Source organism: Taurulus bubalis (genome assembly GCF_910589615.1).
Source record: "Taurulus bubalis genome assembly, chromosome: 9".
Classification (NCBI taxonomy): domain Eukaryota; kingdom Metazoa; phylum Chordata; class Actinopteri; order Perciformes; family Cottidae; genus Taurulus; species Taurulus bubalis.
In genome coordinates this window covers 16,583,232-16,727,410 of record NC_136597.1, presented here as the reverse complement: position 1 = coordinate 16,727,410, position 144,179 = coordinate 16,583,232, and the positions used below count along the sequence as shown (strand labels likewise).

At 40.6% G+C, this 144,179-nt stretch overlaps 6 protein-coding genes across 10 annotated transcripts in view; 2 read left to right on the top strand and 4 right to left on the bottom strand.

Moving 5' to 3' along the window:
* Positions 1–993, bottom strand: part of LOC306741082 (transient receptor potential cation channel subfamily M member 1-like) — a gene marked incomplete at both ends in the record, with an annotated part of 6,234 nt that extends 5,241 nt beyond the window's left edge. The window contains 4 exons of the mRNA XM_079223335.1: positions 1–30; positions 149–289; positions 591–725; positions 829–993. Of these exons, the coding sequence (XP_079079461.1) occupies positions 1–30; positions 149–289; positions 591–725; positions 829–993 (471 nt within the window). The remainder of the gene's footprint in view (positions 31–148; positions 290–590; positions 726–828) is intronic.
* A 2,194-nt stretch (positions 994–3,187) lies between these two features.
* On the bottom strand, positions 3,188–7,599 carry LOC306741032 (transient receptor potential cation channel subfamily M member 1-like). The gene is made up of 8 exons (XM_079223285.1): positions 7,469–7,599; positions 5,950–6,026; positions 5,040–5,235; positions 4,728–4,941; positions 4,293–4,417; positions 4,018–4,189; positions 3,504–3,678; positions 3,188–3,404 (listed from the first exon to the last, which is right to left on the bottom strand). The coding sequence occupies exons 3-8, from the start codon at positions 5,214–5,216 to the stop codon at positions 3,260–3,262; spliced, it is 1,008 nt and encodes a 335-aa protein (XP_079079411.1). The 5' UTR covers positions 5,217–5,235; positions 5,950–6,026; positions 7,469–7,599; the 3' UTR covers positions 3,188–3,259.
* A 21,321-nt stretch (positions 7,600–28,920) lies between these two features.
* Positions 28,921–40,838, top strand: klf13 (Kruppel like factor 13; the record flags this gene model as incomplete). Its single annotated transcript, XM_079223905.1, has 2 exons — positions 28,921–29,629; positions 40,510–40,838. Exons 1-2 carry the CDS (start codon positions 29,152–29,154, stop codon positions 40,836–40,838), a joined length of 807 nt encoding a protein of 268 aa, XP_079080031.1. The 5' UTR covers positions 28,921–29,151.
* A 13,038-nt stretch (positions 40,839–53,876) lies between these two features.
* otud7a (OTU deubiquitinase 7A) lies at positions 53,877–70,716 on the bottom strand (the record flags this gene model as incomplete). Of its 3 annotated transcripts, none has more annotated exons than XM_079223176.1 (11): positions 70,629–70,716; positions 68,172–68,357; positions 67,840–68,058; positions 65,933–66,034; positions 65,300–65,427; positions 64,546–64,658; positions 63,054–63,181; positions 62,749–62,973; positions 57,022–57,172; positions 55,737–55,821; positions 53,877–55,430 (listed from the first exon to the last, which is right to left on the bottom strand). In XM_079223176.1, exons 1-11 carry the CDS (start codon positions 70,711–70,713, stop codon positions 53,877–53,879), a joined length of 2,976 nt encoding a protein of 991 aa, XP_079079302.1. In that variant the 5' UTR covers positions 70,714–70,716. The 3 variants fall into 3 exon arrangements, with proteins under 3 accessions (XP_079079302.1, XP_079079303.1, XP_079079304.1); XM_079223177.1 differs by having other exon boundaries at positions 57,022–57,136; positions 62,824–62,973; XM_079223178.1 differs by having other exon boundaries at positions 57,022–57,136; positions 62,824–62,973; positions 64,546–64,637.
* A 31,331-nt stretch (positions 70,717–102,047) lies between these two features.
* Positions 102,048–102,977, top strand: gcnt3 (glucosaminyl (N-acetyl) transferase 3, mucin type; the record flags this gene model as incomplete). The annotated part of the gene is made up of 1 exon (XM_079223334.1): positions 102,048–102,977. One exon carries the CDS (start codon positions 102,048–102,050, stop codon positions 102,975–102,977), a length of 930 nt encoding a protein of 309 aa, XP_079079460.1.
* Positions 102,978–103,339: 362 nt separating this feature from the next.
* bnip2 (BCL2 interacting protein 2) lies at positions 103,340–112,642 on the bottom strand (the record flags this gene model as incomplete). 3 transcript variants are annotated; one of them, XM_079224238.1, is made up of 12 exons in its annotated part: positions 112,539–112,642; positions 111,919–112,306; positions 109,731–109,826; positions 109,527–109,594; positions 108,920–109,096; positions 107,240–107,422; positions 106,934–107,036; positions 106,720–106,851; positions 106,521–106,607; positions 106,341–106,439; positions 105,471–105,506; positions 103,340–103,974 (listed from the first exon to the last, which is right to left on the bottom strand). In XM_079224238.1, the coding sequence occupies exons 2-12, from the start codon at positions 112,284–112,286 to the stop codon at positions 103,917–103,919; spliced, it is 1,407 nt and encodes a 468-aa protein (XP_079080364.1). In that variant the 5' UTR covers positions 112,287–112,306; positions 112,539–112,642. The 3 variants fall into 3 exon arrangements, with proteins under 3 accessions (XP_079080364.1, XP_079080365.1, XP_079080366.1); XM_079224239.1 differs by lacking the exon at positions 105,471–105,506; XM_079224240.1 differs by lacking the exons at positions 103,340–103,974; positions 105,471–105,506 and having other exon boundaries at positions 106,337–106,439.
* Positions 112,643–144,179: the final 31,537 nt, after the last annotated feature.

The window sequence follows — 144,179 nt, the reverse complement described above, 5'->3', positions numbered from 1 at the left end:
CTCCATTCCAAGAAGCTTCAGAGCCTTCGGCTGCAAGAAGAGAGCAAAACATCCTTAATACCAAAATGGTACTTAATATGATGAACAAGCTGTTATTGTTTAGTTTATTATTCAGCCGTCATTGTTATTTCCTTCCACCCAGTCGTACCCTTTTTAGTCCATACAAATTATTGTAGAGGTTGCGGAAAGCCTTCCTGGTGTAATTACTCCTGTAAGCTCCCCCCATGAAGCACTCCAGCACCAGACCAATATCAATCACAGTGATCTGATAATCTGGAGGAAGGTTTCCCTGCAAAACCACCATAGTAATATTTAATATAGCAAGTGTCTCAAGATTATATGTAACCTGAAAAAGTATTAAATGTTAGACATTATGCAGAAAAAACACGTCATTGGAAAGATCATTTTTACCTTTTTGACATCCCTGACCACAGTATTCAGTGAATTAACAGGGCCAAGTTTCTGAGGAAATAGCGAAGAGGAGGACGAAGAAGGTTGTGTAATTAGTGTGAACCTTTTTCAAATTTGTCAGATCTATATTTTAAAAGGGTTCAGTCTCATTTTCATTTGCTGCAGTATGTCAGGCCTACTGTGTTGTATAACTCCTCCAGTCTGGGAATGGTGAGGAAGTGGTGAATATTGACCCCATTCTCAAGGAGCAGTTTGACAAAGTCCACTCGGTCGAGCACCAGAGCATCCATCATAGCCTGCTCTAGAGAGTTCACCTGAGAGTAGGATAGGTGACTTATCATTTATACATCACAGCTTTCATTGTACATTCTTATTTTAAACTGAAGTGAGAGTTTTTGCCATAAACCCCACTCTTACCCAACGAATCAACTCCAACTTCCTCGGGTCTGTTTCCTCTGGAGGTTCAGGCTTTGCCTTTCCCTTCCCCTTTCCCTTCTTTCCCCGGGCTTTGTTTCGAGGAACGCTGGCAGGACTCTTCTGCTTCTCTTGAGCCGGGGCTGCGGTGGTTGTAGAGCTGGCCATGGCACCGGCAGGCTTACCAAGCAGGAAATAAGGTGAATAAATAAATCTTAAGCATCAAAATATCAATGTATTTTCTGCTATTAGTAGTACTTGATTACATTAAATAATTGGAATTGTGTTTATCTTTAACACAGTTCATAGGAGATATCTCTGTGATTCTGCTAAATGTCGAGGATACACTGTTTAAAGATCCCCAGCATATATAAAGTACTCTGCTTTGAATAATATGAATACATATCTGTGTTTTACAAGTGTAGAGTAATAATAAGCCAAACACATTTTGAGCAACCAAAGTTTCTTCTGTAATGACATCCTTGACGTTGTAACTGTTTTGCACTCATTTGGGATGATTCCTTTACTTTAGTCACATGTGAGCCTCACTTACTGGTAAATTGTGCCCGTAAACAAATATATGATTGCGAGCAATGTCCACTCTGTTCCAGGCCAGAGCCAAACTGAGCTGGTCAGCTGCCGATGCATTCGTGCCTGATGCGAAAGAAACGTAAGGAAAGACAGAGAGAGAATAGGAAGCATGTAGTACATCGAAAGAAAAGTATTGCTGTGATGTACTAGTACACGCACATGTTGAGATGTCTGTTGTGATGCAGCCAGATAATACCTTTTAACAGGGCAGTAAGAATAGCCATTTCTATATCTTGTTGTCCCTCAGAACCCATTCGAAAAACTGTGATCTACAAGTGAAAAATCAACGAAAAGAGAAGGAACAACAGCAGATGTGAAGCCATGTACTGTAATGGTTGACAAACCAACAACATGAATGGATGGATGAACAAACCACTCTAACTGCAGCTGTAAACATGTAGAGATGAACTAATGGGAGATTCTTGCAGCTATAGACGTCTCACTGCAGGCTGACCAGTGGACAAAGCTAATTTTACTAGTCAGACAGTGCAATAGTGTTTTCCTTGTTATGGACTCGACTCTATCAAATTAAATTACGCTGACGGCTCTGTCACATGTGCAGCCATGGTAAATGTGATTAAGTTGGCATGAATATGTGGCACGACGCCAGAGATGTCAGGGCTGGTCTTGGGATGCGTTGATAGTGAAGACTGAAAACTTGTGTTCCTCTCTCAGACGGTTGCAGGACGCATTGTGTGCTTTTTGGCAGATAGAGATTATAATTATTGTTATAATGGTGAACTCCTAATTCGGTTAAACGTTCCAGCCTGGAGTTACATCACAGCAAAGTTCAGCCTTCTAAATCAGTGTTGCTATGTGTCTATCCCAGCTGTTCACATGGGATGCACTTAGGATGAAAGGATTATTTGGGGAGTAGACGATGACACTGATTCACCTGTAGGTTAGTCATGGCACTTTAGATTAAAAGCAGGCAGCAGTGTGGCCTTTTAGTTGCGTATAAAGAGCTCAAACTACTTGACTGAGTGACTGTCACATTGTCTGGGTTGGGTATCAGCGAACACTAAATGCCCACAGTGCTATGATCTTTGAAAAAGCAGTTCAAGTTGCTTAACTGAGAGTGTTGGCGCATTAGGTAGTCTAATACACTGGGGATAGAGAATGCGGAGTCGCTGGTGAAGTGATAGCACTCTGCGGACTGAAAAAAACATGGGGAGTGGAAAGAGAACCTGGCCGAGGATTAGAGAGACGGATCCTCTCCTCCATCTGTGTGCTGCATGCTTACTGTGGATGGATGAAGTAAGAGTCTCTGCTAAGCAGGTGGTGGTGTGAGCTGATCTTTCCCACCCAAATGTATATAGTCTGGAGATTAAATATACGTGGGGTATTAAAAACTACTAATCACATCACTTGCACAAATCTGAGGGAGATGCACAAATGCTGCCACTATTTATGTGCCCCGGTCTCCAGCAAACACTTTGGGGCAACACTCAGCTCAGGGATTAATCTTCTTTATCTGTGAAGACTCTCATCAGGGTGTGTGTTCATCATGAAGCCAACTGCATTGTTTGCATTGAAGTACAGTTTACCACCACCACCTCTTTACAGCTGTGTGCTTATACGTGAGGATTGATGATGTAGTGAAGATGCGAATGCTCCAGATTACAAGAGCAAATGACACATGACCACAAGGAAAATGACAACCATGCTGTGGGGATTATGTTTATTCAATATGTTAATGAAAATACACAGATGAGTGGAATGGATGAATGATGATGGAGACCAGATGCTTCACAACTCAGAGATATTTATTGATTCTTCACACAGACATGTTATTTTCAAATAATACTTGTGGAATATCGTGAAGATATCTACACCTTATTTTTCAGTGTATTCTCCTACTCACCAGTTCCCTTTTCTTCATGCACTCCATAACCATGAGCAGGATCTGCTGTGACTGGCTTTTGCTATAATTAAAAGTCTTCTGAATAGTGACCAAAAGTTGCTCTCTGACATCATCATTAACCAGGCTGGAAAAAGAAGATTCAAGGAGGACATATCAGCTTTTTTGTTTTTACCAGAGGAATGACATCCGTGTACAGTAAAGGAGCAATCATCTGAAAGCTCACCCTCCGTCCTCTGAGAACTTGTGTGCGAAGGAAATGATGTCGGAAGCTCGGCCGCTGCCGTCACACACCACCACGGGGATGGGGGGATCGTCTCTCAGGCTCTCCAGTGCGATGGAGATCACGTTGGGGCCTCCCTCCACTATCAGACACACTAGAGGAACCCCCTGACCCAGACCTGGAACACACACAGACAGAAATACTCAGTCCTTCCATCCATCCATCCATTTATCATCAAAGTGTCGCCTTATGATAACAGAACTTTGAGAATGAAATGTTGAAGCAGAACACATTGAGTTGGTGGGCGAACAGACCAAACCGGAGGAGGGAGTGAAGTCAGTGGTGACAGTTGGGCATCCCTTTGCTGTCCCTGCCTTATCCGAGCTTCAGGCATAGGATGACAAAGGGAAGCCCACAGGCCACAGAGGAGCTCTCCATCCACATATCCAACAAGACTCTGGCTCACACTCAAACACACCATGGATGTTTTAAGATATCTGAGAGATTTTTGACTTACGCGTGTTGATCTTCTGCAGGGAGATGTGCTTCTCCAGCAGCCGGCGGAGTTTGACCTCAGAGCCGTACTTCCCACAGGTGCCGTTGTCAGTCAGGATGAAGTGGGAGTGGCTGTTGTTGAGCACAGCCAGCTTGCTCAGTGGGTTTGCCATTGTCTGATAGGGTTTGTTTACCTGGAAAAAGAAAGAGAAATGAGTATGAAATGTGTCAAGAAGAAAAAAATTGTAATAAAGGGTCTTTTTTTTTCTGGAAACTAAAAGCAGAAAATGTTCTCACATCTTTTCCGATGAGATCCTCTTTGTTTTCCAGGATCCCCCATGGAGCAATTCCTATAGCGCACACCTTCCCTCGTGACTTGGAGGAATGGTCCTTTAGGGCATCTCCTACATGACGGATCACCCCTAAAATGTAAAGAGCAAGATACAGCAACATAAATAATGACTCTTCCAACTGCCTGATGGGACACAGTGCCGTTACTGCAGGCAAAATCCACACGATTGTCATTTCTGATTTCTAATTTTCCCAGCAAAAGCTCTAATTACAGTGCTTAAACCTGTGACAATGGGTTAGTCAAATCGCTCCCAGGAAATTGCAGAATAGGTGTTATGTATTGATAATTTAGAGCAAAGGTAATCTTCTAATGTCACGAATTGTTATTTTGAAGAGTCAAATGAACATTAAAAGCGTTATCCTGAACTGTCAGCGTCCTACCCGTGTTGACGCCACCTGTGAAGATCCAAGCTCCGGTGGTGACGGCAGCTTTGATCAGCCCTTTGCCAAACACTTGCTTGAGTTTTGGTTGGAGGTCGAAGTTCTGGAGACCTCCGTGGACTGAGATGAGCAAGGTGGGCAGTTCCAACTGCCAGTCCTTCACCATCAAATGCAGGAGGTTGTCAGGTTTGGTGTCATAGGAGACTCTAATATACTAGGAGACAAGGTGAGGGAAAAGAACAGTATTGTTAGTTATTTCTAATCAAAACCGCACAGTCACCGTGAATACATTTTTCAATGGCTTAGACTCACCATGGCCTTGTTGATGAATCCTCCACCCTGGAACTCGACTAAGCCGTAGGCGTCTGTTGGGTAGGTCCTGGTGTGCTTGATCACACTCCATTTATCCTTTGGGGTATCAATCTGCACCAGCTGGTTCGCTTCCTCTAGCGAGTTGGCACCAGCAGGGATGGCCACATGCTGCGCCATCAGCTGACCACAGGAACATCTACATGGATCACAGAACACACCTGTCAGATTGTGTTGATGTAGACTAGAAAATGTGCGTTGATTATTTCTATAAATCCCTGAGCAGTGTCCTATTCAGTGTTGAATCATGACTAGAAGAAACTGAGCCAAGTGTTGTTGTGAGTCTGCTCATGAAGGCTGTGTCTTTTCCTCGAAACACACATCGCACAGGCTCTTTCATGACTGTGTGCCCATTTCTGGGAAATGTGTGCCTCAGCGAACAAAGGCCTGCACTGCCTGGCTGCTCCCGTAGCCCAGGACAGTGACCATGTCCTGCAATACACTCTGAAACATAATCCTAATAAACGTCTGATAACCCGCAGTCATAGGTGTCATGATTAAATTAATTTAAATGATTTCTAATTTATGTAGATACTACGAGTATGAGATAATACTCATAGTATTTACGGAGCTGAATTTACACATACAACACTGTCATTACATATTCCTAAAGTAAAGTAAAAGATAGCCTACTTTTTTTTCACATTTTAGAGAGTACAATTAAAATGGATCGTATAAGCTCTCTCGAGCAGTAAAATGGAGCAACTGAAATTAATTTGATGATTAATTTGAGTTATTTTAGAGTGTTTTTGAGTAATGTTCAAATGATAATGAGATAGCTTCTGTTCATGGTTCAAGCCATATTTACCACAAGTAATACAAACACATTTAAAAGGCAGTGTGATGAGCGTACCTGGTCGGGTCCTTGGTGGGAAATTTGTGAATACATTCTCTTTTAACAAAGGTCCTCTCAATCCAAACTCGTTGTGCCTGTAAAGAGGAAATATAAGAGAGAGAGAGAGAAAAGTGTCAGCTCACATGGTGTCATACTACATATATCTATGTCACTATTAAAATCCTTTTGGAAGTAATAAGATGAAGACTAAATACATCCTGCAATGAAACTCAGTGAGCGCTGAGAAAATATTAATTGAAGTGAAACTGTTTCTGCAGAGACTTAGAAATACAGTTATATTGCGTGTTGACTGGTATTAATAGGGAGTAGCATCGTATGCAGTAGATGCGGACTAACACCTTTCATTGTCTGCTCAAGCTTGATAAGCAGCCAGTGAAAAATCATCACACAAAAGTACTATGCCCACGCACTTTGTCAAATCCTGCTCTGATTGCTGTTTTTTTTCCAGTGCCGAGCAAAAATAACCAAGTTCAAAGGGCCATTGTTGACGCTGGAGCCCCAATTAAAACTGAAGCACTGGAAGCAAATCTTTCCAAGAAAACACTCGGAAGTTGAGTGTGGTGAAGAAAAGAAAAAATCATCTTCATATTTAACAGCATTAATAGCTTGAAACATTGTGAAATAAGTATTTCAACGTCACCAAGTAGTCTGAAGTCATGAGTATAAACGAAAGACTTGTGAGTCTTGTGAACAGCAATCACAAGTTCCAATAACACAGTACAGTTACTGTTCTCCCTTTATCTGCTTAATTGGTCTCAGCCAACAGGGCGGCTGCAAAACCACAAACTATCCATTAAGTCAAGAAAAAAATGTTTTAACAGGTCTATCATTTTTTTTAATATTGTTTATACATATGTTACTATGTGCTGGTCTTAATGAGTTGGACTGGAACAGTACTGCTGCTATTTTTTTTGTTATTAATCCACAGTTTTCATCCTTCCCTTCAAACTTGTATAAATAAATATTTTTCTTTTCTGTACCCCGATAATGTTTGCTACTGTGATGACCTGATATTACCCAATAGACTCATTCAAGAGTCATCTGATAATACCTTGGTTGAGTAGATAAAATCACCAAGTGATGTTTTGCTAAAAATAACACTGTATTCCTATTTATTTAGTTGCAATGGCATCATTGCATTTTTCTTTTTAAATGTTAAACTGATTGTTTGCATGAAGACATACACATTTGAATAGTGTATGTAATTCACAAATACCTTTACATGGTAGCTTTTTGGAAATAAATGTACCACCTTGTTGTAGTTTCAAAAAGTCCAACATGTAAGGCCGTTGTTCTTGTCGGTCTTGTTACAGCAGTTTTCCATCTCCCCGTTATTATGCATCATTAAACACCCAGAACTCGCAAGTTGCTGCCTGGTCTCACTCACCACATCTGAATTCACTTTCCATGATCTGTAATTTGTTCCACACCTCTGTAATATCTAACTAATTGTGCCATACAAGTAATCAAATACAATTTAAAAAGAGTTAAAGTTACAGAATTGAGATACACTTACACAATCTTCTGTCCGAGCTGCAGAGTCCTATCTCTAGTCCTGCTGGAGGTTAAGCCAGAGAGCCGAGAGGAAGTCTCAAGTTTGCTGGAGAGCTTTCTCCTGGTGCTGCACTCCCAGTCAAGAGCTCTCAATGAATCCCACAAGACATGAAACTTCTTCACTTTATGAGGGCCAGCTAATATGATGAGCATGTGAGCAGGGTCTTTGTTCGCCCAAGTCTCATGACTCCAGTTCAAGGTAATCCCTTTTGGAGTCCCATGACCCCTTCTCCATGCCCACAGGGTATTTTCATCCTTCGCTTGAACAAGGCACAATAAATCTACTTTGATAACTGGCCCCTAATCTCCCAATTTGTTGAAACTCCTTTCTTTGTGTTCACTTCACAGTGTGGAAGATCTTAGCTTGTGTGAGAAGACGGTGCAGACTGGCTAACCTGAAAGCACTGCAGTCTCGTTCAGAGGCTCCCCAACTTTTCATTTGAAATATTTTCACCCCCGCCAACTACTTTGATTTCAACCCAATTTGCATAATTGAGAGAATTGGATGCAGGCATTCTTTTGGAAGGCGCCTTGTTAAGACTTGACTAGTCTCCAGTCGGGGGCAAGGTCAATCAATGCTAATTGCAGTTAATCTCTAGTTCCATCCACCATGTTTTTGTGGAGGAAAAGAAGACTCAGCAGACCAGCTTTTCAATATTATTTTGCTTTTTAATTTTGCTCCTGTAAAGTGGATTTGCTTCTTTTTTTTAATTACTTCTGTGGTTTTGTATAATAAATAGCCTCCCAGCAGGCTGAAAATGGATATTATAGTTTAAACAAATCACATTTATCCTCCTGGCTTCTATCTGATATCCAACAGGTTAAACTGTGGGCTCAACCAGGAACACATCAAATATGACCTATTTCTTTTTTTAAAGATATCATGTTTATTGTACATGTTGGACTTAATGGAGTAATTAAATTAAGATTATTTAAAGTCATTAAGGGCTTTCGGGAGCATGCTTAAATAACTAGAGGAAGAAATTAGGTGATCTCGAAGCTGAGATGGCGTTAACAAGCACAAAGTTGTAGACATCCATTTAAAACCTTCCTCATGTGAAATGGTGTAATAAACTCTCCTTTTATGGTTGAAGTGAGCAGTTTGAGCCTGACTGTAACTCAGAGTGAAAAAGACAAGGGAGGTTGGTGGTTGATGACTCATAAAGACACAGAGAGAAAGAAACCTTTTGGTCCTGCTCTGGCTAAAAAAGCATGTGGGCCACCAAGGAAAACAAAGCGCGTTTCCAGAAGGGTTTGGTGACTATGTCACAGTTCTTTCAGCTGACTTAAACTCATTAACGTCAGCAATTAAAACCAAAATCCAGTCAGCAACCAGCTGCCTCGTTAAAAGCTGCACTGTTGTTAAGTGCTGAGCACTTAACAACAAAAACCTTCAAGAATTAGATACTGCAGGATCAGATTGTGTCACAACGGGCAAATTAACGAGACTTACGACAAGCTTCTGAACAATAAACAACAGTCATTCCAACTTGCAGAATGATTTGAGGAAATGAGCGTTCAAAACAAAAGGCAATTGTGTGCTCGATTGCTAAGGAGGTCACAGAAAAGGTATAAAATATATAAACGCAGTATGTTTGTACCCTGCATTTCTCTCAGAATAAGTACTGCTGCCAGTTGGCAGTAGACACAGTATTTGTGTCAGTCAGGATGTATGCCATACATTCATGCCTTTTTGCACTGGAATCACATGATCCTGGTCTCTTGACCCTCAGCTTAGTGAGCAACCAGATCAGAGCAAATTTGTTCCAGTGCTGCTACAATTACACAGACTATTCAGCTCCCAACCGTCATCAGGAAAAGGTATAAAGATGGCTTTATTTCTGTACGTTGACATCTGACCTGGTCTGTTTCACTGCATTTTGAACACATAATCGTTTACCGTCGGTGAGTAAAAACTATAAGTGTGATTTATTCTGAATATTGTAGTAACGAGGGACTTCACCCAACAAAAGCCTCATCAGCACAAGTGAAATGGATCAGAAAGGATTTGGGGGTCCTAATGGAATGTCACCAGAGTTGAAGATAAAGCAACTAATTGCTCGGCTTTGGTATTGAATGGCGATGTGGTTAGAGCCTGATGCAGTGTGACAGGAAGGAAGCCCATGTAGACTTCTTAACTGTCTAAAAAAAAGACTTCAGACTCATGGTCGATCCCACGTGGATTGAATAAAAAGCTTCCTTTTACATATTTTAACTCGAGGGGGAAAGATATTTAGACGCAACGACACACTTGAGTTGTAGGCTCTGGGTAGGCCAATCTGCATTAACTGTGAAGCAAATTGTTTTCAGTCAGCCCTGTTTGTAAATGCACTCTTTGTTTCTCCTGGGTTTAAAAATCTAGTTAGCCATCACATGAGTCCAACATGTCACTGATTATCGCCAAGAGTTAGGGAGTCATAAGACATGTTTTAAAGTTGCTGGTTTGCCTCAAAAGAGGGTCTGACCGAAAAAGAGAGCAAATCTAATTTGACATGAAATCAGGGAACCGGAATACAGATAGTGCCTCTGTAAAAACAAATAAAACGTCTTTTGTTGAGAAGAGAAGCATTTCTCAGCATTGGAAACAGGTCTGAGTCAGATCCTCTTTAATCATCAACACACACACACACACACACACACACACACACACACGCACACACACACACACACACACACACACACACACACACACACACACACACACACACACACACACACACACACACAGTTTTAAAGGTTTTGGCAGTGGTTATATGTGAAAGCCTTATCATGTGAATAAAGATAGTATTACCACTACAACACTTAATTAACTGGTGTGATCTTGAGTGTTTGTATTGTTCTGCAACATCAATATTTAAAACTATATGAAATGTATGTGCTTAAATGTTAATTAACTTCCATTTTGTTACTCCTGCATATAATAATATGCATCTAAAGGGTTTTTTCCACTAATTCAGTTTTGAAATTAATAAAATATATTGTATCAACAGACGGCCAACCAGTAGCAAATATATGTAACCTTGTTGTGATATGGTATTGTATGGGGTGTAAGAGTTTTCCATCTCCTTAGCAGAATTAAATCTTCAAGGCCATTTCCCCTTTGCTTTGACCACTTAAAAAAAGAAAAATCTATTAGGTTTAATTCAGGAATCAGGTCACCTAAGTAACAATACACTAGTTTAACTTGCTGCAACATTAAAATAACTTACTGGTTAAACTTTTATTTTTCATAAGCTTTGCTAACTCACAGACACATTGGGGTCTGCTAGTCCCGCCCCTAACCCGGAGCCTTAAAGCTTTTTGAGGATTCTTGGGCCTCACCTGACCTGAGCCTGACGCTTATATCACACAGTCATATGATCTTGCACATTCTTGTGAATTGTATGATTTGTTTATCACATATAGATTGATTTGGCTTTTTATTGTTGTGGTACAATTCCTTTAAGGGTCCAGTGATTATTCCAACCCATCAGATGTTTTCTGGCCATTTCTTTCCCCTCTAACTATTTCTCTGTAAGAGAGATAAAAGGTCATAGAGGCAGCTTATTTACAAAAGAACAGTGTTTAGTCTTTAGACAGAAATGATATAAGTTCATTTATGGCAGCAAGGTGATATCATGTGAACACATTTAACTGAATGTGCTCTTTGTTGGAGAGTATTTCAACTTTACCCCAATTTCTAATCATGTAGATCATGTGGCACCCAGATTCAAAGAGATATCGCCTCTATATTTACCCTCTTTCTGGTGCACTCTACCATTGATGAAAAATAAATCCTTCTTCATACCATGACCCACTGTGAATAATGAAGTATACACTTATCATTTGAATAAAGCAGATAAATCCATGAATTAAGACTACAAACAACATGACAAATATGCATAATCAGAAAAAAAACCCGGATATCTCTCAGCAGTATGCTATGTGCAGCAAATTAGTTTATATTTAGCAACATATCAGATCTCATTAAAAGAGCCATGGCATTGCTGGTAGTGTTACAGAGTAAAACCTCATATAAAAAGGCTGTGGATTATAGAAAAGTATTAATCTCGCCAAATAATGCCTGCTGTAATTTATAGAAACCCATCACACTAAATAACTGTAATGATGTCAGTGTCAGATATAGCCTTCTGTTGATATATCCATCAGGAGTTGGACTAATTTAACCACAGGGTGAACAACGTTCCTCCGCACATTGTGAAGTTGATTATGGAAATGTAATCTACAAAGAATTAACCCTAAATGCTTTATGTTGTGTTTGATATTTCAGTTTATTTTCCATCTTTATCTTTTACTCATAATTTCTTTGAAACTATTTAAATGAGAATGTTTTGTAGTTATTTGTCCTCCACTGTCCTGTGCTAACATGCATTAAAAGAAAGCACAGAAGCAACACAAACTTAGTGTTTGTTACTTTGCAGTGTGCAAACTCTAATCCAAGCATGCAATGCTAGTTGGATTTGGAGCAGAAGCATGCATATACAAATGTTATCTTTCTTGCTCTCAAGGACACGATAACAGGAGTGAATTAATCACATGAAAGCAGACTTTAGAAATATATAAATATAAACGTTGTTAATCTCTCATGGCCGTGGCCATCCATACTGGGCCATTATGAAGGATTAAACTGCAGCACTGGAGTGAGCAGCTCTTAGAAGCCTGCTCTGCCCTAAACACCATTTAACAGTACGTTTGCGGTGCATGGAGTGCAGATCATGTGCACACTAATATACGACCATCCGTCATGAATGGTGCATGTCATTGTGCCATAGGGGCTGTGAAACCATTGGTTAGGAACTAATGTGGCCAGATCATATGGTTTCATGTGACATGAAACACACGTCATTTTCAGTCAAAGTAGTCGGGGTGTCTGGATAAAAAAAGTTACAAAAAAATGAGTTAACTTTCAAAATGAATGCCACACATTAAACTCAAATGAAAACACTCCAGGTCAGATCCAGTAAAGAGATGCAGAATCCCTGTTGAATGTGACAGAACAGGCTTCTTCTTACCTTCTGCGAGCCAGATGTGGTGCGTTTGAGGGAGGGCCGTCTAAAGTTGCCACTCTGGCCCTTGGGGTCCATATTGAAGATGTGTCAAACTGACTTAGAAAGGAATCCTTTCAGAATGACAACGGGTCAGGGTTCAGCAGCGGCATCAACATCAGAACCATACAGAAACCTGATATACCCACTACAGAACCAAGGCATGGCAGCAACCTCAGGATTCACACCTCAAAAAATGATCAAAGTTTTACATCATTCAAGGTTTCAGCGCTTCCCTCTCCTCTCTGCAGCTTACTCCCGACTGACAAGACAGAGACCCGAGCCAGGGATATAAATCACTCGGTGACACACTTGACACATGGACCCTTTTCCTCTGCCGGGCATCCCATAATCAGGCTTAATGCAGCCGGCTCTTATGAAGCCTCAGAGTCTAATGGATAGAGATTTAATAAATGGTTATTGAAGGTAAATCTACTTTGGCACAACACAACCCCAAAACAGGCTTAGAGAGACCATGCAAGCTGTGAGGCTGAAGTTAGCCAGTGGAAAGCCAAATGTTGTCCCACCTGATGGGGCTCAGTGGGTCTGAGGAGTGTCACATCAGGCCACACACAGAAAGGTATAAGCACAGATACAGAGTGGGTTGCAGAGGCAAAAGCCATAATTAAAACACTCTAATTTGAACCTGCATGCAGTCATTTCTCTGGTAGAAACACACTAGGAATAATCTCGCCCATTGCTTCAAACTGCACACATTCTACCTTCCACATTGTTCAACTCTCACTTGATGGCCTTTCACATTTAGTTCTGTTCCATATAAAGTAGACTTAGATTTAAAGCAGCTTGACGTTAAGTGTTGTTAAGAGTTTGACCTCTTATATAATACCAACTAAATTGATGCAAAATTACTATTAAGGCTTAATACCACATTGCATGATTTGGCCTACGCTGACGAATAAGAGCAAAGATTTTGATATTCATTAACAGAGCTAGAAATATTAAAAGCATTAGTAATAATGAAATGTACTTTATTGCGGATGTTGTCACTTCCAGACCAACTGAAACCTGTTATGCAATGTCATTGTGACATTATGAATGTTTAGTGTCTCAACATATAAATCTAAGAAGCTAAACTAGCTGCTACCTTATAATAGATCTGTTACAGGATGCTGCATAAAAGAATGGAACAAAGTAAAATGTTATGTTGATTTTTCTTTTTCTTCTTATCAAATGAAAAGTATGTGAACTTCAGATGGAAAAACACTTCCGTTTTAGTCCATAGTCAGACAGATTATGTACAGTATATGCAGCAGCTCCCCCTAATGGATACTAAGAGAAATCGTGATAAACAACATTTCCCAGAGCAATATTGAAATGCTCATGGAAACATGAAGTGAAAACCAGGAAGTGGAGCTACAGTATGCTATTTATATTCAGTACAACTTTCAAACCCAAGACTTAAAGCTAAGTTATTTACAGCTGCACAAACATTTAAATATCCACTACAATGTATGTCTGCACAGCATAAGTGTTTACTGACTGGACCACCAGTGGGACAGCAGGTTTATGAGAATAAACAAAATCATCCTGTACTAAAAGAGAAGCTCACAGAAACACATTGTGACAAATAAACAACAGCTGAAGCATGAGTAAGTGCAACATGGAGATAACTATTCTACTAATCCACAGTATGAAATCCCCACGTATCTGCTCTGCTGTTGTCAACATGAGAAAGTTAAAGTCTAACCTGTTTTCGTCAGTTGGAAAGTTCCCACTTGTCTTTATCTCAAACTTGGCAGAGTGTTGTCCATTAATGAATTATTTTTGTCCTACTCCATTCCAGCCATGTGTCTCGATGTTGTCTGCCTCTAAGAATGGATCATGCCTAATTTCTCCTTGTAAGCATGACACAAATGAGCTTTATCATCTACTGGGGCTTTGGAGATTATTTGTCTCTAGGAGAAGATAGAGCACTGAATGAATTGAGCAGAAGCGACGACTTATATCGCTTTGAAAAGTGTGGTGAGACCAAAAAACATGACCGTGAAATCATCACTATGTGCAACTTTATGTATTTCAATATATGAAAGATTGTAATTATTCTGCCATGTACGTCTGGAGAGGAACATTCCCTATAAGGGCAATACATCTTATCTTCTTTTCTTATCTTGATTCGAGGAGCCACACTTGCTTTTTAAGTATTATATTGCTTTGGTTATATTGGTTATATACTGCTGACATTTGCTGTGAAATTCATTGTTGGCAACATTTGTAACAGGAGATATTGGAAACAAATATACAACCACAGGTTGTTGACATTATCTCATTTAACTGGTAACGAATCATATTTAAAGTAGGCCCAACCTGACATCATGTATCTTTGAGCAGGCTATCGTCAGCTCAGGAAGGGATTGCATTCCAGTTAGTACTCAAGAAATAGATCTCCCTTGTTAGGGGAAGGTTATGTTATCTAAAATACGTGTCTGCTAGCATTACCAGCAGGCAGCAGTATATCAGCTTGCATTACACAGTGTACCTACGACTATTTCAAACAGATCTAAAAGTACTTAGAGATTAATTCCCCATTTCTACCACAAGAGGGCGCTCTGACCTCTTGTATGGCCATGGACATTGTGCATTAAACTCTCTCTGACCATGGGGAAAGAAACACTGTGTTTTAACACGGTCAGTTAATCTCAAAGGTCATCACTAGTTCAGCCAGAACTGTTTGTGTTGAGAAATCTTCATACTCAACACAAACAGAAACAGTACGCTCATTAGCAGTTTAATTTCAGGCTTCTGCTTTGCAGCATTAAGCTCAATTTACCTTTGATTGCTTCACCTGATCATTTGTAAATGTCTTGTGTGACTAATGTCATCACATAGGCCAGATGGGATAAACCCAGCAGCTGGAAAGCAGGTTATGGTGAAACGACTTCCACATGTGTGTTCTCTGGAAGGAGACATCGTTCAAGGAAGAGGACATGTTTCACGTCGTGCTCTTCAACTGTGCAGTGGAAGTCCTTCTTTGTTCCTGAGAATCACTTAAAGGCACCACTCCTGGCAAGGAAACCCAAATATATAACAAGGAACAAAAGTACAGCAGAAACCTGCAGGTGGAAAACACCAAACTAAATCATTTACGCCTTCTTTTGTTTGTGTGTGTTCTGGATTGTTATCAAGGTGATCAACCATAACCTACAGTAACAAAACAATAAAAGTTATGTGTTTTTGACTCAGTGAGCAGTCAGTGTTTCTCCTGGTTGCTAAGGAAACAGACAACACCCTCACCCGAGACCTTGGTTCTCCGGGTGTGTTCGGTCCCTCTGTGCTGCAGAGGAGGGCAAACATGTTCAGCTGATAATAACATGCACACAGTTTGACAAATGTATGCTGAAAAACGTTGCATGTGTAGAGAAAGATAACAACACAGGGATGATGTGTGAGCGCTGACATGTCATGTCTCTCCACAGACCAAACACTCTGCCTGAACTTAAGGGAGGGAAATGGTCGTTAGTGGTTTGTTTGGAGCGGGTCGTGTCTGCACATGTTCCCTCTGCTCTCTGCTTTCCACAGCACCTTGTGCTACCCAAATAATAACCACTCGTGACACAGTAAAACTTGATTTGTATGTTTTAAACCCAACAAATTTATGAGATGTGGAACAGTCATGGATATCAATTAAACACAGTCTAACTTTGGATCATATAAACTGCGACTATTAAGTCACCGTTTAGCTGTGGTTGTCTATAATGTAAGTTGTTGGGCACAAATTAAATGAATAAAAAGGCACTTATGTCTACATTTTTAGTTACACCTCCCATAAGTGATCCACTTTTCTGTACTTTAAACTTCTACTCCATTCCGGATAAAAGATTGCACTTTTTACATTTATTTGACAGTTGATAATACTTTCATATTTTTACTTAAGGAGACATTTTAATGCAGGTCTTTTAAACTATTTTCAAATATTTGTAAGGCAAGGCAAGTTTATTTGTATAGCACATTTCAACAACAAGGTGATTCAAAGTGCTTCACATAAAACCATTAAAAGCATCAAAACATAATGCAGAAGAAAACAAGATTTAAAAACAATTAAGAACATTCATTTTAAAACATAAAAAAAAGTCAAAAAGCAAAAAATAGAATCAAAGTTGCAGTGCCGTTTCAGAAATAAAATGCAGTAGTGAGATGCAGAAATTGATTAATATCCTTGAATCTGGTTCAAATTAAGAGTTAATCTTGTCAAAACAATAATTCTGTTCTTTAAACCTTTTTTAATGAGCAGGTAATGGAAGTGATGCATGTGTAAATACAACGGTCTTTGAAAGGTAAAGGAGGAAGCTCCCTGTGGGTTACAAGTCTCTGTATATCCACCGATGTCAGAAAGAGGATGTTTACAATGTCTGGGGTTTAGGAGGGGCCAGAATGTGGTGAAGGGTAAATAGGCAGTAGTGTTGAGCCAAAGGTCTTCCTGAAGGTTACGTCTTATGAGGACAACACCGATGTTGTATATGTTTATAGGAGTGGTCCCTCTGTACTCTGTCGTCAGCACAAAATGGGTTTTAGGGAAGTAAGCGTGGCAGACTATAGGTCCTCTCGTGGCTAACAACTTCACTTGTGCACACCCAGCGGCCTGCGTCTGCTCGGACCGGCTCATTGCATACCACCAGAGCAAAACTGTTCCTGGAAACCCGCCCCTGGGAAAAATGCATTCCATGAACCTCCTGCGTGCTGCAGCTAAACAGCCAGCGTACATATCTCTCTTCTGCTCTTCAGATAGCACATGCTGGCGTAAGTCATTTCCAGCATTGACCTGGGGCCCACACAAAGGTTAACAGGGAATCAATATGCTGCAGTGGGGCTGTACAACTGCAGCTCTTTTGACCTGCAGGAAGTTACTCCAACCGCTGACTCCATGTCACAATATGTCATACTGAAGTGAACAGTGGATCCTTCCTTTAATCGGAGGAGTTTCATAAATCTCCATGTTTGCGATCGCAGTGTGTGTGATGTCAGAGGGGGAAGCGCATAAGCCTTTCCAAGTGAGCAGTGGAGCAGATCTGTCTCAGTGGAGGAGGGGGTGGTGAATCCCAGGCTCAGCTGCGTAAACTTCCAGAATCAACTCATTGTCCAACATCCAAACATCCACATGTGGTATTCTCACTCAAAAGCTTTATTTCCAACTACTTTTCCTTATTTAAGGGACTGACATAAACTTGATCGAAGGAAGAGTTGCCCTGCAGTAACACTCTGGAGATTCTAGACAGGAACAGATAGCTAGACAGACAACAAGCACTAAACTGCTGATCAACACTTTCGCACCACGAGCCAAAGCCACATGATGCAGTTTCTTTGTGTCAGACCACGACCACAGTTTAATAGATATAAATGCATGTCATAATCGGATGTAAACAAGCTAAATCAATAGTTATTGCTGTTCTTGTTTGATTACCTCAGTGGCCAAAGAGCTGCAATGAGTGGGATAACTGGGCATTGTGAGCCAAAAACAGTCAATATTTTGAGTATTTCATCTGAGCTACAGGCTACTGTTAAGGCCATGACTGAAACAGTTTTATCTGGTATGAGAAAGCCATGATCTCTGACTATTCTGTTCCAGCCTCAACGAACCAACACTGCAGAATCTTAACCAGTGCAGACATTTATACAGTAAATATTTAGAATCACCAGACCACATCGATGTGGTTTATTGTGCTGAATTAGTGTAAAAGTATTCAATACAATATTTCTTTTTGATCTGGATCATCTGAACAAATGATTAAATACGCATTTTCTGCAGCTAATAAAACTGTTTTGATGTGTCCTAACCAAAAGCCGTTGATAGCGATCGTTCATATGGGCACAAATTAATGTGGTTTTAATTGAACGCTCATAAAAAAAGTAATTAAAAGTCTAAAGCTCCTATAGTCATATGTATTACAGTCCACACTATAACAGAGTTGGATGAAACAAACATCACATGATGAGTTAAGTTCTTTTTAATCATAATAAATAAATAAGATTTGTCCTGCGAGTGGCACAGGAGCAAAGGTCACAAGGTCATTAAAACATTAGGACTCAGGATGTATTCTTTGATTCCACCCATAATATATAATTACATAAACATTAGGTTTCTATACCTTCCGTACTTTTAAAGTTGATAAATCTACCTATTGAGTATGGAAATAGTTTATCCTCTGGAGAACACAAATGTGTTCAGATACATTTAATGGCAAATTACCCTATTTATTTTGATATTTCTTATGAACAAGTGAAATGTTTGCTGGTGCTACCAGAAGAGGGGCAATGGGGTAAAATACAAACAAATGAGGTTTCATCCGTTGGGGACCAATAATATCAACAGGACATTCACGTACTGACATGACTTTTCAAGATAAATGAGTGTTATAGGTGAACTTTTTACCTTTGTGTCTGTGCAACTAAATGATTTGATCTATTTGAATGTTAAGCCAGATTTTTTGTTTTTCAATAAATATTTGAAAAAGTTGCAGAGACTCTCTTCAGCAGTTTAAATTGTTTCCATTTACAGAACCAACCTTTACAATGGCAAAATTCGCAATTTGCAACTGCATGTGAATTCATCACACACATTTCAAAACTATAACCAAATATAATTAAATTGTCAGAAGAAATGATGACATGGAAAATGAAATTGCTTTGTTAATATATGTGAGCAGGAGACAAAGAGTAAGTGAGTTTCTCGTATCCTCATCGATTGTCCAGGGTGTGTTAGAAACCATAAAAGCCTGAGTCAAAGCAAGACGACCAGCACCTGTCTAATCCTGCTGATCATAGCAGCATTGTCATTAATTAGAACTGCCTTGGATGATCTGAAACACAGATGGTAGTGGGAGACTAAGCAAACGGCAGTACGGTAATCGGTTGGGGTTGCGGGAACAGACAAATCTTTAAAGACCTGAGCTGACTAAAGCTAAACACATCCTATCTTTCACTCTAGTCAGTCACATTTACTGGGGCTTCTTCATTACATTCAAAATGTGGCCCGTGTTTCTGCTGAGGTTTTGTTGTTTACTCAAATCAAACCATAAAATACAAACGATTTCCTCACACTTACAGGAAGTAGGGTTTGGCTGGGACAAAGCTCACGTAATACAGAAACTCCCTGCAGCGAAGCATGCACCTTGAAGATAATGAAGCACTTAAAACTTCATAAAAGGAACCATAAAAGATATTTATGATAGTCACTCAAAATAAGGAGTTCCCTGTTTTAAAGTAAGAAGTAGGTTAAATAAAGCTCTGGACACAATCAATGTAAGCTATCTTCATTCTTGACCTTGGAAACAACAGATGACAAAACAGTCCTAACTTAAGGTTGATTTCTTTTTTTTGTTTCAAGGGTTGAGAACGACCTGTCAAATTCCACTTCTCAGTCAACATGGGGGGGAAACAGATCTGTAGCATATCTCTGATGAGGACTGTGTCATTTAGAAGCTCCATAAAGCTCCAGAAAAGGCTAGAAAGTAGGTCTCGAGTTGCAATTGTTTATAACAAAAAAAAAGTCTATACACAAGTCTTTTGTAACACTAGGACTTCATTTTTAGTGATTATAATGATTCCACAGGGTGTTTTATTTGGCATCTGCAAAACATGCCTCAGCCAGGGATGAACGCCTCAACTCTTGTGCTTGTGGATGCAGGTGTGGAGGAGTTAGCACATAGCATGCATGGAAAAGAGGAAATAACAGTGCACAGACTGCGTAAGACACAATCTACAAGTCAGGTTTTTCCAGACCAGTCAAATGTAAAGATGTACACATCGGTAGACATTGCACAACAACACGTTTCCCTCAGTGTGCTTTTGGGGCTGCCAAAGTTGTTTTACTGTTGCTGACCTACATACAACACTGCCATGTCAGCCCTCAAAACCAGCCAGCCCATAGATCCTCCAGACAGGAGACTCCCAGAGAACATAGCAACAGAAACTCTCCTCCCACCTCCCTCTGGAGCTATGCAGGCCAGACTCTGTAGCTCCAGCCTCGTTTGGCTCTCGGATTGGGGGAAGGGACTAAGTTAGCATATGGCTTGTTGTGCATTGTGCGCTATGCTTTCAGCTCATCAACAGCATTGGCTCTCCTATTGGCGCAAAACTGTGTTGGATCGTTGGGCTGCAAAATTACATTGCAGACATGTGCTGTACACCCTTTACAGTGCACCTATTTGTTTTCTGATAAAGTAAGCCATATTCTGTTTATGGAATAAATCTCCCGTCAGTTTGACACTAAACTCCCCAAGTGTTATTTTCATCCACTCAGACTCAGCTATCAGCACCCTAATAACAACGTGTGTAACACTTACAAGTGGTAATCACACTGGCTGGAACAACCGCAGACAGCTGGCAGAGAATGATGACTACCTGTTTTATAACCAAGTTTGCTTTGGAGGAAACTGTGTTGCTGCCACAGTTCGTGGCTTCATTGCGTGTCTAGCAAAGCGGTGCTCCACAGTTCGGTGACGCAAGGGGAGCTATTAATATCTCAGGAACGGGATGTTCTCGCTTCAGCATCGGGTCATTCGAGGATAAACACCGCGCTCCGTCGTAAACGGCGTCGTTACGTCGCGTGCGACGAAACGACGCAAGCCGAGAAGTTTTTTAAGGGGGACGCTGCAACTTCTCGCATTTCAATTCATGGCCCCTCCTCTCCGGAGAGACGGGCTCATCCCCGAGGTCAGCCTCGTTCATGCACCGAGCCGAGGTCTCGCACCGCGCGCTTCGGTCTGGTGGAGCCGCGCCCACACGTGAACCCGGTGACATGGGCGCGCTCTCTAGTCGAGGCGGTGAAGAAAAACAACTAAAAAAAACAACCATGTGATGCAACAGTACCGCTTTGCAAATCGTATGTTTTGAAATGTAACCTTGCTGTTTTCCTTTTGAACTCGCTCTGCACCACATATAGGCAGAGCCGAGGCTGCGCCATCCACATTACAGACCGATCGAGACTTAACGGTGCACGAGCACGTGTGTTAGTGCAATCGAAACCAAAATGTACTCTTACCAAGTCAAAGAAGGACAAAAAGTGGAATGTTCAGGATTAACCCAACAAACTAAAGGCAATACACAAGTCTGGAAAAAACTTGGGCTTGAAAAGTTGATTGAGGACAAATCAGACACAAAAGGTCATGAAGCATAATGTTTATTTATGTCACCCAGTGGTCTAATTAGTAGTCAAGCATGAAGTACAGACGGACTCATTGTGAAGCTTTTCCCCAGAAGACCAAGCTAGTTTTTTTTTTCCTTCTCCAGTTTGAGGATCTGCTGCATAGACTTGAGCATGGTGCCGGTTCATCCCTCGTGGATAACATGCCATATAAGTGCCTCTGTTGAATGGCTTTAGAAAAGAGACTCATCTCTATAGCATCAGCATGGCTAGTTAATGCAGCGCCTGCGGACCCACCACTCAGCTGAATGGTGTATGTCAGAGTCAGGTCCCCTCACCATTGCTGCCTGCGAGGCACATCCCTCCCCAGCCACTGCACTGATCAATGCATTCTGAATAGGGCCAGGACTGACCAGCAAATGGATGCAAAAACAAAACTGTGGCCGCTTCACTTTGCTCTTTTGAGCTGTATTGTGTGGAGCGAACAAAGCCACCACGCTGTGATGTGAAGGAACAATGATGGCAGTACATAGTCATGGATCAGCGTCAGCTTAGGGTCAAGTGAGTGACGTTAATTTCAGCTCGCAATTATGCATTCAACTCCACATGCAGGACAGTCGTCACTTTCACGTCATAGGATAGAGTTGCAGTCTTGAGAAGACTCTAATGCGTTCAATTTATGCAACAATTCAACATGTTCCCTCAACGAGTGTTGGGCAGCACTCTGTTCTGTGCTGGTGTGCTGGGGAGGCAGCACTGAGGCGGAGGAGGCAGGCAGGATTAACATACTGGTGAAAAAGGCGGCCTCTGTTGTGTGGCTGAACATGGACAGCCTGGAGGCATCGGCAGAGGGAGGATGACGGTCAAATTGAACTCCAGCTTAAACAACACCTCCCACCCTTGTATGAACTGATGCAGCCCTCCTTTCCCCCCTTTCAGCCTCCACCTACGTCCGGCGAGGTGGCTCACAGAGCACCTTTAGAGTGCTCTTTTGTGCCATCAGACTTTACAATGCACCCCCCTCTTCCTTACGGTCGTTGCTGCTTAAGAAGGACACCTGCATGAAACCATCGAAACAAACTGTCCTGGACTGCTTTCGTGGTTTAATCTGTTAAATTTCTTTATACACTGCCGGTCGACATAGATCAACAAAAAAGAAAGAGAGTATTATTGAAACATCAAACGTATTATGAACATCTGAAATAGTTTTGACCACAAAATAATGATATTTAAATGATTTAAGTAATTGAAATTGTCACTTAGTCAACGTCCCCTTAGTGTTGCATGATGGGAGAATACAGTTGTAACCCTCCCCCCTCAATTACCGTTCGATTTGGAATTTGTTTTCCAGTTCAGAAAAAATGTAAGTTGCCCTGGGCCTCGATCAATGTTGACCAACAACAGTGCAACTGAATTGAATAGGTTTAAACTGTGTTTTGTCAGTCCATGGTATGTTCAACTAATATTATCTGATCCAGTTTCAATAGTGCTCACCGTAGACTAGCCTTCTATTTCTATTGTGAAGTTAGAAGAATATCTTTGCTAAAGCAACACGCCTCTCAATTCCCGCTTGTTATACAATGCATTTATTATTATGTGTAAACCTGATCCTTTTTAAGTCCTTTTCCTGCTAAGCTTCCAATTTATTTTACAAATAGCTAGATAGATAGATAGATAGATTTCTTCTATTTTTGTGAACTGTTGCTCTGAGGTATATCTGTCTCTCTGCCCTGTCAATTGCCACTGGTTGAACAATGCACAGCGTTTTTTAAATATTCCTTTTGCTTTTGGAAACAAAATAGTTATTTATAGTTGTTACAAAATATAGCATCTATAGAGGACTTTCTGCAACCTAAAGCATTCAAAAATATAGAGTAGTCCTCTCAGCCAGTCAAGCTTTTTGCTTATTACAAACTTTTGAACATCAGTGTGTAGGATTCCTCCAAATCAACAGCTTGTACATGTATTTACATATCTGAATACAGCAAATTTACTTTGACTTGCTATTATATAGGAAATGTTTTGTCTTCCAACCACTTTCAGTACTTTACACTGTATGTCAACATTTACTCATTCCCACAGGCATTCAAACACTGGTGGCAGAGGCTGCCATACGAGCTGCCACCTGCTCATCAGAATCTAAACATTCACACACTGAGTGCACAGCCTTCGGGAGCAATTTGCAGTTCGGTATCTTTCCCAAGGACACCTCAACATGTATACTGGAGGAGCAGGAGATCAAACTGTGGAGCTAATGATTAGTGTCGCCCTGCCTCTTAAACCACGCTCATTAATGAATACATTACACTGTGCAAACACAACATGTTTTACGTGTTACATGACTGTTTTTTGGCTGTGCGCAATGATTTTCTTTGAGTCCTCTAATCAAGTTGAGGTTACCAGGCAACCAACGGAGCATCCCAGATATCACATTGCGCGGCAACAAATATCATGTAAAATACATTTGTCATTTATATTTGTTATGATACATCATACTTTTCTTGTACAGGTGAAACAGACAAGATATGTAAAGTGTAAATCGTTTAGGGGCAATTTTGTTGTTTTGTTGTGCAATTTTCCAGCCTTTGTGTTCAGCTAATCTAACTGGCTGCTGCTGTAGCCTTATATTCACCAGACAGAAGTGTATTCAGCTTCTTATCTAACTCACAGCCAGCAACACATTTTGTACTTTTCCCTCTTCACTCAACATACCCTTGATGGACTCAACAAAACCTTAATAATAAATTGATCAGCAACCAGCACTTCGTTGATGGTAGGTATCAAACTACAATAGGAAAGTTAATATCCATTGTATACAGATTATACAGTGTATTTTTCTGTGAGAGATCATTCACTTAAAAAAGAACACACTGTCCTTTTTGGGCAAATGCCAAATACTCTGCAACAAAATACCTTTTCAGAATCCATACTGAGAAAAGCTGAAGGATTTCTGAGAATAGTATGGAGCAGGAGCAGGGACATGTGATCTTATCTGTACATGTGTCAGGAAATTATTTGGCTTTCACTCTTGCCCTGAGTCTTGATGATAAGGACCCAATACCACTGGAACAAGTATATCCTGCTAGACAGCAGCTAGGTCACACTTTGTTACAATAACAGGTAGTTTGGACTTGTTTACCCGTCTCAGCTACGCCTGACTGACTCATTTGACCTTATGTCATTACTGCATTCATACATGCTGTTCTTTTCAGTCAAAGTAAAGAAACAAGGAACAATATTTAACCTGTGGCTTATTGAATGTGAGCCACATTGTTAAAGAGAGTCGGTGTTACGTTTAGTATTTACTGTTGATTTGCATGTTTGCTTTTTCACACCTGTACAACGTCTTCTATCTGACTAATCCTCTTTTTTTCTATACAGGTGAAATTACAGCCTGCTTTGTCATCATTAGTCATGGGGTCCAACTGTTGATGTGTCACAGGATGAATTAGCTATACAGATCAACAACAAAGCAAGAGAGACAACATATGACTCATATGTAAGCACACTATAGCACCATTTATTTTGTATCAGTTCATTCAGATAACTTGAGAGTTTATTGTAATCAGTGAATATATTTCTCTGATTTACATGAAGCCACAAGTTCAATAAGTAGTATTCTCTAATTCAATAACAGTTAAGACACATGACATTTCCAGTAAGACTGGCTCAGCTGTAAAACACCCTGCAGTGGTTTATTACTTCTTCTGTTCTGATAAGGATATGTTCATTTTCGTTTCAGGGGAGTTTAACAAGTTGGAGTGCCCTTGCAATGTCAGCACTAGATTAAAGGAATCCCAGAAGGAAGTCAATAAATGCTGGGACTATGAGTACAGTGGCATTTGATGTTTAGCACCAATAATAGTGATCTCGAAACCTTAAATCTAGAGCCATTATCAGGTAAATTTGTACAAAATATATAGGTAATGACATACAAAAACTAATGGCACTCCTTTCCAACTTGTGTTTTGTGCTAATTAGCCAATGTTAGCATGCTCATGTGTTAAACTAAGCTGTTGAACATGGTAAACATTAAACTTGAAGCCAGCTGGCATCGTCATTGTGACCATGTAAACATTTAGTTGTCCTTAAGGAAAGCCTCATGAGTTGCTGGCTCAAAGCACAAATTTGCCTAAGTGGACTCCTCACGTAGCAGCTAGCATGGCTATAGTCTTGTTGAATCGTGTACTAAATGGGTCTCTCTTTTCTTTACCTTTGCGAAACTCAAACAAAGATTTAGTTTTGAATATGAAAGGAAGTATAGTCCAACAGAAAAAGCACAGATAAACTGCTCTGGCTAAAGTTAACAACAACTCTGTGTCTGACTCAATGTTTGATCCAAATGTGGGGATCAAACTCGGGTCGCAAGCCAAAGGTCACTGTCCTCCACTGAACATCACCACCTGCTACAGGGGAGAGAAAACTCTGCCAACAATTTGAATACTCATGTGGTGTTTCATGCTTTCATAGGTCTTTGTTTTTTTCTCTCTCTCTCTCTCTCTCTCTCTCTCTCTCTCTCTCTCTCTCTCTCTCTCTCTCTGCCTTGGGAGCCCGGCCTTGACACAATACCCCCATCAGATTGTCATAGTGGTCAGGCTGTCCTGTGCTTAAAGAGGATCTCTCCCATTGCAAACAGAAGTGAAGAGGCCAATCACAGCGCTGTTCCTGCCTGAGAACGTCGTGTCAGTGCCAGACAGTGTGCTGTTTGGACACTATGCACTTGGGGTTGGTGTTGGGATTTGGGAACATACAAAAGGTCTCTTGAATCATAACATTGCTGCTGCAGCCACAGAGAGAGATATTTCAGTTTCCCTCTGAGTGCGATTTAATTCAAATGAACACTTCTACAGCTGCTTATTAACTTCGGAGCGGTTCAGTTTTATCAGATGCAGCTGATTTCCTCACTGTCTCTTTTGGCCTTCTTGTGCTTGACACCCAGTGGGAGTTGATAAACACTTACCGTTTCTACACAACTCTGGGAAATAACCCTGTGAAAGAGGAACCATGCCCTCTTGTCGTGCTCTTGTTCGAAAGGATCGCCAAAGCACCGCATGAAACAAGAGAACGCCACGTTTTTGTAGTGAAAGAATATGTAAAATAATACAACCAGATGGCCTTCTGAATGCCACATCGCCTTGCTCACACTGAACACTGGGAACTTTCTAGTGTGGGCTTTTGTGCACAGTGCTGAAAGTGTGCATTCATTCTCACAGGAGAGCATCAGCTGCGGCAGGAAAGCAGGTCTGATCCTTTATTGCCAGAGTGCACGTTTATTCTTCATAAATGTGCTTATTTTTGTTAATTGGGCTTCAAACTGAACAAATAGGAGATGAAATGTAGCACTGATCACAGGAAACATTACGTACAATGTAACATTTTGTTATATTCCTAATCCTGAAAACGTGTCTTGTTTTCTTTCCTGGAAATAGTGGGTTAAGTTGGGTGCATGGGGTTAACAGGGACATGCAAGTATGCCCTTAGCTTACAAATCAATAGGATCAGCTGGTTTGTGTTCTGCCAGGACTTTGTATCTTGTGGCATGCTATTTTACACACCTGGCTGGCTTCTGTGATTATAGATCTTTAAGTTTAAAATGAATGAAAAGTTTGAAGTGAAGAGGTCACTTTCATGGGTTCAATTCCAGTTGTCTGATAATATGTCTACAATGACCAGCTGTAAAACTACCACCATGAAATAAAGGATAGTCGAATAATGACAAAACCTCCATAACGCACAACTTTGACTCTTTCCTCCCCACAATGGTGTCACTTGTCTCTTGCTGGAGGATAGATTGAAGAAGACATGGCCTGTGTTGGCTGGCTGTGTTTCAATTGGCAGAGACCACAGAGTTGCTCAGAGGGGGGTTTTGAGGTGAATCGCTAGTTTGCTGAAAGGAAGCTGCCATCTTCTAAATAAAATGTACAAGCTGTTGATGTTACATTGAGCAGAATAATACTCTTGAAAATGGGTCATAATCAAAACGCATGTTAACTCCTGAATGCCTTTTTTTTAGTTGTCAAATAAGACATCACTTTTTTATTTCTATCGTCTGTCATATGCATTTTAACATTTAAAATAATTGAGCATTAAAAGAAAACAGACTGCAGTACAGTAAAACATATATATATATATATATATATATATATATATATATATATATATATATATATATATATATATATATATATATACATATCTTTAATTAACAAGCTAGCAAGGAATTGAGAGGCTTTGAGAGGCTGTGAAGAATAATTATTTTGGCTTGTTTGAACTCTCAGCAGGCTAAACCAATAATGTGGCAGTTGGAAGCATTAAATCTCTTTGCTTGTGCATTGACTCGTTGGCCAATGACCTCAGAGTGTACGGGTCGCTCCAAGAAGGTGACACAATGTCATTCAGACTATAAGGGGCATCTTGCTGATGATGAACTGCTGCACGTTTTGCAGAAAAGACAACCCCATTGCCTCAGGAAAGTTAATGACTTGTGTGCTTTTCTTTATGATTTCCCTATTTGTGATTGAATTATATGAAACAGGTGAAGTCAATATGACATTATGGCTTTTATTGAGATTCACCTCAACATAGTAGTTTATGACAAAGATGTTGCCCACTCAGTGTATAAAGAGGAAATGCATGGAAATACATCAACGCTGATTTTCCATCAAGAAAGCCAAACTAGTTTTTGTTGTTTTGTTTTTACCCATAGTAGGTCTGAAAGAGCAGTGGATCACAAAAAATCTGCTATTTCGACTATTAATTCATCATTTCATTAATTTGAATTATTTGGTTTCAGTTTATATATATATATATGAGAAACTGAAACCAAATAATTCAAATACATATATTTATATGACTAGTGGGCAGAATGTTAGTTGCATTCCTTCCCAAAGGTATCCAGTAGATTTGTAATAAATATTACAAAAGATATTAGCGCACATGCATGCAGAGTAGAACGGGGTGCTGCATGTACTCTCTTCCTAAAGGTCTCTGCAGTGCATAACCGTGTCGCCTGTGAGATACATCATCTGAATGCATGGAGGCAACCTGTGGTGAAACTTCCAAGTAACTCGTGTTTCTCGGTGCATTTGGGGACACGCAACATCCAATGAATGAGCGGCTGCGCTGACGATGCTGCCGAGCGCTGCCGGTCGACACGCCCCCAGCATGGATACAACCAGCAGGAACAGGCGCTCAGGAGACACATTCACTATGCTGGAGAGTGTTTGAAGCCGCGATGGGAGTTAACGCATCCAAGTTTGCAGAGGTCCTGTCCCCAGCGTCGTTGCACTAAACAAAGACTTCGGGTTCCTACATTTTTTCCTCTGAGGGAGCTTGTCTGCATTTTTTGTCCGAGGCGTTTCTCTCACAGGATGTTGACAATATTGGAAAGCCGGGTAAGATCATAAAGTCAGTTCTCTCTGATGAGAACGACCTCCTCACCACCACCACACAAAGGGAACCACGGAACAAGTTTTTTCTCACGCCATCATTTTTATTTTTTGAATGTCATTAAGAAGCAGAGGGGGCTGTTTCAAAGACAAAATGGATCACTTTGCAGCAGAGTGCCTTGTTTCAATGTCCAGTCGTGCAATTGTTCACGCTCCTAAAGGGAATAGGGAGATTAAACCAGAAGCCCCGTCCTCCTCTAAGAACGGAGAGGAAATTAAAGAACCTTTGGTGAAAGATAACTCCTCTCTTTTTGTGGTGGCGCGGATTCTGGCGGATTTTAACCAGCAGACTCCCAACAATGTTGCCGAGCAGGCAAAAATAAAGGATGAGAGCATGCCGAACCTCATAGATGATGGAAACTCTGCCACACCTACCACCATCTCCGATCCTTCGCTCAAACAAAGAGGCAAACGATCGCGAGGTCGAACTGAGCAAGAATCACCTCAGAAAAAGCACAAATGCCACTATTCAGGTTGTGAAAAAGTTTATGGCAAATCATCCCACCTCAAAGCTCATCTAAGGACACATACAGGTCAGTTTCATTGGATGCGATTGTTTGTTGCTGTGCACATGACTTATTGTAGTTCCCTTGCCTATGTGAGAATGGATCATTAAAACTGAGAATACTGATAAGAAGTGTGGTTCTCTTACATTCAGCCCGATGTGTAGGCTACAGAGGGTGCCTGACTGCTGTGTTCCCTTATAGTCATATGTGTAGGCTAGACATTCACGGATCCACCTTAAATTGAAATAATCGGCGCGCACACACAGTAGCCTAGAGTAAAAGCCAGAATTGGTGCATGTAGTTTCATAAGTGCATTGTTCCTTAAGTTGCATGAACTTTGGGTAATGTCCTTTAATTTCGGGAGAGGGAGGGAGTCACAAATAGTGCCACTCCCACTCAAGTCTCTGAGCTTTGTCACTGCTTTCCTCTTGCAACCCCCCTCCTTCCTGCGTTGAACAGTATGTACAAACCGAACCTGCAGTGCAAGTGCTGAACAAAATTACACGGATCAGGTTTCCAGTCTTCTTCTGCGCGCACGCACTAAAGCCAACTCTGGCGATACGACAGCGAGAAACAACAATGCGCACATCACAGAATAAGCCAAGTATGCACAAACATGGGCATGCAAAAAGTTTTCAAAACCGATCCAGTGCGTGTACCGTCGCCCTGCAGAGTGAAGGGCTATCAAAGGCGCTCCACATCAGCAGTGGGCTACGTTTGTCTTTCCTGAAGGACCATACCTCCGTATTTGCTCTTTGCATTCCGCAGGATAGTCTACTGAGAGGGGGAGAATATGTGGATCGACTCAAATTGAGGGGGTTGATACGAGCTGTGCAGTCGCCTGTCTGCCCAAAGCCCTTTGTTGTGATGTGCCACACCCCCGCTAGACAGACTGCCAGCTGATCTGGCCAGCAACAGACTCAGCTAGCTGAGCCTCGACTGAGGAGCCTCTCCCTCTCTCTGCTCTGTAGACTGCAGCTCACACTCCATCTTCCCGCCGCTGCCCCCCATTCTTCTCCTCTCTCTCTCTCTCTCTCTCTCTCTCTCTCTCTCTCTCTCTCTCTCTCTCTCTCTCTCTCTCTCTCTCTCTCTCTCTCTCTCTCTCACACACACATCTCTCTGGTTCACACAAGAAACGCCCTCATGTGAACAGCTTGACCCAGCTTGACCCATATTTGAGTCATATAGACATTTTATTTCACAGAAACGTGTGCAAGAAAAACACATCATAACAAATATGCGGGGATCTTTTAGACATTGAGCCCATTTTCTTTTGCACAATTCACCCCCTCATTTGTCTCAATATTAAAAATCAGTGACCCATCCTTACACGGGTAAATTCTTGTCTCATTGCCTATTCCTCTCTCCTCACCTGCCTTTGTATCAGAATATACTTCCCTGCCTGGCTTTGTGTCTGTGTACGACCAGATGTATTATCCTTTGGAAGAATTTCATATGGATGCCATATGTGATTTAAAAAAAAAAAGCACAATAAAGCAGTAATAAGACACGCCTGCTATATGGTGATTTTGTTCTCATAGATTAGTCCAATTTGATTAATTATTATTAAGAATAGTATCACAACATTTTATTTGTCTGTTGCAGCTTGCAGAGGTGCAGTGGTGTATAATCAGTGTTAGTCAACAGCAGGAATGAGACACCGATTTGATTTATGTATATAGATAAAGTAGAGGTCCATAATACTCCAATAGTATTACCTAAATGGAGGGCATAAAATGCCTGTGTCTCATACACTGAGTGTTTTAGTGCAGTTTTATTATTGTCTATCATCCCTGCCCATGTATCTTTCCCCTTTAAGCCTTTCCTTTCTTTTGGGATTCACTCCTGTGGCTTTGTGATTCAGATAAGATGTCTGCTTATTTGATTGGATAGTGAGAGAACGTGAGTCATCTTAGTTCAGCTTCCTCGTCCAAAACTTGCAGTGGCGCTCTCGGAGAGCCAGCCTCCGGTGATCACTGTGCTCCCCTTCAGTCCCGACCATGTGTTTTTAGAGCAGATTTTCTCTCTGTATAAGCCCAGCCCTTGTCTCTTTGCCCATTAAGACTTTCCTTTCGCCTGCCTCTCTGTTTGGATGTGCTTCGGCGTCTGGCTTCGCGATTGGTTTGTGTCCCATAAATTCTGATAATAATGTCTCTTTCTGAATATATGATTGGATAGTCCCCGAATGTGGTCATCTGAGTTCACCCGGGCTGCCTCAGCCAACCTTGCAGTGCTTCCACAGAGCCTCAGTGAGCTTCCCTACAGCCCCTACTAGCAGAGTCAGGAGAGAATGGATTCCAGCCCAGTCAGCCCCGGCCAAACACCGCTATCTAATTGAGGGAGGGAAACACTGTTATTGACTCTCAACAAAGAGCCAGGGACAAGGCGTCCTCGCCCAACTTCTTTAATGCTCAAAGCTTTTTGTGTGTGCATGTGCGTGTGTGTGTGTGTGTGTGTGTGTGTGTGTGTGTGTGTGTGTGTGTGTGTGTGTGTGTGTGTGTGTGTGATTTGTCAGAGTGTAAGAGGAGCTGAAACCTGAGCTACATTGTTTTTTTTATACAATGTCTGCAGTACATAAGAAAAGCAATTCAGTTACTGCTCAAAATTAACTTCACTTATTAGTAATATCAGTCAGTGAACTGCATATAATCTTTTGTCAACTACTGAAACATTGTTAAGGGCCTTAGCCATGAAGATAGATTCAGCTTAGTTTGAGTTTTATTCTGTCACATTCTGCAATAAAAGTGCTCAAAGCATCATTTCAAAAACAAACTCAACAGCAATGTTTGTTTTAGGAATTAATACACAGTATAGCTCAAAGACCTTGTTGTGAACAATTTTCATGAGATAAAAAAAATGAATAAGGCCTGTGAATTATCCTGACTGGGAAATATCTATTTTCAAGGTATTAAACAGTTCCCGGTTTAGAGTCTCCTGAAGTGTGTTCATAAAAGTGTCTTCACAGTGTAAGAGGGACGTCGGGATGCAGCAGACATGTGGGAACACGTTGAATTTAAATCACTCATTATACTGCATTGAGTTTGATGGTGAGGAATCTCCACAGTTCAGGGCACTAAGGTTACCAGACAGCTTTTGTCTGGTCTCCTGGTGTGGGTGGGTGGGTGCGGGGCTTTTCTCCGACACATGCACTTATCTTCCAGTGTGGAAAATGCCGTCATGTAATGCAGATCAACTTGGTTTTAAATTGAACAAATGAAGGTCATATACATGAAAATGACCCTTATTCTTTCTGAAGACTTTTCTCAGCGCCAGCTGGATTCTTTTCATTCATTCTTTGTTGACTCTTTGTCTTAAGAAGCATAACCGACTAACGACGAAGACCCACTTTCCCAAGAGGTGTCCTGTGGTCACAAAGTACATGGTGTTCTCTGTGAAGCCTCATTACTCTGCTCTGGTCGTGTCATGCAGATGACCATCTCAAAAGGGTAGATGGCCCCTGACGAGCTCATTACAAGTCTTCTTCAGGCTGAACAGCCTGGGCCCTCTGTGGCCCCCACAGCTGGGCCTCACAAAAGGCCATCTTGTCAGTGTCCAGGTCCTATTCGAAAACTATTTGAATCACCGGGACGAAAAGGGTCAATATTTCACAAAGACAAAAAGCCTATAATTACATATTTTTCAGTTGGTTTGACGTTTTGTCTGGATCTCTTTTGTGTTCCGCTGGGGGTACCTCTAATACGGATGGCTGTAAATCCCTCTTCTGTCTGTTCTAAAAAGTGGCACCACCTGGCAGCACAGTTCCACTGCCATGTAGACCCAGTTATTAATGCATGCTTTCTATTTTCACCCAAATAACTGTGGTTAATGACACTTTTTCAAACGGGAAATTCTCCCAAATTCCACATGGAAAAAGAAGCAGGAGTCTCTGATTATATATGCTGCATCTCTGCCAGGGTTTTTATATTTGGCTGCACTGCTACACAGAGTGCACAGTGTTCCTGTGTGGCTGGTGGCTCTGATGAGGTAGCAGGGTGGAGATGGGGTTTTCCTGCTCTTGCTTGAGCCTGACCTCGGCACAGCAATGGGTGCAAACTCTACTGGGGCACAAGAGGTCAGTCTGTCTACCTGCCACACGGCAGGATTTCCACCATCCCACCCAGTTGAGCCATATTTCTCCTGATGTGTAATACAACGATGACCGCTCTGTCAGGATATGCTCACAGTTTCCATTTGTCCCCATTCTGGTGACTTAATTAGTCCATCCACCACTGTGGTCTGGACTGAAATATTTTATGGATTGTCATGATTTTTTTGTACAGACATTAATGGTCCATAGATGATGGACCTCACTGACTTTGGTGATTCCCTGACTTTTCCTCAGTTTTCACTGGTCTAGTCTCAACACCTAATAAGTGCATTGTCTCCAAAATTTGGTACGGGCATATATGGTTCCTGAATGATGAATCCTAATGACTTTGGTGATCCCCTGACTTTTCATATTATGCCACTATGAGGTTGACATTTTTGGTTACGGTCGTTCTAATTTGTCCAGTACTTTGGGTTATGACCAAATACCTGTGAACATTGCCATCAACCTCAATCATACTTTTTGTTTCGTGGTAATTAGCAAACAATAGCATGCTAATGCTTCTACTAAGATGGTAAGTGTGGTAAGCTTTACCTGCTAAACACCAGAATGTTAACATTGTCATTGTGAGCATGTTAGCGGGCTGACATTAGCATTGAGCTCAATGCACATTTGAGCCTAAATATATCCCCACAGAGCTGCTACTTTAGACTCGTAGTCTTGTTATGAATTTAGTGATGAGTTATCTTCTACTGAAAGATAACATGTTTGCCCGTGGAGGCAACGTGTTGTAGTACAGTATGTGACAAATGGAAACAAGGTATTAGTTAAATCTACTTTATCCTTGGGATGTAAATAAACCAAACTGAAGCCACCATCTTGCCTGCTCTAATCCTTTGGTGCAGCGTTCCTGCTCCACGAAAGACATCTCTGAGGCACATGCTGTCCTATATGAACACATAAAGCTCACAGTAGGATAGTCCCTCACTAATGTTGGAATGTACATCTAATAGAACTGATTAAGCAGTGAAGCATGCATGATGGATACTCCTAATACTAACAGGCCTTTGCCGACAGTTCCCTGGCTTTGTTGCTTTCAGTGGCCCACAGGGCTCATGTATTCTTTAGTCGGCTCTGGAGTCGTTCTATAAAAGCTGCTCTGTCTATTCCCCCACCAGCCCCTCCCATCTTCTCCAGCCTGCAAAGCAAAATAGGTGCTGAAGCGTTTTGTGTTGTGAGGCTGAGCCCCAGCCACGGCTTGTGGCGTGGTGTTGATTACCCGCGGCAGGAAGAGAGGGATACAGACCTGTGGAGCATTTTTTCAACTCTCCTGCTCACAAACCACCAACCGCATCTTGCATGCAAGGGAGGGATCTGCAGTACAGAGACGGATAATATACAGTGCGGCAGGGTGGGGGTGGGGTAAGATACCGGGATATCCACTGTCAATGCCCTCCATTGATGTAGGTCATTTATTCAGCTGCATCTGCAGCTAATCTGATTAACGTTCGAAGGGCTGTGACCTCTGCAGCAGAGAACACCCCTGTCAGCCCGGCACTCACAGGGTCCTATCTGAGAGCGAGACTCTGACTGTATCCACTGTGTTGAGTTCAGCTCATCTGGAATAAGGGAGGATTGTCTGTGGAGCTAATGTCAGGGGGAGTGTTTTGTCTATAGTTGGTATGTTATGTTCCCTACAGGGTATGTAAGGTGTGTCCCCTTTCTCTGCGTGATTAATCAGACTGTGGCGGACCAGGACACGAGGGTGTAGCCCTGTGCACGAGATGAGGAGTATTTTTTTGAGTCTTGGGGGGGAAGAAGGGCATAAACATTTTCTCTGTAAGACATGGAAATATCGCTCTCCCACTTGCCACCAGAGTGTCAGGTATAACATTGGATAGCTGGCACTATCTCCAGCCTGTATCTCCTCTTATTGCAGTGTCGTGAGGCCTCTCACGACACTGCAGGGCTATGGCTCTTTGTGTGATGCTGGTTGGTAAGGATGTCTATCCCTTTTGAGTTATAGTGTCAGACTCCATCAGTGGAATGAGCTGGCGTTGTACTGCGCGAATGAGAGTCACGGATGATGGGGCATCCCTACTCCCACCTGCTTCTGCAGACCAACTGTAAACACCCATTAATGGCTGCAACTGTTTGCATGTCCTTGGTTAACCAGGGTTTAAGACTACCTGTAACACATCAAGGCTGCAGGTTGTTTTAGCATGCACACTCAAGGCTGAAAGAGAGTGCCCACTCTAACTAATTGAGGCCAATGTGGTGAGCTGGTCAATATAAGTGGGCTACCCTTACCTTTCCCCGAAAGAGTTAAGGGGATGAAGTGATGTATGTTAAGTGTGTGCAGGAATCAGACGCTCACACCCAGCTGTGTGTCTCTGGGTGAATGTCAATAACCCTGTGCAGCGTAGACCAAGAGGAGTGAGTTACGGTTAGTACGCACAGCCTGTCTGATTGAAATGCATTACAGGAGCGCCTTTCCTGCCGGGAGCTAGGTTGCTGCTATTGTTCACAACCAGCCATAGGCCCGCAAGGGGCGGCATGCTATTCAACAGCAAGCAAGGTCCCTCTCAATAAAGACAAAAGATGAGAATAGATCAAATCCTCCATGTTTTCTGAGCTTTTTTCCAAACTTGAGACGGTCCTCATCACGAGCACCTGACCCACCCGAGTCTCCTCTAATCCTCCTGCAGTAACTATTCTTGTTTGCAACAAAGTCTGAATGGAGCTTCTGAAAACATGTTTTGATTGGATGATTCTCTTAGCAATTTGACTCCTTTCATACTGAGTACATTTTTCTTAGACAAGCAGCCATGTAAACAGATATGTTTCACATCATGTAGTGTGAAACAGTACTTTTTTTCATCTCCACAGACCACAGAACTGTGTTGTTATTTTTGCAAAAGCAAAGCCTGCATGTACTGCAGCATGAGCAATGAAAAGAGGAGCTGCAAACACCATAATGTATATGCATTGTTCTGCACACACATGTTAGTGTTCAGATCATTTGGGCGTGTGACAGTGAGTGTAGAGGGAGAGGCTGGGATTGGTTTGGCTAACCCTGTCTGCTTCAATGGTTTATGCTGATGAGGGATGCAGTCATTTTAGTATTACCCCAAATCCCACGGATCGTTGTCTGCTGGCTCCTGGTTGGTTACAGGTCATAGTCTGTTGTAAACATTCAACCAAATTACAGGACTGTGCTGAGCCCTACCTATTGAGTTAGTGGTGTCCCTCTCATTTCATGCTGCCAAGCTGACTGTGCCACTAAGCTAGCGCTGAAGTGAGGTAGCTCCAACTCTAATGAGCGGTGATCTACAGTGTGACTCCAGTTTTACTTTCCCTGCTCGAGCTGTTTGCTTGCAAAAGTTCATGCAGCTTCGGTGTGGCCCTTGTTTTTGTTCTGAGCTCTGTAAGAGATATTTCCTGCTCTGGTTCTCACTGTGCAGGCAGAGCAAAGTCAACTTCAAGGTGATCTCTTATGTATCCACAGGAACTGTATTTGTTCCCCTCCTCACCCTGCAGAGCTATTTACTCTAACTCTCTTATGGCAGGCTCACATGAAAGTTTCAGCTGTACACTGTGTGAATTTGGCCCATGCCTGAGGACACACCAGGAATGTTATCTGCTCTTGTTTGAAATGCTGGTAGCTGTTGTTGGAGCAGGTGACCGAGTTGAGTTACTGCACCACTGTGCACGTCGAAAAGAGATTTGATCTCCCCTTTGCACACAGCATCCCTTACAACAGGGAGACAAACTCAGATTACATTTTTTCTTAACCATTTCTGCAGAAACTGAGGAGCCAAAGATTTTTAGATATGAATGAGGGTAGCAGAGATGAGCTGTTTATTTACTGACCCAGTGGCCTCGGAGAGAACAGTTATATAACAAGAGTACCTGTGACATAATCACATTGCCTTGGAGGGGGGACACTAGCGCTTCGTAGAGATACAGTTTGGGTGCATGATGTAACTCACTTTACGGGTAACTGGGTCACTGTGTTCGTTAGGGAAGAGCTTCCTTCATTACCCCCCCACCCCTCGCCCCTCGCCCTGTGCAACTGACACATTTTGAGAAACACAAACCGCACCCTGGATGTGGACGCTGCCAGAGATGGGATAACCAATCGGTGGGAGCTGGCGTCACGATCGCCACTGTGCCCTGCTGTGACAATTCATGATTGGAATAATAGCAGAGTAAGGGGAGCAGTTTACAGCATTCTTCTTTCCACAGAGATGCTGAGTAATATCAGCAGTGCATTAGAATATCTTTGAGTGAGACATCCTTCTACCACTGAGGGTAATAACCCCTATCATCATTTCCACTCCGGTTCAAAGCCTTTTTTCCCTAAACCTCATTGTTACTGGATAATTGGTTTTTACCGTCCTCATGGAAATCCTAATCCTCACATTATGAAAGAAGCACAATTAATTGGGGCATTGCATGTTTTTCTTTATGTTAGTGACCCTTTCATGGCTGACATTAAAGCAGCAGGATTTTTTATGCATATTCATATCGTTGACCTAAATGCCAAAAGCAATTTAGTGGGAGGCTGCAAATGGGCAGTGTATCTGTTAATTCTGCATTTTCTAAGAAGTCACTGAGCTCGAACTAATTTGATGCGTCTGTGTGAGTTGCTGTTCGATACCTGATGCGTTCACTATGACTGCATTACTGTATCAGGGAAGTTAGACTGGGTATCTCAGCCTAGCTCTCTGGTGTCTGGTTAAATATTAATGTAGTTGGATCCGTTACGCTGGTTATTGAGCCTTAAGCAGCCCGCAGAGCTTAGCTCCACTTTTTAGCCAATAACTCATTTTGCAGTGCCAGGTGGCAGCACAGGCTGCTTCTCTTGCTAATAAGGTATGAAATCAGACTATCATGACTCTATTCAATGAGATTAGTGTCATAGAAGTTAAATTGCCTCCTTTTCTTTCGGGTTTAGTCCAGGATGTGTAAATAGGGTCAAACATCCACCGCCTCCTTGTTTTCATCAATTGTAACTAATGCAGGGCAGATGGATTGGTTCTTTGTGTTAATTCTTGCAGCAGAGCTAGAACAGTTTGGATGTTTTTTGGGGAAAGGAGACAAAGCTGTCTGCAGTGTGTGTATATGCAAATGTCTTTATGTCAGTCACAGACTTTACATACACTGAGCCGGCAGGTTCTGTAGTGGGCAGGGCTGACTGAGTTTGTCTGGAGCTGAGGTGAGGCGTCAGAGGCAGGAACACAGACGGGGCTGTCTGGACTTGCTCTGTCTGTCTGCATGTTTTGTAACCATGCAGTATGAGGGGGGAGGGACCGAGACTTGTAGTGCACCGAGTTCTTGTTTTTGAGACTCACCGGCATCAGGTAGCATATGACTGTTTGATGCTGAACAGCACTGTTTCCATTGTAGCCCTGAGGGAAACCACAGAACAAAAGAAGTGTTTGGCAGGCCTGCTGTTATGTACTTGTCATGCCTCCTAAAAACATGCATGCATCCCACCGTCTATTCCTTTTCATACCTCAAATCCCCCAGCATGGGCATGCACATGACGATTGACACAGGAAAGTGCCATAACATTAAAACATTAAAAGAGTGCCGCCCTTCGCTACAGTACTGCAAGGTCACACCGGTAAAATTAGAATGCTGGATGTTGCTATTGTCAGGCAGAAACTCACTGAAATGGAACTAAATGGAATACACTATTTGTCATGTTGGCCAGTGGATGCAGAGCGCTGCATTCAGGCGCCATGTTTCCACATCAGAATGGAAGGAAACCACAAGATATATAGTACCATCTGGCTTTAAGTAGATTTGTGTCAAAGACCACTTTTATTGCCTGATTGAGGGGGGAAGGGTGTAATTTCCCATGTGCCGAGTCACAGATAGTTGCATGTTAGAAAATGGGCTGGGTAACCATTGTGAGTGCGATTAGCATCTGGGGCTTAGATAATTAAACTGCGTCAGCTCCTCCTGCACAGCTCCAATTTGTACTTCTCTAGTCCCACGTCTCACTACAGCCTTTTTTTAAATCTCATTTTTTTTATATTTTGAAGATCTCTTGGGTGTTTTTGATATCCCTCGCTTTACTGACCTATCTGACCCAGCAATGACCTTCTTATAATTATCACTTAAAGGCACTGTCTACTATTCACAGAAAACAACACAGTCTTGTTCAGCGGGCTTGGAAAATGTATGTTATCTGTACACAACAATCTTCTTGACTTGTTCACATCATAACAATTCATAATGAGTCACTACTCTCACTGTGGTGAGCCATTTGGATCATGGTGAGCACCAGGTGCATCACTGGGAGTTTCATTTGTTTCATGTTACACTCACTGACACTATCAACACTTTGTTTATGGTTTATTGTATACACGTTACTTATATACATTGTAACCAGTCCTACAACCTAAAGTGTTCCAGGATTTATTTTGCTTATTTTGGCCCATCAACTAAAAATCACACATACTTTACATTATTTTCCACCATTCCCCCAAGAATAGTTGATTTTTAGATTTTATTTGTTGTTCTTTTTTGCAATTTTATTCCAACTTTCCATCTGACATTCATCTCAGTATTGTATTAAGGTCAACTTGTAGAGACTTGTAGTTAGTTTGAGATAAATAACTCATTAAAGTGCACATCATTTCAATAGTGTAAAATGCTGACTGCATGGAATGTAACAGAAGTTGGGTGTATTTGAAAAAGGTCAACTGTGTAGGTGCTAAAATATTCAAAACATGTGGAAAATGGTCAGCAATAAGCAGGCTAAATGATGAGACTAAATTAACTAAAATAAAGGGTTATTGTGCGAATCAACACTAATGTCTCTCCTTCCATCTGTGTATTACAGGAGAACGACCTTTCCCATGTACTTGGCCCGACTGCAGTAAGAAGTTTGCCCGCTCAGATGAGCTGGCCCGCCACTACCGCACCCACACGGGGGAGAAGAAGTTTGGGTGCCCACTTTGTGACAAGCGCTTCATGCGCAGTGACCACCTCATGAAGCATGCACGCCGCCACTCAGATTTCCAGCCTGGGATGCTGAAGAGGCCCCATGGCGGCTGCAGCGGCAACACCACACGTCCCAGCTCCCTCAGCGACTACAGTCGCTCGGATGCCTCCAGCCCCACCCTCAGCCCCGCCATCAGCCCCGCCCTCAGCCCAGCCAACTCGCCTTAAACTGAAACCCAGTCGCACTTTCTGCCTCTGACCTGCGAGGCCTGTGTTTTTGTCCTAACACTTGTGTTGCACAGTTGTCAGCAACCCCCCTTTCCTATTCCTGCGCTTGCTGTGGTGTACCATACTGTACATAACTGCTTATTGTAGTGCAATTACTTGTGTGATCCTAAAAGAAGGTAATGCCTTTCCCAGATGGCAATATTTACATTCTGTACCATATGTCTGTATTTTTTTAGCTTCTGATCATGGCTAGTTGTCCAATGTATGTTCTCAGTCAGCTAAACAAGGTTTAGAAGAAGAAAAAACAGACACCCTGACAAGTCATATCAAAATGGGGTTTTCTTTGATTTTTTTGAACAGGTGAGGAGTAGGGGTACACACACACACACCTCAGGATTGAAAACAGTTGCTATTTCTGTAATACCACAGTACTTCACAGTACTCACATTGACTGCACAATATACTCATCACTTTACTCTAAGATTCAACAGGGGTTGAATTTTACGCCCTGCTCAGGGATGGCCTTGTTAGCTTGAAAGAATGAACACGGTGAAGAGAAACATACAGTACATATATAGCAGCCTTACACTCAACACAATTTTGCACTCTTTGTTTGTTTTTTTCCGAGAAAACTAGCCCTGCGGTCATACGGTCAATCGTACACAGAACTCATGTCCTCATGCTCTGGAGGGTTCATATGTAATGCAATTGCTGTGTGTTAACAAGACGATCCCCAAACCTTCACCTCAGTAAACAAAATACATCTGTTGCTCTATTGCAACGTGAACATTCAGTTGCCATAACACTGGGTTAAATATGTATTTAATTAAACAGCGGTGTGCAGTATATACTGTGTAAATCTGCCTAGTGGGAGGATCAGGGTTATATTGGGTTAACAGTTTTACTCAGTTTAAGAAACTTTATAGCCTTTAAATAGAGACAGTTAAGTTTAAAAGCAGCTGTTCATGTTTTTTTTAAGTGCTATATCATCAGCCAGTATTTCACACAAAATGGACACAAAGGGGACTTTAGTTGAAACAATGTTCATCCCTCTCTGAAGCACATAGGAAAAAGTACCAAAGACAAGAGTGAATGAAAGCTTTCTATTCAGTCTTGTAAGCTGCCCTTCATTGAGGCCCGTGGCTGGTGGTTGGCAGTATCACAGGTGGAACCAGACAGCCTGCTCACTTCCCTCCTCGTGGCTCTGCCTTTTGTGGCCTCCCTTGAGGAAACAGCTGCATCCCACAAGAATCTAATCACAGCCCACAGCAGGAGTGCTAACATGCCATTCCTGGGGCGTGCTCCCTTGCCCATCTGGCTCTACCTGTCCTGTCAGAGAGGGGTGAAGCTCCAACTCTGCCAAATTGCATAAGGGGATTCAAATGTAGGCCAGAGTGTTGGGCAGAGCTGGGGTGAGCTGTGACATGGTGGAGCACAGAACGCACAAAGCAGCTATCTGCAACAGACAGGCAAGAGAGGGCAGGTCCTGAAAAAAGGAGGAGAAGTTTATCATGAGCTGAGCAGCACAGAGGAGAAGACACCCAGTTGCAGACACCCCCATCTCCTCCTTCTTACTCCCTCCAACTGTCGAAACCGTGAGCAGAACATTGTCTGTCCAACCTGTAGGATAAGAGTAGGAAGAGAAGTGTATGAACAACAGTACTACCTAGACAACGCTTGCAGTGTGGGTGGAACGTACCAAACGCCATTCTAAGCACAGGGAGAAATCCTCTACTACTGCTGGAGAGTCAAATTTCACAATGCCAAGGAAAATGTCGCTCTAAATTCATAGTGAAAAACCAGAACTCTAAAACAGCTGCTTTCAAACTTCTCGCTCGCAACAAGGGGGCTTTTAAACTGTTGTAAAAACATTTGAACCAAAACGAGCATATCAGCAAAGTGCAGTGCACCAGCCTCTCGTCTCAGCTCAGATGTCCCGTGAGAAAGCTGACTTGTGTTTCTAGACAGACATGCCTCAATAAGTCAGGCAAAAGGCACAGTAAACCTTCCATGGAAGCGGGAACCACTATCAAAACTGCTGCAGCCCAGCCAGTCTGTGTTATGCTTACATTTTCTTTTAATGCTTCAGCACTATGGCCGGAAATGGTTACATCCATGTCTTTGGTTCTGTCAGACCCCTCCAGACTGTTGTCATCATTAAATGCATGTGCTAGCTTTATTCTACCAGCGAGTCTTGCCCTGCAGTCCAGTGCTTCACACTATATGCATGTTAACAACTGCGCCTTGGAAGCGTGGAGGGTTTTTGAGGCGATCTGGCAGGTGTAAATCATGAATGGCCGGCCTTGTCCCTCGTTCTCCACAGCAGCCATCTCTCTTTAAAGTTGTGAAGAATCAGCTCTGTCACATCCTCCAGAATGAAAACATCTCTTATTTGGATCAAATGCAGTAGTTTCCTCAAAACACCACATTTAAAAAAGATTAAAAAACAACCCTATGTAATGTTTAAATAGTTTCCGGGCTGAAAAATGACACTTTGAATGCCACTGATCAGCAGCTCTTGGTGAAAGAAGCACTGAAAGGCTTTTACATTTACCATTTCTGGAAAAACTCACAAACAAACTCTTCAAATGGCTGTTGAGCAGCTTTTTGTGGTATCTATCAATGACCCTTTTCTTCTTTTCTTTTTTTATAGTCAATTTTTGACTTGGTTTGTGGTGTAACTTTCTCTTGCAAAAAAATTCTGAGTAGCTCACCCTCAAGCAGGTTTCATGAATCACTTTCGTAATCCATAATCTGTACATTTACCTCAGGGTTGACATCCGCAAAGCAGATATGGGACAGTTTGTGGATTTTGTTGTAACATCCCCCCAGTGTTTCTGGGTGCTTGGTACTCACTGCTGGTCAGTGTCCGACCACACTGGAAACACAGGAATGCCTCCTCGCGGGGCCCAGCTCCTGCCTACAATGTCTTCATAACATCCTATAGTCCTGCTATGTGCCTTAGTAAAGCACTGGGCACTCTGGCACTCTTTTCAGTGAAACGCCCCTTTAAACACCTTTGACCCTTTAGGGTCAGTGGACTTACAGTAGGCAGGAAGCTCCTACCATCTGAAAATAAACCGACTGTGACAGTGTAAACATCCCAGTCTATCCATCCATCCAGACTGCACCAGTGACATATAGGCCTCCACAGGCATGAGTGTCTCATAACCGTTACTCTCACTGTACCAAATCTACTTGAATAATTCAACACAAAAGGCCATTGAACACAGTTTTGTACATGTCCATTTTTACTGTACTTGCTTTTGTTGTCAAATAGTGATTAACCTCTCTGGAGAAAGGTGTATAGTCTGTTCGATTTTTTTTTCTCAATTTTCCATTGTCTTCAGGTCATTTCAGCATCTCTTTCGTAAATATATATATATATATATATATATATATATATATATATATATATATATATATATATATATATATATATATATATCACAGACTTTTTTTTTTTGTCGGGCTGTTTAAAGGCACCGTATTTTGTTAAAGATAATGCATTTATCCCTGTAAATGGGGTTCACCCCTTCTATCAGAAACACTTAATTCTCTGTTGATGTCAGGATGCAGGTTATTGCATTTAGCCTGTTATCCAAAAATTCCTCCAAGTCAGAAAACGAAAGGATTGTTTGTGGTGATGAACGTCCTGACCTCTATGTTCGACAATTTCAGATAGAGCGACTAATTTTCTTTATTATTTAGATTCTTTTGAAAGTCATTTTGAAATGTAGTCATGATTTTGTATTATTGTTTTATTTGTCTTATATAAAATGCCTGTATATTTTTCAAAAATCATACCTCTTGAAATATTTGACTTTTGTTGTAGCTTCATATCTTTTCAAAACATCCATCATGTAGCTTTTGTTTGCTTGACGAGTAGCACAAATAGTTTGTGGTTTTTGTGTCCCTACTTGAATGAAGAAAGTAAGACAGAAAAGAAGACAGAAACTTGTTTTCCTGTAAAACAAAACAAAACAAAAAAAACACTGGGCAATTTTCTTTATAATCATCCTATGTTTTCAGGGTCTTGCACATCCTTGTAGATTCAAAATGTAATATTTCCAGGAAACAATAATAAAACCTTATTTTTATTATTTTATGTTACACAGATATTTAATACACCCCTTTACTGAGCTCCATATATTTATCTTAGTTTAAACATTTTCTACATGAGGGATGATGTAAACTGTAAATTACTTTGAAACTCCACTTCAGCATTTTTTAATCCAACGTTATGATTGTAATCCCAGTAACATTACAGCTTTCGACATCTGTCAAAGAAAAACAACAACAAAATGGAAATACAAGGTTTCTACAAGATGCTTACGGTGTACCAGTTAATATGTGTCTCTGCTAATTGTAAAATTATATTATAATTAATTGGTTGCTGCCTACTATGTAAAGAACTAACATGAATCTTATTTTTAAAAATCATATTAATTACATGAATATATCACTGATCAGATCGTCCCATCTTCATGACTGGTCTCAGTGTGCAAGCATGTTCGATGCAAATGTGTGCCAAAACTATAATGGTAACTTCATAAAGATACAAGAGGTGAGGGTAAAAAATCTAGCTACTATCAGACATTTAACAAATGTGTACAGTTTTATAAAGTGTGATATGTTTTTATGTAATGTACAGGATTTAAAGAAGCAACTCTGCATATTTGATATGCAAGTGCTCTAAGTTAAATAATTATTTTCTGCTTTATGTAAACATTTTGATTGTGTAGCTTTGTTTTCATTTGGTTCTTGTTATTTAATATGTACTTTTGTTTTTTTTTTGCTGTACAATATTCTAGCAATGTGTAATGGCTTATTGCAGGTATTTTTTTGACAAAAACAATCTTAATGATGATGAACGCCCAACCATTCCAAAGGATTGAAAATTGCATTTGCTATAAATGTGCTGCTTTCATGGACCCGATGCATTTTTGTAGGTTTAAGAATCAAAGTCTGTCTTGACTGTGAGGTTTTACACATTGTGAGTTGTGCACAAGGTACGTTTCTCATTGTCAACATTTCCCAGGGTGAATCTCTCCTTCCTACTCTGCAGGCTCTGTAGGCTAAGCCAATTTGAATGAACAACATACATGCAATATTTTAGTTAAGTATTATAATATGTAATATTTAAAAGACAAAAGACTTGTGACTAAGCCCCGATGCTCGGGGAGTAATGTTTTAAGAGGCCGCCATGATAGGAGAGAGTGGTTCTTCAGAGGGAGAAGGAGCTTTGAGTTCTTGCAGCTCATCAAAGGCTCCACAGTTACAAGTTGTTACCAAAGGCTATGAAGGGAAAGATGAATGTGGCAGTAACTTTGAACCCAACTCAGTTTGGACATTTGGGTTCAGCTTTATATGTGTTGATCAATGGATGTTGTGCTTGATATGGACCTTTTTCTACATCTCAAATAAACAACTTTTTTTTTCTTTTTTTTCTTTCTTTTTAAAAATCACTTGAATGAACAAAAACCTATTAAATCTTACGAGCAAACTAATTCTGACTGAGTAAAAAGATGAGAAACAAAGGAGACGGAGTGAGTAGGAACATGCAGGCCACATCTGTCTGTACCCTTCACTGACCATGTGGTCTTGCTTGACTGCCCAAACTGACACTGTGCGGCATTTTCTCTTTACTCTAGAAATGCATGCTGACAAAAAAAACTTTCTTGCTCGAGCTTTGAATATTTTTGCCCTTAACTGACTATTCTGTTCCAGGTTATGCAGCACCCAGTGCTGTGAATGACCTCCCTTTAATTACAAAGAGAGAGCCACCCACCAGCCTTTTGGTTGGGTTTCCTGTACCTGTTTGTCCTCAGTGTACCTCCTCAGTGTAATGTTGCTCTCTTGATACCTCTGTGTGTTTGTCCTCTGCCCATCACCATCAGTTGCCTGTTGTAGTGACTCCATGGTGCTGCTTCCCCTTTCAGCACCAGTATAATCTAATCTGTAAATAACTCTCGACTCAGCTATGGCCAGTACATTTTCTTATGACCTCACTCTAACCTTCAGGTGTCATTTTGTTTTTTCTCTCTCAGCAAACCAAAATCACTACATTCAAGTATTACAGTTGTACAGTTCCTTGGATTCAATACACATTTAATGTGCTGGTCTTAGCTGCTCTGCTGTACCTTTTTATGGCATTATTTTCTACATGTTAGACAATATATTGTGACCATGTCCTATGCAAATATGAAAAATAACAGATTGTTGAATAATGTATGTTGTCATAACTTGTATGCATGATATAGTGAAGTTTACATTTGGAAATAAATTCATAAAATAAGCAGCTAAAATGTTTCCTTTTCTGTTTCAGTGCCACAGTGAAGTTTGCTTAACTTTTGTGATAATGATAAATGCTAAGATAGGCTAATATCAGAGTCATTTAAGCATTTTGTATGAACTATACAAATGAGATACAAAATATTAATTGGTGAACTTCAGAGCTACTGGGAGGCAGATTTAGTTGGCTAAATCTGGCTTTGGACAGAGCCATGCAAGCTGTTTCCCCCTGTTTCCAGTCCTTTATGCTAAGATAACCAGCTATAGCCTTAACGGTATACTTACCCTTCAGATAAGAAAGTGGTATCAATGTTCCCATCTAATTCTCAGCAAGAAAGTGAATCCCAAAATGTCAAACTATTCCTTTAAGTCATGTAACTGACACAGTTATGTCAATTGCATAATCTAACACAACAAGCTGTCGAGTGCATTTCGTTGCTTATGAATGTAACATTGTAATTTTAGAGTGTGTCAAATATCAGACCTCACCGAAAGAAGTTCCTTGTATATAAGCGGAAATATTTTAAACAGTTACAAGAGTTACAACAGAGAGCTGTATAAACGGGTGGAGTGATATGATATTACTCAGTTAGACAGACTTTCCTCACAAGTGTGCCGAGCGCTTCAATAGTATTCTTGCAACAGGAAGTACACCGTGTTCCCTCAGTTCACCCATGCAAATATTTACTGTAACTGCGGAGTTATCAACAATGGGCGAGGCACCAAATGCTAGGGACTCCTTCCTTCCCCATTGTGTTTCAGGCCAGATAGTCATTTGTGTGAGGTTTCCTGTATATCGTGCACTTGCAAATATAGAGGAATGGATAATTCACTACCAATTGAAGCTTCCCACTGAGCAAAGTGCACTTTTAAACCTGTGTGACACAAAAAAAGCAGCTTCACACTCCATCTGCATGTGCTGCTCTGCAAAATTCCCGCCAACATGTATTTATCCCTCCCTCAAGCCAAGTGTGCCCACCAACACCATGCAGAGACTGCAGGTGTGTCGTCTCCTGCTCCATGATGAATCATGCGATGTGGAACGAGACAGGAAGCTAGGGAAAAACGAAGCCATTACAATTCTTGACGAGGAGCCTGGTGTTCTCCATGCTCAATCTGTACACCTCCTGTCTCCAGACAGGTTGGAACTACCAGCACACCACGCTACACACACAGACAAGCTGCCACCCCTGGCACCACCACACAACTTGGTGTGCCATCACAGCCGGCATGTTCCCAGAGCTTGTTTTTCATATTTGTGTGGCAACATGAGGGACTTATGCATAGTTCGTTTTGTGTTTATATTTACCTCATTTTCTTGATTGTTTTAAGTTTTGGATGTTGTCAACATGGGCTTCAAAATGTACCGGTATCTTTCTTCTGTGTGAAAGTGGAGCCTCTGGCCCCTCAGCAGACCACTGACTGAGCTCATTCACACGTATCTTGCTGTATTACAAGGAAGATCTCAGGTTTTGGTGGTTGTGTGGGTGAGGCACTTTCTGTGTTGCATGTCTTTCAATCACGTGTTTATTCTCAGGATGACACATTTCCTCCTTTGTAGTGAGTTATAGTGCTGCAGAAAAGCAAAGTACACACAGTTTTATGGGCAGTGCCGGCACATCTCGGCAGGTATCACCCTGCAACCAGGATGTGGGGGCGGAGGTGGTTTCAGTTTGACTGATTTATCTCTTCAGTCACACCTTTCCTTTGAATTATCAACTCCCGAGCACACATTCTCCAGGTGAAATTTTGCACGCAGAATAAACTCAGTGATTTACAGTACGGCGAAAACCTCAAGCAAATGCATTGTCGAAGGGAAAGCACAGTACATCCTGTGAGAGAGACGGAAGATGAGGATGAGGTGGTGGGTGGGTGGTGTTACCCGCTGCTGATTGGTGCACCCAACCTAGACACGCTCAAAGTCGAGAGCGTGGGAGGCATTGTGGGCTGGAAAGGGTCTATGCTCCACTGAGGTGTGTGGGCATCACTGACTTCGAGACTCACTGGAATTAATCCACAGAAAAGGGAGGGCGAGATGTGGTCAGCAGTGCAGCAGTAGCAGTAGTGGTCTTAATCACACAGAGGCCTGTGTGTGTGTGTGTGTGTGTGTGTGTGTGTGTGTGTGTGTGTGTGTGCGTCCCTCTTCCTCCATGCCAAGCCCCAGAAGGCAGGCTGAGGGGCCATGTGATGCCACCCACTCTCGAGTGCAGTGCACGGCGTGGCTGGCGCTAGATGCTGCAGAGCGGGTGGGATGAGCTCAGATATTGGAGGCTGGCACTGGCTGAGAACAAGGCTTAGCTATGAAAGTGGGGGGGGGGTTGGCTGCAGCGGAGGCATCAACCTGCCTAAAACACTAAAGCCTTACAATATACAAAAAAAATGAATTGTGCAAAGAGGATCCAAATATTCTATTCATATTCCCACGTTTTATTTTCACCATCTTAATGGGACAACTGCTTACCATTAAAAAAAAAATCAATATTTATGAACAATTGTGTTGCACTAAGGCCTCTAATGGGTTCCTATGATGTGAGGAAGGAGACAGATGCATCTGAAAGGAAAATAATAGGCAATTCAGAATCACTATATTTTTAAACTAAAACACCAGGGTTTTAGTTTAAAACGGGTTGAGTGAATTTAACAAAACATGGAGGCTGTGTTGAGAGGATGAGAGGCCTGCCAAGCAACTGCTGTATGCCTGATAGAGCTCTTTGTTGCTTTGAAAAGCAAAGGGAGGTCCCTCATGCAAATTCAAAGGGAATTCTGAGAAAAGGGGATCCAAGAAAGAAGACAATGTACTCTGTCTCATTCAGTACTTGTTATCGAGGACGCAGGATTCTAGAGCTCTGGGATACATTGCTGGTAAGAAAGAGCCCCTCATGTGCCATTGTGTGACTAACATTAGACATCACGTGGAGATGTAATTCATCTTCAAAACTGAACAAGTCATTGCATATTATTAGCAGCCGTAGTGTCCACAGATGTGACTTAAAGCATGGGGATACAGTTGGAGAAGTCTTGAGTCTACCCCACATTGTTGTCTCTAGCAGCCCAGTCATGAGACTATATCTCAGTCAGAAGTATGCAATTCATCCCACATATTAAAGGCTACTGCCCACTGAGCTCAACCTCCTCACTCTCACTCCACCAACTCAGCCAGCTGCTCCCATACAGACTGTGGATTCTTGAAAAAGCAAAGGCTAATTTTACCCGTACTTTTTTTATTGAAAAATATTTTCTTTTTAAACCCTCATGAGCTCATTTGCAATCGGAGTTCTGACAGATTTGTTACTCTGCCGAGACTTATTGCATTGCTTAGTGCATTATGGTTGAACAAGACCGTACAGTGTGCAGCCATGCCAGAGGCTTTGTGAGGCTTTGGCACAGTGTTTCTTTGAGTTCAATGCTAACATTTTAAAATGTTGACCTTGTTCATCAGCTTAGCAGAGCATTTACACATACTAACACTTGCTAATTAGCACTGCACACAAGTACAGCTGAGGCTGATGGGAATGTTATTAGTTTCATTCATAAACCAAAACGAGTTACGAGGAGGTAAAGTTAGGGGAACGCAAACATTTTTACAAATTTGAAAATATTGTCTGTATCAAATTTCATGGCAATCCATCCAATTGTTGTTGTAGACACCACAAATGGCTGGAGAAAAAGTCAGAGGATCACCAAGGTATGCAGAATACATCCTCTGGGAACCATGGTTTGCACAAGATGTTGTGCCAATGCTTGACAGATGTTGAAATATTTCACCAGGTAAGTGAAAGCAACTGATTGACTGACTGACACTGAAGTCACTAGAGCCATGCTGCAAGCTAGAAATGTACAAAACAACCCTAAAGACACTATATTTACTTAACCATGTATATCCAATGGTGATAATTTGACTGGACGCCTTTGGTCACAGTTTTTTTGTCATAGAATGAATCCCTTTTCACTCTGTTATTCCTACAAGATGCTTTTCTCGGCATTTGAAGATTTAATTAAGCTGTAATTAAATTCCCCCATACAAATCTACAAAGGTAAATACATAATTAACCATCTCTTTGAATTTGTTCCAAGTAATTTTTATGTAGTGTTTGATACCATTTGTCTTGATGTGTGACATTTGCGCACATGCAGCAGGCCATCACCAGATTTAACCCTGGCAGGGTTGGAGGACACTCTCACATGAATGCGCTTGGTGATTTTCTGCCGCTTTTCAAAAGCCTCTTTCACTGCGTGGCGTCGACCCTAATGCCAATGTCAGGGCATCTCTGGAGGAAGGAAGCAGAGTTAGAGCTCCATGGCTGGAGTGCTGCCCTACTTGTCTGTTCACTCCCAAGAATCTCAACGCTGTAACCTCGAAGAATCTTGGTGGAAATATCCCCCTCGGTTTTGTTTGACTCATTCAAAGAGCAAGATGAATTATCCTGTTCCTATAATGCAGAGGTTCCGTCGAAAGGTTCCTATTCTAGAAAGTCAAATAGCCTCTTGAAGGGCACTGCAGTGTTCTTTGCAGTTGTATAATGACCAGAAATGTTTTATAACAGAAACTGTTAAATCAAACTGTGAAACTAGGAATTGTAGGATCCAGTCTGTTTGGAGTTTGACACACATTTCCCCCCCCCCCCCCCCAAAAAAAAAAATCTGCATATTTTGGTCTCCGTTACATCAATTTTGACAATTCTTTTTTTAAGTGTCTCTCACAAGTCCACCAACATTATGGCAGTGCAATGTTAAAAGTGGAGAACCCCTTTAAGGATGTTGCTAAATTTGGATCATGATATATATTATACTTTTCAGGAAAAAGTGTGACAATTCAAATGCATATCCTCAGTGATGGTTGTGTAAAACAACATAATCATATAACATTTTGATTAGTTCTGGTAACACAGTTTTTTAACCAGTAATAATTTGCTTTTAGGCCTCACTAGAAAAAAGAAAAGAGGATGAAAGCAAATAGATAGCAAAAACAGTGTATTGTAGCATATGTGGATCAAGAGAAAGCTAAACAACATGATCTCCATTATAACTTAATTGAATATTGATATTAAAAAAATCCACAGCCTAAAAATTAAATATATACTCTAGATTTCCTGATAGAAAAACTCCTTGAGGAAAAACAAAAAAGACGCAGACACACCATGTTTGTAACAATAAACTATTTTTTTTCATATTTACATTTGTACCTAATGTGCAAATTAATAATTTAAAGTAGTGTAAAACTCTTAAAGGAATACAAAATCATATCTTACAGTCCTAACATGGTGAGAGTCCATGAACTTGTCACATAGAAACAGAGAGGAGCAACACTGCAGTGTGTACAGGAGAGACAGAAGCAAACCCAGGGAGCAGTGGACATCCTTGGCCAGGACACACTTAGGTAAGGACAGCATGGTACATTATCCAAGCATCACCAGAACAAACAGCAACACAAACACTGCGTCTTTACAGTAGTCATGTCGAATGAGCAGAAAGCACTTGGAGGCCCGGGGTTTTACAAACCCACTGATTGGTTAAAGCACTGATGATCACAAAGGCTTGAGGTGCTCTTAGCAGCAGGTGCTTCTTTTGATGGCCTCTAGATATGGAAGAAGAGCAGACAGTCTCACACTGGACCGGTGACACATCTATACTGCAGGTCACCACATAGTGCTAATAGCATGATTGCACATTGTGTTGTTTGTGTAGAGGGGAAGAGACACGTAAATCACACTTCAGACAAATACGCATCAGCCTGCTCTTACTACCCACAATTCTTCTCATCTAATACATTAACCGAATAGAGTAGTTAACAGGCGACTCAGAAACACACCATAAACACTGCATATTTTAGAAGCAATTCGTCCTATGCACATTGTTCGGTGTTTGCCACAGAAAACATTTTGAAAAATTTGAATTGTAATCTTTTTAAGGAAGCCAGTTTGGCAGTGCTTGTGGTCTTAAGGAGGTCGACTTCGGGTACAAATGTGAAATGATATCTTACACATTATCTTCAGTCCAATTCTGACACAGGAAACCCTTGTACTGTGGCAAAGACAAAGGTACACTTAACAAATGAGATTTACATTTTCATCCTAATCCAACATTACAATCTATAATGCTTACACATTTTAATTCCTGTAGTTCAAATTTGTTTACAAAAGCACACCGTGACAATCCTTTACAATTTACAAGACACAGTCAACCTACAGTAACTATATTATTGGTGCATAGACAAAATTGGGAGAGGGTGTAGCAAAAATCACCAATTTATTGCTTTAAAGTCTAATATTAATCTCCCATTGAATTTCTTTTGATTGCAAAACAACTACAAATTTTTGAACAACCAAGCAGAGGTATTGCATTCAAACTGATTAAAAGAGCTAAAATGTTCCCTCCTGATGAGATGCAAATATTTTTGTACTTTAAAAAATAAAGAACTTTCCCTCACATACAGAAACGTACATCACAGAGAGATGACTTTTACTCTAAAACAAGTAAAAGACTAACTTCAATGAGACAAAAATAAAACTAAAACAAAACAGCACAATTTCTGGCCAAAGCTGCTCACTGTTTCAAGTTCTGCTTTCCCCATCATAAAGTAATAATCTTTACTAACAAGGGAGGGGTGACAGGAATACAAGAGCATTCTTCCACAAAATAAGAAAATGTTTGCCATCATATTATTCTAAATGCAGAGTGCAGATGGTGTCGTTCCCTCAAGTCTCCTGTGGCCTTGCTGACGAGTGGCTGAAGTGGCTGTGATGGCTATGCAGGCCTCTGCACTTTGCTCTCCCTCTCCCTGCGTTTCAGCTCCTCTCTGAAGCAGTAGGAGCAGTAGTTGTCTGTCTCTGACCGGCCGTAGAAGGAGCAGTTCTCCCTCTTGCAGCGGCGCTGCTGAAAGCAGTACAAAGGGCTTCCAGTGCTCCGCCCTTTGGTTTTCTCTTGGTTGAGCCAGGTGTGAGACGAGTTGTCCTCATCAGCAAACTCCAAGCAGTCCTGAATGTCCCCCGCATTGAATCCATTGGTGTAGGTGTGGGACTTGTGTTCGCCAGGCATGTTGTAGGACATGGTCTCTATGGTGTTAACAGTGCGGACCCCAGACAGGCGAGCAGGGCTGTAACTCTGGGATGAGAGTGTGCGGTTCTGCTGGGGGTAGGTGGCGCATGTCTTTAGGGTGCCCACCACAGGCTTATAGGGGTCATCTTGGAAGATGGAGGATTGTATGTTGACATCTTGTAAGTGAATCACGCTGTGCCGCTGGATGGGCGGTGTATGGCTGTAGTGGGCAGACACAGGAACGGTCCCAAGTCTCTTAGCACCAATACTGGGGGAGGAGTAAGGCGCAGGCGCTGGGGCTGAGTGGGGGACATGGTGGGAGGCTATCGGCGGGGTGAGAGGAGGGACTGGGACAGAGATGAGAGGGGCTGCAGGAGTGGGACTGTTCCTGCCCTGCATCTTGAGACCCAGTGGGGGCTGGGAGTTGTGGTTGTAGGTGTGATGGGGCAGGACAGGAGAGCAGCTCTCCGGTGGCGAGCTGTCCGATCTCTCCCTCTGGAAGACACTCTCATGCTCCGGCTTCTTCACGGCCACCTCATTACTGGCAGGCGGCTTCTTCTCGGCCTCCTTCCTCTTCTGATCCTGCTCCTGGCTGAATCGCTCCTGGGCGTTGGTCAGGTAGTAGCTGATCATCTCCTCGTGGAACTGGTGTCGATGGCTGGTAAGCAGGAGGCCTGCAAAAATGAATTTACGCTCCCCCTGCATGGCAGCCCGCAGGATGTTGAGGCTGAGCTTAACATCGGTGCTGTATTTCCAGTTTTCCAGGGTCTTGTCTCTCGCTGCACTGTCCTGTCTCCCGGGGGGGGAGGAGCTGGAGGGCCCGTCTCTGTCTGTAGGGGATGGACTGGTGGCCTTCTCAGAGGAAGTGGAGCTGGCTGACTGGCCCGACTCCTCCTTGCTCCCTTTGGTTGTCTTAGACTCCTTTTTCTTCGTCTTTTCCCCTCCATTCTCCCCACTACGACCTGAGCCAGAGTTAGATTTGTTCATTTTTCCGTGCACAAGGCCACCCAGACCTCCCATGTTCTTCTTCAGCTTGATTCCCAAGGTTTTGCTGAAGCTACCTAGTTTGTTGGCTACAGAATCAGCCCGGCTCTTGTCTTTGTCCTTGCGCTGCTTGTCTTTGTCCTTCTCCTTGCTGGGCTTGCCGTTGTTGACGTTAGAGTTGCTGCCGACAGACTCACGGTCAGAGTCCATTGACTCAGCTAGAGACTGGACATCCTCACCTGCAGAGGCTGTGGGAGACTCTGGCTGAGCTAGGGGAGCCTGCACAGAAATACACAAACACATACCGCAATGAATTAAACACAGAACATAGCAATAGCAATGAGGTCTCAGAGAAATTTCTCAGGGACTCGTGATCTATTCCAGACAAATTCCCCGAAAAATATTTAAAAAGTACTTCTGGTAATTTAGGATACAAATATGTGAATTCTTGGGATTATTGCATTCTGACAGTAAATACAACTGATTGAATGATCAGTATGTGGTTTCAAAAACATCTGGAATCTAAAGTCTCTCTTGGGCAAAATTAACCGTGACGAATCACAAACACGTGTGAGAAAAAGTTACCCTTGTTTCAGATGGAATTCGGATCCATGTTACATTCATGTAGTTGTGCAGCAGGTTGAGTTTGGCCTCAAGAGACAAGATGAGACTGTGGGAGAACATGTGTCAATTAACAACAAGCAGTGATAGAACACAGTATGACATTTTTAGGAAGTATTGAATTAGAATAAACTATAAATGCTTACAACGCATTAAGGGTAATATAAAGAGGTGTTATCAAAGCCTTGAACACTTTTTTCATGTATATATGCATTGTACATTATGGAGCTTCTTAAAAAGGGACAGTTCAATCTATATAGTTTTGGAGATATTGGCTGTAGAGATGTCTGCCTTCTCTCCAATATAATGTAACTATGGGACACTCAGCTTGTGGTGCTCAAAGTGCCAAAACAAGTCATTTGAGAGCAGCACTATCTCTCTCCAGAAACATGACCTGGTCACTCTAATCCGTAGACCCATGATCTACAGCCGCCAACGGTATCAGTGTGCAAAATGAAGTGTGCATCTACTCATGGATGAGATGTAACCTTTAATGGCGTCCTCCTCGGCTGAGCTGTAACATTACCTTGCTCATTGGTGCTAGGTAAGCTAGCAGTATCGATTATAGACGCACCCTTCCTGAAGCAAGGGATTACGGTTGGCAGGTGTAGTTTGGTTGACAGAGAAAATAGTTCCGACATGAAACAAGGTCTGTGGATTATCTTGAGCAACTGGGTCATGATGTTTGGAAAGAGACATTGCCGCAGTTTTTCCAAATTTATTTTTTGCCACTTTGAGCACCACAAGCCGAGTGACATAGTCCCAATATATCCGAAAGTGGGCGAAAATCTCTACGGCACTATCTCCAAAAGTAGGCAACGCATAGCAAGACGATCGGATTTGATAAATGCCACCACAGGTGAGAGGATGAATATGTATTTTTGATTTTGGGGTAAACTGTTCCTTTAAATGATAAGCTGAACCCCTGACTGGCAGGAATGTGAAACAGACACCCTTACATAAACGCTTTGGTAAACTCAGCGTGTGTGCTTTAGTGAGGCCATTCCTGGGAAACCCTATGGATGACTGACGTATCTCACAATTTGTTCTCTCTCTGCTCACTCTTTAAAGTGACCTGAGCTCGGAGAGCATAATGAGAGTTAAATCCCCCACATACAGCCCTGTGGGTAGACTAACAGAACTGCCTTGGCCTGCAGTTTCTCACCCTTCGTGGGACTTTCGTAGTCAGCGCCACTGTGTGCTTTGTTGATAAGCATCAACACCCTGCGATATGCTATACAGGACTTACTTGGCTAGCTTGGTATTATCATTGTCGTCCCTCCCCCACTCCCAGTCCCTGCCAGGGTCCACGGCAAAATGGAGTGCCAACAGCTTGTGCTCCGAGTCCGTCAGAGGGATAACAGCTGGAAGAGAGGAGATTATCAGAAGGTTAGTTTGGTCTAGCTTTACCACCAGAGTCTACGTTGCACACCACCCATTCTCTCCCAAGGCCACCATGGTTTCAGAACTAGAGTGACACCATAATGACACACTCGTATAATGCCATGTTAATTATTCCAGATGCCCGTCAGCATGGGGAAAAGTATACTGTGGTTCCATTCTATCTGACATCCATTTGTTAGTCAGAATTAAGCGTGACCAATGAGTGTCACTCACGCCGACTCATCCAGACTCCGAAAGGCCTCGGTCACCAGCTTTAACTTCTATTGGTTGCTCCTCTAATACACAGACTGGTCCCTATCCCGGTTCTATGATATTGTACTGGCCTCTCTGGTCAAGTGTAACTACTCTATCTACTTTTTCCCACGAGGAGGGAAAACTCAGGTTTACAATTTGGGTTGTAGCTGTAGCTGTTTTCTTTCCACGGTTGGATTGTTTAGTTTTTTTTACTTTTTATTTTGCATTTTCAACACAACGGAGCAATCCTTGACATTTAAATAAATAAACATAATAAAATAAAATAAATAGTAAATAATCAAAACAGTAGCATTAGTATAAATAGTTTAGCTTATAGTGAGTATAAATGCTAACCTTTACATACTTGAACATCTACACCAACATCTGTAGAACATCTAAACGATTGTTTAGTTTTTGATCCAAACCTTTGAACCAACATGGATGGGATGTCTTTAAAGTCCTCAAACAAATTGGAAATTTGAACATTTACAACAAATTTACAACTCCATCCACTGAGGAAGATCATGTGATACAATTGAAAGCTTAATTATTGAAAGCTTACTAAATTGACCTTTTGGTGAGACTGCTTTGACAAGTAAGGTCAAGAATGAATTATTAATTCTCAAATTGGGTCCTATTTTCAAAGGTATCTTTACTATCTGCAATGATAACGGTGTGATCTCGAGAGATAATACTGATATCAGGGAACACAGTGACATTGCTCCAGCAAAGTCCAATGGGGGAAAGGGAAAAAAAGCCTTTGAAATGGGAAGTATTTTTCAGTCAAAGTTGAAGTAGGAAGTCAGTTTGTAAACTGTGATGAATTTAGAACACACAGCTTGGGTCAAAATTTGACCATTTGTCTTTGTTTTCTCTTCCACATAAATTGAACTAACCTAGGTGTCTGCCTTGTGTGTTTTCTTTTTAGAGATGCATACAGTGTTATCATTAACAGAAGGAGTGATGGCCAAAACTACCAAAATAGGACCCAAGTTGTGACCAACTTAAACCATCCCTTAGCTAAACTAAAGGATTTGATAGTCTGAGGTTGGCATGATGACTGCTGCTACGATTTACATTGAACAGAGTAGCTCTGCAGTTGTTCAGGGCTGTACGTGATGATTTAGCTTAGTAAGAGAGCGCAATCAGACACAGGAGTACAGAATGTAGTGTTGAAATAATGTCATTCATGTGTTGAAATAATGTCATTCATACCCTGCTGATATGATCGACTTACAAGCAGGAAGATGTTTTTAACATTAATCACTGGACCGAGCACATAAAACAGACACCCACCCGGGCTTCCTCTCGTGGGAGGCGTGCTCATATTATGTGCACAGTGTGTTTGTGTGTGAGGGCACGGCTGCTTTTCAAAACAATAATGTGAGAAGGACTAGCTAGACCCCACTAGCCCACATGACAGCTCTCCTCGGGCTGCCTGCGGTCGGGTCTGTTGTCCACATGACAGCAGAGAGAGGCAGGCTGTTCAGGCAGAGGACATTCCAGCCTTCACTGTCAGCCCCAGATGGAAGATACAGTCTCCTCCCTGCCTGATCAATTCTTCCACTGCCAATGGGCTGCTCTCCTCTGCAGGCTTCATGCGACGGCCCCTCCCGTGTCCCTGATGAAACTGCAGGTCAAACACTCACTCTTTCCCTCTTGGGTCTCTTCTCGAGTGTCTGTGCATAGGTGCAAAGTACACTATTAACCGTGACGTGTCAAAAAAGTGTTTGTACATGCATAGTGATGATGCCTTACGTTTTTGAAACGGAATTAGTGCGGCCACTCCCATGCTTGCAAACTTAACACTGCAAACATTATCACTTATTTGTATCTGACACCATTAGTTGCTAAGCAAACAAATTCCAACAGCTGAGTAAATACATCACTAATAGCAGTGCTGACAAAGTAGACTTGTCCACAGACCTGTCCTTAATGTCAAGGTTGCCTTTGCTTCAAACCTGTAAATTGCAATGCATTTTATACCATCTTCCAAAAAAAAAGCATGACTAATGCCTGTAGCCACAGAGAGTAATGAGAGCAGTGGTATGGAAGCAATGAACACTGGGAGGAAAAAAGTGGTTTTCTTAAAGGGTCTTTCCTAGAACACTTGCCCAGAAAAATTCGGTCACAATCACAAACACACACAGACAGACCGAAGGCAGTTAACCAGCTCCCACTCAGTTCCCAGTAAGGGTCATGCAGCAGGCAGCGGAGGTCCGTGAGGTGGCGTCCTGGCTCCCACGATGCAGCTGTCCTCCTTTCACGCCATTCCAAACTGCTGTGTGTGCTGTTGTTCCCACTTGGGCTCGGTCCAGATTCAGAGATTCAACACTGCCAATTGAGCTCTGGGGGACTAAAGTGTGCTGTAATGTATTTACTATCCCTGTTGGCAGCCTTGTTTTGTTGTCCTTGAATGACCGATTCCCATAGCTTATGCATGGATGACATCATAGCCCTCCGCGGTATGCGAGCAGTGGACTCAGCAACATAGCTGCCAGTCTGCCTCACCTTGCTCAGTTTGCATCTTTGATTCAGAGGGGGACTTGGGTGTAACCTATGAGGAAACAGCTGTTGGACATGAGGTAGATAACCTTTTTCAGCAGGATTTGATTTTTTTTTACCTCGCACAAAATTAACATGAATAAGTACATCATGCCTTGCAAGTGTCATAGAGAAGAAAGAGAGATGATTCTCTCCTCTTTTACTCTCTTCAGAGGACAAACTCACCCATTATAAGCTTTTATTCACAGCAGGAACACTGAGCCAATGTCTCATCTGTTTGCAATTCAAGAACAATTTGTACTGTCTGGAAAACGCACAAATTTGAATCCTTGACTTTGGTGAATCTGCACAGTTGCAGATTTAAAAAGGGCCCAATTCAGCAGACAAAACAGCAGCCATGCATATAAACAAGCCTGAGCTTTTTTTTGCCACATATTTTAACAGCGGAACCATGGTGGTAATTACAAGAGCGTCACATTTGAAGTAACATATAAAACCACAACAAATAGCTTTTGAATTCTGGCTGCCATATTTATTTAATCACGCCGACTGCATGAGGAGAAACACACTGGGTGTCTTTAATAGATAGAGAAGTAGAACCTGGCCAGAGCTGGATGGTTACACTGCACTGTTATGTAGGTGGTCTTTGTGTAAAAGACGACCATTTACTTCATTTAAGTTGGTGTTAGGGGGTTGATGATGGGATGCCAAAGAAAACCTGGAAGTGTTTTGGTACTGGGACCAGAGCTTGAAATAGCTCCACCGTTTTATAGAGGTCCAGTTCCACTCATACATCGTTTAACCACAGGAGCACAAACATGCTGATAAAAGACATTGCCAACGACGTCTACTGAGGTGCTAGTCATTATCACACAGCAGGTGAGCTGTGGGTTGATAAAAAAAAAAAAACACATAGAAAGCTCTGGGTTCACCTGACTGCCCTACTCAGAAGAAAACATGTGACTGTGCTGTTGGGATGTGCCCAGAGGGAGACAAATTGAATAAATCCCTAGAAATAAATCTCTGACTTTAGACACCCCTCCCTTTTGTTTTGTTTTTCACTATCCACCATCAATATAGCCTTAGCAGCCGTGCCATAAAAGGGTCAGTAGTGTGATGTGTCAGTGGGATTTAGAATCGGGTTACTGAGGGGGGCTTCGTTCTAAACTTCCATACAGACGGCTGAAGAAAGAGCCAGTATTATAACCCAGGCTCTGGCACCTGAACACACACAGGGCCAACGGCCTCTCGGATGCTCTTCACTGTGCCGGGGGAAACTGAGACCAACCCTCTCTACCTGAGACGTCCACACACTGGCCTGACTGTAAGCAGAGAGGATCGGTTTGTTGAGGCCCCAGTCCGGGACCCTGCCCATATGTGGTGATGTGGTGAGGGCTTAGGGGCCGGCTGGCGCTGCTCCGTCCTAATTGGCAGTGGAAGATTAGGTCTGTCTGTCTGTCTGTCTGTCTGTCTGTCTGTCTGACCCTCTGCTTGTCTGTCTGGCATTTGTTCTGCGATATAAGCCAGCATTGTACAATTTCTTAAAAATCAGAAACACACATAACTTATAATATCATGTACAAAAATTCTAACTAAACCTCTTACATACAAAACAAATGCAAGAAAACATGCCAGGAGCAGCATAGATTTGTATCATTGCTGCGTAAAATGATTCATCACATGACATACAAGCTATGCGTACAAATGTTTTCATAACATCTTGGAGAGAGAGAACGCAGACAGAACACACTCAGATCCTATCACAGGACACAGTGTACCAAAATGAAAAAGTAGAGTCATGCAGTAGTGTAGTGATCAAGCTACAGCCGGTTCGTTTGACAAATGCACCATCTGGTGGACAAAAAGAGAACTCCCTCCGCCCAAATAAAAGGTGGGTGTACTGAATAGTTATGTGCTGTGTACTAGACTGCCTTTGATCTGCTGCTGGCATTACAGGGAATTATTTCAGGGTAGGGGGTTGCAGGTTATTAATCACGTCTGTCTGCAGTGGACATACCCAGACTTAATAACTAGGTTGGTGTTTACATGGCGAGAATAGGAAACTTACATGCTCAGAAAAGCACAAGAGAAAGAGGAAGACGTCGAGATGGAGAAAGGAACAGTTTACATAAGTGTATCTGTGTTTGAGAGGGAAAAGAAGAGGCAGAGGGACGTAGTTGGCCGGCACCCCACGCAAGTGACAAGTGAGTTCCACCCGCTGAGTCAGATCTAGAAGAGTGCCGTGACTACTAAGACTGGTTGTCAAGGAGATCCACTCTATTTGTCAATTAAAGGAACTCCATGTGAAGATTACTCAGACCTCGGAAATAAGCAACACATCCGGAGTGGGAGCACAACAAGAGTCACTCAAATAAAATGGAAAATCAACACCCCCTCGCCACGACATAACAGCATCAGTATGCTCCACATCACAGACCCCTGTGAAAGAGGCAAACTGTAAACAGACACACCTACTGAAACAATCTCAATTCAAGCAGTGACCTCTGAGAGAGAAATGTGGACACACAATAACATACAATTAATTGATTTGATAAGAGCTCAGTAAGTCAGAAGAAGTGGCCTGCTTTCCACTTCCCACCCATGTTGGCCTCTCCCTGGTTGCTGCTGTCAACTGGCCTGCTTTAATAATGGATCACAGGTAATTAGAATGCTGCTTCATACATTATTCACTTTTCCAAGCAGACCACTCGCCCTCATTCTTGCAATCTACCCACTTAAAGGTAAATCAGAGACTGCCTAACTAATGCACATTACAGCAGATGGCACTTGGGATTTTTGAGAACAGGAGGTCAAGAAAAGGTTTATATCCCACATCCCAATCTGCGTACGTCGCCAGATTTTTCCGTCAAAATGGTCAGTGGTTTTGTGATGATGCACAGTTGCTTACCTTGCTCTCGCTGCTGGTCTCTCTGCTCCATGGACACTAGTGCGGAGAAGTGAGCCTGATCGTAGGCAAGGACCAGAGGGGAGCAGTGACAGCGGCTCGGAGGAACCTCCAGAGGCAGATAGAGCCCTCCAAACGGGATGGGAGCAAACGCTGGAACACCACATCTAGTGTCAGTACATTGCTTATCCTATTGTATTGTAGAAGATCAACGCAAGATGCAGTCAGGCTACCTTCTCCTCCTGAGTCTCTGAGCATCGTGTCAGCCACCACTACAATTGGCCTGCGTAACACGTGGGCCAGCACAAACACATGGAACTCCTCCAGACTCTCATAGACCGGATCCTCAGAGTTATCCACCCTGCAGAAAAACAACAACAACCACCTTGTAACACAGTGGGATCATGGGATACTATGACAATTTCCTGACTTGGAATTGAGTGATCTGCCAAATCAGTTAATGTCCGTGCAAATCATGTGCCTGCGTGATCTAACCTGATCCATTTTGCCCTCTGGCTACCTTTAACAGATTTGTACGAAGATCCATCTGTTTGTACATGAGTTTGAATTAATGGGTGGGAGAAATAAAGAGGGAGGGAGGGTGAGACCGAGAGAAAAAGCAGAGGCAGAGCTATCAGGCATGCAACCACCAGGGGACCAGAGGATGTGCAACAATTAAGTTGCCAGCCGCACAAACAGCCACGCTGCCAAATTCACTCTAATAAAGAGCCTCTTAATATGTGAATCCCACTCATCCTATTTAGGGGCTCATCTCACACTAGGACCATCAAACGCACCTGACCTGATTACTGTATTACAGTCTAACTCAATGAGTGGTTAAAACCGCCAGAGTAAATTAGTAATTGTGGGATATTTTCAGTGATAGAGGGCTTTGTACTGGACGAGTCAACGCTGCCGAGGTCAGCTAATTAACAGAGTTATTTCATTGTTTTCAGATGCTGCAGACGCACGGAAAGAGTCTTTGCATGGTTTTTACATTCATCTTTTAAGTCAGCACCGAGACAACCACAACCTGCCGAAATCACATTTAATGTAAGTAAATGACATTCCAATCAACAACAGACACCTTGGTGAGTTTTTTATTTCCATCATAGTTGTTTTTTCTCCACCAAAATAGCGGCTATGCCCATCGTGTACATAAGAGAGTATGTATGATGATTTCAGTGAAAATGGAAACAAGAGACAAACCACAAGGTTTCTGTGCGTAGGAGGAGGAAACTAGAGTTAGCTTCCAATTTGCCTCTGTAGCCTATGATAAACCCACTCTTACACTTGTTTATGCAATGGGTGGGGAGGAGGCGACAAATGATCAAATGATTAATACTGATGGCAGCCAGTAGATGGCACAGTCTCACACTGCAGCTTCAACAATGCTATTAAAATCAAATCAATTTTAAAGAGCAACAGTGCAAGTGGGAACAATGAGTTTCCCTGACAAATCCATCTTAGTGAGAAGGTCACTTTTGTTTTAATTGTGGGCCTCCTGCAGTGTTTCAACGTGCAAGCCATTAAAACACAGCAGGAGAGTGTAATGTGTGATGTGGGACGAGAGCTGTGCAACTCACTACGGTTGACCTGTTTTGGTCCATTCTCAATCTTATACAATGACTACAGAGAAAACATTGCTGGATCCTGGTTCAAGGAATGCAACATGCATTGTGTCTTGGGAGTAAAATGCTGATAAATATGAGTCAAACCGCTTACCCTCCACTGGTGTTGCCATTTTTGCTGAGGTGAGTGCGAGGCTCACTGGAGGCCAACTTTAGCAGCTCGTTCCACTCTCTCTCCCACTCCTCCTCAGTGTACACCAGCCCCGACTGCACCAACACACACACACACACACACACAGACATTCTAATAAGCACGGGCTGATGTTCACCCACACAATATTACTGTCATTATTCATCATAATTCATCGACAATGTTTTCTCCAGAAGCTGTATGCATCAACACATGTGGGGTCATTTTTGTCATATTTTTGCTGTTCCTGGATGGTTTGATGAAAGAAAGAGAAAAGGATTATGGGTAATTAGAGAAAGGTGGATGACATGCAACAAACCAGGATGCTGCATTTACATGGGATGCGTCTTAGATCAGTGGGCCACCAGGACGCCCCAGGCATTTTTTTTTAAATATGAGCATCTGGACTACTTCTTTGCATGAGCTATCTTTGGTGACACAATTTTTCTAATAGATTGGCAAATACTTTAATCCATGAACATCAAGAACGGAGAGGAAGTGCAGAGGATTTGACAGTATTAACACACTACTAATGCACACTTGGTATCATCAAAAGACTATTTTCCTCGCAGCAAAAATCAAAATGTGCGACTCAGAAAGGAGGCTAAAATCAGCGCGTAATACCAGAGGTTACATGTGGCTCATCCCTTTACTTGCGCTTATGGATTTATTAATGCATCGTTCGTTAAAGTGGTTGTGGTGCATTTACTCTTCCAACCTCCTTGTTCTGTTGGGTTTGCTGCCACCTCCACCTCCTCTTCAGAGCGTCTCTCTCCGCTCCGCTCTTCATCATGGTATACAGGGACTTCCTCAGCATCAGGTCTCTGTCATGGAAGCCCCACATCCCTGATTGACACAGATGCAAGACATCGTTACTGCATGTTAAGATTGAGGACATAAAAGAATGACACAGTCATTGCACCAAGCGATATATAATCATTCTGAGAAAACCCCAAGCTCTTTAACTTCCTGTCTAAAAATGTCTTTAATCATTCTTTAAAGGGCCTTAGTTGTCTGACTGTCAGTGGAAATTGCATTAGCTCTGGCACCTCTAACATTGACAGCTCATGCTTCAGCAGTCCTCACACTGGGAAGTCAACAATCTCCTTCGGCACAGACCTGAATAAACTGTCAACCCTCTGAACCCTGCAGCTGACAGTTTCCTGCAATGTATAGGTCAGTTATCTCCTTCCCTTCCTTACATCCAATCCTGCTTTCTTACTCTCTCCTCTTGATTCAGCAGCTGTGACGCAGCACTGACACTGTTATTAGACACCGTCTTGCACAGTTGTTATGGATGATATGGTAAAATCATGTGTTAGATATACTCGGGTGTACATGAGCATCTCACCTAAAGAGGCAGCATGCAGAAGGCAGTTCCCGTCCCCCGTGGTGGCCAGAGGAAGCAGCTTCTTACAGCTAGTGCACATGGTGGACCACCAGTTCAGACGACCTGCACACACGTACGACATTATAAGACCTTGAATTCTGCACAAAACTGAGGAACAGAAAGGAGCGAACACATTTAGTTTCAATCCATGTTCAAGTCAATGTTCTCTTTTTGTTACTCAAATTGAAAAGCACACACAAAAATGTATTTGTCCGTTTCCAATATAATGTCTAAATGGGCTTCACAGGGATTTCCACTAAGAGAAGAATACATTGTGCAAAAAAGAAGTCGTAGCACATAACAAAAAAAGAAACATTTTGGAGAGGCAATTCCAAGAGAGATGTTTATTCCACGGGCGACTGGGGAAGCAACAGGGGTCATAGGTGATGAAAAAGGCAATCAAATGATTGAACAGAAATATGCTTATTTATCAAAAATATAAATACAACAAGTTTAGGTTAATAACAAGTATATTTCAGATAAAGCAGGAGAAATACAATAAATAAATAAACGAGTCTCAGATCCATAAAAAAAGCACATTCTCTTTTAATTATTTATTACATTATTATGGGGTACTTTACTTATACAAATGAAATAACATGTCATTAGTGTCATTTTCAGATATATGTAATTCATCTTCTGGTGGAAAGATTTTCAATTGCTGCTTTCTAGGCTGTTTCTAGTCAAATTGGTCTTTTCAGATTCTGTCAGAAATGTCAGAAATGTACTATGAATATTTACCGGAGCCGTCACAACTGTTAGTCCCGTTACTCAGATGAACTGTAAATTGAATGACCTCCAGTCTCACACTACTGGAGCAGGTACCAGTGATGGCCCAATGAGGACAATTAGCCAACAAGCATAATTAGCTTCATTAGCTGAACTTTGAAGGCAATGATTAGCACGCGCCATATGCTTTTCCGACACCCTCAAATACCCAGAAGTCCTTCTCAAGTATCTTCCTCCTCAGCCTGACTTTTACAGTATCTCCAGTTTCTGCTCCATCACCGCCCTGAGGGAGAGACGACCGCTTCACAGCCCTGGGCACGGCACACTGCTTTACTGCAGGAAGCCTCATCGCCCGGAGCCTGGGGTGATCTGACTGCATCATTTATTTAACAACAGTAAACACCGAAGAAGCTCTGAATGATTTACCCCTCAGTGTGGAATGGGCTCGAAATGCAGATGTTTAACATTTCTCCATTTTTTTACATGTTGGATATGAAGTTAATTTTTCTTGAAACTTGGATTACTATTACTATTAGTACACTGTTTGTTTAATGATGTATCCAAGAATGATTAATGTGCTGGTTGATATTCAACCAGCCATAAAAGGAGGCTAAATCCTTCACTTATCACATGAGATCAGATTTTCTGGTTCGACAGTTGAAAATGTATACACAATATTAGACAGATTCTATCTTATTCATTTGTTTATGAAATACAGAAATGTGAAGGTCAATATATTTAATTGTCCAGATATTCTTTTTGGACAGAATTAGATGAGAAAGACTCTACAATCTGTGAAGTCTCAGTGAGAAAATCTACAGAAAGATTTGAAAGTTCACTAACTAGTTTCTCTCCGTTATTTTAAAACTTAAGCTGGGAGATGAATCCTTTGGGATCCTGGATGCTTTGAATTAGTTGTTGTCGTCTCGCTTCCAGACGCTGCCGCTCTGTATCTCTACATTACTGACTTTCAATGGTATTTTCTCATTGCTACTGCTTTGTGTGCCTCCTGCATTTCAGTGTAATCTAAACCAAGAACATGTGGAAATGCATAAGATTCAGTTACATATTGCATATCAGTAGTAGGAAAAGCCCTGTACCAGAATATATTGTCTTATATTATATCCTGTAGGACTCACCGGCCTGCTCCAGAGCCATCATGGTGGACTGCTCGATCAGGTCTCTCTCTATGAAGCTCCTGAAATCCTCGCTGTACACGCTGAGATCTGGTAGCTGGAATGTGTAGATGGGCATCTCAAGAGGAAACTGCTCGTTGGTACAGTCATTGGCCACCTGCAGCCGCGCCAGCGAGACGATAGCAGAGCTGGCGTGGGAGATCCCGCGGGACAGACGCTTCTCTAGAGGGGAGAAGAAGCGCAAATTGTATGGATGAGTGGGAAGCAAGTGAAGAAAGACAAAACTGGTAGGGGTCATTGGTGGTGGCAATATGGCGTTGAGGGAGCCCTCGTACCTTGTGCATTATCCTCCTGCTTCTGGGCACATGGCCTGTCGATCTTGCTGACATGGCTGGGCGTGTCACGTGTCTCTGGCTGCTTGTAGTAGCGGCCCTCGTTGAAGACCTGCGGCAGGTTGGCAGTGTGGACCTGCCTGAGCTCCTCGTAATCATTCAGAGCAGCACTGAGGTCCCAATTTTTACCTGCGAGACACAAACAAAAGGTCTGGTTGATTGCACATCAACATTGATTACAAATATCAAGAACAAATATTGTGTACGATTATTGAACAGTATCATATTGATATTGTTTTGAATATTCAGTGAAGGATATCCTGAATTTGTGAACAATTAGACTGCTTTTTTAAATAAACAAATTTGGATTAATTCCCCAACAATATTGGTATATAACAATATATATGGAGCACATCCATACAGTCTGATTAAACATGCTGCATCATAAGAAGAATAACTAGAGATTGAGGTTTGGTGGTGTCACAACAATGAAGACGCTGAGGAGAAACAGATCATTTAACGGAGTGACAGCAATATCCTGTTGTGCAGGAGGGAGGGATGGACACACACACACACACACACACACACACACACACACACACACACACACACACACACACAGAGAGAGAGTTGTCTAATAGAGATCCCTTCCGGGTTTGAGAGAAACAAGTCGAGCCTCAGTCTTATTATAAAACTGTGTCCCTTCCCATGATGCCACAGAAACTTTCTGCAAAACAGTCTATACAACTCACACAAATGCCAACAATTGCAAACATTCTGAGACAGGATCCATTAATGGACTCCCTTTGTAAGAGACCCAGAGGAAGTTGTCTTCTTCCTCACTTCCAGACATGACGATTCTCGACAGTCTGAACATGAAACCCGGCGCCACTAAACACTGCCTCTCACGTCGATCAATGCTAAACTGGTTTATTGAGCTGCATAGATCCAGGAATACAACTTAACGTCCAGCAACATAGCCACCCAGCACCTAATGCATGTTCTTTAAATGCTTCTACATTAGCCTACTATTACTGTGGCATGGAAAGCATTGTTTCAGCTCTTTCCTTTTTAATGGCTGTCGTCAGCAAAAGAAGCACTGATTAATTCATCTGCAGTGTGAACATGCATCATCCCAATCTATTAGAAACACAGCAGCTTCACTGAACTCCTTTTTTCTCATTGAATAGGAGCATATGAGGATTTGAGGGCAATAGAAGTAGATCCTTATGAGCAAGCTTTACTAACTATCTGATTTCTTTAATGAAACAAAATCTCCGCTATTAGTTTGTTAACTCTTTTTCCTTTTCTGAAAATGTAAAACCCTCCCCCCAGGACAGAGAAAATGTCTTGGTTGTCAATACATGTATCCACAAAGGTCCAAACAAATGCTTCAGTACATAAACCAGCCTCTAGGGGGAAGCACCACATGTCGCGCTGTCATATTTCTTCTCCTCACACACATCCTGACCAGCGGGTCACAGCTGATTGATGCAGGTCTGGAGAGCTAAGCTAACACCAGAGAGAAGCTGCAGGCGCGATACTGAAATAGGACATCCAGGCCCGCGTCTGTCTCGTTTGAGTGCTGTGTCTTGTTTGGTGTCTTGTTAGTGTCCCTGTGGCTTTGTGCCAAAGCAGAATCAGAAAAAAATTACTGAAGGGGAGGGAGAGACAGACGCCCAACACTTTAATTCTTTTATCAGACTAGACACCAGCTGCATAATAAACATGCAGAGACCAAAAAAAATTCCAGGATGCACTCTACAAGGATTTCATTCGCTAATGGAAGTCTGATTTGTGTGGAGCATGCTTTTATTCCTGTAAAGTAGACAAAACTGGATCTAAATTAAGAGTTCAGCATTTCTTCACTGCAGTTTGACCAGATCGAAAGAGTCGAAATTGCTGCAAAAAATGGAAATACAAACCCAAACCTCAATTGACTGTCTCAAGAAAGCCGATTCAACTGACCGCCAAGCGGCTTTCAGTTGCCGTGTGCACTTTTCCTCTGCTGCTTCCCCCCCCAAAGTGGACTTGTATGTAAGCTATACAAGTGCCAGTAGCCCTCTGCTCCTCAATGAGTTCCAATGAATGGGCACAAAGCTCTCCCTGGGGAGTGCACTCGTAAAACCGTCACACTGGCCTCTAAATCAGCAAGCTGGCTCACTGTTATAGGCCCCACTCCTATCCTCCCCTCCTTTGTTTCCTTTCTTTTCCTTTCCCCTCATTTCCTCTCCTCTTCTGTTCTGTTCTTCCCTCTCTGTTTGCTTGAGTTCAACTGCAGCACAACAGGGAGCAGCTGATCAAAACACAAATTCCCACATATTGAGTAATATATATATATATATATATATATATATATATATATATATATATATATATATATATATATATATATATATATATATATATATATATATATATATATACATATAGGTTTGCTTGACAATTTCAGTCCCTTACCTTCCAGCAGGTCTCTTGCCAGACCCGGTTCTGCCCCCGTGGACCGAACAAAGTCTGACAGGACCGCGTCCATGTCCAGAGTCATGTGATCATGTGTGTGCGCTGCCCACGGTGCAGCGGTGGCCTTGGTGGACGCCAGCCTTCACGTTGTCATCTGGAAAAAGACACCATTTTATAGTCAATCCATTTCAGCCACACTTTTAAAAACCAATCACTCACTCACCCTGTGAGAAAACAGAAGCTGGTCGGCCCCTCTTTCAGATTCTTATCCCAGCCAGCAGTCTCGGCCTGCTTGTACTGATGTGTAATGCTTTAAGCTGGAAGTACACAGTACTGTGAACAGCACTCCACTCCCAGAACTCCTCCCAGCTCTTGCTAGTCATAACATCAAATCCAACAGCACAGGCGTAATATCAACAATACGACCAGGCATCGTATCCAGGACACACCTGCCTATCTCCAAAGCCTTTGGCCCGCCGCCCATGACGTAAAACCACACTAACCCTCTTCCTGCCACTGAGTGCCAACCAAGGGTTTCTGGGTATGATCCAGTATCTTGAACCACATGAGCTGCACAGCAAGGAAGCAGGCCGAGCAACGGTTTGTGAAGTGATTCAGTGTGATGTTACTTAGTATGATCCTAGTTAGATAACAGGTTAACATCCCGGCTCTAATGATCAGCAAGCGTTCCTTTGTTAAATCTAAAATATCACTTCTGAGCTGCACAAATGTTCACTCCCTCGGCCCATGGAACGAATGAGCCCATGCATAGCTTTCATTCCTCTGGAGGCTGTGTGGGTTCAGAGCGTTTGTCAGTGAAGAAACAAACGCCCACAGGTTTGCAGCTCTGACGCCAGGCCTCTGTGTGAGCAGACCGGAGGTTTGAAGGCTGCTCAGGTCTGTGGCTTTGACCTAAAGAGGAGTGAGAGCATAGTGGAGACCTGCTGATATTCTGCCCACATCACTGAGCCGTAAGCACAGCTCCAACTCCGGGTGTGCCACATGACATGAGCGTCCGTTTTGGCTCAGTTTTGGCACAGACACTCTGCTCTGGAAATACAGCTGATGCAAAACAAATGTAGTTGTTTCCTGCTTCTGAGACGCAGAGCATTAGCGGATAGGACATCGCAGCATATCTTCAACTGACCATGATAGAACAATCTCAGAAACGTGCTCTCAGTCAGTATTATCATGACGTGAAAATGATCAGCTCACGACAAAAAAAAAAAAGCAGAGCACGGCTTGATAATTGGCATCAGAGAGAAAATAACTTTGTTCAAGACCCAGCAACTTTAGTCTTTATTATATGCATTATTAATGAGTCAAAGCCGCACATAAACTGTAGTTTAGCTGACCTACTTACTGCACTTGCATTGTGTTGCATGTGCTGGAGCGGTCAGAGGTTATGAGATTGGGATTGATACACGTTATGTTATCAGATCAAAGGTGACCCCTAATGTAGCTTTCTCTTTATCGGCACTTCTTTCTTAGAAATCAACTGAATGTTTATGATAACAAAATGTAACTGTAGGACATTTAACTGTAGGACAAAGATGGAACATATGTACACATAATTACACTCTCTAGTACATACCTCAGTACAGAACAATAGACTGCTCATCAAGTGAGAATCACTCCAAAATATATATATGCAATGTTTTTTTGCCTGTGAGTCTGATTGTTTGTATAGTTAGCCGTTGTGTCTTATATGCTGTCCTAGTTAGCCGTTATCTCCTATTCTTTTAGGGTACTATTTAGCGTGTTACCTGCGTGTAACCTAAACTAAACTAAAACGATTGAGTGGAGTATTGGGCAAAAAAAAAAGTCTTGAGTCTAGTAGTGTGAAGCGAGTCACAGGAATAGCTGGATATTATAAGTCATTATAAGCCATGACCTCTTATTTTCCCCGAAGAACAGCCTTATTCAGATCACTTTCCCTGTGGGAGGTAGTTATGACTCAGAAACTCTTTAATGAATGTTTTTCTATTTGAGACTGTCCAGCGTCTCTTTACTCATAATGACAATTTGCATATTTGTCACACGCATGAGGTATTTGGCTTCTACAAAGTATGAAGGCACTATAGGAGCACAGTGAACTAGAACAAGATCTACTTTAAAAGGACTCACGTATTTTATCTTTTTCTTAACAAATGGCATGGAAATTTGTACTATAGTTGTGAATATTTATGGCACTAATTGCAGTGGTGAAATGTACAACACTTATCCAAATACTGTACTCATGAACAGTATTTGTGTGTTTTTAATAGTTTTTGGTCAACAATGGAGCTCTATTGCATAGAATTATAAATTGATCCTTGCACACAGACCTCACTAGATAATAAGATCAACTCACTGTTGGTTTTGGTCTTTTCATTTGTTGGTAATTAGAGACATATTGAATACCTCTAGTCTCATCCATTTAGTGTTATTTAGCAGCTGTCAGTGAGAATGTGGATGACTGTGATTCAACTTGGTTCTGTTAGTTATCGCACATACTTTCTGTATTTTTGCTGAGGGTTGTTGAAAAGCCATCTGATGACCGTGGGACCGTCAGGACCAGACGCCGCTCTAGTCCATGGCTTCAGAGGTGGCAGAGAAGAGGAAGACAGCCCTGAAACACACACACATACATACTGGAAGTTATCACCCTGAAACACAAAGTTATGGCCCTTAGTTCTGATCGACTGAGCTCAATTTGAATCTGCTGTAAAACACTTAACGGACACACACCTGCGACTGCATCAGTGTTAATATGCAAATCCAAAACCCCTCAAGCCATTACTTTCATCATGTGTCATTTAGAAACCACTTGGTATAGAGTATTGCTCTTGAACAGTCAACATTGAATAGATTGCAAACTAAAGACTAATCTGTTTACTTAAATGTGAAATTGTGTCCTGCTTGAGTACTTTTAGAACAGGGTTTTAAGCTGCCTTGTGATGTGTGTAACTACACCAGTCAGCTGTTGTGAGAGCACTATAAAGCCGCCTAATTTCCTCTTCATAAACATTTCCTGAAAAACAGCCGGAAGTTTGTGCAGCAGCTGCACTTAAAAGCAGCACCATTTCTACTCAGACCGCACCTTCTGAAGGCGTAATCACATTTTCAGCTTCTCAAACTAAGATTCAGATGTTTATGTGACACCAACACTGACGCGGAAAAGAAAGTGCAGTGCAAGCGTCACGATCTTTGCTTTTACGTAACAAAACGCAAAACATGCTGATGCCAGTAAGCGTGGAGGAGGTCACTGTAAGAGTTGCTGTGATCCAGGATGATCCTGCATGGTACAGCAGGCAGAGAGATGAGATCATCAGTGTGTGGAGACAAACACACATGGAAACTGAGAGAGAAGAGTGTGAGGGCAGCCACACAGAGCGACGGAGGATATTCTACCACACTCGACTCTTCACCCTTTCAGCGGAACACTGCTGTTAGCATCAAAGCCCTCCTAAGTGGGACTGAAATATCCTTCAGTGCCATGCATTATTCACACGAACAGTAAAAAAATGTCATATACTGTATGTGTGCTCTGTATATTTGTACAATCTATCACCGCATCTTAAACCACAGTCCTATTATGTTACTTTTTAAATCAGAGCAGTTCCTCACTTTGTAGTGAGCAAATTGTAGTGTAAATTTGATGCTGACTATTATCCATCAGTTTTATACAGAAACAACTATCACTACTTCAACCATTGCTGCTAGGTCAACATGTTAGTGATGACTATTTAAAATGTGATTAACACGAGAAGTTCCACCTGAGCAGAAGTTACTTGACTGGTATTGTACTTGATTAAAAGTCAGATTAATCGTGTTGAAAAAAAGACCAAAAGGCTCATGAAAATGTTGCTCAATTACACTATTGAGAGCACACACACTCTGTGCTTCCATAGCTGGTAATTGGTCGGAGTGTGTATCGTAGTGCATTTGTGTCAGAAGTGAACACACAATGTTCACTGCAGGCTGCATCTTTGATCTTGGGGTGTCAAAACAAACCCTTTTACAGTTTTAGACAGCGGGGGAAACTTGTGACCTTGCAACCAGCTACTCCCTCATTTTCACTTGGATGTTTCTGCTTCCAGTCTTCCTATGAAACAGCTAAGCAGCAGGCGCATTAGTAACTAAGCAGTCAAGTTGTATATTCTCCTAACTGTATTCGCAACAGCACTCAAACACACTGCATCTTTTGCCTCCTATGGTCCACTGACCCATGAGCGTTCTGCCTGCAGTCCCTTCATATATACAAGGGCCTGTTTGTAGACAGTAAAAGACAGACAAAGGAATTGTTTCTTGATCATCTGACTGCACGAGCACTGAAGGATGGTCCACTGAATTCTCCTTCAGCTTCGATGTGCGCACTCAACAGCACTGGTTTACAGACACTACAGCTATACAGTATGACATTTAAAATTATTACCCTTTAGCATCAGACATGAAACCCCTGCTTAATACATACAAGCTCAAATACATTTCATATAAATAACCGCTGTAAGTATAAACGTACAAAAGCGGGACCGACTACTATAAACGAGGCCCCACTGAGAGCCGTAGAATGCTGATGGTTAGACATTTAAAATGTAGTATCTGTGTTACATTACCACCTCACTAAATCAATCATTAGCAACTGTCAATCACGCCTTACAGATAATAAACCTACTTCTGTGAATTCTGCTGCAGGGTGTTTAAATCTAATTAACCTTCCGTCACAGATCTCTTGTGAACTTATGAAACAATTTTTAAAAAGCCGACAAATACAGCTGTTTATGACTCTGCCTCAAAAAAAATTAAATGCAAAACCACCCTACTCTATGCATGCTAATGCAACTCCCCACCCACTACTTCCTTTTTTATGTTTACCACTGTTTGAAGATTCACTACTTTAAAATACCAGTATTGGCTGATTAGAGAAAAGACTTACTGAGAGTGGATCTAGAGGACTCAACAATGAAAACTTGGAGCTTTTACTCCGAGAATACTTCTGAATGCCGCACAGACAATCAACAATTATGCACAGTTGCTTTCTGTCATCACAAGCTTATTTGCCATTTAATACAGATTTTAATGCAAATATACAACAGGCTATTTATCCATGAAGTACGAGTACATAATCACATTACAGTAACAGGATGAGTTATAGATGAGATAATTGTCTCCATAGTGAGCCATGATCGCCCACATGCAAGGCAGAGACACAACAGGTGGGAGGTGAACATACTGTACAAACACTTATACTCTACTCTTTACACTGCATCTCCTTCGTAACTGGAATATGATCCAGCAGCAAATCCTATATATGCACATCACTAGCCACAACAGGGTATACATTCTCTTATAAGATGTAAAAGGCAGCTTCTATTTTATAGCTATTATATTTTGCAAATGTGAGTTTATGTAGACTACAGAATAAAAACTGATGCGGTTATGGAAAAAATCCATCCTTTACACACTGTTATATCACAGTAATTTATGTTTGATGAATTCCAAGAGTCTATATTTAATAGAAGGGTCTAAAACCTGCCTTGTCTGTTTCTACTTAGACTTCTGAGTTCCTCCATTTGACAGAATGCTTTCCACGACCCCAAAAAACACAGTTTCCAAAAGAGAGCTTTGATGCCTACAGTATGTTATGCAGAAACACCTCACAATTTGACGGTTTTTGAGACACTGTTCTGGTCGTTTGAGGCTGCTGTCAATGGAGAAGTTGGCATCTGTGGTATCTCTTCCTTTTTTTTAACGATGTAATTCTTCCTGTATTACTGTTGAAAGTAAATGTCTAGATATAAGCACATCTAATAGCCTGATAGCATAACCCAAAACAACACGTCATTCTTGACGTAATGAAATTAAGTCCTAATAAACACGGTACCTGTGGAAATAATCTTTGCATCAAGGCACACTGTCTGGTCCAGTTACGCTGAACAAAAAATGTGCCCCATAATGCAAGCTATTTCATAAATATGAGCATTTAACTTGATTACTGCAATGGAGGTGTTAATATCTTCCTTCAGATCAATATCAAACAACATATATGAATGAGGCAGTTGATCTCAGAGACTGATTCAATGCATCCTTCTTGTGGAGGTTTAGATCACTTCACAGTTCAGTAGGTGGCACTAGTCCAGAGATTCAAGCCTTTGAAACCTGAAACATGAGACTGATCAACAAAATAGTGACAAGAGACCTGTCCAGCAAGGGTTGGACATAAGATGTGGGCGTATTGGTTCAACACAAATGAAATTACTCAAACCTAAAGTAAGTCTGATCCCTTCTCTACTGTAAAGAATATTTTGGATTCTTCAAGGCAGGCAGAGAATGAAAGTGTACGTTCTGGCTTCATCACCCGTGTGTGAGCTGAGCTGCAGTTAGCAGGGCCAAACACCAACTGGCTCAAACTGCTGTGTTCAACACTGGTAGATAAACACCCTATGATCCCCGTCTCTAGAGTGTGTGAGAACGCAAGTGTGTGTGTGTGTGTGTGTGTGTGTGTGTGTGTGTGTGTGTGCAAAAACACTAACCATTGCATGTTCGCTACTCATTCTGCCCTCTGTGTGTTTACCAATCTCAGAGCCAACATAGCAAGTGCTGCAACAAAGGGCTGCCAAAATACAGAAGACAGCTAATAAAAGATAGCATTCATTCTTATTCAGTACTTATTCACATGCCTGTGCACAGCGAAATGTCAAGCCATCCTCTCAGTTATGGTCCAAAGAATATCAGTTTTTTCCTAAAACAATTGCTATTTGCTCTTCTAATAACAAGATGGAAACACTAAAACCAGAGAGTTTCAAAACAGTGTTGTTGCACTGTTGATGTCATTGAATAAATGAGACAGAAACAGAAAGAATACAGCAATTTGAAACATTGTTTCATTAGACGTGGGGTAATTGTATGTTAGAGAAACAAATGAGCACAATTCAACGGAAGCAGAAAATTTCCACCTTGCATCAGTACCGAATAATCAACACAACCCATTAGCTTGCTTCATAACACAGCACACTTAAGTGGCATGGAAAATTAATGTAATGGTATATTATAATGTCGAACCAAACTACAAACTAAGTACTTCAACTATTTCAAAGTCCTTTTTTGACAGCACAAGATTCAATCAGGGAATGTCAATGCAGACTGGAAGCACCACTTGCTATTCAGCCTTCATATCAGTCAGTCAGTTAGCCTCATTCTCTGTCCCTCCTCCTGCAGTCACAATAGCAAGCTTGTACTTGTGGTGATTGTGTATGTTCCTCACCAGTGCTCAGGCCAGCAGACATGTGCATCCACATGCTTATACGCCGCCATCATCTAGACGATATGATAGGCGGGCATGTGGAATGTTTGATGCGTTTCAATCAGTGCCTGGGACGGCATGTTAAAGTGAGAGCTCTTCACCCTGAACCAGCTCATCAAATTAGGCCATTTTGATTTCTGAGAGCTCCATCTACTTCTGTCTTTCTCGACAGTCACAACCTGGGAGTGTGCCAAATCACTCCTTATCCATCCATTATGATCTATTCCCTAGCGGGACCTTCCTCTGCCTTCAGGACCTACAGATGGCATTTATTTGCTGTGACCTCAGAGCACCCTAAGAAATCAATGCTGAGCCCCTGCTTCCAGTGGCAAGAAGATGGAGAGACCAACAGTGAGAAATGCAAAACTGTGGAGGGACAAACACTAATCAAGGCCCAAAGGGACTGTAACACTCCAAAACCTTGACCTCTAGACTAGAGTCTGTAATCAAGCCATGCACAAGCACTGCCACTCCCATAACAACTTCTCTTTCTTAATCCTTCTCTAAACTAAAAGAAAAGTCAGACGTCTGAGCAGCGGCCCCTCACATGCTGCAAGAAAGATGCTGCTGGAAGCAATAATGTCACTTTGCATCTCATTGCTGCGCTGCACACTGCCAGCACAGCATATGCATGGAGGGGAGAGTTGTTGTCAATTTGTGCTAAATGCATTATTGCATTAATATTTGAGGCAAATTTCAATTAGTGCTGCAGTGGACAGCATAAACACTCCACTGTGTACCTGAGGGACATGAGTGTTCCTAGAATACCTTTCAGTATTTGTGAAGAAGTTAACAAGCATAAGCTATAAATTTGACATCAAAATGATACATTTTACAACTCTATTATCTACAGACACAAAAACGACAGGATGCACATTGTATATCCTAAAGGCAACGCTCATTGTTGATACCATAAGTAATACATCCATGTAACGAAGCAACTGATAATTCTTCTGTCTGGCCTTACAGTTAAGTCAGACTTTCAGTTCTAACAGAGCTGCAGCTCAGCTGTCTGTGCAGCGTGCACCCAGACAAAGAGCTGGTTGCTGAGAGGCACAGAACAAGTTTGTAACCCCTTAAAATGTCATTCTCTCCAGCCACCCTACCACAGCGACCAATACCTCTTTTCCCGACTCGGCCCTTTTCGTCAGAATACCACAAGCATACAGCTGTGAATAGAGACCAAAGCCTTAACAAAGAAGAAGATTTATGCATTTCTGTTGATTTGAAAAAGAAAAATTAAATTACCCCACTGTGGATATAAATTACACTGAGCAGCCATTGTGAGGTGTATAAATGACATGGACAAAAAAGGCGGTTTTAAACATGGAAGCTAAGAGGTTGCATATAAGAACTGCTTGCTATCTGAATACTTATCTTCTAATCCCACGTGAGATAAACAGCTGGTATGTCCTATTTGAGTTTGTGCTGAGGGAGGGTGTCCTCTCAAGTGTTGAATACAGAATATTTTGCTTTCTTCCACCGACCTCGTCAGCTAGTCTGAAGATATATATGTATGATAGTAGATTGATATGCTATCGGAGGTGTTGGAATGTTACTGTACATTTTTTTACATCTAGGTCTAAAAGACTGTAGATTATAATGATGCCACACACACACACACACACACACACACACACACACACACACACACACACACACACACACACACACACACACACTCGCTAAGATAAGCAGCAGCAGCAGCTATACAGTACTTTATGTTCTCTTGTCAACCTGATTATTTCATTTTGGTACCATGAAAAAAAACGTAAAACAGCATTTACTGCAAAGCAGTGCACAATGCCAGGTTGGCTAAATCTCCTACTGCAGTAGTTCTTTTCTTAAACAAGCATCTGAGATGTGCAGAAATATCAAGGAATTACAGTAATTGCATTGAGCTGAAACTGTGCTTCAATTATAGGGTGGCTATGATGCCCTACAATGACCCCCAAAGATAAGAATTGTATCATCTCCACAGATCCAATAAGAAAGGAAACACTGAAAGAGATTGTTTTGACACCAGTTATATCTCAGACTCTACATCTCACAGTATCTGTGTGTACAGTGTTGTATTGACTGTATGTGTGGGCACACTCAAGTAGGAGGAGAGGGCAATATCATGACCTTGTTCTCAATTTAGTATGTGAAGAAAAATACATGAAAACCCAGAAACCAGTAGGTTCCTGAATAATAATAAAAATATTTTTCTGACTAAACCACAAGAATGCTGTGACGATATTTGACCTCTTTTGTTCTAGTTAGCAGTTACCATAAATATTGAACGGGTTTATAATTTCCTGTGAAGTTCATGAAGACGTTACACAGTTTCTGAATTTCAGTATTGAGGTCAACACGGTTGACAACACAGGTGTTACTGTCTTTGTTTTTTACTGCTGTGTTCATCCACCGAAGTAAACCACACATTAAACACAAATAAATTGCACTCATCCGGTCACACTCCTTTTCGGGAATACATTTTCCTATCTAGAACGTCTGGATTATTTGTGATTTGATCAGTCACTTCAGTGGGCTGGAAGTATATACTAATAGTTTTTCCTCACCTTTTGGGAGACATAGATGTTCACTGGCTGAATTAAAAAAGATTAGCATTTTCTTGAAAAAAAGGAATACCAAAGCAAACAATTTCAAAATGAATTGAATTGGCCTTATGATACGGCTGCCGGGTTGTTTAGACATGCACAGTTGCATTCAGACAAAAAATGTTAGACGCCTTTCTTGCTAAATACTAAATGTAGCATAAGATGAACAGTAATATGAACATCCACAATATGTTTGCGAGACAACTATTGTGGATTTTCAAGAATCTGAACAAAACACATATTTTAAAACTACCCATGGACAGTTTAATCTCATCAGAGGTAAAGGAAAATGAGCACTGTGCTACGATATTAACACATGTTTACAAAGCAGAAGAACAGGACTGAATGCCCTTCTTACATGTGTGATCTGACATTTGTAAACCTGTTAAAGGAAGCTTTATATGACCCTGAACTTAACTGCAGTGCTTCCAGCACTTTGCTGTGGTCAGATTGGCTGAAGGGCCAACAATAAGCTATCCAAATGGAACTGATGCTAACTGCAACAGCCAATTTAAGTTGACAACCAAACTGTGTTTGTCAAAGGACACTTGACCAGAGCCAAGAAACAGTTGATGGAAGCTGCAAAAACTGCAGATACTCTGAATCTGATGCAAGTGTCATTTACTCCCATTACTTCGGTCGAAAATGGACTTTGTGCCTCCAAAAGGCAAAAAGGCAAAAGACATCAAGTATCATTGTGAGAGACAAATGGATCCAAGCCTTTTACGTTGGCCTCTTGGATGAAAAAATAAGTCTTAGTAACTTTGTCTGATGTGTGTTCTCCAAACTGGCCTTAAGTGCACCCACAGAAGATGTGGGTAAAAGATGTGTCGGACCATTATCAGTAACTGACATGTAGGTATGTTTCCTTTTAAAAGTTCAAAGGGTTTAAGAACCAATAGAGATGGCTTGTTTAAATTATGAACTGATCTCGTACAGCCTATGGTCTGATTTATTTCAAGAGGATTTTTGTTATTCAATATGGATACTTTGAATGGGCTTGTTTTAAACAAATCTAAGTTTGTTGAATCAGAGGTTTTATATGCCAACCACATTTTTTTTTTACATAATATGCCACTTTTTTAATTCGACCAATTGATCATTTTATAATAATCTTTGTAGTACAAAGCCCATGCTACACCCGTCCTCAAAGTTTTATAAAAATCAGGCCAGTAGACTTTCTGTAGTCCTGCTGACTCACAAACTAACCTGCAAACCAAACCACTTTCTTAAAAAAATGTATGTCAAGTGACCTCACTCTGGGTAAAGACCACATGGACAAAGTATGTAGGTTGGTTGGGGTTATCAATACACTTATGGAAGTGCGTGGGACAGGCATACAGCAGTGGGAGGAAAGTAGCTGCAGGGTAAATAATGTGAGCAGAAAGCCACCACATATTCCTGTGAAATGATTGAATGAATATATATACAACTGTATTACTGTTTAAAACGGTTAAAGTTCCCTGCAAACCTTCATAAGATAAATATAGTGTAGAAAACAATAGGATACTGTACTTCTTGACCCTCTTGAGTCATCTCAGATATTTTCTTCATCCTCTCACCAGAAAGAAGACAATGAAGACTGGCAAATTATAACTCCAGCTGAGGAAGGGAAAGATTAAAGAAAGGGTAGTGACAGTGACAAACAGCAGAGCATTTATTTTCTCTACTTAAGAAAATGAATGACGTCGAAAGCAAGCTGAACAAGAGTGCTATTGCTGCTCTTTTCTCAGGGTGGCATCTAACCATGCCTTTCCCTTTTTATGTTTCCTTTAACGGAAATAAACTGTGAGACAAAATGGAGATACACTGAATTTCTAACAAATGCAGCTGGGTTTTGCAGATAGGCCTGACCTCTTTTTCTGAATGAATGAAAATGACCTACGCTGTGGACCTGGGTGAATCTAAATTGAGTCACCAAGGGTATCCTGTGCAAAAGAGTTTTGTTTGATTTAGAAACTGCTCCCTTGCTGATTCGAGGCTGGACAGGGGATAGCTGTGCCCATTGGGCCTTTTGGGCAGAATGTCACAATGACAGACGTCTCCAGCAGCCAGCCTGCTCCCAGACTCAGCACCAGACTTGAAGCAACACAAATGCAATTAGGTGCAGGCGCAAACACAAACACACACACACACAAGCTAGGTCTATGTCTGTCACAGAGGATATCGTCTTGGCAAAATGTAACATCCAACTCCTGTTGCTGAATGTGTCACATTTGATTAAATGAAGGAGAAAAGGCTGTTTGTCACACACCAAACACACACCTTGTGGTCCCTTACTGTTTTAGAGTGACAGTCTTGATCACAACATCTTCATGTAATGAGAGTTCAATGTGTGCAACTGTATATATAAAAAAAAATGTATATGCCAACTCAACTCAAAACATGGTTATCATGAAAATGTTCAACAGAAACATCATCTATTGTAAAACTTCCGGGTTGACTGTAACCTCAATAGTCACTATCTCTGCTACACTATAATAGCATATTGTTATAATGTTACTAGATCATAATAGCCATAAAAGCCACCTCTATGGTGTCTTCAGGGGCAGTACATTGTGATTATAATAAGCCTTTTAATCATATTGCAATCAAAAAAGGGAAATTCACACGTGGGTGTCTAGATTTCCTCATTGTGGCATGAAATATAAAAGATGACATCCGGCTAAAGTCCAGGCATCTAAACATCTTTTCATAATAATAGGTCCCTTTGGACTATGATTACATGCCATGTAGAATCCCCTATGCATCTCTTTAGAGATTCGGACATCAAAAATAAACAAACGTTTAAAAAAACAAACAGACTCTGACCTCGCAAACACTGTAAAATCTATAATATTAATAAAAACGTTCATAAATCATGGTTAATGGTTTCTGCAGTCAACATATTACAACACCTCTGTGGTTGAAGCCTTTACCACAGCAGAGAAGGGAATGCTGGTGTCAGGATTTATTACAGCTTCATGACACAAGGCTTACAACTTAATTTGTCTGTGATTTGGAGGTATATTTCATGTTGCCACATATTCACGAAAACATCTGAGAATGGGTTGGAAACCAATTTTCCCAAAAGTACCTGTCCAACATCAAGGCCAATGTACAGACTCACATGTGACCACAGTGCAGTGACTCTGGAAGGCTCCACCCCCCCCCACCCTGTTTTGATGTGTGAGGGGAGCCCCACTGCCTGCCTCCATGGCCTCTAGCTGACCTCCCTCTGCCTGCAGACAGAACACTTAACATTGCTATCCCACCTGTAGAGATGTCTGAAGAACAGGGCCAACTTCAAAGCCGTGCAGTGATTGGGCCATGATTACCAGGGGCACTTGACTCATTTTATGTCCTCTGAAGGACTAAACTTTGGGGGAATCAGGCATGGAGACATGGAATTTGTGTCAAAGGAAACAAGAGATTTAAGCCCCCTTTCCAGGTGATTTTTAGGGCTCAAGTGATGATTTACCGTGATCGTTCTTTTAGATTCCTGCCTAATGATACCAGAGGAAAAGCACACCATCATTGCTGCTGGGCCTTTTGTTGCAAAATATGTATAAATGTTAACTTGAAGAGCCATTCTAAAAAAGGCAACCAGTGTTTTGTTTACATTCAAGCTTATGAGTGTAACGCTTTCTCCTTGGGTTTTTTAAGTAGGTAGTGGGCAAGTGGCACAGATGTTTGCATAGGAATATCATTTTGTATCAGTCAAAAAGCACTTTGATAAAGCGGCACTGCCACAGTGACATGAAAGCCCAACTGGGTTCAACAACAACCGTCATCTCTCTGCTTTTCTGTAGCTAAATGCCAGTGACAGGAACAGAATTCACTGTGGTAACTGATCAGGTGCCAAGCGCCCTCTCTCCAGTGCCCTGCTGCACTAAAGCCCTCTGTGGAGCTGGCATGGCCCGGCATAGCCTGACAGTTACGGGCCCTGCTTTGTCTCTTTGCCCATCTATACAAGCTGTCTCCAAATTAGACTTGACTACTGTCAGCTGCCAATCTCATATGTCCAAGTGAAGCATTCAGACAGGGTTAATAGGTGTCAGAATATGTTGTAACGGTAAGATAGCAAACCAGTTGATTTGATGTACATCTTCATCTTCCAAATGTCCAGGAGGAAACCGTGGAGTTCATTTTATAAGTGTTGTACCCAGATCAAATATAATCTGATATTAATGACAGATTAAAGGTTTTAGTATGTAGGTCGGACAGGAAGATGGTTTTAAAAATACTATAGCAATGAATTAGTGGCCTCACCATCTTTACAGGCAGGCGTATGTGGTAGATATTGTGAACCAGGCCAAAACTAAAAGAAGCGTATATGGGCACCAGAATTAAACTAGACAGTGGTATTTGCAGTTATTGTAAGGTTTCCTTTTAAGACGAACAGATAGCCAAGATTGAAACTGATTTGATTTGCTATATGAAACACATGCATTCCATCAACATCTACATGTTCAGCCAAATGGCCCAAAATACACTGTGATGATATAAATCTCATGTCTGTAAAAAAGAACCACCAGCCTTCAACAAGATAATAACCCAGGCTATTTGTTTTAGGATGTGCCACCATCACAAAATAATATACTCAGCTCTCTCAGATTTGTATTACATATGCTACTGTATATGTTTCTACATCACAAAGGTCTGTGACTAAGCATACAGATTGAAGAGACCACATCCATGTTTACAGCATTTAACTCTCAGACTACGGCTAACGTCTCATCCCAAACCGTCGATGAGATTTGTGGCCTCGATGCATTTGCCTTCGACCTAAGATAAAAAAGGTATTCGTACGGAACCTGAAGTTGAATGCATCGAAGCACGTACTCGCATAAAGGCAGGTGCACCTGTCTGCAGTGGTAGCCTATTGTGTTCGCTCTCAAACGAGCCGTGCATCGGCCTGGGCCGCTGCATGTGGGACAATTATATAAAAAACAGATCCATCTCTTACCGTTCTGTTTTCAGTCATTGCTCCTCATCCTAAGGTTTGCAGTCCAGACCTCTGTCGAGCCGTTAATTCCTGTCAGGCTGTCTCTCCCTCTCTCTCTCTCGCTCATCCCCATGTCATATTTCTCCGCTGCAGCAGAACAAGGCCACGCCTCCTCCAGCAGCCGCTGCCGCGTGACGTCGACCGGTGAAGACGTTCGGCTCACGCGCCCTCGGATGCACACATCCGGGAAGAAGCCGCGAGAGGCCGCTGTGTCATCACTCCAACTTGATTCTTTTTTTTTTACCAAAGTCCGAGGCATATAGTGTGGCGTTCTGTGGCTTTGGACTTCATATTAATATATTGTATAGGAAACAAATGCTCGTGCTGTATGTAACAGAGTTTTACACTACAATTACCGGTTAGACTATTTAAAAACAGTACCACAATGTAAGCTAATAACGATAAACGTTTCACATTATCCTTCCGAGAAGCAATATAGTGCTTCAGAAGTGGCCTATAAAAGAAGAAGCATAAGTCCCCTACGAATTGTATTTTCTTAATTGTTTTGTGGTTAAGGTTTTCCCTTTAGCCTAATAAACACTAATGTAAACGTATGTATATGTTGCATTCCTTGCTGAATACCATTAGGCTAGCGTTAAATCTCTAACTAATGTTACTGATGAGTGAATCCTGAAACCGGTGGCGTATGAATGTAAGGTATAAAAACACCTGTTAGTGCCCGCTTTATGTTTTATTTATATAAATCAAACGACCAAAAGTACCTACATATTCTGGCTCTACACGTTTAATCTTGTGCTGCTAAATGTGTGAACCTAGTTATAGCCACAGGCATTTACACAACAGCAAACTAATTATCGTCCATATTTCATTTGGTTTTACAGGTAATATGTTTCTAATTTGGAGGCTACACACATGCACCAAACGCTTTGCAGACAGACACTCAACTCAACTCGTTTTTTTGTTTTTTTTAGACATGTATGGTGATGGTTAAGGCTTATTCACTCTAAATAGTCGAATCCATTGTGACATAGAAACTGGGTTGCTCTCCTTGTTTCTTCTTCTTTCACTAAATGCGGACCGCAGTCCACGCTCATTGTCCAGTGCTTCACTTGAGCGAAACTGGTCCTGCGAGTTATTTCTGGGCTGGTGTCACAGAGCCCCATATCGATCTGCAGCGTACCTGCTGGCTGCACGGACACTGCTGTGCTGCGTCTGTGGAGACTCTCCTGAACTGATTTGCTGTTTTTCTCACATCCAGTGAAAGTGCTCGGGAACAGCCATGCGGTCCGTCGCCGCGTTTCTGATCTTCCTCCACTCTATCGGATTTATTGGATGTAAACCCTCATCTGTATGTCTGAGCGGGCAGTTTATGCTGAAGAGCCAGTGTGTCCTCTGCCATCCCACCTGCTCCGAGTGCGACGGACACGAGCTGTTTGAATGCACTACCTGTGGAGTCGGTGAGTGAAATGTCCTGTACACGTACTTTTAACACGGTGTAATCACGGATGGCTTTTCCAAAGGAAAAGGCGAATTATATATGAGATAAAGCTTTTATTTTCCTCATAATACGATGTCCTTGATTTACTTTAACAGGGGTTTAAAAAAAATAAGTAATGTTTTGCATATCTTAGATATGCAAAGACATCAAATAAATCACCACCATGCAGCTAAACAAAGGCTTCTTTGAAGTTAGACTATATCATTCATCAAATGACACATTTTTCATAATTTCTTTATGACTTGTGCAAATATGATCAGTGAATTGCTTGCCATTGGCCTAATATAATTCCTCTGTTTTGATTATTATTAATACTGTGTTTTGGGGGGGGGGCTTTACAGATGCCTGATTAAAAACAAAGCCATGTCACAGACTCATTAATCCATCTAAAAGAGAGGTTGAGTTCTTTTTTCAAAGCAGCTCTATTTAATGATTACCAACGCAACGTTGTTTAGGGGGGTTTGAATGAGAAGAGCTCTGGTTTACTATTTAACCTTGTTAAACAGTCAGAGATTGTCTGTAGAACTTTTGGGGTTGGATTTTTCTGTCACAGGGGCACCTTTTGAAATAGGAAAGAAATGAAGGTGTGATCATTTTTCTACCGAGCTTTCAGAGTGTAATCTGATCACGTTAGAATGGGGCCTTTGTTAATCAGAGGGAAAGGAAAAAATATCCCCTTGGGCTAGAAGTATTACTGTTGCTGTCCACTGGGCTTAACCTGCAAAACCAGAAAGCCTCTCTTTTTCTCTTTCCCTTACACGTCCCCCTTTCTTTTAATGTCTTTTGACATTGTCACAATGATGCATTTCTGTTTTTACCAACTGTATTTTCAATTCAGTTTATTTTGTATAGCCCAAAAGCATAAATACAAATACGATCCAGATAACCACAATCCATGTCAGCAGAAGGAGTGCAGGACCGGCTCCAGACACAGCCACGATCTATGGCATGGCTATTTCAATGTACATTGTGATATTATGCTATTTGTTGTTGTGTAGACTTAAATATACAGTAGTTAGCACTTGATCCCAGTGTGTATATTTGTGTGATCTTCTTTCTGAACCAACTTCAAAAGCCAGAAGACTCTGTTGTTTGTTTTCTGTGAATGTTGAGTCTCTGGGAAGTGGAAGGGTTAGAAAGGCAGCAGCGGCTTGTGGCCCCTTTCCTTCCTGTCTCACACATCTTGAGTGCAACAACGAGCAGATGAGACAATGCTGTAACTCCAATGCTTTCAGAGATGCCTCAGGTGCCATAGCTAGGCTAGTGGCAGGTGGCAGAGAATTAATCATTAGAGCCAACAGAAGACACTTCCTCTTTCTCTCTTCTGTCTCTGATTGCCCTTGTTTACATTGGTTAGGGCATCATCAGCCTTGAAGTGATCTCAAACTGTGATCTGTTATTTGCAGGCCCACAGTTAACATCCTATGATGCAGCCATCAGTTCATGATCTTTCGCATGGCTTTGATATCCTTTTGTTCAGCTACTATATTCTGCTTTAGAGATCTGCAATATGTGTTAAGTGCTGAAGACACCGAACTTTAACACAGTTGGCAGCATGTCCTTTTGTCCGTCTGTCTTTCCATGTAATTGTCGGGCCCATTTGGCTCTACTTCTGCATTTATTATGAGGAGTTCATTGATTTCCACTTTCAGAAAAGTCCAGATTTTTGGAAAGGGCATTTCCTGGCCGGAGTTCCATATGGCTAATGGCATCTTCATCAGAAGAGAAAATACAGTAGGCTTTATATTAACAAATCCCTTGTGTCCTCCTCCTCCTCCTCAGATGAAGATGGACAGGAACGTTTCCTTCACCAAGGTCGATGTCGGACACACTGCCCCCGGGGACTCTATCCTGACAGGGGTCACTATGCCTGCCTGCCCTGCATAGCCAATTGTGAACTCTGCACAGATGGCAACATATGTGCTAAATGTCGGGAACACTACAAACTCCAAAATGGAGTCTGCCAAACTGCGTCCTCCTGTGTCATAGGTAAATGTAAATTAAGTTTCTGTGTTGGCTGTAGCTGAAAAGAAAGTCATTCAGTGTCATTATGTTGGATATCTGGGTTTCAGGGCAGGTGCAGGACCCGGATACAGGGGAGTGCATCGACTGTGAGATGGGCTGCAAGACATGTTCCACAGGCAAGTCACACATGACAACACCAACATGACAACACTAACAACACCATACTATTCCCTCTCTAGTGTAAGGTTGATTTGCTATGTCTTTTTCATAACCCTGGTTATAATAGTGGTGCACAATTTAAGATGCTTTCCCCTATAAGTTCGAATGAATCACCTTTTCTCATTTTTGCACAGAGGACCCTGAGATCTGCAACAGCTGTGTGGAGAATTACTTTCTGTGAGTTTCTTTTCTCTTTCTATACTTGTCTTGTGTGCACTTTTCTGTCCTCCCATATTTTCTGTAGTAATATCAAATGCTTTATTAGGTGTTATTTTATGTTGCTGATATTTTATATTAAGGCTGCTATGAAAGATTATGTTTGATTAATCCAACTATGTAATTAATTGACAAATTGTATGATGACGCATGATTAATAACATTTCCAAAAATAGTCAAATAAATGCCTACTGCAATAAATATAAATATTTATCTATCATCAACATTGTTGCTGATTATTATGTTTTTCAGTTGTCTGTATGCACGTACCTACAAGGTCTGAAAACTGAAGCCAACGTGGAAGAAGTGCCTTAAAGTTGCAATATTTCTAACAGCCAGCAGGGCAACTCATCTGATTGCAAAAAGGAAGTCTGGTTATGTAGAAGTATATGAGAAAATGACCTTACTTCTTATTGATTTATTACTTCAGTTAACATTGTCAACATGAGTTTTGGGTCTCGATTGCCAGTTTCAAGACTTCTTCAATACAGCTTGATGTTCATTAAGTAAATTATGATCCCAGAATGCCGAACTCAGGCCTTTTAAAACAGCAGTCCACAAACCAGTGGGTGACGTCACGTTGACTACGTTTACTTCTTATAAACAGTCTATGCCGTGTACGTACATTCAGTTAAGGTCACTGTGACCTCACATGCGTCCCATTCTTCCAAGAACAGAATGTTCTTGGAACACTGATAGGGAATTTCTTCAAATTTGGCAGAAATGTCCACTTGTATTTAAGGATTAACTGTTTCAAATGTGGTGGTCAAAGGTCACTGTGACCTTGCAAAACACGTTTTTGCCATAACTCAATAATTCATAATATGCTAATTATGACATGACATTTTTGACAGACAAGGAATGTAAACTGCAACTGGACTTGTTGGCAAAGACACAAGTGTTAGGCTGTAATTCTAACTAAGCAACTAAATTACCTCAGGAATTGTTTGTATTTGCGTTGCCTTTGCCATGCTACATAAAGAGTAAACCAAGATGCAGTTTGTGAGGTAATACACCATACCTTTCCATAAATTCTGTTCATTTTTCTTCACGCCACAAGAAACTACATTATATCTGTTTATACCACATTATCACTTGGAGGCTACAGGGGTAGAACAGACCTTCAATTGTTTACTTCTCCCCTGAGGTTGGGCCTCCTGGTATTGTGTTAGTCGGGTTACCTTCTATTTGGGGACCTACACTGTCACCTGAGCCTTGCTCTGAGCACAGAAGAGTAGTTTTCTTCACAGAGATACTTGTGTGTGTGTGTGTGTGTGTGTGTGTGTGTGCGTGTGCGTGCGTGCGTGCGTGTGAAGGAGAGGTTTAAAGAGAACAAGTTCAAGTGGAAAGCATAGCCAGTATCAGGTTTGATTATATACCATCTTGACTGCTCCTGTGAATCACAGCGGAGGGTTCACTGCACTCCTCTTACTGCCTTTACATACTGTAGGTTCAATGGTTTAAAGATTTAAAACAACAGGTCCTCTCAGTCATTTCTGTGGCAGCAGTACTTATTACATCTTCCATGTGAGGCAAACACCAATAAAATAAACCCAATAGAGCATGGGGCGATCACCAACTGCAGGAAGAGCCCCACTGTGATGGATTGTGACAGCTTCCAGCACTTACTTAAATTCCACTACTGAGGTTTTTCTAGTAGTAATGAAAAATGTTGAAACCAGACAGCTTTGGCACAACTGTGACTCTGTGGAGCCAACATTGTTCTCATATGAAAGACTATTGAAAAGCGTCACAGCATGATTGATGCTTGGTATTTATTGACATTTATCTTCATCTCTATGGAATAAGTGCAGCTAAACCAATAAATAGTTGTGATTCACTCTCAATATATATTTTTACAGTTTATTTACTTGCGCTCTCTTAACTTTAGGGATTACATAGAGCATATTCTCATCTTTTTCTAACTGATTCAAGGAGTAATACCCTAAACAAATGTTCCTTTGGAAATGATGATGTGCTCTCCTGGAATGGATAGTCTAATATTTGCACAGAGGGATTCTTAAACATCCCGCAGATTCTTGAGTAGTGGACTGTTTCCAGGCCAGAGACAGGGCCTAGTCTGCACCAATTGAAATTAGGAGTGAGTTGATGGATGCAGTGTGGCGCCTCCAGCTGTTCCTTCTCAAACAACCGCCGCATCTTAGCACCAAATCCATGGCAACGCAGCAGGAATTGGGTCTCGACTGTTAGTGGTCAAAATGTAATGTGGCTGCAGAGCCTGTTGTACTATAAGTTAGTGGCGTATTATTGCTGTTCAGATTGTTTCATTTAGAGTGTTAAGTCTCTATATTAGGAGTAATTCTTGTTTTAAATGCTTTACGTGTAACATTTTTGCAACCCAATATCTCAGCTCCTTCAAGCTTTTTTTTAGGACAGCTGTCTCGTGTTTAATAGCTCAGTTGAGCCCCGAAGGACTAATAGGACAGGTTAATGATAGAAATATCCCCATGCCTCTGGGCTACAAATAAAACACCAATTAACTTTCTGCCTTTTTTAAGAGTGTAGAACCATGATAAGCTTCAAGTAAAGCAGCCTACATTATGTTTTGGCATCTGTTTGCTGTCTTTACTGCTATTTGAATGAGTACACCTTTTAGTTGAGGATTGTATTGAAGGCCACAATAGAGCTGCAGGTGTGCTGCGGACTGACAAAGTGCATGACTTTGTCTTGCATGCGGTGTGTTTTGTCTTTTCCCTGGTTTTGGGTTCACGTGGCCTCCGACTCCTCCATGTGGGCAAAGCCTGCCTTCAGCAGAATCATTCTTCATTCACTGTAGAGCTTTGAAAGTGCCATTAAATCCCAATAGTTTTCATCAGCTCTTTGATATTTCAATTGCTTTGTTCTGCATGTTTGTTTTAGAAAAAGGAGCCTCTTTTTGTTTAACAGCTGTGACGGCCAACCCTAGTTTTAGACATATGATTTATTAATTGTTATGGATTATTGGTTAACACTTCCGATGGTATTTGATTTTAATTTTGAATCAACCTTTTCTTTTGCAGTTTCAGACACCAATGTCGCAGGCATTGCCCCCAGAGCACCTATGAAGACTGGGGCAGGGGTTTGTGTCTGCCTTGTCCAGCACCGTGCACGGATTGCAGGAGTGACACGCGCTGTCTTGCCTGCCAACCTGGTTACTTCCTCAATGGTACCCGTAGAAAAGAATTACCATATCTGTGTATGTTTTGTTTCCCACTAGCACACTAAAGGATTCAGGTGACCCATTTGTCCTACACAGTAGAGTTTGGGTGTAATATACTCGTAAATCACTGTGTATGTGATAGTGATCAATCATTCTAGCAAAAGGCAAATGATGGCACTGGAGTCTTCCTTTGGATTGCAAATCATGTCCATGTCAGCAAATCAGTAACATTTGATATGCAAATGAGTGGTTTATGCAAAGAAGGAATTAGGATTGTGTTGTTCGGTTGTGTTCTCTATGCGCATCTAAAAACAACAATTGCTTTGAGTTTGTTAGTAAAGCCTGTAGCTATTTAATAAAAGATTAGTGGGCATACACCACTTCCATTTTATCCATTTTAACATGTGCATATTTCATGGGCGTGTGGTTATACATTGTGTCAGACAGCATCTATCATAGAAGGTCATCTGGTTCTTCTTTAGCCACAAGGTCTAGTTTATTAAATATTTTAGTATGATTATGTGCCTGGGCAGTTGAATGGAATATCTAGAGAGAGAGATCATGAAGAGATGAGCTCTTTTGATGAAGTGTTATGCTTGGACCACATCAGAGCCACTATGCTAGTTTTTATGCAATGTTTCAATAAAAAAACGATTGTTCTGATTCTAAATATATAACATAGTGTCTGGGCACTCCTGCATAAGATAGCCGGACTCTCTTTAAAACTCCCTTCAATAAATATTGGTTGAAATGGTAAATTATATATTCTCTGCAGTATTGTCTCTGCTCGGTTTTTCAAGATTACTCTTTGCTGTACCAAAACATAGTCTAACTTCTTCTCTACTTGCAGCAGGAGGGGATTGTATAAAACAGTGCCCCAAGCAAACCTTCAGTGACTCAAGTGGGGGGCTCTGCCAGCCTTGCGACAGCTCCTGCCAGATATGCCATGGACCTCGGTCATCCAACTGTGACCTGTGTCTTGGCGGGAACCCTCCTCTACATGGACAGTGCCCTCTGGTTAACTGCCCATTGGGACAGTACTTTGACTGTAAGAGAAACAACCAAATACGGACACATTTTTAGCTGCTAATGTGATCTTTCTCCAAGGGTAGCTTTTTTTGACTTATCAGAGACAAGACAACATGAAAGTAAAGTGGTTATGACATGAGTATCAGGTGACCGTGGAGTCAGAGATTATACTGAATAACAGGATACTTGATATAATTGTTTTTCTCTTATGGGAGGTCAGAGCAGTGTCCCAGGAATTTGAAGGGATTCAGTGTCTTGCTCAAGGACATGTTAGCATGGTGGATGCTGGCCGCTGAGACGGTGGCTTGAACCCTGCTGAAGGACCTCTAGGTTGAAGGACGCTCTCCAACTCACTATGTCACCCTGCCGCACAGGCACCTTTCATTCAAGAGACATTTTTGTGGAGCGACTTCAAAAGGCTTCTCTGTCTCAAGCACAGGGCTCTTCAACCGCTTCACCTGTGGTGTCAACAGCATTGGAATATATAGCACTCCATAGTCATCAACCATACAGGCTAATCAGGCTGATAATTTATAGTTTGGCCTTTTCTGATTATTTACATCCCTGTGTGTATCAATTGGTCTGACACTCATTGTAAAGAGCACTTGTCATTTAACCAATTTTGTTCCAAACTAGCAAGTAATAACAACTTATTTTTTATCATATAATGTTGTCACATCAGAGCAATGTGTATAACTGAGTTTTATTTTTGTAACTACTTTTTAAAAGATTGATTATTCCTGACATGCAATCCTTATACGATGTCTACAGTTTTATCCATATAAAGGGTGTCAGAATTGCAGGTAAACCTCCATGGTTTACATACAATAATGGATCAGTTAATGGCTTCCCTGTTGTGAATTACACCATCATTTGTGCCTAAACAACACAACTTATTGAAATAGCTTATTATGCTTCCCTCTAGTGGTAAAAGCGGGTAAAGCAGACAATTGTCAAGTTTTGGTGCTCAGGTCAACAGGACACGTCTCTGTTTTCTGTCAAATGTTATGTTTTGTTATATTGTGAGATGTGGTTACTCTGTTTATTACCTTTTTATTTAGGGAAATATAGTGAATGCCACGCATGTGAGGCGTCCTGTAAGACCTGTTTTGGCTCTCAAGCGCTGGATTGTTCTTCTTGTTTCAAAGGTACAAGTATTTAAAGTCTTTCTTTTATGATATACATTTAAACATTATCACAGTTAATTTTGTGCATTGTGTTTGTGCGCATGTGTGTGTCACAGGATATTTCTTGGGTCAGGACAGCTCCTGTGTAGTGCAATGTCCAGCTGGTTCCTACGCAAACACTGCCACTCAGTTGTGTGAGGACTGCTCTCCAAGCTGTGAGGCCTGTGTGGACGCCAGTGATAACTGCATCAGCTGTTCTAAAGGCAGTTATAAACTTTTCCTCCACCAGGGGAGGTGCTGGTCAAATTGCCCAGAGTAAGCAGTTGGATAAGCTAAGCAATAACCTGAAGAAAACCTTTGTGATGATGGTGTGTTCTTGATTTCACTCTTTATGCCTTAACAAATCTATTGGCTAATTTCAGAGGTCTCTTTGAGACAGCAGAGGGATCGTGTGAAGCCTGTGATGGCTCCTGTTTGTCATGTGACGGGATCAAGTCCCAGTGTCTATCCTGTGTTGATGGCCACTACTTGGAGAGTGGTATGTGTAGACTCAACTGCTCACTGCGGGCATATCCTGCAGATGATGGTACCTGCAGACGCTGTTCTCCCCACTGTGACGTTTGCTCAGATGACAGGACCTGTTTCAGTGAGTGTTGGGCTGTATGGGCAGCTTTCTTGAGGAGAATTTTTTTTTCCAAGTGGATTACATTTTAAAGTGAATTGTGAGACAATGTATCACATCCTGAAATATCTTCATACAATGTTACCACCCTTCCTCAATATCATTTCAGAATGCAGTTTCCTTTACCTGATGCTGAACGGTGTGTGTAAGGCAAGTTGTCCCATGGGCTATTTTGAGGACATGGAGGAGGGCCGCTGTGGTCAGTGCCATCCGACATGTGGCAGCTGTTCAGGGCCCCTGGCAGATGACTGTGAGACCTGCTCGACATTTAGCCCCAAACTCTATAAGGGTACATGCTCCAAAGACTGCCCCACTGGTACCTACTATGAAACTGAAGCTCTGGAATGTCAAGGTAAGCCTCTTGATAAGCCATGACTTAATTACATTTTGTTATCAGCGTTGAATACGCAGGCTAACATAGTTTTCGGACCATGTACTATCTGGCCTTGCCCTTTTTAAAATTGTTACGCAGGTCTCATTGTGGATGCACAAGGGCAGCTCAACGTGTCACCTTGTAAGGCCTCTGCACCGGCAACAGCATTTTATGTGATATCTCAGAAACGCACATTTCTTCAAATTTGGAATAAAAACGTCAACTTGGACACGAGGAACTGATTTGAGTTTGGTGGTCAAATAATAACACTTTAATCACCTTGGCCACTTTAATTATGTTGCAATATAAATACATTTAATACTTTTGTTTATACTTTTTATTCCGTCTGTATATTTAATATTGCTATTGTGGATTATTTTTCATCTTTTCTGTTTTTATTATTGTTTTACTGTTTATTTATGTTACTTGATTTTTATTTATTATGTGTCTCTTGTGTGAGCTGCTGCTGTAATCCTGCAATTTCCCCACTGCAGGATTATTTTATTTTATCTTAAAGGTCAAAGTCACTGTGACCTCACTAAATGTGTTTTTGGCCAAAGCTCAAGAATGAATGTTCCTTATGACAATTTCCCACAAATGTCTAATAAAATATAATGATGAAGTGAAGACATTTTTCATGACATGGATGTAAACTGCAACTTGAGAATTGTTTTTTGACAAACTGTACTATGACTATTTTATGATACTTTGTATGGCATACTATATAATATGACAATGCCAGTTTTAAAGCATTAAATCCAGCATACCATTGTGCTTGTAATGGTTTAATATAACTGGTTGATCAGAAAAATCACTGGTAATGTTTGACAAAGACACAATTGTATGGCTTATGTAGAAAGCACTCATCAACAGTATTTAAAACCACAGCACTACTATGTCTGTCTGTTGTCTGTAAGGGCTGCTTTGACTTGACACAAAAAAGGATTTGTTTATAATGATTGACCTTAAAAAAAATGGTGGTGATCACACCCCTTTTTTATGAACATTCACCTGACACAGTTTCATATGTTTCACCATGTCCAGAGTGCCACCAGACCTGTATGAGCTGCTCCGGCTCAGACGCAAACCAGTGCGCCCAGTGTGAGAAGGGACTTGTGCTGGATCCAAACACATTGTTGTGTGGCGTGACCGGTGACACTGACTGCCCACCAAGGACCTACCTACACGATGACCAGTTCACCTGCATGCGTTGCCATCAACACTGTTACTCTTGTGAGGGGCCAGGCCACGATGAATGCCAGACCTGTGCCATCCCCAAATACCTTCATAGTGAGCATGTTGCACCCATCTCTATCTGCATACTGAAGTGGTTCAGGGTGTAAAATAAACAGAAATGAGCAGATAAGTGTATTTTTGTATATAACAAAGCAAAACCCATAATTCCAAACCATCAGTTCTTTAGTGATTTGATAACAGTGCTATTTTGTATATATCGAGTCTTTGAAATTGATGCCCTCAGTAAACTTAGAAAACTGTCCGCATAACGATGGCTCTCCTGAGATGGTTTCCTAATTTCAGTCTTGCTTAAACAGCTGCATGTAATTGATCAAGCCGTTAACAACAACAACAGCTGGATAGACTGATGATTGCAATATACATGTAAAACTAAATTCATATGTGCTACGTGGAAAATTGTCTTATTTTTATTATAAGAACTATTGATGTTGAAGTGTGGTCCAACGTAACATAACACACACATTATTAACTAACGTTACTTAAAAGTTAATTTGTATTTACTTTTTTATTTAAGAACTATTGATGTTGAAGTGTCATAACATTATTAATTAACGTTACTAAAAGCATTTTTATTTGTGAATCGATTCTCATGTGAATAAATGTTTTTCCTTCAACACAACTAGTTTGCTGCCAAAATGTGTCCAGATAAACAGGACAGAAAAATAAAGAAGTAAATTAGCATGCATGAGTGTGTACTAACTAATGAATTGGATCTGAAATTTTCCAGACAGCACTTGTGTGAGTGAGTGTCCAGCTGGTACATACGACACCAAGCAGGATGCTGACGGAACCCAGCTGGGACTCTGTTTGCCTTGTGATAACGCCTGTTCCACCTGCACTGGAGCATCAATCAAAGATTGCCTCACTTGCTCTCCAAGATACCTACGTATCCTTCAACTCTGTGTCACCCATTGCCCCACAAGGTACAAAACATAAGCCTCTAGTTTTGTCTGAATATATTTACTTTGTGATGAAACAAAATGGTCTGTTTACTTTCTCCCCACCCTTATCCACCAATCCAACAAAACAAAGAACATGTCTGGTTTGGAAACGAGCAGCCAGGATGTTCCATTTCTATGCAATGGCTTTCTTTTATTCTCATTTCCACAGATATAGACTGCCCTTTTAAATCCGAAAATATGTTGTTTTTTTTGGGGGGCGGGGGGTTTATTTGGTTTTATTACATGTTTGAATTGTTTATTTCTTCAGGTATTACAGAGAGGGCTCCCACTGTGAGAAATGTGACCAGTCATGTGACCAGTGTACAGGACCAGGTCCTGAGTCCTGCAGGACCTGTTCACTGCCTCTTCTGGAGCTGCAAGGCACCAAGCTGTGTGTTGAGCGCTGCCCACGCCGCTTCTATCAACTCAATGACATCTGCAAACAATGCCACACTAGTTGTCAGACCTGCACAGGTATAGATGATGGTGCTATTAAATACAGCTCTCAGATCCTTTTATCTCCTCCACCTATTGTCAATATTGAACATTTTCAATTGTTCTTGTGACATGAGCGTGCTTATATGTGTTTGCAGATGCCTCGCCTCAGGGTTGTGTGACATGCGACTGGGGTGGCACTTTAAAGGACAAAGTCTGCTATCCACATTGTGAGGAGGGGCGATACTTTTCGCAAAAGGTATAATTATTATAACCGTAATATTTAAAAGGAATGAGATAAGTACTTCTGTCTTGTTTTCATCTCACACAAACTGCAAAGCAGTCACATTCATTTCTCAGTAAATCAGTGCACTGCTACATTGTAATAGTGGATGTACTTTTGTTAAATCCATAAATGAGATACTGCTGATGCCCTTCTGTATGCATTATCAAATCATCATTAAGTACATAATTAAATATTGCACACTTTTTTCAATCAATCAACTTCTAATTATAAATCTGCCAAACAAAGCTGTCATCTGAAGAATAGAATAGTAGATTTGCAGAACTACAGCAGCAACAGGATAAAGTGCACACAAGACACATAGTTAAATAATAAACGGTTAAAAACAGTAAAAACAAAAATACAATACTGAGTAAATACACAGACAGAATAAATATAACTGTTGTGGACAGTGTATTAATATTGCACAGGTTGAAGTGGTTGAGGGGTTTTTGTGATGCACTGGGAGCTCAGCTAGTTGTGCAGCCTGACAGCAGCAGCAAGTAAAGGACTATCGGTACCTCTCCTTCACACACCAGGGATGAATCAGCCGGTGGCTGAAGGAGCTGTGCAGAGCTTCCAGAGTGTCCTGCATGGGGTGGGAGGTGTTGTTCATCAGGGTTGATAGCTTAGCCATCATCCTCCTCCCACCACCTCCACCGTATCCAGTGGACACCCCAGCACACTGATGTGCTATGATGTGTAGGCCAGGACATCTCTCCAGCACGGCCATATTTAATTGAAATCTGTTTTTTTTTGTTTTTCACACATTTGGCCTTTAACAAATATTTCACCTCCTGCGATTGAAAAATTGCAGTAAATATATAATTTCTGAAATTGTACCATTATAGGAAACCTGTGAGCCATGCGACAGCTCCTGCAGGCATTGCACTGGCCCCAGACCTGACCAGTGTCTGACTTGTCACCGGGATTCTGCTCTTCATGCCGTGGAGAACCGCTGTGCGCGCTGCTGTCAGGTTGGAGGAAATGACACAGATTGCTGTGTTTGTGACAGCCGCTCAGGTAGAAACCCCGCCTATCATAGCAAACATGATTTGATTTTATGTGGCCATCTACTAAAGGCAGTTTTTTATTCTAGCTCTGTGTGTAGAGGCCCCCCAACCCAAGTCAGGAGAGGATCAGGTAACAGACCTGAATATGTCTTCTAAAACTCTGAAGCACACCTCAGCTGGCCTTCCTATTGCCCTGCTGCTAGCACTGGGGTTGGCTCTGGCCGTGTTTGCCTTGGTCAAGGCCAATGCCAGGAAGAGGCTTTGCTGGGGCCAAAGCTATGAGAGACTGAGTGGCAGCGCCAGCATCAATATGCCCCACGGTGTTCCCGAGCCGGACAGCGGAGACGAGGTGGATGTGGTGTACACCAGCAAAGGTGGATCAGTATATCGACGCTACAGCTTTATCCATGAGCAGGACACAATTGCAGGCCCGGATGTGGATGAGAGCACTTGTCTCAATCAATCTTAGAGACATACATACATACCAGCTCTCAAAATGTCTAAGGAATGTATTTTGGATGCTCACAATATCAAGATGAATTCAAAATAGTTTAGTCAATGTTTAGGAGAGAACATGGTGATATTTTTGCTTTAGTACGTTGCTTTTTGAGTTATTGTGTTTATTCTACTCTACAAAGTACCTGTATAATGCACAGTCTGAGGCAAGTTGAGGCATTAAAAAGTGAAAGTGAGTAAAAAGTGAAAAAAATACATATGTGTATATGTATTGAGAAGGCGTCGCAAGTTGACTGTTCTGTAACCGTTGACCTAGGTCAGGGGTCGGCAACCCGCGGCTCCGCAGCCGCATGCGGCTCTTTAGCCCCTCTGGTGCGGCTACTTTAGCCTTTGACAAAAATCTTCCAAAGGGAACACCTCTTATCTTGGAGTTTGGGGTGATACTGTGACACTGAAAAAAAAGAGTTTCGATTTAGTTTTTAACTAAAAGTGCGTCACATCCTATCACGTAGCTGTCACGCGTCTTTCCCTGCAGGTGGCTACTCCTGATATGCAGAGCCCCACTCTCAGTAAACTGTCAACGGATAATAATAAAAAAAGAAAAGTCACGGCTAAAAATACAGAGTTTAATTCTGCACGGACGTATTCATTTGCGTTCACTGCCAACGATGCTGGCTGACCTGTCTGTTTGATATGTGGCGAGAAATTAGTAAACAACAAAATATTTGATGTTGAAAGACTCTAGAACAAGCACACAGCATTTTCTGAAATGTATCAAAAGATATGCCTTTTAAATGGAAACGCAGTAGTGTGGACATGGCCTATTTATTATAGTTATTTTATTTAAATAATAAGTTATCACATGAAAACCATACTTAGCAATCTAGGTGCTATGAAATCAAATAGCTTTTGTGGCTCCAGACGATTTTTATTTGGTGGAAAATAGGGCAAAATGGCTCTTTGGATAGGAAAGGTTTCTGACCCCTGAGTTAGTCAATAGGTCAATTAGATGAACTCAACAGGGAAATCAGTAGAGAGATAGGTTTGGGTGGGCTGTGTCTTGGACAATTTAGGTGTATACCTTTAGCAGTGTGACTTAATTTGATATTAAAGAGATATTTGTTGAACAGTGAAATGATCATGTATACTAATTGAAATCTGAATTTGTTATAAATATATATTTAAATTAATTAAAATAGTGTCTACTTTATGCTGTTAGTGCACCTTGAAAACTGGGTGAACCTGTACTGAGAACATTTTAGTTCAAACCAGAGATTAGATAAGGATTCAATGCAAGTGTAATCAATGGGCGAATGCAATCGTATGTGTTTGATCAAGGTCTACCACAGTAACACTGCTCAAACAATGTATTGGCTTGAGAACAATATGGACTATGTTACATCCTATTCAGGAACTATTGATTGGTTCCTTCCACTCCTTAGTGTGACACTCCTCCTTAGGGGGCTGTTCCAGCATGTGTTCATGACAACAGACGTGTGGTACCGGTCAAACTGAAACTCTCACGGAAGACAAGGTTATACTTGTGTTGTGGTTAGCTCATGCAATGACATGGCTTACGCAAGGCTGTTGATGAGCCAGAGGCTGAAGACCCCATCACTAATCGTCATTGGTATGCTACTTTCTTTTGTCTTTTGGGAAACTGCTTTTAACAGGCAGTCATTGCCTGATCTCAAAATACCACAGCAGTTCTCTTTGGATCTGCCTGGATGTTTGGCTATCATCCATGGAGACGCAGAGGGGAAGAAAGGCGAATTAGAAGTGCTTCTGAAATCCAGGAAAAGACCAATTCTTTTATCTGAGAACTTCTACCTTAATGTGACAAAGGACTGTCCATCTTACATTGAAGAGAGAGGTTTCATTACAGCACCTTTAAGTGAGGAGGAAAATAATTTCCCCATTGCCTACTCCATGGTGATCCATGAGAAGATTGAGATGTTTGAGCGACTCCTACGAGCTATTTATAATCCTCAGAACATCTACTGTGTGCATGTGGACCAGAAAGCCACGAAAGAATTCCAGACGGCCGTGAAAGCTATTCTTTCCTGCTTTCCAAATGTGTTTGTAGCCAGTAAATTAGAAAGTGTGGTATATGCCTCATGGTCCCGAGTGCAGGCAGATTTGAACTGCATGAAAGATTTGCTGCACTCACAGGTCCGATGGAGGTACCTGCTTAACACCTGTGGGACAGACTTCCCCATCAAAACCAATAGAGAAATTATTCAGGCACTGAAGGCCCTCAAGGGGAGAAACAGCATGGAGTCCGAGGTAACCAATAACTACAAGAAAGACCGGTGGCTGTATCATTACAATGTAACTACTTCTGTCATCAAGACAGACGTGAAGAAAAGCCCCCCACCCATTAGCAGCCCCATGTTCACAGGAAATGCCTACTTTGTGACCAGCAGAGCCTTTGTGGAACATGTGATGCAGGACAGAGAAGTTCAGCAACTTCTGGAGTGGGAGAAGGACACATACAGCCCCGATGAGCACTTGTGGGCCACTCTACTGCGAATGCCCTCTGTTCCGGGATCAATGCCAGCCAACATCAAGTACGATGCGTCAGACATGCATGCCCTCGCTCGCCTGGTGAATTGGAGCTATCTAGCAGGAGATGTGAGAAAAGGAGCCCCGTACTATCCTTGCACAGGTGTTTACAGAAGAGCAGTTTGCGTGTACGGAGCAGGTGACCTCCCGTGGGTCCTGAGACAACAGCAACTTTTTGCAAATAAATTTGATCCTGAAGTTGATGATATTGCTATTAGATGTATAGAGTCAGTTCTGCGTTGGAAAGCTTTAGGCCATGACCCACTGGAAACTGATCAGCACCATTTTCCTTGAACTGTAAAAACGTATTTTACATGTTCAATGTTTGGACTTAAGAAAGGTAAATATTTTTTATAAACCATAACTTATTCAATATTATCAAAAGTGTTTGACTGAAATATGTTTAATTACTTTTATATTCCTTTTTATTTGATCTATCTTGCAATGTTTTTTTTTAATTCTGTGGCAGTTAATATTATCGGTATATTGTTATTTATCATATATAATATGAATTATATTATTGTGTGTATATATATATATATATATATATATATATATATATATATATATATATATATATATATATCTTGTTACCACGGCAAAAATGATATAAAATGGAATAAAACATACAAATGGGTGTGGATCAATGACTTTACTTGAAGAAAATGTAAAATGAAGACTTACATCTTTGCTTCAGATTGTTGCTCTCACAAATGTTTCCCTCCACAAATCAGAGGAACGTTCAAGTGAAAAAAAAAAAAAACACCAAACCATTATTTTCCCCAGGCAATATTTTGAACATCAGCAGTGAACATTGAAAAATGTGTTGTCAAAACGTGTTCTATGAAACGCCAGTCAATCAGAACAACCATAAAAATATATTAATTTCTCTCCTTTTTCACCTTTTGAATATAAATATATATTGAAACGTAATAAAGCAGAACATGCATCAACCACTTGTAACAGAGTGCTTTAAATAACATGTAGATACACCAGTAACTAGGGAACACCAATAAGCTAAGTATGACATGATATTTCGGCAGTAAATAAAAAAAGATTTAAAATGTTCCAGACAGCATGTGTGAAAAACGCTGAAGATCAAGCTGTAAAAAGTTCCATGGTGTGACAGGCAGCATAGTTTCAAAAAGGCACTTTCTTTATGCAAAGAGTCACGGCTGTTCAAAATATCCTCTTCCTCCTCGTCCTCCTCCACATCTTGCAGTGCGAGCAGGGTCACTCTGGAATAGCAGCTGCTGCAATCTCCACTTTGCCGTGCACGTCTTGGTCAATTCTGCAGACAAATACAATAGTCATCAGACATCTGTGTGCCAGGAATGGCACATTATCTAACAGGGAAAAGCTAACTAATAATCAAAGTGACGACAGGCTACTATAATGCCCATTAACACACATCCTGGAATGTGATCAATTCCTGTCCACCATAAAAAAGGAAATTATTTGTGTGCGGCAGTCTTTCTATTTTTGTTAAGACTTACCAGACGTATGCTTTCAGCATATGTATGCCAAATATTGTCCATACTTTTTCTACCGAAGGCATTAAAAAAAAAAATGGGCACTCATATCGTTTGTATTATGGAGGTTCTTTGCAAGACAAATGCACTAATGTTAGGGCACAGACTGATTTATCTGCAGCACAAACTGCAAATAGTCGTACAATAAGAAAATGTAGACAGGTTAAGCAATCTCTGCCAAACCTTTTACACAAGTGCAACCTTTGTACTTAAAATGGCCAATTTATCTTGCTCTATGGCAATGTGTGCATTAATCGATAACTTAAGAATGCCAGATAACAAATGTGTTACTTATTGTGGCAGTGTTGCACATACAATACAGTCTCTTCCGCAACCTGACAGTTATTACTTTTCTAACATAACAGCTCTGCAAATGAATAACCTCACGTTCACTAATTATCATTACGAAGCATAATCTTTCTGTGAGCTTGAGCAAGGCTGACAAAGGTTTGTGACAATAACTAAACATCAGCAGGGAGTGGGTATGCAGTGAGTCATGCAAAGAGCTGTGAGAGTGGACAGGACGAGTATTCAGTGAGGGCAAGTTACTGGGAGGAGGAACCATGTGAGAACATGATATGCGTGCAACCACAAAACCACCGTGACTAAGACCAGCTACTTGCTTATAGTCCCACCCCATTCAGTTGAACAAACATTAACAAACTTACCCAACATCAACCACACCGATTTCAAAACCTAGTTTTTAAAAAGACACATGCAAGTAAGTGCTACTTGATGCCCCAACTTTAATATCAGAAATAAGCAATTCAGTAATGTATCTCAAAACTATTCTAACTTGTTATTTAAATAAATCAATAATTCAGCATCCCAGTGGAAACAGAGCTGTGGGTATAAAATGAGCTTCAAAGTACCATTCAAACCACATACATATAGCTGATACTATTTTGAGGCAATGAATAGAGAACAAATTTAACAAGAAATTACTTTTAAATGACTATCACACGATTGGCTCAGGAAAAGGATTTAGTTGGTTAAACAATCCCTTTTTTTTTTTGGGAAACCAATCAAGCTGCTTCTCAGTCTGCTTTTAAGGGAAATCTACTGGGAGAGAGCTGTGGGACATTTGGGGAGGATAGTTGTTGGCCAGAAGGTAACAGCAATTCATCCCACTACAAACACGTTGGACAGAATGGGGTGTATTGGTGCATTCCTGAAAGCCAACGGATCATATCGTTGTTAGTTTTGTGAATTGCGAAAGAATGCTGAGACTGACCCTGGGTGCAAGTGCATATACCTTTTACGGCTTTTCCTATTTTTTTCGTCGTCAAACCTTAAGAGGGGGCAGGGAAAAGGAGTTAAGGAAAAGAGAATTACACAGCCAACAGCAACCAGACATCCAAAAGAGCAAAAACATTTGATAAAGATGTATTTCTGTCTTTTCAAATGTCACGTGGATAGAAGACCCACCTCAGGTTAAGCCACATCAAGGAAAAATACAGCACGAGCAATTTCCCAGCATGAGCGCAATAGTTATGCATTACAGCAAAGGTTATAACTATTGTTGAAATGTTAAAGATTCACAAGGCTGTACTATATTCTAAATTTGAATTTTCAAAAAAAACATTTTTAGATATTTATATTTTGTTGCATTTGGATCTCAACTGCAATCAGAATAATTACAATGCAAGTAAGAAAATAATGCTTCTGGGCAGAAAGTGTCAATGACTTTTTAAAAAATGACTAAATACTGTCCTGTAATGTTAGGGCTTTGAACGAAGCAACATTTTAAGAGAGTCTGACTCATAACCACCGACACTGTCCTCGCAGGAAAAGCAGAATGCTGCTGTAGCACCACCTGCAGATGAAATGTAACCACATTTTGCAGGACCGGTCAGAGCTGATACTGCGCATGCACAAATGCACTTGATCCTACCCCCAACCAAGAACCACCTTCATCTGATATGTAAACATAAAAAAAAGGAAATGCTGACTCGAGTGTTCACCTTTTCATCACTCAAGTATTAAAACCAGAGTATCAAATCACCAAATTTCTCATGTGGCCTTGGATTTATATTTATTAGCTTGCAGACATCTTCATATTTTGTCTCTTGACAGGAACTTTGTCTTGAAAATTGCTGATGTGTTTTGAGTGGAGCATACTTACTGCTTGATACAATCTGGTATGGACACATACTCCATTGGAACCAGTTCTGCAAGGTCTGTCAAGCTGAACACATACTTGATTTTCTGACTAAATTTGGAGCTGTGAAAAGAAGCAAGAAATCTAAATGTTACTGGCGAAAATCTTCATTTCATTATTCTCGCCACCTTGAACATTAGTTACCTTATGAAAGGTTTTGTGAGCGCCAGCAGGGTGCGAATAAACCAAGAGGGATGGACAATTATCAAAGACTTCAAGTTCTTCCGTAACCTGGATAAAAAGAGTGAGAGCCGCCGTCAACAATTTAATCCCATATGATGCCTCTGCATTTATAGTAAAGTAAACAGTTTTTTTTTGTTGTGCGATTGCCATCCAGACTCACCTCCTATCAATCTGCTGATAACACTTTCTGAGCCAGCCAACAGTTGGCATCTTTTTCCGAGAGGTTGCGCCGTTCAAATACACAATCATATAGTTCTCAGCGACCAAAAGTTCCAGCGTGCCAATGACATACCTGCAGGAAACGGGAAACTTCCATTAGCGTTGGTCCTAAAATGTTCGATCACAAGGCCAGAGGAAACCAAATAAACACTTACTTGAATAAATTGTCCATGATGTATTTGTAATTTGGTTGATTGCTTTCAGGCATAAAGCACACAGCGAACACAATTATGGCATTCAGACCGTCTCCATAGTAACCTACAGTGAAAAATCAAACACAAAAAGTTGATGTTTCAGGATCAAAACCTTATATATTTGCAGTGTCAACACTTTCTTTTTTTTCACATTTTGAAAAAACAGATTGATCAACACAAATACAGCTTGTTCTTTAATAAACATATACATATTTAAAATGTCTATTTATGTTTTTGTCAAATTTCACAATATGTAATGCAACCAACCTCCATGGCTGATAACCCTCTTGTAAGGTTCGATGGCCTTCATGTCCACTCGGTGTTCCTGGTCTCCGATACGAAACACCCTCCAGCGCCGCCCCTCCTCCCTCTCCTCCGAGGCGGAGTACTCCTCCACCGACTCCACACCCTTCTGAAGCACTTCTGTGGTTTTTGGCTTGGGAAGATCGTCTAAAGGAGAGGAAGCATTTTAACCCACAGCTAGGACGCTACACCCCCTGGATGTCAGATTTTATCAAATCAGATCCATTTGGATGAAATCATTTATCAAACGATTAGATCACTCAATAATAACACATGCATTTTAATCAATGGACATTCACGTGACATTTTTTTCTTTTATCTTTTGTATCTGGATGGCATGCTTTCTCTTTGAATCAACAGCAACAATGACTCCCTTTCACTTGAGGTCAGCATTTACAATTACCCAATACAATTTCCTGAGGGAAACCCTGCTATTGTTCCCTGCATGGGAAATAAATGTGATGAACAAACACTGCTGAAATCCCGGAGGACTTCTGTGCATCGTTTGTAGGATGTATAGCTAGCAGCATGATGTGCACAAAGCCACATGTTCTGTGCATCATGTTGACATCAAGTTAAGTAGGGAAATAATCATATATCAAGCATGCCAAGCAAAATTAAATATAAGTGAATAGTGCGATCAAATCCCATCAACACAATTTTATGAGGACGTCTCTGTGAGCGGGCAATTTCTGTAATATACCAAATCACATTGATCTGTGTTTCTCTTTCTGTACGATTCACATTCGGGTTTAGATTGGAAATGACTGGTAAGATGTTTATGAAATCATCTACAAAAAGCAATGATTTAAAATCCCCAAATATGAGATTTAAGTGGTAAAATGCCAAATGTAATGGGTATGCAATTAAAGGCTAAATTAATTTTGTGTACATGTTTCCTTATGCTATAATGTCATTTCCTGAGATGTGCGGTGCCTTGTAAAAAATAAGATACACTGAATCACTACTAAAAAAACAGTGCATGTTAGCAAATGGCTAATATCTGATAACTACAGCATTGCCATGCAGTTGGAAACACTTCCTCTTTGCCTTAATCGACAAGTTGCAGGATTGATTGTTTCCTCAAACGCAGGAAAATTCAAGGAAAGAAAAAATGACATGCACAAAAACAGTAACTGAAAATAAAGTGTATGAAACACAAAACCTCCTCATGATTTAATTGAACACAGACAAAATATAATCTGGACAATAGGAGTTGATTGACTGATGGTTGGCAGAACAAAATGGGGGCTGTCCAAGAGGCCTTACCACAAGGAAGAGAGAAACCTGTTGCTGGCCTGCAGCCTGTTTCCAGACTGAGAATGGAAACAATTCTTCCATGTGAAAAAGAGGAAGGCAGCAGTGTGGAAACACAAAAACAACAAAGCACATTAACTACACTTAAGGCAGTCCGCTGCCTATCCAGACCTGTACAATCTAGGAAGGCGGATACAAATAGATCCAAGAACCAGAATATAAAACGCTAGTTTGATAACATGTTTGCTTCTGTATTGCAAAGCAACAAATAAACCCAAATAAAGAAGGCTGAATTACACAACTGTGTACTTCTAATCTGAGACCAATTTGAAAGCATCTTTGCATCTGCATCAAAACTTGTATTATTGCATGATGTAAAGTTCTTACCTTCCCATTCAAACTCATTGCTATTGTCTGAAGGTGTGTCTATGTCATCGAGGTCCAGCTCTGTACTTTCATCCAGCTCATCAGAGAGAAGAGAACCGTCACTGCGGTCAAGTGTAAGACTGATGTCAGGAGCTGGGAGCTTCTTCTTTGCCTTCTTGCCATGGTCCTTTGCATAGCCTGGGGTTGATGCAAAATCATCAGTGGTTATACTGTTTGTATAGCCATTAAAAAAAGGACAGGTTCAGATTTTTCAAGTTTATTATAATACAATTATGTAGTTCATACAGAGCTAATATGAGGCTTCTATTCAGTGTGAAAAATTAAGTGGTGTCTTCCAATGTTAGTCTTATCAGTACCAAATTCCCTCTTTGTGTTACTTTGCCTCCACGTCAAAAGGAAACATTATCTGAGAGGATTTTGTGCTGAAAAGACTATGTCTAAGATAGAAGCCCCATGTTAATTTTGGCAGAACAAGATGGAACAGGAATGATTAAAGTGACTAATAACTCTCTCGACATACATATGAGAGTGTGGGTTTTTACTAAGACTTGGAAATGTCCTTTAATATTGTAAAGCAATGCACCGTTCACTATTCTGTTTTCCTTACCAGGGTCTATCTCTTCAGACGTTCCTGCAAAAAGCTCATCTTCAAGCTCCTCTTCCTCCGGTAGGGGCCTATCAATCAAACAGCAGGTGATCATGCCTTCAGAAGGATTATGTTTCATGTGACTTTTAAAAACACAACATGTGATACAAAGCTCTGAACCATGATTTATACGGGATTTACAACATTATGAGTGATTGACAATACCGTGGAAAGTCCTCATCCTGCCACTCTTCCTTCAGTTCAACTCCTTCCATTCTTAGGCGTGCTTCTGTTGTGGCGACTGACTCTTGGCGCTCCAGGCTGGGAATGGAAACAGAAAATGGTTATGCCATCTTTTATGTATAATGATCTCTAATTGCTCAAAAGCTCTCTTGTACTATAAATATATTAAGATCAAGAGCAGGGCCAGCACAGATTATCCGTGAAAAACACATAACTACGGTTGCTTGTGACTTGTACAATCCTCAAAGGATTATTGGAAAACAGGAGTCAAACGCATTTTTTCAGCAACACAAACAAGTTGGTGGATATTAATGGTGACAGTGATGAAATGCTATAATAAAATGAATACACTTGAATAAAGCTGCACAAAAAGCACAATATTCCACACTCTACAAACAAGGGTGGGGATATTTACAGAATGTTCTGAATAGAATGGGCAATGTTAAGAAAATACAACACAACACTAGAACAGTTGTAGTAAGACATTGTGTGCCATGTATTGTCACCCACAATGAATACAGCTTACTCGAAAGTTTGCATTACCTCAGATTTTAGTCACATTGAATGTGACATGCAATATGGAATGAAACACGGTGTATGTAAATGTTGCAATCAGGCACTGTTTTAGTTTAAAAAGGCAATTTTGGGGTTTCACAACTGGACATACTATGTATAAAGTACAATTATGAGAACATAAGCAACATTTGTCAATTTGGGGGATGAACCATAAACTACTTTTCTATATTAAAAAAAATGGTAATGGCCGCTCTTTGTATGTTGTTAATTACCACCGTAGAATTACTCAAGTCAATGAAAACCCTGTTGAATATGCTAAACTGTTTGTGTTTCTTTACTATCACAACAGTTCTCCAAGGTGAGGCAAGATATGCGTATTGGCTTTGTCCAATAAACCAAATACTGTGATTTTATATAGACAGGTGCTTTGTGATGCTGTGCTGATCAATACATAATTCACAGTCCTGCAAAGTTGTTCGGCAGGCTCCTAAAGAGTTTCAGCTTGCAACTGGCCAATGGCCCAATAATCAGATCACTGGCTTTCTGAAAAGCTTACACGCTTATGTTAACGACTTAGTTTATAAACCATAAGGCTACTTACTAACGCTGATCATTGTATCTGTATATGTGCTGTACAGAGCTCTCTTTGATGCATTAAGCACACACACACAACTGTATTTGTGCTCCCAGACACAAAAACATTCTGGGCATTTGCTACTCAACATTTCAAAAGTTGAGCCATTTGCTCATGTATAGTGCTAATCCCCACATTACATTTGAAATCCATGTGAGGAGGTAGAAATGCTACAGGAATGTGGTTCCCTGAAAACAAACCCTTGCAATCAAAGTGCAGTGGAGACCAAACGGCATGCAAGTGTAAGTAGCCACATTTAGGAGTGGAAAAGATGAACAACTACTCGTAATAAAGCACGCCGTTGAATTAAGCAGCATATCAGACAGGAAGGTTTGACCTAAATGTTTACTAAGAAGTTGTTTTTCATGCCGCCACAGACATTGCTTACTATAACCTACAGAGACTTATTATGAGAATGACAATACAATGTTGTCTAAAAAAAGTACCCATGCAGTATATACTACATTCCTGGAGCTTATGGTTTCCAGTTTGTGTATATATTTTGCCAGAAAAGTGTTGATTTAACTCAACAGTAATTTCTAAATCCTAGTCTGGACAAAATAATAAAATGAGATCGTACAAGTATTCCTATTATTGTGTACATCCCCTCTAAAATGTCTTATCAGCCTCAGTCTAGCTTTTACTTTTCCTGCTTTTCCGGCCATAATAGAAATACAGGAAAGTTACATTGTTTCAAAAGGATTTGTCCTCATCTTTTAGTACCAATACCGGTTTGTAGTCTAAGAATTGACTCTTTTGAAAACCAGTGTAACCCGCTCCTATTGTTTTCTGGGTCGAACAGTTTCAGGATCATAGAAAAGAAGAAAACAATGTGGCAATAAAACATTCACAAACGCTGGAACCTAGGCAGGTATCTGGCTCAGGTGCTGAGGGTCTTGAAGAACAGCATTCTTGCAAGGTAGAGATGAAACCAGAAACCTATTTTTTCCCTATTTTTTTGTAAGTTGCCATCATGTAACGGTGGGCCAAACATAAGAGTGTACATATAACTTTACAGACCTTCCGATGGGCCCAGGTGGTGAGCGTGGCTGGGGAAGGCTGACCGGGGTAGAGCTTCTTGCTCCCGGCTGCTCCTGCTCATTGTCAGGAGTTGTCCTTCCCTGTGGCGTACCTCTTGTTTTGGTCAGACTCTCTTGAAGTGCCTCTTCGCCATTTTCAACCGTAGAAGCAGTGCTATTTTCCAAGTCGCCAAATTCCTCCTCGTCACCTTCTCCCGACACTCCAGAGGACGAGGGACTAGACGTCAGTCTGTTTCCCGGCTCCTCGTGAGTCCTCCTGGTTGTGATAAAATCGGGGCTTCTATTGTTCAAATCCACATCGCTTACATCCTTCAGCACCGCTTCACTCCCGATCACGTCCGATGCCATGGCTTTTTCCTGTCGCCTTGCTGCTGGAGCGGAGGGGGGGGGGGGGGGGGAGTTCAGACAATGACAAGTTAAAACACCGGTTTGCAAGTTAACTTAAATGAGCTAGACACACGATTTCTTTAAAAGTAATAGGCTCGCGTGCTATCTCTCGCTCGCCGGGGAGGAGTGTTGTTGTTGACAACTAACTTTAGCGATAACAACTAACAGCAACCAAATAGTGTTACATGTCACACAGGGTGCACAGATAGTCACCTTTCCTAAATGCGTCACGGTGCGGGAACTCGGGAGGCCAAAAGAAGTATGCTAGCTTTGCATAAGCCTGCTTGTGAATGTCCTCCCTTCCTTCCTTCCTACGAGTCAGACTGTTCTCCGGTGGACGTAACGTTGGTCACGCAAGTGCTACCGCTAGCTAACTAATTTAGCCAAGCTGTTGTCCACTTAACGCCCGGCATTAATCGATACAAATTGATCCGGTTGTCAACTACGACACAACATAAGGACAACCGATCCACGGATCCATGTTCGGTATGATATCACTAGCCGAGTCCACCAACATCAATTTCCGTTCTTTCTACCAACGCGACCGTTAGCTAGCGTTCTTTCACCAGAGCGTTCTGTTGTGACGTTCCCCGCTCGCGCTCACGCGCTTGCCATCGGGTTGCCAGTTGTGTTTCCTGCAGGGTCGTTTCGGAATTTTCTACATCTAAATCAGGAACAAAGCAAGAAAAACAATCATACTGAATTACAATAATTTGTTTTGTTCAGATGCATCTTTTTCACCATTTTCATAGTTAACTTAAATAAGGGAATACTTGTCTATAGTATAATTATGTCACTTCATCTCAGTTCCTTACAAGTTGCAACGATATAAACAAAGTTGAGAGAATGCATTTATCTCCAACTTCTAAATACATCATATAATTAGAGTTAAAGTCTTTGTTATAGGTTCGTGACCTCAGGCAATATATTGGGCTAGATGTTTCTGACTACTGCTCTATGGGAAATAATCAAACCTGGCATCCCTGTAGGTGTCACTCCAGGCTCTGGTGTCACTACAGAATCTGTTGATCTGCTTTTTATTCTAGACTTTGATTTTCCTTTGGGTTTTTAGGGAAGCAGTGCTTGTCATCAAATCTCCTAAAAGTTTCCATTTTCTATCTGTAGTGGTATGCAAACTTTGAATTGCACAATTAATAATGTCTATGTTGTACGCCCTGTAAATTGTAATATGTCTGTTAAAGTGGGAGGCTAATTTACTCACTGCATTACTAAAAACAAAGAATACTTTGTATTCATAGTATTCATGAAAAATACTATTTTACAGGAATATTTTTATATTGTTATACTTCTTCTTTCAATTTAATGGAAGTTAAAGATGACATTTACCTTAATTTTTTTAAATAAATTACAAACAATCAATAACAATAATCCAATACACAATATGTAATATTGAATATGTAGTATGTGTATATGTGTGTACGTATTTCTGTTTACACATATCACGTTACAGTATGTTGAAATATGGGCCAGCTCATTGCTGGTGTGTAATAACGATTGTATATGCTTTGCATTGATATGAATCAATTTATAATTTGATAAGATGATTGAAATGTCCTCTGTTTTGAATATCTGTTTGTTGTAACATATTTATCTATTATTGTATGTTTACTGTTTTTATTATTTTATTATTATTTTGATGTATTGTTTTATTCTATGTCTATGTGTATTGTTATGTACGGAAGCGCATTGCATTCACTGGATTAAAAAAAAATAGACCCCTTTTCTCGTAATTACGACATACTGATCTCGTAATTACGACATCCTGACCTGATTACGAAAGGTGCCATACTGGCCACTGTATGGCATGTATGTGTACAAGCGTCTTCTTAGACGGTTCCGTTGCCTTAGCTACTCCTTGGGGATCTAGGATTTTAACAGGTGCCGCACAGTTCTTTGAGTCACTGTAGCATCCCCGGCAGAATTATTGTCTGGAGTCTTTAAGTAATGGTTCGTAAAGGTTTATTGAACTCACCGTAAGAACTATGAAGAAAAACGGAAATAGCAGTTGGTTAGCTTAAGCTCTGACACAGAAAAAAAACGTAACAATCTAAAACAATATTTTCTCAAAAAATGAACTTGAACAGGTGCAAACCTTGTGCCCATATCAGCCAGGTGCTAAACTAATACATCCATAACCTTTTTATCACTGTTTTCCGTTGTTATGGCAACTTTTCCTTTCTGCCCGTTTCTTACTAACAACTTCCGTTTATTGTACCTTCAAAATAAGAGCGCAACCGGAAATGCACCGACTGCAGAAACAAAACGGACTAAAATAAAGGACAAAAAAAAGGAACTAACTATTACAATAATTTAAACTCTCAGAGGTCCGTTACAGTCACTACCAAACCAGATTGAATGCATTTTAAATGCATGAATTTGTATCCATGAAGCAGCCCGTGTTGGTTCAACTGCTCCTGCAGAAACAGAGCGACATCCAGCACGTCAGACTGGGCTTTCCGCCTGAACAATCCTAACGCCTTGAGATGCCTGCGCAGTGTTGACATACTCAATTTAATACCATCCTCATTTTTTAGAAACATCAGTATTTCCCTGTGTCTCAAACCGAGAAGGTAATAATAGCAGATTAACTGCGATAGCGCCATCATTGCCACTGAGAGAGGATTTACAGACGTTTCATTTTTCTTTATCTTTTCTCGTAATTACGAGATCAGGATGTCGTAATTACGAGATCAGGATGTCGTAATTACGAGAAAATTGGTCTATTTTTTTTTCATCCAGTGAATGCAATACGCTTCCGTAGTTATGCACCTTTCATCAAGTTAAATTCATTGTATGTGCAACGTACTTGGACAATAAATGATTCTGATTCTGATTCCGATTCCGATTCTGATTCTGATAGCCTTTGAACTTCTCGGGTAATTTTGATCTGTGACGCAACCGGTGTCAATTTGTTATTAGCCAATCAGTATCCGAGATGAGTAATCATTTACCGGGTGCATGGCTGGGAAGAGGAGGAAATACTCAAAGTTGACCACTGGTTGCGCGTGCTGTACAATCTGTTAATTCACTGTGAATAATCAAAATTAAGCGCTGGGAGTTTTATATCGGCGCATGTCTTGTTAAAACGGGAGAACTGTTTTCATACAGTAGCGTTAATCCTACAAAAATAGGCAAGCTCCCATAGTGAGTGTGTACCTAAGTTACGTTAGCTAACGCTAGCGCCCTCGCTGGCTGGAAGGAGAGAGACTGAGTGCACGTGGGAAACTTTTTTTATGTGTGAGTATGGACCCTGAAAAGTGTATCCTAATGATAATGGCCATGTATGGTAGACGATAGAAGGTCATTAGTGTTTGTTTGTGAATGTCTGGTAGTGTGCGTCGGATGCTGCAGTGAGTGCTCGAATGACTCGCAGCTGCAGGCCAAAGGAACCTGCAGACTGACAGAGAGAAAGAGCCTCAGCAAGGGTTGGCTCACCAAAGCTCACTGCTGGACAGGTGGTTTGAAAAGCCTGTTTCTAACGGCCTGCCGAGTCCTGAGGAGCAGTGAGTACAGACAATGTTTTCCTTGAGGTTTTCAAATGAGCCCCGACAAGCGCGCAGACGTTTTGGTACCACAAGCGGAATTATTTGCTACATGTTTATTTATTGAACAAATTGCACATGTACAAGTTCACAAACTGACAATAAAAAACAGCAAAACTATCATGCCAGGGTGCAACTGATAAGACAAGAAGACATACACATTTACATAACGCTATATAGTTAGATCACAGGTAATGCATACTGTTACAGTTCTTATAAAAACAATTGCCCATACAGCATTTACTACTTTTTATGTACAGTTAAAATTCTTTGTAAAAAACACAATTATACCTAGGTCTTTACTTTTATTTGCAAGAAAAATCAATACGTTTGTGATGCATGCCCTTGCCTCAAAAATGTAAAACAAATAATGAAAAATCTTTGTACAAGACAATACATTTTTGAAAAGATCAGCACATAATTTTCCATTTAGTTGTGGTTTGATGCTGATTGCATGTCTGATGATAAACATGTGATTTGTGTTGGAAAAAAAGGGTTATAGTTGGTATTTATAAATGTAATGACTAAGTTAACAATGACAGTACAGCTAACTTGGCCTCTCTGCAACCTAGTCCAAATTTGTAACTGCACACATGCTAATTTTCTATTTCAATGAGATTTACCAATTAAGATCCCATGTGAAGGATTATCAGATGTAACCATAAAGCCATTACAATGTTTTCAACAGTATATATTTTTCTCTTGGTTACTTTGAATAGACATGCACCGGTACAGCCTGTTGTCAGAATTAAAAAACACATTATCACATTAGGTTAAATAACCTATTTGTTTTTAAATTATTTAATAAGGCTACATGTTATATGAATTTGTGTTGTGTATTATACTGGGTCAAAATCTGATTTTGGAACAGTTACTAGTCGCTTCAATAAGTCTTAGCTCCATCCTCAGTGGCTTATATTGTCCCCTAGGTGGAGGCAGATGCTTATTTAAACACTGCAGTCTGGTGGGATGCCTTTTATTGATTAAGATCCGCGGTAGCTCAAATCCTCTTGAAGAGCAAACTGAACCAAAGTCGGAGATGTATTTATAATTATGTACGTACTTATAATTACATAAACAAACTTAAGTTATATTTGCAGGTTGTTCCAGACATGACTGAAAAAAAATGACACAATATTACTAATATTGTCAACTTAATATGGTTGCATTCAGCTCTCAGGTGTGGCCTTATCTATAGATACTTCTGGAGAGTATATGGATGCCAGTCTATTCATTTTAAGAGCTTTCAGCAACTCACTTCAAAACTAAAAGGTGTCAACTGCAACAAATGCGCTATAATTTCTCTTTTGGTTAAATTGCCCTTTAACTATCAGACCTCATGGTTAAACAAAAAAAAGAGAAGGAAAAGCAGCTATAGATCTAATATAATGATGCTGCCTGGTTAATACCTCCTCTGTGTGCAGCGGATCATTCAGTGTAATTTCTAATTAACACGTTGCTATTTACTCTATTGGATCATTAGGCCTCATCACAAAAGGATAATCCAGTCAAATTGAGAGTTTATGCTTCCCTTCCACCATGGTGCTGTTTGCTAATGAGTCGTGTTGCAATTATCGAACAAATTAAGACAAATGTTGCCTGTTTAGCCAAGATAAATGTATTGAGCCAGACTAGCATTAACACATATCACACAGATAGAAGAATCAGGTTCCTTGTAAATTCATTTCACATTTAAACTCAAAATGCCACCAACAATACCAAGAATAACAATTGAATTTATATTTATCATACTTTTTAAAAATATTTAGCTTGTTTTTATCTTGCTAACTAAAATATATATTTTCTAATGGTATGAAATTATACGTGAAATGATAAATCACAATAAGAAAGCTTCTTTTTTTAAATTTTCTTTTTTTTAAGCAAAAATCCGACCAGAATAGTTAAGATTTAAAAAAGCGAGAGCAGACAACCACGGTAAAAGAAGACTATTGAAATGTTTGTTTTGCATTGTTCAATACAATAAACCATATCTCGTCAATACACTTGAGTGTCAGGCAGCTATTGTTGTTCATACAGTGTGACTGTAGCCTAGCAGTTGGTTTAAACAATGAAGTAGCATTGTCTGATGGAGGATATGTCTCCTTTTTAAAAGTAATACAATAATTCCAGATCTCAACACAGATGCTGTAGCAGACCCCTCCTTTCATGATGAAAGGAGGGATGAACGTTGGGATCAGAGATGGAAGCTGTAACCTATTTGTGAAGCAGAATCATTAGGAGGGTTCTCCAACCAATTTCCATAAGTGGGGTAGCGGGATGTATTTAGGCTACTCGAAGTATATCACTAATGAGAAAAGACAAAAAGGATTCATGTGCATGTTTTATGCAATCTCTTTCTGGGTGTAGATGAATAATTATTTATGATTGCAAAGCCTAAAAGGGAGGCAAAAAGATAGCAACTGCAAAGAGACTAGTAAAAAATTTAAAGAGGAAGTTAAATGAATATTTAAGGCAAGATGAAATATTTAATGGAAACAAATGAGCAAAACATTTAAAACGGCATGATAAATACTAGTGAGTGCCATTAAAATGACCCTCTTAATTTGTGCTATTTGCTGCAGTAGCCATAAGGTCTCATTCATACTCAAAACTGTGCGAACTGAAGACTCCGACAATTGTTTTCAACATGCCACTCATTATATTAGGACATTGTGTCTGTAACCCAGGGCTGACCTCTTAGCTGAGAAATATTAGCCTTGGATTCAGTGGCGTTTGTATTGATGCCACAAGGCAGAAACAATTAATGTTTTATTGCCCTTCAAGTTGAGGTTAGGTTTCTGGAAAAAAACACATAATGACAAAAGTTCTGAATATGGTTGCTGTTAATTTCTCAAGAGACATTCTGCATTTGGTTCTATAATAACATTAGCGTTTCTGTATGACACTCGCAATACATTTTGCAAAAATTTCACCCACTGACAATAAAACATAAAACAATCAGGAGTATGCACCAGCTCAGTTCATTTGTTTTCCAAATGCGAAAATGATTAAATCAGCAAACAAATAATTATTCAAGTCAATGAGAACAATTATCTCAAAGACGCCTCTGAGACTTGGATGTGCATACTGAATTGATTAATTATCCTGCTAAAGATAATTGAGTGGAGCTGGATCTTTGACTGCTTCCTTTCAACATACTCTCGCCTCCATCTTGATCTCGAAGAATATAATTTCCGCCATCTATTATAATATGTGGTCATCACGAACACACCTGTGTTTTCACAGAAATTGCCATGGTATGATGACATGTGGGACTCTTAAAGAGCTCTATATAAATGTTGCAGCCTCTGCATTACTCTACGTAATGCCTGGATCATTAGGAGGAACAAATTCAAAATATCCAAAGAAATTAGAAAAATTAAGGGATATTCATCTCATGGACCCTACATTTTACAATATAATCTAATCTTTATTAAATTGCCTTTTTTAAGATGGAGCAGTGTATTGACCAGAGTTTGTCTGTCCAAGTTCAACTTTGCCTGCGACGCTGTGTCATGCCCTTACTAACCTCTGGGCAGACTATTACTTACTTCTGAGCCAGACAGAGATCGTTACCTCTATGAATGATGGCAAGGTAGCCCGAGCCCAACAGCTTTATTTCCCCGCTCAACTCGACGGACACAAGCCATCACGTCCTGTTAACAATTCAATGGCTCTACCGTAAAGATAAGCTCTCTCAATCAGCTCCGTCTGTCTCTATCGTGCTGAAGGGCCATCAGTCATCACTATGGTGGGACGGGAGCCCTCCATATTCACTTGTGATTGACACCGTTTAGATGATTCAGTTAGAATCACTGGTCTGTTTATTTCCTCTGTGCACCAATGTACTGTTTTCTGATTAAGGGAGTTCATGATATATTTATTCTTTATCGGTATATTCAACTTCATGCAATGAGTCTTTTAACACTGAGCAAATATTGGTCCAATTTAATGTGGAATCTTTCAAATGGCGAGATGAATTAAGGCTTTGACATTTTAATCAGAGTGAACATAAGAAGCCAATTGTCACTGTCAAACTGCATGAAGGTCATTTCAGTTGTTAAGGATCTGCTTGCCATAGCATTTAATAGTTACATCCTAATGATTCGTTTACTTGTGAGATCAGGTTGATATTTTATGTATAAGCACATATTCTATTCAAGGCCTTTTATTCTATTAACCTGTCCTGTCTTCATTGGATCCTTTCTAAGATAATTCCCATATGGCTTAGCCTTTGATAAATATGCTTTTAGGTCTGTCTAATTAATGCATTCCGCTGTGATTTTCTTCACTTGTCACCCACTCTTTAACCTCATTGCGGAGAAACAGACTTTTTCTACTCAAATTAAAGGTCCTCTGAGACGCTGTACATGTGTGAGCTAATGATGTAGTGTGCGCTGTAAACCTGATATCTTATCTTGAGGGCCTTGTTGAAATGTTTTGAGTATAAAGGAATTATATGACCTCACTATTATGGAGTGTGGATATATTCCAAGCAAACATGTTTTAGTTTATTGTGTCGGTTCTGAACTGATAAATCTGACTTTTTCAGTTTAATTGCATAGTGAATTTAGAGTTTTTAATAGTGTTGGTTGTGGTACAAACATAAATATTTAGCTGATATTTGCTTTGTCATTAGGTTCTCATCGTGGTCTCAATTGTTTTTTGCCATATTACAGTTGATAGTGTGTGTTGATTTGTACCAGACTGCAACTCTTTACATTATTTTACCAACAATGGGGGAAATGTAATCAAACCAAGCTATGCTGGTGTGGGCCCAGACCAACAAAGAGATGGCCCAATGTTGAGACGCTATTTCTGAAAGAACACAGGAGGATAGGCCTCCACTAGCCAAGTCTACCTTTTTCAAGTTAATTAAACCAATTCAGCATTTTTAAATGTACTACTCAATTTTTCCTTTCATTGCCAGCCTAACTGCAGTTTCCAGCCATGTGACCGAGGGACCATTCATATGTATAATGGATGGGGCAAGGTGGTGATCAGCAGAGACACTCCATTTAAAGTTGCTGAATGAGAGAAAGGCCAGCTGAACGCTTTATGTTATTGCAATAAAATAGTTGCATGAGGTCTATAACGTGTTATAGTTTTATAACACCCCATGCTATTAATTGCAGTAAAACTATGTTAGACACTCCAATGTCTGATTTATACAGCTGTCACCTGTTAATGTAAAATGTTACAATGTGGCTTAACAGAAAAAATGGCTTTATAAAGTCACTACAGGATTTGTTGTCTATTTCTATGGTAACAAGGCCCAGGGTGCCTGGTGCTAAAGCAGAGTCTTTACAAATAGTAAACATGGTCTTTGTACACATACAGAGCAAAGGTTGTTAGGGAGGAATAGCTCAGGTTCTTGGGTGGTCATTGAAAGTGCTGAATTCACTCACGAATACAACCTATAAATGTGCATTTTATTGACTTTTTTATTCAGATCATCGAGAAACTATTTAAATGCAAATTAATAAATTATTTTGCATAACAGTACAGAATACTCTGCACCATTGGACTGCATATGTGAGATATGATTATTTGATAGTTGCCTCTGTTTTCAAAATACCTGATGAAGTACTCTTACGTTGCCGTAGGACTGATGGATCGGTCGGGTTGAACTTGTTCTGTCCAGGGAGGTTCAAAATAACATTTCAATGGGGTTTGCTTACATAATAAGAATACAACATGAGTTCAGTTTGTAGGAAATCTAATAATAGGCATAACTTTGATCAAAACTGAATACATTCAGATTTGCAGCATAAGCATTTGTAGTTCAGTATTTTAACCATGTTATTGAGAGTAAGTTTAGAGTCAGTTCAGGTAACAGCAAAATGTTGCTCATGTTTATTGTTACTGTTAAAATAAGATGATGTCGTATCGTATACATCAAGGTACAGCACTATTGATACAATAGCAATACATTTGCCATTGCATCAGGTTCACTGAGGATACAAATCTTAACTCGGTAAAGAGTTATTGTATTATTTGGGCAAAATAGAATTTTGACACTTGACTGAGCTATCAAACAACTTCAGTACATCCGTTGTCAAAATGCCAAGAATCTTTCAAAGTCAAAGATTGATCAAGCCCTCACCCAGCACCAAACTCTTTGAAGCATCCTTTTTCTGCAGTGAGTCTGAAAAGCCTACCGGTAACTGTCAGTGCATGCCTCTTGCATCCAGTGAGTGATGAGAAAAAGCAAAACTTATAATTACTCTTTCTGTCACTTTTTCATGATAAATGTTTAAGTTGCCATCCACACAAAACAATAAATACTGTGCACAAAAACTGCTATTTTCCCCAATCTGGCTTCAAGCCCTCTAAAGAATGTATTCAACATTACAGCCAAACAGTGTAACTACAAAAATACTTTTCCTTGTCTTTTTAAAAAGATGAAATATTTTCTCTGCTATGTAATTCTCCTCTCTGTATTTCGAGAGATACTGACCTAAAAAGGTTGATCAAAGACTGTTGGAACTCTACAGCCTGCAGCAACCAATAAATTGGTCCATTCGATGTTTTGCACTGACAAATTATTCTCCAGAGTACTAACATTCTTGGTAGCAACTCAATTAGCAAGAGACAGATGTAGCAAGAATTCGCATTTATGTTTCATAGACCTTTCAATATTTTATTATTTCAGCGCATGTTAGCACGGACCCTTTTATGTCACAGAAATGATAACTATTTGCTAATTCTCACATAAAGTGATGGTTGTTTTGGTGCGTATTCAGATTTGTGGGGGAAACTACACTGTATAAATCCCTGCAGGCTTTTACACAATGTTGGAATGGCCCTGAGCGTCCATATGCTTTAAAGTGGTTGTTAAAAGCCAATATTTCTTATTATCGCTGAGGGGAGACCGGTCCCGCTCACTGTCAATGTAAAGAGAAATTTCGACAAAGGAAAGTGGAAAAATCATACCTAGGAGAAAAATCACTTTATTTATGAACCCTTTGAGAAGTTTATATATTTAATCTTTGTGAGTTCAGTTCATTTCAGTCTATCTTGTGACATGATAGTTGTCTGACTGAAATGAATCCCCATGAATGCCATTAATTTGAGCAAACAATTGATAAAGAATGACCAATTCTTTTTCTTTTTTAATCTCATATTGGTCTGGTGGGTAGACTCGATTGTGATGAAAGTACACTGAAAACACTGTTGTCTAAAAAACAATGAATTGTCATCTACCTGCTTAGCACAAGGGAATATAGACTATCATTAATATGCATGGGTCCCTCTTGTCTATGTTCGGGTGTTTTGATATTAACCCTCAGAAACACTGGTGACCTTTTGCACCAAACCATATGGTTAACAGTGAGCGATCTCCCTGCTGTTCAAGCATCATTTACCTCCAGAAAGACACAAAAATAGTGTCACAACATAACTCAATGAAGATGGGTGCAAGTATGAAAGAATTCAGATCATAGAATAAATTTAGATTGAACATACATTATATATATGCTTTATACATGCACAATTGTTTTTATATGGAACATTATATGAAGCTCTTCTACATGGTGGACATTAATTCTGCAGTGTATTTATTGTGTGTGAGTGTACTCAACAATACAAATATATGATTATACTCATGTTATGAAAATCAAACATTAGGAATTACCACCTTATGTCACAGGAACTGAATCCAGTGAGTTATGACTGATAATGCATCTCTACAGATACAAGTAATGCTCTCATTTTTCTAAACATGCTGAGCCTTTGCAAATGGCAGCAGCAACAACACACATGGTGCACTTTCTGTTATGTAAATATGAAATAGAACCAGACCACAATAACAGCTTTATAGTCTCACTGTACATTTTCCCAGAACATCTGAGAATACCAGCCGGCATAATTAACTGCCAATGAAATGTTCCCTCGAGTCAGTCTTCTGCTTTATTAACAAAGTAATGCAGTCATTTTTAATTGGCCATTTCATTGTAAACCAAATTAGATACAATGACATGGACGCATTTCTGAAGAATAGAGTGTATTGTCTTCTTTACCTTTTTGTATTTATATGGTCATGACATTATATTTTCCTTATTTGAAAAATAAAGAATAGGATTTATTATTATTGCTATTATATTTTCATTAAAGTGTAGGTGTATGAACTGTTTGTCATAGGTGGATAATATGTATTGTATATTACGAGACCATAGATGGTTGTTATGATGTGTATTTTGAAAATATAAATTAATATTGTAGCAGAGCTGTTTTTGTATTTGTCAATTAGTTCTTAGCGTTGGATAAGTGATTAAACAATCAATAATATTATAGTAGGTATTCAGTTTCCTAAGAGTTATATAAAGATAGTTTGAACTAACGTAATTCTAATTTAAATGTTTTTATGTATTTTTATAAAGAGCATGTGAGGGAGTTGGTTATGTCTAAATAGAGAAGTAAATATACTGTAATTAGTGTTTCCACCCCTTGGTATTGTTGTTTGCTTGTCTGTGACAGTTTGATTTCACATAGGCGCAAGTGCAGTACTATTAGTATAGTAATAATATAAAACTATAGTGGGCATATTCTACTTTATTCAATGCAGTCTAGCTGCCTGCAATTTTTAAATTCACTGAGTGGCATACAAAACATGATGTAGGGTTCCAACAGATGTAGAAACATAGTTGCAGCTCTCATCACAGTTTGAGATGGAGTTGAAACTGTTAGAATAATTTAGATCAAAGTAAAAGTAAAAAAAAATACTGATAGCAAAAGGTGCCCTTTGTGGCTCCACATGAACATTTCTTGCAGCATAGCTTAAAGAAGACAACCAGAGGGTTGACGAGCAGTTGTGAGGACATCAAACAATTCTGCCTCCTATTGAAGAAATAGTAGACAATGTTCGGTAAGTGAGCCTGTCTTTTTGGCTGGCAGAGATTTCAGAGTGGGTGTTGCACTTAGCAGCAGGGAGGCACCGGTGGATAACTACCTGGATAGCTTTCCTAACCACAGACCTCTCCCAGAATGGATCATTAACGTTGTGCCAAAGATGGATGGCAACTTTCTGCTCGACTTGCTGGCCGCCAGTGTAAGAGTGTAAAAGCGCAGGCTTTCCTCTGGTCCCTTGGCCTGCCTGCTGCCCTGCTCCTGGGTCTTAGTTAACATTCAGGAAGCCCTGACCTGAAAAGCAGGCTTGGCAGCAGAACCAAGGTCCCACCCTCCCCAAAGAAATTAGAGGTGGTAATCTTTCAGGAACAACTTGCTAACCTTCCCGGACCATGTAAATGCAATAGATGCAACCGATGGCTCCGCTTCTGCTCTGCAGCCCCTCTGTGTCTCCCTGTCACTGGCCATGCCGGGTCGTCTCCAATTTATGTGTATTTGACAGCTCAGAGGTGACAAATGACGACTAGGGCTAAAAGAAGGTTACATTTAAACACCGCACAGGTCAATGGGGCAGCTGGCTGAATACTAAATCATTGTCAGAGAAACTAATGATACAACATTATAAGACAACAGGGCACGGGGAAAGATAAAGTGCAGGATGTCATGCTGATACTATAATCAACCAATGTCTATTTCAACGGCACATTCATCTTGATTTTGCATAGACATTCACATATTCTAGTCATTTCTGAATGGAAACACAGGAATCCAATAAAAAAAAAGCTATTTATGAAGTAGGATCCTTTTTGTGAGGCAGGAGAATATAACATTTTGGTTATTATATCTGAAAATATAATGACCCTTTATATCCCTTTTCCCTGTTATACTATCGGGACTGTTCCAGTTCCTGTGTAATTAAAACACAAAATACACTTTGTTAAGCATTAGAAACAAATATTTAATTCGTCGTGTCTGAGATCTGTTGCACCTGCTGTAGCAATTTCAAAAACACACAGGAAGTGTGAATAACAAACACCGAAAGAGCCTGGGAACCAAAGCACGAGTTGTGGCATCTTGACAAGTCTTTAAGTAATTCTTACAAGAATAAACACCCCAAGGCTCACTTGCTTCATTGCTTAAGTCAAAACAGAGAGCACATACAGCCACTAGGCTGCCTCGGAAATCAGATAAGTAGTGCCCACTCTTTTACTAAGAGTAAATTGAAATTATTAAATGGTCATCGCTGAGAAGAAACATGGGCTATTGTGTTGTTGGCAAGTGACCTCAATTTAGGAAAGCATAGTTGTGTAATTTTCTGATTTATTACTAGGATTGTAATCTTGACATTCCTTTCACAATTGTGTTTACATGGTATGAACACACACTGAAAAAATGCTATTTCAGTGTATCTCTTATTTTTTTATTTAAAGGAAAAAACTGCGTGGCAGCTAATAATAACCATTAGTACAACTGAGCTCCATGTAGCTGGAGGTTATGTGGACATGGAGTGTCCAGGATCTCAAGGACGGCTCACACTCCCAGATTAAACAACATTCACTCTTTGTCAAATGCCCAGCTCCCAAAACTGCCAAGCCAGAGGAAAATGAGCCCCCACACGACCCTCGCTGTGGATGACGAGATGAAACACAAGACCGTTGTGCCTGGAGGAGACTCGGGATAACGAAATAATCTTTAATCTCTGTCCCTTCTAGGCACTTTCAACACCTGTTATTCTTGATGGCATTGTGAGAGGGGGCAGCTAACAGATTCATTTTACTCCTGGTAATTATTACACTAATTATTCACTTCGGTGTGGGGTGATTACCAGTCCTCGTTCAGGTGAATACACGTCCGCTTGCACACCAGCTGAGGCCAGAGCAGCTCGGTGGAACAGTTGTTCCACTCCTTTTTCCCTTGCAGATATTTGACCTTTTGTCATGTTTGCAATCTGTACTATGGGGGGAAGGGAGAAAAACAGCAAGAAACTTTTAATTGCTCAACAGAAACAGGAGTGAAAAGCGCAGGTTTGGCCATCTGTTCAGCAAACACCAGCTCTTCAGCAAGGAAACTTCATATTAAAACAGGTTGGATGGTTCCAACTATCCTGTGGCTCTATTGGGGCCTTACTCATAGCAGAGTTGTTGCTATGCCGTCCTACGTAACGATGATACATTATTTCTGTTAAATTAATGAGTACCCATAGTATTTCTTCTCGTTCTCATCAATGATTAATGAATCAAGATATATTCTTTTCATTTAATGGGATGCATTTATAATCATAGCTTGGGGGTTCAAAAGCCTTTAAGACAAATATTTCTGCTCTTTGACTAGATTTAATTCAATTAGTACACATCAAATACCATGCCTCCATTAACAGATCTTTCATGTTCAAAATGAGCATCATGAATTTTACATCTGTGGTCCTATTAAAACAATTATTCTCATTGTGTGAAAATATGAAAATGGCGTAAGTAATTTCCCTATATTGTATTGTACAGGTAGTGGTGAGTTAGATCTGATGGATATTAATCCGGGCTGTGATGTTCACCTCATCACAGGCTGTTTTAATATGAAATGACTCTTCACAGAACCCATTTAAATGTGAATTACAAAATGATTACAACCCAAAGGATCAATTGGCAATGAAAACGGAGCACTTTACATACAGATTTTGGTGGGGAATGTTTAATGTCTAGATCACCTTTTCACACAACATCGATTTTCTATGTTATTGTTATTCTCAACCAAACTCTGAATAGACCAAAACAAAAAAGACTGTTAGTTTCTCAGTGCTTTCCAACTTTCATACCCTGTTTGTGGCCCTCGGCCGCAAGCCCATTCATTTATAATGAAGACGTAAATGTTAAAAACAGGTCACAAATATTTACTTTACATTTTTTATTTTGTAAAGGTTAAACATAACAAAAACAGCTGGCTTTGCACTGTATTTGGGAAGCAAACATTATTTCAACAGAAGAAAATTGCATTTTTGTTTGGGATTTGTGAGCAAGTGAGTTATTTACAACACCATACAATATTTGTGGGATTGTTTGTCAATCCCACAAATACTGTTTGACAAACACCCCACAGTCCCTCATCCCAGCTAAGGGTCGCCGTCCTGCCCAACGCCCCTTAGCTGTGATATAATTACTACATACCTGCCAGTAATAAAAGAGCAGTTTAGTCATTGAAGCAATACAATACATTTCACGGATGTGTTTTTTAATGGTAAATATTTGTTAGAAAGATACAATTATTGTTGTTTTTAGTCTTTTAATAAGATTTGTTGGCAATAGGATAAATACAGTATATCCCCACTTGAGCACAGAATCTAAGACTAGGATATCGACTTCATGGAAAGATGTGCATTTACAGTGTTTTGGGGAATTGGAGCATAAAACATCCACATGTAAAAGAAAGTCAAGCGTCAGGAAGGAAGGAGGAGACAGAGCTCACATGTTTTTTCTTATTAACATAATAATCGACTGACTTAATTCATCAGTGATCCGGGTATCAATTACATGAAAAATGTCAGCAAAAGGACTCAAGTGTCATTCGAGACTTATCCAGTTACCTTTGTATCCAACAGTAGCTCTTATAAATAAATAGAAATATCGGATATTGTTTCTAATATTGTTTGTGTACACACACTAAGTACAACATTTCTTTTATGTAACAGCCACTCCCATGTTCTGACAAACTCATCTACCTACCACTACCCTCGAAGAAACTCAATGACAGAAAAGAAAGTTAGAAAAACCAGTGGAATAAAATGTTATTCTTTGCCCGGCCTCCTAAAGGTCAGCTTTCACTGTCTCAGGAAGCACCGCTGAAATATAAATGCTCTGCAACAGCACAGTGTCTGCTGATTGCTTTACTCTCTAGGCAATGTCAATTTTGTGAAAGTACTTGCAGATTAAGTCGGCAGGACGTCAAGGGCCCTTGTAGAAGCTGCTGTCTTGTCTTATCGAAGGGTCCGAAAGCCCTTGTCTATTACTGGAGACACCCCAAGGACAGATGTTTTAGGCTTACGGGGGTGATGGAGAATAATAGCACATTAGATTCCTAATGTCTCTCTGATGCAGGACTCGGGGGAGACAGAACTCCAGGGTAATCCAAATTCATCTTTCTCTTTCGCTCTGCTTCTCTCCCTCATTTCCTCCTTTCTTTCTTCTCTTTCTTCGCTCTCACCAGACTTGGGTCCTCTCTGCCTCTTGAGGTGCCGAATCGTTGCCTGAAGCTACAAGCTACAGTCCATTCATCAAAAGCATGACCCTCTCCAGTGAGGGACAGGATGCTGTATGGACTAATGAACTCAGTGCATGAAATGAACACATGTGTGTCGTATCGCTGTACATAAGGGAGGGTATCTTTTTTGTTCCAGGCCATCACAACACATAAAACACACCTGTATCATATTTCAATGTAAAGAGGACAATCTACCGCTGTCTGGTGTGAGTGTTCTTGTTTTTTGATGTGAAATTATTGCACTAAAAAACAACATTAAAAGTCTGAATGTCATTGTGATGTATCAGGTGTGATGCCCATTGGTCACAACAGCCGATATACATGTAAAACAGATGGCTGTTTATGTGTGAAAAAGCACCTGCAGGGACAGACATTTTGTCATTCAATCTTTTGCAACTTTTCAGCTTGGTAGATGTATTCCCATTAAGCTAATATGTAATGAACAGCACTGTGGTAGTCTTCCCCTCTGGAGGCTTTTTTTTATTGTCATACATCATATGCAAATTGGGGATAAAGGGATTTTCTTTTTTTTTGTGCCAGCATGAATGTATGGTATACTAAAGACATGCTCGTAATATGAAATCCATGCACCCACCCCCCCAACTACCCCTCACCACCAGCGTGGAGCCCCCACCCCCGACAGGCCAAGGGTACACCTTGATGAGTGAAGAGGGAGGCTAATTCAGTCCTCAGGCTTAATTAATCCTATGTCTCGTTTGATAAATGGCTCCCAAATTGTGCTGTAATAGTGGTATTTTTTGTGTGAAGGGGGCCGGGGAGCACGGTGTTGACACGAAGCTAGGAGAAAGTCAAAGTCGGGACTCCGAGAGGCTGGACTTGGGGCTTTGTTTGCAAAGTTGTAGTCCTCTGTGGACAGTTTAAGCCCTGTCCTCTGACGTCAGCACAGCTGCAGAGAGTGATGGTACGCTGCAGGGAACATGTGTTTATGGATTTCTCCTGGCTAAAATCACTTTAGGAGTCCGCCTTTGTCAAAACTGACAAACCCAGCATGAGATAAACATGATTTGTCGTCTGTAAATACACACAGTGGACCTGTAACGTTCTTACTTTTCTACATGAATATCTGCCTCAGGGGGGCAAAACATTACAATGATGAATCCTATGTTTGACTTTCTAATGAGAGGTGCCTAAACTTTAGAAAACCAACACTTTTTCTTCATAATGAATCTTTTCTTTATATTGTGACCCTAAATTGTTCATTTGTTTGATCACCTTTATATAGTTCAATGTAGAGGTACCTGAGATATGATCTGTCTGACTTGAAAGTGGAATTTTATTGAACAATTTTACTATCATAGGCAGACACCCAGCAGAAATGTAATATAATATTATTGTGATATGTATATTTTTTTTCCTGCGCTGTAAATGTGCTTTACACCATATGATATGAGTCTATGCACAGATTTGGGCCTCCTGCTTCTGCCCCGTTTAATATGAATCCCGCAGTCACAAAGGGTTCTGCTTTAACTATGCATTGTGCTAACAGAGGTAGCACTTAAAACTAACGATGTCATAAATTTTTCTGGCTAATATGGCAGGCGTAAAGGAAGCTTTGGCGGGTGGGGTGAGGGTCTGGTGATTTGAGAGGAAGGATGATGAGATTCGGTGGCCTAGCCCAAGCAATGAACTTGATTAAACTAATCTCATCTCTATCAAAGCATCACTCTGATCCCCCTTGTCCCATTATTCATGGCAATGGGATAATTACACCGAGATGCATGGGGCCAGACAGGCAGCACTGTGACTCGAGCCCTCAGACCCTAGGCTATGCCTCCACTACTATGTGGCCTGTTCATTTTAAACACAGATTAATTATGGTCAATGGGATGGTTCACATCTGTCACTCTTAGTGAGAAAAAATGGAAATGATTGCCCTCAAGATGATAGAGGATGTATATTAAGTCGTCTGCTGGTTGGAGGTCCAATGTGGATAAATACAATCAGCATTTTGATTTTGACATCAGCACAATGATTGTCAGAATAATGTGGAAAAACTGCGTCAGTAAACATGATAATGTCAATGTTTACAGCCATTGTATTAGACAGCTCACAACCCTGTCTCCTAAAACCAAAGTATACAGAGATAATGACAATTGACTTTAAATATTTTGTGTGTGTGCGCGTGTGCGTGCATGCGTGCGTGCGTGTGCGTGTGTGATCTACAGTGCTTTTGTAATGAGGCTAGATGTCAGTAAATCTATATTTAAGTATGACACATCTTCATTTGTATATTTGGTTGAATGAAAACCGTATTGAGAAAGATTTGAGAATTATGTTATCTCCCAGTGTGCCCACTCCCAAATCAGTTCTCTGAAAAATGCAGTGACATAAATCATATTCCCCATATGGTTGGATGATTTAATTGTTATTGATGTATTACAGTTAATATAACTCTTAACATCTAAGAGAAACCCCATGCATACTAGTATTTTTGCTTTCTCCAATACTTAATTAAACCTAAAACTCTCATGTCCTGCATTGAAAGACAACATTTATTTAGTTTTATTTCCAACTTTATATAGCATGCAGAATGATCATACCTATGTTTATGCTGCTAACGCATACTATATAACATATTATATTTAACAAAAGTCCTGTGATCCTCCTTACAAATATTTTCCTTTTCAAGTAAAATGTTTTTAAATTAATAATGCATAAATAATTGAGTAAGGGAATATTGTGTTAATTATGTAATCAACTCAGAGGTGTTTGTGGTACAGCACTAACGCCTACACACATCAGTAGTTTATACTGTGCAATCTTTTCAGGCACTTAAATTTTCCTCATCTGTGAGACTTTTTTTTATTTATTGTGACTTAAAATAATAATAAAAAAATGAAATAACAAGTAAGGCCTTTTCCCTTAGTTCAAAAATAAATATAAGCAAAGCAGCTTAATTGCACAGAGTGTGTTTTAACAGGGTCAGCGTTTTTTATTTAATTTTTGTTTGGATGGCTGTGTCAAACACACAAATTACAAATTTTCATTCAGCCAAGCAGTAAGAAGTGATTCCAGTTTGTATAGGGTTCCCCAACACACACACACACACACACACACACACACACACACACACACACACACACACACACACACACACACACACACACACACACACACACACACACACACACACACACACACATCCCCAAGGGACTCCTGCGGGATAACAGGAAGGGGTGAACAGACACATGTAATAGACACCAAGCCAGTGTAATTGTCTCCTGAAGTGTTGTATGTAGTCTGCCACGGTCAGAGCTGTGTGGCCCTCAGTGCTCGTCTGCAGGTTGTTTTTAACCATCAAAATGATTGGGCTTATTCCCCCGAAAGACCCAAGGATGTTTTTCTCCAGTTCAGCCTTTCAACTGTGTCCCTGAGGACTAACATCGAGTCACTGACAAGTGACCATACCACTTGAAACTAACATGATTATTTGGTTGCACAATGTACTAGCTCTCCTTTTCTGTCTTTCTTATTTTTGATGTATCTATTACCTGAAAATATATTGTTTTGTTGTTAGAATACAGATCAAAACCTACTCCACAAGAATACATCTGTAAAATAAAGTTTTTTATATTTAACAGGTTGTGCCCAGTTGTGTGCAGACATGTCTATTCTAGGGTTTATATAATACATTAAAAGTGCATATTAATTAACATCCTTCTCTTTCAGCAGTAATTCTTTATATTTGGATTTGGTCCAAATTGTAAAACATATAGTATGTTCATATCATGTCATATGCTGGCTCCTTACGTCGACACGCAGTCACCAAGACTTTGAGAACCTTCTTTCTAGTAGTTGAAGTAGTTCTTATTAGAGTAGGTATTGTAAAGGTTTTATTAGATTTTGTAGTAGTTGTAGTAAATGTATGTATAGTATGTAAATGTGATGCTAATTATTATCCCCCATTCTCTTATTTCTTCCCCCAGAGGGCAGAGTTCCGAACAAAAACTGAAGACAATGGAGATATTTTCCCTTCGTCCACGTCGTCCAACAGTTTCTAATGTATAAACTCAGTGACAAGGATTTAACTCTGTTTCGTGCTCATGTAAGTGTTGAAAAAATCCTGGCAGACATCGAATGTTAAAGTCTATAATATCTTTTTTTTACTTAACCCTGACTGAACATTTCTTTGTTGGCGGCACCGGTTCCTTTCATTTCAAGCTGTAACAGTCCTGTTGTGATCCAGTGCTTTCATAAATTCTGAAAATCAATTGGAAGTCTGTATTTTTGTAGCTTCTTTTATAGAATTGTGCATTCATAATTTGTTTACTATGGAAATTAGAATATCTTGAATTTACATGTAATAATCTGGCACAATTGTGAAATATAATGTGCTTTCTATAGTGTCTTCTTACTAAAATTTTGAGGATACATTTTCAAGAAATCTAGTAAAGCAACATTCATTTAGCTGACACTTTATTCCAAGTGCATTCAATCATGTGGATACAAACCAAAGATTACAAGAATCATGCAAGGACATCAACTTTATAAAACATATTGAAGTGAGTAAAGAAACCTTAGCAAAAAGATTTGTTTATATTATTTTATAGACCAAGGTGCTGTCAGAACAGATGAGTTTTCAGTCTGTGACGGAAGATGTGTTGAGCTTTTGCGTTTCTGATGGCATTGGGGAACTCAGGTTGCAGCAAATAGAACAACTTTAGTTGCAAAGCACTTTTTTAACACAGTTACAAAGTGATTTTCAGGAAAAATTTAAAACAAAATAATTAAACATTGTAATAAAATGATAAAGAAATGTCTGATTTTAGCAGATTATCTCCCCTTTTAGTTAACCAATCTTGAGATTCTCAGAAGTTTTCTCAGAAGTGTGGAAAACTAACTACTAACTAACGGTATTCCAGGTTTTCCTAGACTGGTGGGAACCCTGTTTATTTGTGCAACTCTCTCTTGAACTTTGTTGGCTGTTCCTTTTTTTTCTTTTTCATAAAGCAATATTTTCAGAAGGGGATTGCAATATCTCCTAACCCTTATTACATACTATAGTATAACATCTTCTATGACATTTTCATGGCATACTATACAATAACTAATTAACTTATTAAAGCTATTACTACTACTATTAGATGATAGTTACCAAGTGTTTTCTCCATTTTCTTGTCTCCTACAGTCCCTTCAAGTGGTTTTCATAAGTCAGCCATCTGGATAAAAATCCGCAATTTACACCAACATTTACAAAGCATATTAAGTTTCTCCTGCAGCAGACCCTGGTTCACCACTTTTTAAACAGATTTCTCACATTGATTCTCATGAAAATGTTGGGCAAAAGTAAACATATACGTAATATGTTGGGCTATACATTAATAATCTGATCATGTATTCAAAATGTGTCTTTTGTAATGATGAAACGTTAAAGGTTGCTTACATTTAGGCCCTATTTCAATCGGAGACCTTTACTGTATTGTATATTTATTTTATATATGTATTGTATGCGGTAATTGGTAAATGGACTTTCATTTGAATGGCGCCTTTAGTCTTCCGACCACTCAATGCGCTTTGACATTACATGCCATCAGTCACACATTCACACACATTCATACACTGATGGGCCAGGGGTCCCATGCAAGGTGCAACCTGCCCATCAGGACTTAACAGATTCACACCCTTGTATGCAACAGTTGCACAGCAATCGGGAACAATTTGGGGTTCAGTGTCGACACTTCGACATGAACGATAGGAGCCAGGAATCGAACTGCAGACGACCCACTCTACTTATGAGCCACATCCACCTGCTATGATAACCAAGGTAACAAATACAATGGAAAGGTTCAAATGCCCGAAAAATATAGTTAAACGTAATAAAAGAATTGGAAAGCCTACATCGAGAGAATACATTTCTTTGCTTGTGTTTCTTTACTCTCAGTTCGTCCAGCATTGGTCTTCTTATGAGCCTCCCTGTGGTTATCCAGCTGCTCCATCTGAATTTTCTAACAGACTGAGACACAAAAAACACACATTACAGACACACATAGCCTCGCCGTGGTTATGTCGGAGCGCAACACATGTGGGGATGGGGACGAAAAGACTGAACGGAGGCCTCCGCAGGCTGCATTACACACAGACTGCCAGAGAGGCAGTGCACAACGCACGGAAACAGCAGCCTCAAAATAGCACTATTTAGGAGGAGATGGCCCGCAAACTTGACTTTGAGGTTGTGCACATAGAGGGATGAGGAGAGGAGACGCTTAGCACAGAGGAAGGCATGTGTGCACCAAAAACAGCACTCATGGGCTAATCTTGACATCATTTTATTGGAAAAAAAGTGTAGAAATCCTTTAAGTGTGTAACAGAGGAAGTGTGCTGCTAGTGACATGAGTCCGTCCGGGCTACTAACCAAGAGGTTAAAGCCCTCCTCCAGTCACGGCTGTCCCGCATGCACTGCAGGTTGAGTCCCCACATCAACCCCCAACCAAGGCTTCGAATATTCGCTTTTGATTAATTTAAGTTGAAAAAATGGAATTCGGGACAACCCTAATGCTTTCAATATTCAATAACACCATTAAACCCAACGCAGCTGGTGATGAGAAAAAATATCCCATCTCAGAGCCTAATTACAAAAATGTGTCTCAGTTGGTCTGTACGTTCCTCTTCTTCCCAGATGTCATCCATTGAAGCTGTTTATATCTGTGTGACAAATAAAAGCACCTGTCTTTACATGAAATCATACAACAATAATACAAATGTATTGAATGTATACTCACAATTATTGTTAGCATGCTAAAGTGTATTACAGACTAATAAGAACTACATCCCATACATCCTCTGGTACTGTAGTGATGTGCACCTAAAAGTTAGCATTGCAATCCGTCAATAAATGCGAAGAAGACACTGGAAAGTGAAGAATTGCATAATGTTATGAATAGAATTACGCAGGATTAGGATAAACCTCAAGACGCTTTCATAGTTTTTGTTAGTTCTTCAGTCTTTGTCACTGGCACACACTAAAACTCTCCATATGCGTAATTTACGCACAGCTGGGACAGCGTGGATACCTTCCCTTATAATTTATATAATATAAGTCTACCAACATGGCAAGTTCCATAATTGTTCCAGTAATCAGAAAGCTAATGAAATGGGTTACAGACCAAACAGGGTTCGATCAATATACACCCACAAATCTTTAAATCACTGAGTAAACTGATATGCCATCACAACTATATTTCCGCCTCCTAAAGATAATATATTATCAACAAAATCATGTCTGAAGTCTTGACTGTAACTTAAATTACCACACAGCCTTAGTTCTGTGCATGCATGCACAGAACTAAGGCGCTTTAAAGGCACTTATTTAAATAACCTATATTATTATCAACAACATATGTTTTTAGTTGAGACTAATAGCCAACAATCTAGAGTTAAAGTCAATTAGATTTTTGATCAGGCGACAGCCAATTTCCCATCATGCCCTGGGTCATGCAGCCGGTGGAGAGCAACTGCGGTGCTTGGCTCTAAAAACTGCGGCCGCGGTTATCGTGTGCATTTTGTCAGAGCAAGTCGGGATCAAGTCTGACACAAATCTCACAGGCATGCATTGTGCGGCGATCACCGCTGATCGATCCTGCCCAGGACTGGCTTGTCTCAAACGAGCCTATTGGTTACTGGCTGCGTAACACAAGCCTGTTATTTATCGCTTCAAATATCATCAAAAACCATTTGAATGATGAAAAGCATACAAAAAACAAACAAAAACGTATAGTTGTTCAGACCAGCTAGCATCCCTTCGGCATCTCTAGATTCAAGCGCTGGTTAGCATCATAGGCCAACTACAGCTTACCATGCATACTGGGGAGGAAGCCGCACATGCACAGAACAAATCGGGTTTTTGAATGTGGTTTTGGTTAAATGCCTTAAATAAGGTCGGTGGTAACACAATCGTTACGATATTTTTTGTATGCTAATGTGTGGCTAAATGTGACTACAAAACGTCATCACGCTGACTAGCTTGCCTTCATAGCCTACTGAGCGTACTAGCGATCACGTGACCGCGGTGTACTTCATTTGTAGCCTAATGTTAGCTTTCTACTTCTAGCGATTACATTCACGCTTAAAAGAAATATCATAAACGTAGTCTTCAACAGTGAAGATTGACTTACTGAATACCGGTCGTTTGTTTATTGTAAACAGACAAATCCGTTTTCATAATTAAACTGTAAACCTGCTGAGCTTCTGGCTGGCTGAAACCGAGAATTATGAAATCAAAGTTCCCTAACCATACCATTTTTTTATTTAAATAAAAACTCAACTCAAATGGCCTATTCTGCATAGTAATTGATTGTATTCTTGACCTGAAATACATTACAACACAACAAATTATAACATAACATATTTTGATTGCAGGACCTTCACTTGATTTTTGAAAAAAAATAAAAGGATACAAGTACTTCTTTATTCTCTACCTCTAAGGTATGAGTCATGCTTTTATGTCATGCTTAAATGGATTAACTAGCACTAAATCCCATATTGTGTGATGGTGTCAGCACTGTAACCCTCACACATTTCTAAATTCATATTCCAAAAACAACAAACCTAACATCAGAAGACAGCGAGCTCTTCCTACATAAAATCAGGACTATGCATGATGAATTTCACTGCAGCTATACCACCACACATTATTTTTTTTTGTTTGGTTGCGTGTGCATTCCATATTTTCACTTGGGTCATGTATTAGGTAAATCAATGTCTTTCAAGCATGGTCATTAACAGCAAAGTCTTTTCATTCCCTTTTTCTCCATCAAACCACACTAATCGTGATTTACACAGTTTAAAACCTTGGCCGCATCCCTTACCTTCCAAGGAGATAGGGTAATTAAATTGGTACTTTTTACAAGTCGTACTCAATAAATCTGAATAAATTAACAAGGCATTACTAAGACTGCTACATTAAATTTGCATAGTGGGTTTAATGAATATGCAACTGCAAGTGAAAAGGTCTGCTACTGTGAACTCTTGGAATTAGCATAACTACTTCCAGCATGTTTCTTAAATAATGCTCTCATTTGCACATCACTGAGTTGGCTAATTCTAACTTCAGTCAGTGTAGCCTCATAATTAAGACTCTTGCTTTAATTTTTAATGAAGTTTATGTTACATCAATCCTGACAGTAATGAGAGGGACATGGAAACAAAAAGGTTGCTAATAATTAAATTCACCAACCAGTTTGAGGCATAGTAATTCCTGAGGAGAAATTACATGACTAATTATTAATTTGATATTCATACCATTCCATGAATATAAGACTTACACAACTGCTTGTCTTGGTGCCAGTTATGCTGAAATGCAAAATGCCGTTTCACTGCCCCCATGACTGGGAGGTCTCACATGGATTTTAGTGCACAATTAATCATGTTGACATTCACGATTAAATGCTTTTTATTGGTCCCAATTTATGAGGCCATATTACCTGAGTTGGTTTAACGCCTGTTGAAGTCTGTCAGTGAGATGAGGACATAAACAGAGTAATGATTGAATAACGGTGCTGATTTGAGAGCAGTTCAGAACTGGAGCTGACTTTCAGCACTTTAATTGAGCCAAGAAAATACTAACTTTAAAAAAGGCTGTCTCCCTCCCAGTCGTGGCTAATAAGTTTAAGCAAAGAAGTTTGCTTAAATATTTCCTTACTGTGTTTGTACAAGACTACATGAAATGCAACAAAAAATGAACAAAATTAAATTCATTTGACTCAAGGACCATGTTGACCTTTATATCCTGATGTTGATTCATTGCTCTTTTTTGCAGTTTTCTGTTACATCTTTGGTTTCTCAATTTTGGGTGTAGACTTTTCTGAAGGACTTGCACTCATTGTCTCCCACCTGTTGTCCCACTTATCCAATCAGAACACAACACTGAATTAATGAGGGTGGAGGGGGGGTCAGACTCAGGTATTGTTTCTGTTATTTTGCTGTTTGACAATAGATGATTATTCACTGCATTTTGTCACAACACCCACATATAGTTAATATGGAAATTAATACACTTTTGTTAATTTTTGCATTCTGCTATTTTGTTTTGCAAGTGAAGAGTCAGGGTACAAATTGTGAAAAGCTATAGAAGGTGTATTTAGTGTGTGCACCAATACTTTGAATGCCATATCTGTCAACTATATATAATATAATGTAATATTTCCACCAAAGCTCTGAATTTGTTATTGTGGACTTTTTGAGATCATATCCTGATAACACTGTGTAAAAGTGTATTGTGTCCTTATCGTCTGGTATACCCGGTCGAGTATGAAAAGGCTTAGAGATGTAGTGAGAAACAGAGATACTTTTGATCAAAATGGTTCTACATGCACATCCTCTCATTTTAGTTGTCACGACAACTGTCTATCCAGCTGAAAGTTAATTATTTGGGATTGTAATAGCTTTGGTTTAGGCAGGGGAACTGAGCAGTTCCCCAGCTGATAAGGCTGTTAATACTCTGTCGGTGCCTACAGTATAGCTGTGACCGATAATAATTTCTCCTGGCATGCAGCAGTACTTGACATTTCATAGGATTCCTCCTGTGCTTTTTCCATCAGTGCTTCATAATAGAGTAAACCTCAACTCTGGATTAAACTTGTTTGATAGAAACGTAATTGCATACGTTTGTGTGCATGCAGTCTGTGTGTATTTCCCACATATAATTCAAATGCTTTGCCACATCTGAAGTACTTGCTCCTGAACAGGTCAGAGTCAACAACATTATTTTCAAGTGTAGCCCCTTAAGGGTTTAGTAATCAAGACCACAGTTCATCAGTTCTATCAGTACTATCCTTCAAAACACACTTTCTCATCAGCTACAATGCTGCTTCAAGAGCCTTTAATCAACAGGATTTCAGACACGTAAATACATATTTCTCTCTACATATTAGCCATGCTTTCCAAGGTCCTTGGCCGCGAGCTATAGGGGCTGCATTCTTACACTGACAGAGTCAAAGCAGTCTGGTGAAATAATGATGCCGAATCGGCATTGTGCCCTTCCATGCTTTTAAAGTAGCACAAATATGCAAGCCTCGCCTTAATTAATATGAAAAAAATCCTCCTGCAGGGTTGTTTCATGTGCCCTTTTGATTAGCCGTGGATTAACAGGACCTTCATGTTTTCCTCACTGCACCCATGTTTTCAGCACAGGTTAGCTCCCCTATTACTAAACAAATGAATTAGTGCCTGGAAATGTGTCATGCACATTACCTTTCAGCAGGAGGCACATTGAGCTGGTCAACCATAAAGGAGCAGTGCAAAGCGTACCATGCAATATCGCTTGTTTGCGTTTCTCTTTAAAGCTCTTTGTGATTTACTGTGAGGCTTGTTTATGCTTAGCAATGCAAATGTGAGTCTTACAGCAGCATATATCACACACCAATTAAAATATATCAATAGAAGTGGCACTTGGTGATTGGTCATTGTGTTCGTCACCCAGGAGCAAAGGACTAAGCATTGCCTTGGTGACTGCAGTCCTGTCTCATAAAATACAAATACTAAGTGACATTAAAACAAAGTACAGGTCCTTGTCTCCAAAGAAAGAGTCGCCTAGGAGATCTAGGTCAGAAAGAGCAATTTAAGTTTTAAAATGTGTCTCTCTTCTGTTTTGACAACTGGACGTGCACACGTGAATTACGTTTGCTAACTTTTTTAAATAAAAATTTCCTGTGCTATCTTTTCATTCCGTTACTTTCCCCGTGGGTGTCCCAAGCATCAGCTGTGTGTTTTTGTTTACATGTGTTGTAAACACTCCTGTATTTTTATTGTGTATTGTGTTGTTCTGGTCTTTGGCTCTGTTTGCCACATCCTTAGAGACCAGGCATTTCCCTGATGTATAAGATGAAAGACAGAACAAAATGCCCCTCATCTGGTCCCAGTTGGTTAAGCGTGTTCTGATCACTGCCAAGGTCTGGATGAACATAAGCCACATAAAGGGCCGTGCCTTCCAACCACACAAGCTCACAATAAAAAAAGGATTTGCCTCAGTTAAATGTCTTGCACACGAACCCCCAAAGGAGAGACGTGTCGGTGGTGTTGCCGAGGACATGTCTAATAAACAACAATATCAACTTTCTCTGAATTGATCCCAGAGTTCAAAGCTTTTCATCCCTCACTACCTTACAAACTTGTAAGTTATTTGAGGCAAGCAGTCAAAGTATATAACAGTATTCCACCATTTCTCCACACTGTAAAAATAATAGAAATGTACACACGAAAGGAGAGGTGACAGGTTTAAGGTTAAACCTATTGCATTGACCTCAAAAGGTTGTAATTACATTTAAAGTGAGCCAATATATTTGTCCATTTAACACTCACATGTCACTTGTTATTCGGGTGTGTTGTACATCAGGATTTAATAGCACAACACAGTTCAGGGAAACTTTGAAAATCTCCCTCTCTACACCTCCAATAGTATCACTTCATCCTGTGATCCTTGCTGCACATATGCTTATTCACCTCAAAGCCTTCCACCTCATCTTTTATCCTCTCAAAGGTAACTCTTTGTATGTGATTGAACTATGTTAATTCATACCTTTTTTTGCATAATAGCTCTTTTATCTTTCTGCTTCACAGTGAAATTTCATTCTTTGTTGAGTTTGTTGTTAATATATTATGATCTCACATTGCTAAATATTGCATTATTCTGTCATTTTCAACATTAACTGAGAATTATTGTTCATATGAAACTAGTTCATTATACAGTGATATATAGTATAGTAGTGAGGGCTTCTGCATGTTCTTTTCAATATTGAAATGGACTCTGTCATATTGTTATTCTGTTTTTTCCTCTCATCTTTTTTCCCATTTACATTTTCTTTCTTCCTGTTCATTTTTTTTCTTCCACGTTCACAGCGACTTTCCTCTTGATTTTTGCACCTTCCCTTTTGTATCTGTCAGCTGGCTGAGTATCATATGTAGTTTAATAGGATGATTTGTTGTTACGGAGTCATCTGTCACCAAAACTAAATGATGAAATGAGAGTGTGAGCGGCACTGTCTTGTCTTTTATGAATTATGCAGTGGGTCAGGGGTCGCTGTTTTGGTTACAGTCGACAGCACAAACACGGACCTCAGGTAGTATACTCATCAGTCCTGCTGTTTCTCACCATATGGAGTCAATGAACTGGGACACCCCTCCTACACACACACACACACACACACACACACACACACACACACACACACACACACACACACACACACACACACACACACACACACACAGGCACACACACACTTCACATGCGCCTGCAGATACAAATTCATATAATACAGTAGAAAGATGAATAGATACATTTTATATTGTCCAAAGTTGTCATATTAACACTTCAAATAACAGTGACACATTTAATTATTCTTGTAAAATCATAGATAGATAGAGATAGATAGACACAGAGATAGATAGATAGATAGATAGATAGATAGATAGATAGATAGATAGATAGATAGATGGATGAGCATGTTTGCATGTGGCAGTATATACGATTATAGACTATATATAGATATATAGATCATTACCATAACAGAATAACCAAGGAAGACAGACTCCAGAGCCTGTCCCCATCTTATGGTCACAAAGTGAAACTGCTGCCTGAAAAAAAAAAGACCAAAAAATTAAATAGTTAGTGACCTGGATACAATAATAAAATAAAAGCACAAATCGGTCATTTAGTGATCACCATTTCTTCTTTTTTTGCACGACTTTCAGTGTTTAATTGGATGAAATAATTCACAGACAAATTGAATTAGATGTTCCCGCCTCTGTGCAATTGAGATATCTGTTACAGATGATGTGGCGTATAATGAATGCCTAATTTATGTAATTAGACCATTAAGCATAATCCGAGCATATGTTGTAAATGCCCTGAGGTCTTCTTCCAGGTACTCCCTCTGATGTCACCCAGAAACAACTAATGGGGCGGGCTGCTGCAAAGACTATAATCCCGCTGTTTGATAAAATCAACAAACAAAAAAAATAACACATTCACTATGTTATGATATGAAACATTTAGATCATGTTTATCTCCGGACTTTTTCTGGTCAAAAATGAATATTCAAGAGGGCAGCATGTGAAGATGGCCTTTAAGTGTGACTATATCTCGTTATATGGGCTACATTTGCTATTGAGGAGGTTATTGTGAGAGCCCTCTGTCTGCTAATTAATTGTCATTCTGCTGAATATTCATACCTTATCATCAGCGCGTCCTTAATTGCACCGTAAAACATCTCTGGGGGCTGAAATCACTACGGACTTAATTAGCTGCACGGGCCTATTGCGTTGGAGAATCACATTTAGCAGCAGACAACAAACTACACCTGCTTTCACTGAACGTGAGTTTTAAGGCAGAGGCCAGGTGACGTGTCCCTTTAACTCCACAGGCCTGCTCGCGATAATGTGCATGACAAAAATAGAAGATTGCTGTAATTTAAACTCATAATTCAGTGGGATTATGTATGTTTGTTTTGAAGATGCGAATTTGTTCACGTCTAGCAATGATTTGTCTATTTATAGGGTGATTAGTGGCCTAGATAAATATTGCCTGCAGTCAGCAACCATCATACTCTGTATAGAACTTGAAATCGGAAAGTAAAAACAACAATAACAACAAAAAACAATTATTAAAAATCCATAAAATGTTTATAAAGACCTTAAATAAAAGTTGCAGCTCAAATGTATATATTAAATAGTATTATTTCATATTCATTTTCCAACTCGGGTTAAGCCCTTAAAATAAATGTTTTTCTTTTTTAATAACCCTCATCTTTAAATTTCTCTTAATCGTTCTCTGAAAGGCAGATTCCCTTCCCCTCTCCGTAGGTCTGGGTGGCAGCATATCTCAACTCATTCAGTGTGACAATATTGTTTGGCTATCATTCGCTGCTTTAGGATGAATGGCATCGATCCTCTTTTAACAACATTTGTTTCCTATTGTGTTCGGGGTGCAGCAGAGGAGGGCAGACGTGTGAAAGTGGCTGTTTGATTCTCTTTTTCATCCCCATGACCTCAGCTTTTGTGTCTCGTCACCCTGGGAATGTCACGCCTCACTACTCTACTTTAAGATGTTTCAGAAAGTGCCCTTTGTTTTCGCTCCTCTTTTTTTGAAAGCTCACACAAAATTGTTCTTGGTCCCCCTCGTGCTATAAAGGATACTTCAGGCTGAGGCACGGTTCACAAGTGCAATGCAATTTGGCTTATC

Bases quoted from the DNA above. Each gene is read 5' to 3' on its own strand.
- LOC306741032 (XM_079223285.1), bottom strand. From the start codon at position 5,216: ATGGCGCAGCATGTGGCCATCCCTGCTGGTGCCAACTCGCTAGAGGAA. The intron at 4,418-4,727 runs GTAGGACGCTGA...TTTACATTTTAG, and splicing joins CACAGGTGGCGTCAACACGG to GGGTGATCCGTCATGTAGGA. The intron at 4,190-4,292 runs GTGAGAACATTT...TTCTTTTTCCAG, and splicing joins AGGATCTCATCGGAAAAGAT to GTAAACAAACCCTATCAGAC.